The following is a 112,164-nucleotide window of genomic DNA, read 5'->3' as shown; positions in this document are numbered from 1 at the left end:
GTTTTCCACAGTCTTTCTAGTCAGCTGGATGGTAAACACAAATGAGAAGCTTGGGGCTTGGGTGGCAGCTGTCTGTCCTGTAGGTGTGTATCCCGTCTTGGAGCAGAATAGCCATTCAGAACAGAGAGGGAAACAGGAGTGTGGAGATTGTGGAAGGAAAGGAGGGAGGAGATGAAGGAAATGAAAAGGAAAGGGGTGGAATCTATATAGAGTCTTGGAATCAAAGATGAGGAGGAAGGCAACGATGGACGCCAACTGGCACTGGGAATCAGTAATGCTAATTTCCTCTAAAGACAACAACAGAACTAAACAGTAAGACCTTTTCTTCCGGGGATAAATAAAAGGAGCTGCTGATGGACGGCGGTTCCCTGAGCACCTATTTTAAACTGCAACCTTTTTCCGCTTCCCTGCTGGCTTTGATGGTAAAGAATCCGCCTGCAATGCGGGAGATCTGGGTTGGATCTCTGGATAGGGAAGAGCCCCCAGAGAAGGCAATGGCTACCCACTCCAGTATTCTTGCCTGGAGAATTCCATGGACAGGAGCCTGGCGGTCTACAATCCATGCGGTCGAAAGAGTCGGACACGGCCGAGCGATAACACTTTCACTTTTCACTTTCCTCTTCCTTGCTTCATTTTTCTCTATGGCACGATCACCATTTGATACAGTATATTTTTCTTCACAATGTCATGAGGGCACGGATTTTTGTCAGTTTTTCACTGCTATTTTCTCAGTACTTAGAACTGTATCAGTCCCAAAGTAAGTGCTCAATAAGTATTTGTGGCTTTTAGCACGGGCAGCAGAGGAGTTCCGGAAAACCGCTGCACTGCAAGTTGCCTCAGCTGAGACTGCCGCTGTGGTCATCCAGGCCTCAGATCCTGTGTGGACATCTACCAGGCCTCCGAATTTCCAAGAGCGAACGGCCACCACCCTCCCCGCCTCTTCGTGAATAGCGGGAAGGGTGCAGGAGGTGCTTCCCGCACCCGAAGTCAGTACCAGGTTGCCGCGCCAGTGAGCGCCCGGCTCCAGCAAGCGCCACTCCCAGCAGTCGGAACGTTTGCGCGTCACTACCGCGCGCGGCGGAAGGACTTCGGCGGAGCACTTAGAGCGGATTGAGCAGAACTTCCGGCAGAACAGAGCTCGGCAGGACAGGTAAGTCAGTGGTAGAGGATTTCCCGGAGCCGCGGCGGAGAACCGCCGCCTAGGAAGCAAGGCAGCGTGAAGGGCCTTCGCAGCTGGGAGCGGAGGCTGAATGACCCCGAACCGCCTCATAGGGAAGAAGGTTGTGTGGGAGCGTGTGGAGGAGGAGGAGAATTTCCGTCTATGAAGCTGCACAGAAGCATCTATCTAGGGCAGTAGTTTGGAGAGTGACTCTCTTTCCCTAGGGCAGGACGCAAGTTTGGTACTTGTGGCCCTGGGTTTAGCTTGTGACCAGCCTCCATCTGTGTGGCCTCAATAGAGTTACCGACCTCTGAGCCTTGAGTTCCACACCTGAAAAGCAGGACTGTTATCACCCTTGCCTCTCTCAAAGAGCTTGGCAGGGTTAGGTGTGAGGGAAAGCTTCATAAATTGCGATGTTTGGTGCAAATCTCATTGTTTACATGTAACATTCTGAGCTCATGTGAAGGAATCACACCACCAGGCTTCTCCTGAGGGGAGTGTTTTTTCTGGAGTGGATTCCCAGCGATATTTGTAAGAAGGTGGACAATTCAGTCATAGGCAGTTGAAGATGCTGCTTAAGTGGTTACCAAGTACATCTTTCTCCAGGCGGCATAAATGCCTTCTCTATTAACTGCCTGCATTGTAAACATCCAGCTTCCCTTTGAACATCTGCAGTTATGAGGATCTTATTACCTCTGTCCTATCCCTGTAATTTCCCATTGCAGTCAGTTCGAATTAAGAAATTCTTGTATGCAGTGAGCCAGAGGTGTTCCTTATTGCAGCTTCTGCTCATTGGTTCTCACAGTTGTTTCTGAACTTTCAGGGAATTAAAGGTCATAAACTAAAAATAGTTTAAATATTGATGTGATGAACGGCAGTAACCACATCTTTAAGAATTTAAGCTTTTGAATTTTTATATCCTCGATAAATACAAACACACCTCCATGGAAGATCAAAATGTTCAGTTTCGTCGCTGCATGCTGTGTTACTACACTCAACATTAAGCATATAAGGCACCAACATAAGTGTGTTGAGAAAGCACAGATGTCAAAATTAAGTCATTTCTTGTTATTTCAGGATACTACAGTGGAACACCTGATCTGAAACAATTGAATCCTCAGAAGTTTAGTAAACAATATCTGATTGTAGCAAGTGCCAAGAAAGCAGTGATGCCATAAAGGCAGTTTTCAATTTGTCAATAGATTTAAATTCCAGAAGTTCATTTATAAAAGTCTACATTTATTTGGATTTTTAAGTGTATTTTTCTATAGAACAATGAATGAGTAGTGTGAAAATGAAAATGTTAGTCGCTCAGTCACGTCCAGCTCTTGGTGACCTCATGGAGTGTAATCCACCAGGCAAGAATACTGTAGTGGCTAATCATTTGCTTCTCTGTGGGATCTTCCCAACCAAGAGATTGAGCGTGGGTCTCCTACATTGCAAGCAGATTTTTTACCATCTGAGCCACCAGGGAAGGCCAGTGGAGAATGGGTTATTGTCCTTATCACAAAAATTAATCTTTTCCCCTGCCAGTGATGGGATTTGTTTTCTCCTTAATGTCTTGGCACTTAGGATTCCTTTGATCCTTCATTTATGAAAGAAGGAAGTTGAAAGTGAGAATCTAAGATGGAGAGGGAGATTCCATTGGGGAGGGTAGAGGTGTGAATGTGATGGGGTGTTTATTACTTGGTTATGGTTAATAGAGCAGCTTCCTAGGTGGCTCAATGATAAAGAACCTGCCTGCCAATGCAAGAGGTGTGGGTTCGATCCTTTGGTGGGGAAGATCCTCTGGAGAAGGAAATAGCAATCCAATCCAGTATTCATGCCTGGGAAATCTCATGGACAGAGAAGCCTGGCGGGCTATAGTCCATGGGAATGCAGATTCCAATGTGACTTAGAGTATAAACAGCAACAAATGGTTAATAGATGCCTCCCAACACCAATTTTGTCCCTGATTATTAAAAAAAATACACATTCATATTGAAAATATGAAAATACAGAAAAGAATAAACAAAAACCCAGTCATCCTTAATCCTAACATCAACTCAAAACCATTTGTCCTATTTGTTGAATTACTAAATATTTCTGTTTTCTTTTAATAGTTGGGATTATAGTATAGGTTTGCCATTGTATTGTTTTAAAAAATTATCCTGGCTGTCCAGTGGCTTCTGCCTTTCAATACAGGGGGTGCGGGTTTGATTCCTGGTGGTATAACTAAGGTCCCATGTGCCATGGGGAGTGACCAAAAAATTTAAAATAGATTTTTTAAAATTATGAGCCATAAACATTTATCATTTATGAATAAAGTAAGTTTTATTAAAGAAGCTTGATTATGAAAAAATTCACAGAGACACAAAGATGGAGAGGCAGTAAATGAATCACCATGTATCTATCACTCAGTGATAAGCAGCAGCAGTTGTAGCTCGTGTTGTTTCGTCTATACCTGTAGCCACTTCTCATAATTCTGTGGTTCTGTCCTGTGACACATGTTAAATGCATTATTATTTTTTATTAATTGTAAAGAGAAGCTTATTTATATTGGTGCCAAATTTGAGCATAAATATTCACATTCTTTCTTGGGGATATGAAAAAGTTCCATGAGGATTTGCACTCAACTACAATTATTGAATAAATTACAAAGAATAATATGACTTTGCAGGCCAAGTTTTCTTTTTTTTACTTTGTATGTTTATTTCCCTCTCTTTTCAAATTTAATTATATACATCTGGTGATTATCATCTTTAATAAATTCACAGTCTAATAACTTTTTTACAATATGTAAGGAACAAAATGGATGAAGAGCCTGAAAGAACTAAGCGATGGGAAGGAGGCTATGAAAGAACATGGTAAGTAGGGCATTATTACTCTCTCCTCCCTTTTAGACATTGTTTTAGTTTGTTTTTTTTCCCCCAACAACACTTTTGAAGTATATTTTACACGTTAAAATTCATCTGTTTCTTATGTATAATTCAGTGATTTTTAGAAATCTTCAGGGCTGTGCAAACATCAACATAAACCAGTTTTAGAACATTTTTACCATTCCAATAATATCCCTCATGTCCATATACAATTAATTCCATTTCCACCTCTAGTCCTAGGCAACCATTAATCTAGGTACTTTCTCTCTTTTTAGATTTGCCCTTTCTGGACATTTCCTGTAAATGTAATCATATAATATGTGGTCAGTTTTGTCTGACTTCTTTAACTGAACATGCTGTTTAAGTTCATCCATATTGTAGCATGAATAAGTAATTCATTCCTTTCTATTGCTGAATGGTATTCTGTTATATGTTTATGTCATATTTTCATTCATCCTTTCTCCATTTGATGGACATTTAGATTATTTATAATTTTTGCCAGTTAGGAATAATATAGCTGTGAATATTCAGGTATAGATCTTTGTGTGGACATATATTCATTTCTCTTGGGTTAATAAAATTTTAGCTTATGTTTTCAAACAATTAAATATTTCCTATAGGGAGATTCTTAAAGAAGATGAATCAGGATCACTTAAAGCTACAATTGAAGACATTCTCTTCAAAGCGAAGAGAAAAAGGTATGTAACCTTTGTGCGTGTTACAGAGGTAAAATTCCTTTAAGGGTTTTTGTCCACCTCTGCCCGCTCCTCAGTACTTCATTTGAGCTGTGTTTCGGAGAACCTGACTTACAGCCTTTTAAATACCGGGGGTAGACCCAGCAACCTAGAGCCTTATCAGGGAAATTCATCTTCAGTGTTTATCTCAAATGCACATAATTATATGCATCCCATAAGTTAATAATTTACTTCCCTAGAAAAGTGCAGTTTAGTTGAAAAGTTGTAATGATCTTTCAGGTAGTATACGATATTTCCTTAAAACCTTTGCATAATTTTAACAGGGTATTTGAGCACCATGGACAAGTTCGACTTGGAATGGTATGATGTTATTCTTTTTCCCTTTACTGGTACAGAACTAGTTTGAGTTACACAAACATTCTGGCTCAAATAGAATAAACTTTTTAAAGGAATATATTAAAAATATACATGTAGAATATGTAAATGCTAAGTGCCATTTTTACTTGTTGGTCAAAAATGCATTTGAAAATTGTTCTTATTTATGTGTTTTGTTTATTTGGGGGATTTTATTTTTGGTAGATGCGCCATCTATATGTGGTAGTAGATGGATCGAGAACAATGGAAGACCAAGATTTAAAGCCAAATAGACTGACATGTACATTAAAGGTATACTAAAATAATTCTGATTTGTATTACATGTGAGGAAGGCTGCTGAATTACAAAAGAAATGTTTTTAAAGAATGCAGGCTTTTTTTTTTTTTTTTTTGAGGTAATGCAAACTATAGCTAAGTAGAAGTGCTACTCTGGATTACTTACCAAAATCGTATACCAAAAGCACTAACTATTTATGCTCTTAACTTCCACTCCATGTTAGGATCTTGCTTCGTCAGTTATTCCTTTTCTTCACTGAATCTTCATTCTCCTTTGACTTATGTGAAGTAATCTCCTCAGCTTATAAATGCATTCAGATTATTCCTAACTGGTTCAAACTCCTGTTCAGTTTTGCTCATTTTCCTGTTTGTCTTTTTTGGATCTTTTTCTTGTTTAGATTGTTTCTGTCTTACGTGTCCGAATGGTTCCATGTTTTAAGGCTGAGCTTACACCTGTCTCATCACTTACCATTTCAAATTCAATTTTATTTACTATTTTAATTTTTATATTTATTTAATATTTTAAATGTATTATTTTATTTATTAATATCTTTACTACTTAACATTTTTTTAAAAATTTGTAAGCTTAAAAATCATAAGAAAAATTTCTTGATAAATAGATTTCACAAAACCTGTTCTCTGTGTTGCTATTTTGCTGTTATCTAGTTTTTTCTTTATGTTTTCTTTAAACAGTTGCTGGAATATTTCGTAGAGGAATATTTTGATCAAAATCCTATTAGTCAGGTATGTAGATAAGTGATATAATTCAGAATTAGCATCCTGATATTGCCAAATATAATGTGTTTTTTAAAACATTGGGCATATATTCTATCACTTAAGTGATTCAGATTATGTACAAGTTACTGTGACACTTGTCAATGAAAAGCAAGATAACTCTAGAAGTTAGTTTTTCACATGTTATTTATTCCATCTTTAACTAGTCATTTATTTTAGTTACGTACATTCTTATCAAGAAGAAGTAATTTAAATTAATAATCATTTTTGTTTTTATTTTGAGATTGGAATAATTGTAACAAAGAGTAAAAGAGCTGAAAAACTGACTGAACTCTCAGGTATGCATAAAATTACCTTTTTTGCATTCAAGGACTTTGCTTTATTTATCTAACCTTGTAACCCTGTTCATGAGGTTGCCTAATAAGCAAAATGAAACCTTCCTGCAGGCTGTCTAGGTAAAACTCTTTAAAAAAACTTCTATTAAACTCTCCGTCTCTAAAATGGCCTGTTTTTGTTTTTTTTTTTCATTTTAGTTCCCCGACCAGGGATCAAACTTGTGCCCCCTGCAGTGGAAATGCAGTCTTAATTACTGGACCATTAGGGAGGTCCCTAAAATGAGCTGTATTAAATTGAGTTCTGCACAGTGATGAATAGTATTATAATGGATTAAATGTTTATTTAATCATGAAAGTATTAGGATAAAATTATTGTAACCATTCACAAGAGCCACTTAATTTTTTTTTTTTAATTATTTCTTTATTTATTTTTGGCTCTGCAGGGTCTCCATTGCTGTGCACAGGCTTTCTCTAGTTATGGCGAGCAGGGGCTACTTTCTAGTTGCAGTGTTGGGCTTCTCATTGCAGTGGCTTCTCTTGTTGTGGAACAAGGGCCCTAGGGCACGAGGGCTTCAGTAGTTGTGGCACACACGGCTTAGTTGCCTGGAGGCATGTGGGATCTTTCCAGGCCAGGATGGAACCCTTGTCCCCTGTATGGCAAGCCAGACTCAACCACTGGACCGCCAGGGAAGTCCCTAAGTAAGATGTCTGTCAAGTCTACATGACCCTTCTAGTTTGTAGTCTCAGCACAAGCTCCAAAGAGGGTTCTTATTGACCCTGATTAAGATCTGCCCATCCATGAGCAGTGAAGTGGCTAAGGGAATGAAGTATTTTGTTGGTAGGCCTGGATTACATGTCTCTGCTTGAAGTACAATAGAAGTGGGATAAGTTCCACCTGCACCATGTCGTCTAAACTGGATTATTATATAGTGAGGGAAGGATGGTTCCCCTAAGAAAAGGATGTAGGGCCAACCCTCCCGCATGTTCCCTCCCCCTAGTTAATAATAGTATTCTGTGGGTGCCTGGCAGGTAACATGTACAGAGAGGAAAAATCCTCTGGAGATTCTTATAGGCCTCTTGAGAATACCCTTTTCCCCTGAACAGAATTACTGATATAAACCACACTGAGAGTAATGTAAATATACTTTATTCCTATACTCATAACACAATAGGAGATTAATTTTTTTTTTGTATGGTGTGATAGAAAGAAAAGTGGATAGAGAGCCATATGATCAAGGTTTGACTACTGGTCCTGCCATTGGGTAGGCATATGTCTTTCAGCAAATCATTTAACTTGTTAGATTTCTTTCTCGGTTATGAAATGAAGGATTTGGACTTAGGTGCTTTTCATTTCTAAAATTTATGATTCTAAAAATAAATACTTGCAATATGTAGCTGACCCTTGAACAAGTTGAGCATTAGGAGTGCTGACCCTCTGTGTAGTTGAAAATCTGCTTATAACTTTATAGTTGGTCCTCTGTTTCCTTGATTCCACATCTGAGAATTCAACCATCTGTGCATCATGTAGTACTGTAGTATGTACTAAGTGAAAAAAATCTGCATATAAGTAGATTATATAGTTCAAACACTTACTGTTCAAGGGTCCACAGTATATTAACTGTGGCAAATAGTTAATATTTTAAAACTTACTCGAGTAAATAACACCAAGAAGTTCCAAATGAATGAATGGGCAAAAAATACATAATTCATACCAGAATAAAAAGGAATTAAACAACTGTTAAAAAAGAAAATTTAAACAAACTAGTATTCAAAATACTAGTTTTGAATCCAAGTCTCTGCCCTGACCAATAATGCTGAAGAAGCTGAAGTTCAACGGTTTTATGAAGACCTATAAGACCTTCTAGAACTAACACCCAGAAAAGATGTATTTTCATTATGGGGGACTGGAATGCAAAAGTAGGAAGTCAAGAAACACCGGGAGTAACAGGCAAACTTGGCCTTGGAGTATAGAATGAAGCAGGGCAAAGGCTAATAGAATTTTGCCAAGAGAACACACTGGTCATAGCAAACACCCTCTTCCAACAACACAAGAGAAGCCTCTACACATGGACATCACCAGATGGTCAACACCGAAATCAGATTGATTCTATTCTTTGCAGCCAAAGATGGAGAAGGTCTGTACAGTCAGCAAAAAACAAGACCAGGAGCTGACTGTGGCTCAGACCATGAACTCCTTATTGCCAAATTCAGACTTAAATAAAAAGAAGTAGGTAAAACCACTAGACCATTCAGGTAGAACCTAAATCAAATTCCTTATGATTATACAGTGGAAGTGACAAATAGATTTAAGGTACTAGATCTGATAGACAGAGTGCCTGATAATCTATGGATGGAGGTTCGTGACATTGTACAGGAGACAGGGATCAAGACGATCCCCAAGAAGAAGAAATGCCAAAAAGCAAAATGGCTGTCTGAGGAGGCTTTACAAATAGCTGTATATAGAAGAGAAGCGAAAGGCAAAGGAGAAAAGGAAAGATATACCCATTTGAATGCAGAGTTCCAAAGAATAGCAGGAGAGATAAGAAAGCCTTTCCTCCGCAATCAATGCAAAGAAATAGAGGAAAACAATAGAATGGGAAAGATTGTTTTCAAGAAATCTTCAAGAAAATTGGGAGAAGGCAGTGGCAACCTACTCCAGTACTCTTGCCTGGAAAATCCCATGGACGGAGGAACCTGGTAGGCTACAGTCCATGGGGTCGCTAGGAGTCGGACGACTGAGCGACTTCACTTTCACTTTTCACTTTCATGTATTGGAGAAGGAAATGGCAACCTATTCCAGTATTCTTGCCTGGAGAATCCCAGGGATGGGGGACCCTGGTGGACTGCCGTCTATGGGGTCACACAGAGTTGGACATAATACCATTTCTGTCCTTTACTGAGCCCATCTTTGCATGAAATTTTCCCTTGGTATCTCTAATTTTCTTGCTGCTGCTGCTGCTGCTAAGTCACTTCAGTTCAGTTCACTTCAGTCGCTCAGTCATGTCCAAATCTTCGCGACCCCGTGAATCGCAGCACGCCAGACCTCCCTGTCCATCACCAACTTCCGGAGTTCACTCAACTGGAATTCCATCACCCCCACTAGCTTTGTTCGTAGTGATGGTTCCTACAGCCCGCTTGACTTCACATTCCAGGATGTCTGGCTCTAGGTGAAAAATGTCCCTCTACAAATATTCTATTTGCAACAGTATGTGTAATAGTGACAAGTTGAAATTAATTTAAATGTTCAGTGGTATGAAGATAATTTGCTGTATGATAAACTCAATGTTTTTGTTATCGTTAAGTAATATGAAAGCAGTGATGAAATAGGAGGAAAGGTCTGAAGAATACCATATTTTATTGAATCTCAGATTTTATTGTTAGTAAGATACCTTTATTTTATGAGCCCTCAAGAAGGAAACACTCTGGCAGTTAACCTTTGACACAGTGTCAAATGACATGTGAATTGTTCATACAAGTTTCTTGGTGGTTTGACAGGTCTCAATTTTTGGCGTTTTCTCTTCCCTTCATTTATATTACTTAGCATGAATTAGACAGTCTTTTCAGAGGTTATTTCAATAACAACACAACACAGTTTTGTCTCTTTGTGGAGATCCTCCTTTCTTAGGTCTTAGTAAGTGGTGGTTTTCTCCCCCTGAAGAAGAACGTGGAAGTGTAGGCATTCTTCCATCAGTGAGTTTTTGCTTCCACTAATAACAAATTTGCGCCTTAGTGTTCTGTTCCATGCCTTTCTACATAAAAATATAACCTTTTGTATAAACTTAAAAAAAAAACCACTTTAAATAGAAGTTAATGTGAACAGCACAAACAGTGCACGTGTTGCAGCTGGAGCAGCAACATAGCAACAGTGTTCACATGAGCAGGCAGTGGCAGCTGTGTCACTGACTGCCAGTGCTTGGAAGACACATCATGATTTCAGGGACGTTAAATGTGAACGTATGTTAGTATTAAAAATGATGGAATAGGAAATATGAGGAGTAAAAAGTTTTGCATTCTAGATTAATATTAAAATGTGTTGCTAATAGACAAAAAGATTATTTGTATTTGGGTTTTTCAACATGAGTGAGACTTTATAACATTTCTCTTAAAAGTGCATCTTGCTAAAACTAAATCAAAGGGATTCTGTTTAACATCATAGATATGTAAATTTGAGAGAAAGGTAGATTTCCATAGTGTATATATACATTTGTATTAAAAGAGATTTTCCACTTATATTTTAGGAAACCCACGGAAACATATAACATCTTTGAAGAAAGCTGTAGATATGACTTGCCATGGAGAACCATCTCTTTATAACTCCTTAAGCATGGCTATGCAGACTTTAAAGTTGGTATTTTACACTTATTGTTTATAATTTATTTCAACATGTTTTGAATGAGTTAAGTTGAAATTATAATGTTAATATGCATCTCCATAAACCTAACTATAATGAAATTGTGATTAAGAGAAATGTGTAACATTATAGTATATAGTATGATGTTGGTTAATAATTTTGATTTTATATTTTAGTTGCTGAGGTATATCCTTAAAGATTTTGGAAAAATAAAATTAAAGCTGTAGCAATATTACTAGTGCAAAAGAAATACCATAAAATTTTTTTTATTGAAAATTGATTATATATGGAAATTAATGTGGTGTAATAACTGAGTTTGTTGTATACTGGTTTTTATTAACTTACTTTGTAATACATCTGTAAATTAATAATAGCACTTTTTAGCAGTTTTAACTATGTAGAATATAGCTAAAACCCCCCAAATTCAGTATAGTTAAAGCTTATATATTTTATCCTTAGATAGTCTATCCTGACTCAGATTTTTATACCTTTAAATAATACATTTTTTTCAGTTTTGAAGTAGTTGAGGAGGTAACACACACAGTGAAGGTAGATACAATAGCAATATCCACAGTGAAAACTGAGCCTAACAATGAAAATTAAAGCAGGAAAGCTATAAATAATTGATAACATTGCATCAAAAAGCATAGATATTTCTACTTAGTGTAGAGGAGAGTAGTTCATCATACCTTAAAATCCTGTAAGCCATCATTTAATTAAATGGTGGTAGTGCTCAGTCATGTGCAACTCTTTGCAACTCCGTAGACTGTAGCCCACCAGGCTCCTCTATCCATGGAATAGTCCAGGCAAGAATATGGAGAGGGTTATTTCCTGCTCCAGGGATCTTCCCAACCCAGGGATTGAACCTGTGTCTCTTGAATCTCCTGCATGGTAGGTAAATTCTTTACCAATGTGCCACCTAAATGGTACACAGTCATTAATGTTTATGAGTATTATGACAATCACCATGAGGTTAAATTGTAGTGCTTAAAAAAAAGTACGTTACTATTTTCAGGCCACACATATGCGCTTTAACATTGATTCATATGGTATTGTCATACTTTCCAACGTACACCTTAAACTTTGTATGAAACAAACCTATTAGAATGTAACCTGCATGATGTCAGGAACCTCATTGACCTTGTTTATCACTTTATCCTTAGAACTTGAAAGAGTGTTGATAAATATTTATTGAATGAATAAATGAATCTGAATTATTTTTGTGTGTAGCTAATTTTAGAAAAACTGGTGTTAAGGTTTTTAGAGTACTCTCCACTCATTCCTTTGTAATGCTGAAACAGATGGGGTTGTTCTGTAGTCAAAGTGTGTAAACCATGTGTACTTATTTTTTGTATGTGTACTAACTAGTCTTAAGTTTTTTTTAACTAATGTAATTTATTATACCTAATTGGAGTGGTTTTTTTTCTTCTTTTTTAGACACATGCCCGGACATACAAGTAGAGAAGTCCTAATCATCTTTAGCAGCCTCACAACCTGTGATCCCTCTAACATCTATGATTTAATTAAGGTAGAACCAATAATTTCTTCATAATTAAAACCAGTTACAGCTCTAAAGAGAATTCTTCAGAGTTCTCTAAATTTATTACTAGAATTCTCCAAGTTTATTACTAGTTTTCAGAACATTCTATTTATCAAGCATATTAATTATTCATTTTTTTCTTCCCTCAAAACTCTCCATTTACTTGGATTTTACGAAGACCCTAAAGGCGGCTAAAATCAGAGTGTCTATTATTGGATTGTCTGCAGAGGTTCGAGTATGCACTGCACTTGCTCGTGAAACTGGTGGTATGTATCTAGAGTCAATATTTACTCAAAATCACTATGTAAAAAGTAACAATTTATTAGTTAGAATACTTTTATTGGTTATTTTAAGCTGCTAAATTTAAATTAGTTTGTGTACCAAAGTCCAAAATGTGGGTAGTCATATTAAATGTATCACCAGTTCTATAACCTATCATCTCAAAATGCAAGAAAGTTTTAGTAGCTATGTCAAATTTTTTGAAAAGTGATCATTTAACATAAACATTTATTTTGAAAATGAACGTTTTTAGATGGTAAAACGTTTACAGAATTATAGAGAAATTACAGATCATTCTTATGTCTGGAAAGCTCATGTTTCTTTTGTTTTTCTCTTGTCTTGCTAGGCACGTACCATGTTATTTTAGATGAAAGCCATTACAAAGAATTGTTAACACATCATGTTAGTCCTCCTCCTGCTAGCTCAAATTCTGAATGCTCACTTATTCGAATGGGTAAGTGTTTATTTTGTGTTATTTAATTACATTAATTAAAAATATATATGAAAAATAAACTACATAGGTTAGGGCATTCCAGAATTTTAAATGTAGAAGTATGTTCTTATATAGAGTGAAAGTAGACTGTAATGGACTCCTCTGTTGTTCAGAAAGTATTTCAAAATTACATTTTCTTTTAAAAATGTAGTATGTGTTATGTATTCAGTGTTGTTAAGTTAGAAAATATGTATATGAAACTTTAGAATCTGAGACCATATGTATGGACCTATGGTCCTCCACTTACCCGTTTTCCTCCACTATTAATTTTTCTTCTAACCAGAAATTGCTGTCAGTTTGACCATGCTCTAATAAATGTACAAAAGACAGGAAAGAGAACTTTTGCACAACTTTGTGAGCTTTCTGGTAGGAACATTTTTAGGTTTCTATTACTAGAATTTTTCTATTTCCTTGGGGGAGAAAAAGTAATATATATTTTCTTCCATAAAGGATTTCCTCAGCATACCATTGCTTCTCTGTCTGACCAAGATGCAAAACCCTCTTTCAGCATGGCGTAAGTAAAAACCTTAAAACTGTTTATGATAATGTTTTTACATTGTTAATTCCTTCCTGTGAGTTATGAATTAAAAAGACAGGCTTGAAATGTAATGACTTTCGTAGACAGTTACTTTCTATGTAGCTGTAAAAAGGAGAGAGAACTGTATATACTCCTGTAATATTACTAGCTAAAACAGCAAGGTAGAAAAAAGTCTGTAGTATGCTATCGATCATCTAGCAAACTGTGTAAAATTCTTAAAGAGATGGGAATACCAGATCACCTGACCTGCCTCCTGAGAAATCTGTATTCAGGTCAAGAAGCAACAGTTAGAACTGGACATGAAACAACAGATTGGTTCAAAATTGAAAACGAAGTATGTCAAGGCTGTATATTGTCATCCTGCTTATTTAATTTATATGCAGAGTACATCATGCGAAATGCTAGACTGGATGAATCGCAAGCTGGAATCAAGATTTCTGGGAGAAATATCAGCCACCTCGAATCATTAGCTGAGTGTTGATGTGTACATTCCTATCAGGACACTCCTGGAGGCCAGAGAAAGAAGCACTGGAGTGGAGCAGCAGAACAATCCCTAGAGCTCACGTGGTCAGGGAATGGCTCATTCCTAGCAGTCAGTGTGGAAAGGCCTCTTAATGTCACAGGCACTGAATGGAGTCCACAGTAATGAAACCAAATTTACCCTAGACTAGCAGCTGTTCTGGACAGCCAGCAAACTTAAAAGCAAGTTTTGTCATCAAACTGTTTGCTTAAGTATATTTTGGAAAAAAAGCACAACATATTTAAATCAATACCCCCCCAAAAAAAATCCATCACCAAAAGCAGAGCAAAATTCACAGTATCTGGCTGCCAATCAGAAATGACCAGTCACGCCTCATAGACTTAGAGATGAACTCATGGTTGCCAGGGGAACGGATGGGGAGAAGAGATAGAAAGTTTGGGATCAATGTGTACACACTGCTATATTTAAAATGGATAACCTACAAGGACCTACTATATAGCGCACAGGGGAGTCTGCTCAGTGTTATGTGGCAGCCTGGATGGGAGGGGAGTTTAGGGGAAAATGGATATATGTGTAGGTATGCCTGAGTCTCTTGGCTGTCCAGTTGAATCTATCACAACATTGTTAATCAACTATGATATAAAATAAAAAGTTAAAAAAAAATTTACCAGTCATACAAAGAAGTAGGAAGGTATGACCCATAACAAGAAGAAAAATCATAGAATGGAAACATATCCAGAAATAACACAGTTGATAGAACTAGTAGGTAAGGTGTTAAAATTATTATAAATGTATTTTATGTGCTCAGAAAAATTAAGGAGTACATGAATTTGATAAGAGATAGAGAGGATAGAATAAAGACCCCAATCACATTTCTAGAGATGAACAATACAGTGTCTTAGGTCAAAAATACACTGGATTAGGATTAACGGCAGTGAAGTGAAGGGAAGTGAAAGTTGCTCAGTCGTGCCCAACTCTTTGCTACCCCATGGACTATACAGTCCATGAAATTCTCCAGGCCGGAATACTGGAGTAGATAGCCTTTCGCTTCTCCAGGGGATCTTCCCAACCCCGGGATTGAACTCAGGGGTCCCACATTTTCAGGCAGATTCTTTACCAGCTGAGCCACAAAGATTAATGGCAGATTAGTCGTGGCACCCCACTCCAGTACTCTTGCCTGGAAAATCCCATGGATGGAGGAGCCTGGTAGGCTGCAGTCCATGGGATCGCTAAGAGTAGGACACGACTGAGTGACTTCACTTTCACTTTTCACTTTCATGCATTGGAGAAGGAAATGGCAACCCACTCTGGTGTTCTTGCCTGGAGAATCCCAGGGACAGGGGAGCCTGGTCTATGGGGTCGCACAGAGTTGGACACGACTGAAGTGACTTAGCAGCAGCAGCAGCAGCAGCAGTTGCTAAAGAAGAAGAGTGAATTCAAAGACATTAATAGAAGCTATTCAAAACAAAGCACAGGGAAAAAAAGACAAACGTGAACAAAGCATAAGTAAGCTATGAAATAACTTACAAGTTTTAAAGTTACAGTGGTGTCCCTTCTTTTGCTGCAACTGCTCACATCTCTGTGTATCACTTTTTAAAAGGTAATGCTCCTCTCCCCTGCCCCCCAACAGGCATCTGGATAGCAACACTGAGCCAGGACTTACATTAGGAGGCTATTTCTGCCCACAATGTCGGGCAAAGTACTGTGAGCTTCCTGTTGAATGTAAAATCTGTGGTAAGAAACCAACTGTTGATTATCTAGTAAATTAATCTTGGGTAACTATATTGCTGTTAAATATAAATATTAACCTCTGCTTATCTTTCTGGATTTGATCTGTTAAAGGAGATATAGGCTACTTTTTTCATTGTGTGCCTAGTACTTGGCATTCTGGATGGTTCCTGATTCTCTTTCCAGAAAAACTATGTTCTTTAAAGGCAGTGCCGTAGATCTAGTCGATGTTTTTGCAGCTCTTCATGAAATAAATACATATGAGGAGAATGAAGAATTAAAATAATAGATTTGTAGAATTTTATTTCATTTACAAGTAAGCAAATGGGCCAAGAGAGATCACGTACTTAGTGACAGAGCTAAGGAGATTCCATCTTGGAGTCTCCTTTTATGGCCACTGATAAACTAAGGAATAATTGCAATCCTAGAAAAAAACAAACTTGAAAATATTTAGCCTAAGTTATATCATTTGACATTTCAGCCATCATCTTTGTGAGATTTCGGTTATTAAATATGTCTTTCTGCTTTGTATGTTAGGTCTTACTTTGGTGTCTGCTCCCCACTTAGCACGGTCTTACCATCATTTATTTCCTTTGGATGCTTTTCAAGAAATTCCCCTAGAAGGACATAATGGAGAAAGGTATATGAGTTTTGACTAATTTATACCTGTTTCAAGTGGTAAAGTTATGTTCAAATATGTTGTTATTAACACTATATAAAAAAGTGTCATTCACTTGGGCAAGATTATTGCCACTATAGAAAATGAGATGCAGAATGCCTTGTTTATGACTAAAATGATTCATTGAACAGATCTGGATCTCCCGAAATCTATTTCCCTGACCCCAACTATATGTTGCAGGAGTGGTGGTGTTTTGGTAAATCAGCTCTCCAAAAAGAAACAAAAAGCCCTGACTTGTAGAATTTGTTGATTTCTATCGTATAAAACTGGAAGATTTATCCAGGAAGCCTAATATCAAAATAATGTAAGAAATAAAGAAAAGATATAAGATGGGAAAGAAATGTTCAAGGACATTTTCTACTGTTGAAGGAGAGAGTTTTCTGGATTGAAAGGATCTGTCAAGTACTTGACATGTTGAAGGCAAACAGACTTGTGCTAACATGTATCACTGTGAAATTTCAGAGTACGCTGCAGCAAAACATTAGCCCTGAATATTTCTATAGAAGGAGAATGGGGTCACATGACCTGGAATTAAAATTGTTTGCCTTCTGGGACTTCACTGATGATCTTGCAGTTAAGACTCCACGCTTCCACTGAGTGGGGTGCGGGATTGATCTCTGGTCAGGGAACTAAGATCCCACATGCTGTGTGGTTCAGCCTAAAAAAAAAAAAACATTGTTTGACATCTCGTGAGCAACACTGGATGCTGACACGGAGCAATTTCCTTCAAAATTTGGAGTGAAAATTATTGCCAACTAAATTGTATACCCCAGCCAAGCTATTGTTTAAATATAGGTAGACTAGGGACTTCCTTGGCAGTCCAGTGGATAACACTACAGGCTTCCAGTGCAGGGAGCATGGGTGCGATCTCTGGTCAGGGAACTAAGTTCCTACATGCTGCATGGTGCGCCCAAAATATATATAAACAGGTAGAATAAAGGTATTTTCAGATTTGTAAGGTCTCAAAACGAGACTTTCTTGGGAAGCTGTGGAAGAGATGACTCAAAGGAACTGAGAATGAGAATGAATGAAAGAGAATAGGAATATTTATCTAATTCAAAAGTGGCTAAAGCAAACTTGTAAGATGAAGTCCCAGAATGACACTTATTTGTCAGATACAGAGAACAGTCAGTCCAGTTTGGAAAACGTGAGAATGCTCCAGGAGAGATGTCACCAGAAGGTGGAAACTATAGACTTCTCGATGTAGCTGAACATAACAGTAGGGTATTTAGGTTTCTCAGGGAACGGTTGGGGCTGAGTTAGTGGTAATTAGACAACTAAGCTTATGAGTAACATAGTTATTAACTCCAGGAAAAAATGTACTTTACAGAGAGGAAAAGTTGTATGGCATGGCTCAGCTGAATACGTCTATACAGTGATGATAAACTAAATATTTAAATATTGTTTCATCTGGAATGATTTAGCTACATAGAAAGAGTTGAGAATGGGATTTGTTATGTGTGTACTGTATTGTAATGGTTCAAGATGGTTGAAAGAGAAATAAAATCTCATCTTTCATAGTGGAAAGTTCATAGTCAATGCCTATGAAAAGACCAAGAGTTGTGAGCATAGGTAACTGTCAAACAGTTAAAATTTTTGAAAGGATTTACTCTGTAAATGAAGTGGGGGGTGGGTAGGGAGGGAACTGCTCTTTTTTGTATTAAGTTTGGAGAACTTTAAATTCTTTAAACCATTCCTTGAAAGTTAAGCCCTTAGGCATCCATTTTTGCCATAAATTAACGCCTCTCTGTTCATCTGGACTTATTTCAGCTTTCTGCTGTCTTTGGGAAAGTTGAAAAATAGTCATGAAAATTGTTTTCTCTAGAATCACAGTTGAGAAAGCATACTCATATTTAACCTTGATGTAAATAAAATTAGTTTAAGGAAAATTTTAAGCTATCAGATAACCTTGGGTTAGTGTGGAATTTTCTTAAATTACTGGTATTCTTAATTATTTCTCCTAAAAATCATGCCTAAAGATAATTACAGTTGACCCTTGAGTAACATGGATTTGAAATGCAAGGGTCCACTTACATGCAGTTTTTTTCCATAAATACATACTACAGTATTACGTGTTCCATAGCTGGTTGAATCCTCTAATGTGAAACTGAAGATATGGAGGGTCAGAGGGCCAGAGGGCCAACTGTAAAGTTACACTCAGATTTTTAACCTTGGGGGTTGACAGCCCTAAACTGCCTGTTGTTCAAGGGCCAATTGTACTTACTAATTAGAGAATTCTTGTTATTGAGATTTTCCTGAGCTATTTTAATGAGTAAATTCTTAACAAAATGATTCTTAAACTTTCTTTTTCAGGTTTTGTTATGCCTGTCAGGGGGAATTGAAAGACCAACATGTAAGTTCATGTGCTTTGTGAATATTAAGTATTGTACAATAAATATTGAGGAAATGGTATTATAAATTCTCAATAGATTGTTGAAGACCAAGCTCAAATCAGGTTATTCCTCCGAAGTATAGCAGTAGGTGGAGATTAAATGGGAGCTATTACAAACAGTTGTTTTACTTTGGCTTCAGTTTGCAAGCTAAACTGCATTTAGTTTGGGAGTACTAAAAGTTTTTTCCTCTTTTTTTTTTTAACTTTAGGCTCTCATAACTCATTTTGAAGTTACCATTTATGGTGGCCTCAGATCATAAGGATATTCTCCCCATTGAGGAACTGAGAAAATATTTTTTAAAATGTTAACGGGGGCCAATTTGAACACATCAACTTACATAAAGTTGCAAATAAGATAGGTCACTGTTTAGTTTTCATTTAGTTACATGTCCATATTTAAAACTATACTTTATAAACTATATAAAACACTAGTAGAAAGGACTGCTTGTTTTATTTTACTCTCAGCATTTCATAAAACAATTTTATTTGGAATTCTCTGGTGATCTGGTGGTTGGTAATCAGTGCTCTCATTGCCATGGCCCATCTTCAGTCCCTGGTCAGGCAACTGAGATTCCCATAAGCTGTGAGGCATGGCCAAAACAAAACCGGTTAAAAAAAACAATTTTATGAAGCTTTGCATGCCTCTTTGACATCATTAGCTACATCCTCACTAAAATCACTGTTTGACTCATTTGATAGTTTTTAAGAATACAGCATCATTACTTCTGTGCTGTTTGATGCTGTGAGATTTGATGGTTTTTTAATCTGTGTATGATGTTGCCCTGGAAATTTCACCCCAAGGCACTAGTATTTTATATATAATATTGATAGAATATTATTATTCTTTTTTGTTCTTATTATTTTATTTTAGTATTTATTATATAAATATGACAATAATAAAAATAAAATGATTTATATATTTTATATATATGTCTTTTGCCTTATTCTTTAGTGGTTTAATTAAAAGATTAATATAATTTTTATAATTCCCTAGGTATAACAAATTTTTGTTAAAACTTTTGTGCTTCTCTTTCTAATTGAATCACTCCAGTAACCTATCGAAGAATTCAAAACTAGCAGTAATTTCAAGCTCATGTGTCTTCCCCAAATAATTATTTAAAATGAAGTAATCGAGAGTATTCCAAAATTCAAGGGACTGTAAGGACTCAGAAACAAAATTATTCCCTCATTTCTAAGGAATAATTTTTTGGAAAGAATTAATTTCCATAGATTTGAGAGTATATAGTACATTGGAAGTAATGAAGCAGGTAGGTGAGTGGGGAAAAAGTGATAGGTGTATGAAAGAGCAAAGCAACTTGCAAGTCTTCTAGCTATGCTGAACTTAACTTTTGGAAACTTCTTTTTAAATTCAGCTTTTCTTCTTTTTGTTGCAGGTCTATGTTTGCAGTGTGTGCCAGAATGTGTTCTGTGTGGACTGTGATGTTTTTGTTCATGACTCTCTTCATTGTTGTCCTGGCTGTATTCATAAGATTCCAGTTCCTTTGGGTATTTGATTCCAGCATGTAATACACATTGAATGAGTCAAAAAGAAATTTGCAACTGTAAATAAAATGATTCTTTAGTAGAAACTCCAGTTAAAATATCAAGAACAGTTTGAAAGGAAAATCTGGTTTCAGAAACCTGTTGCTTTAAAGCGTCCTCTATAATGATTGGTTAAGTTTTCACTTAATGGAGTCTATCTAATACCACCATTTTGGTGGTTTGTTATCTGATTTACCTTATAGTTCAGGTTAATGAATTATCCTTGTTAGCCTCACTAAGGTTCATACCCAAGGACTGTTTAACTTAATCCTCCTCAACTTTCCTACTCTAGGTCATCGGAAGAATATAGGTGAGAATGTATGATGAGGTCTGTGTTTCAGGTTCAATGAAGGTGTACTGCTGTAGGCAGAAAGGCAGAAATCTTTTTAGGGTGTACCCTTCTGAGAGTGAATCAAATTTCCATAGCAAAGTAAGTGTATTTTACATTTACAAACTTTGGTCATTCTAGATTGAGTTTCATTATGATATTCATGATTTTATAAATAATAAGTCTTAGTGAAGAACATTATCAGTAAATACAGTGTAATCCCATCCTGAAGAGTCTATTCAGTAAGTCTTGGGGGGAGCCCAGGAATATGCTTTTTTTTTTTCAGTTATACATACATACGTATATATATTATTTTTCAGATTCTTTTCCCTTATAGGCTATTAGAAGAAATATGCATTTTTAATAGCGCATGTGTACACACACTTACTAATAGACATAATCAGACATAAGTACAGATCTTTCTCCCAAGAATCATACTCTCTGCCTAGACCCAAATGGTTCTTTACTAGCAAACAGATTTCGCTATAGATAACCAGGTAACTGCCAACTTGCTTCCTTCTGCTCTGTCCACAAGAGGTATCAGTGGCTTGAAAGAGATGCCTTTAACATAATCAGAGTATCCTATCTCCCTCTACTTGAATTAAAACAAAGGGTATGAGTAGGCACCTCTTGAAAAGTTACTTGGAAATACATTAGACACATACCCACACTACTCTATAATATCTATAAAGATATTGAGTGCCTTTTGAGCCAGTTTTATCTCTTATCTCTTTATCTCTTTGGGGTTTTATTAGTATGATTGACATGGTTAAGGTGAAGATTTTAGTTAGGCTTAAGGAGGAATTTCCAGTCTCAAAATCATAGAGAAAATCCTAGCTTGTTTAAGATTATAGAAATGAAAATGACAATCTGATAACAGTTAGTTCTGGCCTTAATTTCCCTCGTGGAACACCACAATATACTATAAAAATGAAGGAAACTATTCAACAATAGAGACCTTTGTGAGCAATATGTCTTTCTGAGTTCTATTGTTCTATTAGAATACTCCTTGATACTTTAATTATTAAAATTAGACTTTTTAAAATACTTTAGAATGCATACTTTTTTTTTTTTTTTTACTTTATTTTACTTTACAATACTGTATTGGTTTTGCCATACATTGACATGAATCCACCACGGGTGTACATGCATTCCCAAACTGCTTCATATTCTTTTTTATTATGCCTGACAATCTTTTATCTTTTAACTGAAGCATTCAATCCATTTATATTTAATATACCTACTGATATATTTTGGTTTAAATCTACCATCCTACTTCGTGCTATTTGCTTCAGTTATTCTATTCTGTCTTCATTTTTCTCTTCTTTTTTTGCCTTTTTTTTTTTTTTGGATTGCTTGTTTTCCACCGTTCTGTGTTTTCCTAAACTAGTTTAGAAATTGTATACTTTATTTTTATCTTTTTAGTGGTTATCCTAGAAATTATAGTACACATAAATCCTTAACTTGGGTCCTCTAGAAAGTAGAACCTCCAGCAAAGGTGAAAGTGTTGTTACTTTATTTGAGAGGTGTAGCTCAGGGATGTAAAGATAAGGAAAAAAAGGAAAAGTGAGACAAGGAAAAACAATATGTTATCGTGGTGGCCAGACTTGATGACGAGCTGTGAAAAATCATAGGAGTCTCCCAGCAAGTGTGTTCACTTAAGAGTTTGGGATGTCTCCAGATTTATAAGAGGAGCTGCCCCTCTGTGCGGTCCATCAAAGGGAGGAAGGAAGAGTAATGCAGTTTCCTAACTTCTCGCGTTTCCCATTGGGCAAGGTCTGCCACACAGTGCAGTGTCATCTGGTCCTTCGTGCTTAGTCATTCAGTCGTATCTGACTCTTTGCAACCCCAAGGCCTGCAGCCCCTCAGGCTTCTCTGTCCATGGGGATTCTCCAGGCAAGAATACTAGAGTGGGTTGCCATTTCCTACTCCAAGGGATTTTCCCAACCCAGGGATCGAACCCAAGTTTGCCACATTGCAGGCAGATTCTTTGTCGTTCAGTAATTGCTACTAAAGAAGTCAGTTTGGAGAAGGAAATGGCAACCCACTCCAGCCAGTATTCTTGCCTAGAGAATCCCATGGACCGAAGAGCCTGGCAGGCTACAGTCCATGGGGTCACAAAGAGTTGGACACGACTTAGTTACTACACCACCACCACCAAGGAAGTCAGTCAGCCCTACCCATCAACAGAAAATTAAAGAGTTACTGAGCATGACTGAAGGCAGGAGGAGAAGGGGACGATAGGATGAGATGGTTGGATGGCATCACCAACTCGATGGACGTGAGTTTGAGCAACCTCCAGGAGTTGGTGATGGACAGGGCAGCCTGATGTGCTACAGTCCCTGCGGTCCAAAGAGTTGGACATGACTGAGCGACTGAACTAAACTGAACTGAACATAGCCCTGCCCATCAGAGCAAGACTCAGATTCCCCCACAGCCAGTCCCTCTCATCAGGAAGCTTCCACAAGCCTCTTATCCTTATCCTTCAGAGGGCAGACAGAATGAAAACCACAATCAGAAAACTAAGCAAACTTGATCACATGGACCACAGCCTTGTCTAAATGAAACGATGAGCCATGCTTTGTAGGGCCACTCAAGATAGACAGGTCATAGTGGACAGTTCTGACAAAACATGGTCCGCTAGAGAAGGGAATGACAAGCCACTTCAGTATTCTTGCCTTGAGAACCGCATGAACAGTATGAAAAGGCAAAAAGATACGATACTGAAAGATGAACTCCCCAGGTCAGTATGCTACTGGAGAAGAGTGGAGAAATAGATCAGGAAAGAAAGAAGAGGCTGAGGCAAAGCAAAAACACCACCCAGTTGTGGATATGACTGGTGATACAAGTAAAGTCTGATGCTGTAACGAACAGTGTTGCATAGGAACCTGGAATGTTAGGCCCATGAATCAAGGTAAATTAGAAGTGGTCAAATAGGAGATGGCAAGAGTGAACGTCAACGTTTTAGGAATGAGCAAACTAAAATGGACTGGAAGGGGCAAATTTAATTCAGATGACCATTACATCTACTACTGTGAGCAAGAATCCCTTAGAAGAAATGGAGTAGCCCTTATAGTCAACAAAGGAGTCTAAAATGCAGTACTTGGGTGCAATCTCAAAAACAACAGAATGATCTCTGTTTCCAAGGCAAACCATTCAATATAACAGTAATCCAAGACTATGCCTCAACCAGTAATGTCAGAGAAGCTAAAGTTGAATGGTTCTATGAAGGCCTACAAGACCTTCTAGAACTAACACCAAAAAAAGATGTCCTTTTCATCACAGGGGACTGGAATGCAAAGGTAGGAAGTCAAGAGATACCCGGAATAACAGGCACCTGTGGCCTTGGAGTACAAAATGAAGCAGAACAAAGGCTAACAGGGTTTTGCCAAGAGAACTCACTGGTCATAGCGAACACCCTCGTCTAACTACACATAGACATCACGTAGAGATGACTCTACACATAGACATCACCAGATAGTCATTACTGAAATCAGATTGATTCTATTCTTTGCAGCCAAAGATGGAGAAGCTCTATAGTCAGCAAAAAGAAAAGACCAAGAACTGACTGAGGCTCAGATCATGAACTCCTTACTGCAAAATTCAGACTTAAATTGAAGAAAGTAGGGAGAACCACTCAACCATTCAGGTATGACCTAAATCAAATCCCTTACGATTATACAGTGGAAGTGACAAATAGTTTAAAGGGATTAGATCTGATAGAGTGCCTGAAGAACTATGGAAGGAGGTTCATGACATTGTACAGGAGGCTGTGATCAAAATCATCCCCAAGAAAAAGAAATGGAAAAAGCAAAATGGTTGTCTGAGGAGGCATTACAAGTGGCTGAGAAAAAAAGAGAAGTGAAAGGCAAAATATAAAAGGAAAGATACATCCATCAGAATGCAGAGTTCTAAAGAATATCAAGGAGAGAAAGCCTTCCTAAGTGATCAATGTGAAGAAATAGAGGAAAACAATAGAATGGGAAAGACTAGCCATCTCTTCAAGAAAATTAGAGATACCAAAGGAACATTTCATGCAAAGATGGGCACAATATAGGACAGAAATCTTAACAGAAGATATTAAGAGGTGCCAAGAATACACAGAAGAACTGTACAAAAAAGATCTTCACGACCCAGATAATCACGATGATATGAATACTCACCTAGAGCCAGACATCCTGGAATTCGAAGTCAAGTGAGCCTTCAGAAGCATCACTGCAAACAAAGCTAGTGGAGGTAATGCAATTCCAGTTGAACTATTTTAAATCCTAAAAGATGATGCTGTGAAAGTGCTGCACTCAATATGGCAGTGCATTTGGAAAACTCAGCAGTGGCCACAGCACTGGAAAAGGTCAGTTTTCATTCCAATCTCAAAGAAAGGCAATGCCAAAGAATCCTCAAACTACCACACTATTGCACTCATCTCACACGCTAGCAAAGTAATACTCAAAATTCTGCAAGCTAGTCTTCAACTAGCTTCAACTTCCAGATGTTCAAGCTGGATTTAGAAAAGGCAGAGGAACCAGAGATCAAATTGCCAACATCTGTTTGATCATAGAAAAAGCAAGGGAATTCCAGAAAAACATTACTTCTGCTTCATTGACTACGCCAAAGCCTTTGACTGTGTGGATCACAATAAACTGGAAAATTCTTCAAGAGATGGGAATACCAGACCACCTGACCTGCCTCCTGAGAAATCTGTATACAGGTCAAGAAGCAACAGTTAGAACTGGACATGGAACAACAGACTGGTTCCAGATTGGAAAAGGAGTACGTCAAGGCTGTATATTGTCACCCTGCTTATTTAACTTATATGTAGAGTACATCATGAGAAACACAGGGCTGGAGGGAGCACAAGCTGGAAGCAAGATTGCCGGGAGAAATATCAATAACCTCAGATATGCAGATGACACCACCCTTATGGCAGAAAGAGAAGATCTAAAGAGCCTCTTGATGAAAGTGAAAGAGGAGAGTGAAAAAGCTGGCTTAAAACTCAGCATTCAAAAAACAAAAGATCATGGCATCCAGTCCCATCACTCCACGGCAATAGATGGGGAAACAGTGGAAAGAGTGACAGACTTTATATTCGTGGGCTTCAAAATCACTGCAGATGGTGACTGCAGCCATGAAATTAAGAGGCCTGCTCCTTGGAAGAAAAGCTATGGCCAACCTAGACAGCGTATTAAAAAGCAGAGACATTAGTTTGCTGACAAAGGTCCATATAGTTAAAGCTGTTGTTTTTCCAATAGTCATGTATGGATGTGAGTTGGACCATAACGAAAGTTGAACGTTGAAGATTGATTTGATGTTTTTGAACTGTGGTTTTGGAAAAGACTCTTGAGAGTCCCTTGGACTGCAGGGGGATCAAACCAGTCCATCCTAAAGGAAATCAGTCCTGAATATTCATTGGAATAGCTGATGTTGAAGCTGAAGCTCCAATACTTTGGCCACCTGATGCAAAGAACTGATTCATTTGAAAAGACCCTGATGCTGGGAAAGATTGAAGGCAGGAGGAGAAGGGAACAACAGAGAATAAGATGGTTGGATGACATCACTGACTCAATGAACATGAGTTTGAGCAAGCTCCCGGAGTTGGTGATGGACAAGGAAGCCTGGCGTGATGCAGTCCATGGGGTTGCAAAGAGTTGGACATGACTGAGCGACTGAACTGAACTGAACTGAAGTCAGTGTTATGGCATTGCAGCCAATTCTGTAAAGTCAGGTAGGCTTGGTGCACTTCAGTTTGGACTCCAGCCAGCTCAGGAAGCTGGGCAAAGACTGCAGCAGTGCAGAGGTGGAGGCAGGCAGCACCTTGGAAAGAAGGAAGTGGCCAAGAGAATCTGAGGAAGCATTCCTTCCAATACTCCTACATAACATCAGACCTAAAGTTAACTTGTACCTTTGCCCTCCCCATAGATAATATATTTAACCTCATTTACCTCCTTCCTTCTTTATTTGTTATTACCATTGTATATTTCTTTTGGTGTTTCACTAGACATTTATATTTGTTTTACCCAGTTAGTGTTTATTATGATTTTATCACATATTTACCACTTTCTTGGCTCTTGATTTATTCTTAGATCTGTTGAGGATCATTTTACTTCCACCAAAAGTATACCCTTCAGAATATACTACTGTTCAGGATATATAATATGCTACCTGCTATGTAAGGAAGAAAGAAAAAAAAGAATATATATTTGTATCTGAAAGAAGCAGCAGTGGAAAGCAATAGAGGAAGTCAGTGAAACCAAAAGTTAGTCCAGCCAGCTGACAAATATTTCAGTAAGATGACCAAGAGAAAAAGAGGACTCAAATTACCGAAATCAAGAGTGAAAGAGGAAACATCACTTTGGACCTCACAGAAATAAAGATCACAGGGGAATACTATAGACAGCTGGGGGCAAGAGTGAGTGTTAATAAGTATGGAGTTTGTTTTTGGACTGATGGAAATGTTCTAAGATTGATTATGGTGATGATTGTTCAACTCTGTGAATGTACTAAAAACCAGTGAATTAAACACTTTGAATAGGTTAAGTTGTATGATATGTGAAGTGTATGTCACGAAAGCTGTTTGTTTTTTTTTAAATGAGGGAATTTGGGGGCCTCCCTGGTGGTGTAATGGTTAAGAATCAGTCTTGGAACATAAGGGACACCTGTTCAATCCCTGGTCCAGGAAGATCCCACGTGCCTTGGAGCAGCTGAGCCCATGCACCGCAGCTACTGAGCCTGCACTCCGGAGCCCAGGAGCCGCAGCTACTGCAGCCCACAGGCCTGGAGCCTGTGCTCCTCAACGAGAGGAGTCACCACAGAGAGAAGCCTGCACCCACCAACTAGAGAAAGCCTGTGCACAGCAGCCAAGACCCACGACAGCCAAAAATGAATAAATCTTTAAAAAAAAAAAAAAAAAGGAATTCCTTGGCTGCCTAGTGGTTAGGACTCTGTGCTTCCAGTGCAGTGGGCACAGGTTGGGGAACTAAGATCTCACAAGCTACACCATGCAGCCAAAAAAAAAAAGTTTAAAAATGAAACACTGGAAGAATACATAGGAAACTGTAGAACAATGGATGAGAGTAAGAATTATTTTAAAATATTTTTATATAGTTTAGTATTCAAAAATAGTAAAACTTACGGAATCCTGGAAAGTTGTGGTGAGACAAATGAAAGTAGAGTAGTTAGTGTTAGTTATTAGTTAAGGACTTGAAAGCAATCATGTTCATCAAATAAAGCTGTGGGTATGGAGCTGGAGGTTGAAGATGGACTGTAGTAAAATTGCTTTTCCATTTATTTGGGTCATAGTGTAAACAATACTTTCCAACTATATGTGGCAGTATGTGCACTGTGTCTATTTTGTTGTGACCGTGCTTGCCCTAGAGTAACTACAACGTGAAGATGGCAGTACTGTGTGGAGGCTGAAGAAGATAAATAACTAGATTAAAAGCATGCTAAGTCTTGTATTTGAGGAGCACAAGTTGACCCACTGTATATCTGAGTACATGTCACAATTGAAACACTAACTTATGTTGACACAGTGAGGGAAAAACAGGGATTCTGCTGCTCAGAGGAGGCTTCCCTGAGAGCTCAGTTGGTAAAGAATCCACCTACAATGCAGGAGACCCTAGTTCAATTCCTGGATCAGGAAGATCCACTGGAGAAGGGATAGGCTACCTACTCCAGTATTCTTGGGCTTCCCTGGTGGCTCAGCTGGTAAAGAATCTGCCTGCCATGCAGGAGACCTGGGTTCGATCCCTGGGTTGGGAAGATCCCCTGGAGGAGGGCATGGCAACCCACTCCTGTATTCTGGCCTGGAGAATTCCATGGACTGTATAGTCCGTGGGGTCATAAAGAGTCAGACAGGACTGAGCGACTTTCACTTTCACTGTTGCTCAGAATGGCAGTAGGAAAGAGGAACCATAAACATTTTGTAAGATTTCTCAATTACTTTGTGAAATTCCTCGTTTGTGGTCCTCTCTGTGTTCAGCTGTCTGTATCTCTAACGATCAGCACGCTTATAACATGAAATGCCTTCATGAATGGTAAAAAGAAAGGGTGGTACCACCAGTCCTTGGGAAGTGGGGCAGTAGAATTCCCCTGTCTGTTGTGGGTGAGAGTTTAGGAGAAAGGGCAAGAACTATGAGTCCCTAGGTCCTATAGTAAGGAAGAAAAGAGCATAGGAGATTGTCATGCTTCTGAGAAATAGCCTCAGAGTGTCCTGATACCCCTTTGGGTCCAGTTCTGTAAGAATAGGAGAGTCATTGTTTTCCTTCCATGTGTTCCAATTCGGTTCTATGGAGACCTGTTCCACGGTGGGCTGGGGACATAGACGGAGTCCTTATGGGATATAAATTCTTGATTTCACCTGACTAAATTGTTACTTGAGTCACATCTCAGGCCAGGGCACAGGAAGTAATGCACAATTTGTTCATTTATCCATTCGTCCACTCAGCAAACCTTGTACATCTGCTGTCTGTCTGATGAGACCCTAGGTGTCTGGATATAGATACCAGGAAGAGGAAACAAACCCGACCTTGCGGCCCTGTGACCCTCCCAGCCTAAGAGGCAGACCTGTACAGAGGTCCGTGTGACAGTGCTGATGCTTTGCCAAGTGCGTGGGAATGCAGAAGAGAGGCTGTGAAATGGGCTCTGGTGCAAATTCAAATGCCCTAGGGGACCAGGCAGGTTATGCAAATACTTGAAAAGGAGCCAGGTTAATGCAAAGTGGTAAGCACCTGAAAAGTACTGGTTCCATCCGCAGGAGACAGCCTCTGGATGGAGCAGGAGGAGAGAGATGTAGTCTTCTCAGTACACCCTTTTCTACCTTTTGAATTTTATACATGGGCATCTGTAACCTAGTCCAGAAGAAAACAGTTTTTTCAAAGGCGGTAACTATTACTCAGCTCCAACCTATTTTTTATTTCTGAAAATGTAGTTTCCCTCAGACTGTATATTTTAATATTTGAATAAAAACTGAAAATCTAGACTTTTAAGTGAATTCCCCAAGTTTAAAATGTTGACATCTAATTTTTTAAACCACACAAATGTTAATTTTTAGAACATCATCACAACCTTAAGAGTAGGTGATGATTTCTTAGGACACAAAAAGCATCTATCTTAAAAGGAGAAATTAAAGTCAGACTTCATCAAAATTTAAAACATCTGCTTTGGAATACGCCATTAAGAAAGCAAAAAGAGTTCATAGATGGGGAGAACATGTTTGCAGTGCAAACATATAACAGAAGACTGGTGTCTAAAATATATAAACAATTCTTGCAGTTCAATAATAAAAGGTAAATGACCAATTTATCTTGTTTTTACTGTTTTTTCTGACTGCACACGTCCCAGGTTTTTTTAAATTGAAAGACAGTACAGAATCATGAAATGATGTCTAAGGGTCCTCAGTATATGCTGCAATGACCAGGGTCCCCATGCAATGACATGAAATCTGGCATTAGCCCCTGCAGGCTTTGTTAGACCTCCTTTCTTGATTGTCGCATACTGTTTCTGGTGTTCAACCAGCTTCAGGCATATTTGATATTTCTTGTCATGATATCTTTCATCCTCTCATCTGAAAAGCACAGCTTTCCCAACTTGGCTCATTCTTTGCCATGGCCTCCTGTACAGAAGTGAAACACCCTGAGGCACAAGCTCACACTAGCAGCACCCACAAGGACAGATTCCACCTCTTGTGACAGGACCACAGGCCTGCCAGTAATGTCTGTACACATTTGCACAGACAAGGGATTCTTGCTCAGGCCCCCACACAAGTAGAGAGTGCTGACAGGGTAGCCAGCTGCCTGCCTGGCTTCTGTACTGATGCACACCTTGAAAGCAGGTAGAGAATGGCAAGATCGTCAAGGTCCAGAGGCCTTAAAAAAAGAAATATATGAATAGCCAATTAAGTCATTAAATTAAAGCCACAATGAGATACATGCCTGTGCCCTAAAATGGCGAAATGATACTGCTCTCTAGGTGTGTATGCATGTTTTGGTTAAAAAAAGGCATTGAAAATAGTATTACTTTAAAACTTAAAACATTTCAATCCAGAGGCCATGTCCTTTAGTGTCAGATCTGCTGAAGGAGACTGGTTGCTGTGGAAATCTCATCAAACATGTAAATCATCAGTGAGGAACCCCACAAGCTAAGCCTTCTTACTCAGATCCAGGTGACTGCTTAAATAGCATATATACTTGGCATCTGCAAAGTTGGCATGACCCTGTCCCATGTGGTCTATCAGTTTTCCACCAATACTGACCGCTTTTATTCACCCAAGACCCGGGGACCATGGCTAAAAGCAAGTGCCCAGATGCTTTAGTAGAAAAATTCAGTTTTGTGCCTATCCCCACGTGACAAGATGTTCCACAGATTACAGCCAGCCTTGACGTTACTGGCTTTCCCTCGCAGGTGTGGCTGTGCACTCTCACATCTCTAGTCACTCCCTGGGGACAGAAATGCTGGTGGCAGCTACTTTGGTGAGCTCATTCTACCATGAGGACAGCAGTACTGTCAAGCACCACCCCAGAATCCTTCTACTAAACAACCCAACTTAAAAATGGAGAAGGACTTCCCTGGTGGTACAGTGGATGAGATTCCGTCTGCCAATGGAGGAGACTCAGCTTCAATCCCTGGTCCAGGAAGATCCCACATGCCACTGAGCAGCTAAGCTCTGTGCCACAACTCCTGAAGCCTGTGCACCTAGAGCCCATGCTCCGCAATGAGAGAAACCAGTTCTTAAGCCACAATTAAGAAGCCCGCATTCTCTACAACTAGAAAAAGCCCACAAGCAGCAAGGAAGACCTGATGCAACCAAAAAGTAATTCAGAAATGGGCAAGAGATTTGATCACCTTTCCAAAGGAAATATATGAATAGGCAATTAAGTCATTAAGTTAAAGCCACAATGAGATACATACCTATGCCCTAAAATGGCTAAATGATACTGCTCTCTAGATGTGTTTGCATGTTTTGGTTTAAAAAAGGCATTGAAAATAGTATTTTAAAACTCAAAATGTCAGATTCTCTTTTCAGATTGTGTAGTGAACATTTGTGTCTGTTTTTTGGCTACCCACATTTTCTTTCTTTGGAGATTTTTTTCCCCTTTCTGCTATATAGAGGTGGTATGTATATCTTTTTCCAGTTAAGACTGTGCAGACGTTTTTCCTGTCAATAGGAGTAAAAGAAAAGCTCTTTCAACTGAGAAAGTATCTACTGATGCTGCTGCTGCTAAGTCACTTCAGTTGTGTCCGATTCTGTGCGACCCCATAGACGGCAGCCCACCAGGCTCCCCCGTCCCTGGGATTCTCCAGGCAAGAACACGAGTGGGTTGCCAGTTTCTTCTCCAATGCATGAAAGTGAAAAGTGAAAGTGAAATCGCTCAGTCGTGTCCGACTCCTAGCGACCCCATGGACTGCAGCCTACCAGGCTCCTCTGTCCATGGGATTTTCCAGGCAAGAGTACTGGAGTGGGGTGCCATTGCCTTCTCCCGGGTATCTACTAGATATCATCAAACTTTAGAATTCCTGCCAAAGTCAAGAATAAGATATCTATTATTGCTGTTATTAAGCAACATTGTATTAAAGGATATACTTGATTCAAAAAGAAAACAAAATGATGGTAAAGACAAAACTATCATAATATTCAGATATTATAAATATCTACTTAGAAAATTCAAAAATATTTACAATCAGATGTTAAAAGTAGACCAGGAATCCTATATATCATCAATAAACATTTAGAAAATAGAATAGTAAAAATTCAATTCATAAGGGTAACAAAATTTACAAGGTGCTAAAATAAATGTAGTGTGCGTTGGTGTATATAATATTATAGGTGAGAAGTAGGTTGATGGGGCAAAATTTTATCAGCAGAGGGTCAGCAATGTAGAGTTCCCCCTGACCTTTGAACTTCCTGTAGAAAGAATTGTTGGTCCCTAAGCAGCTGGATGTACCAGGGAAAGTGTCCTAAAAAACACTGTCATTGTAATGTTATATGTGTTAATACAAAAGTTAGGAGGAGTCAACTATTTAACAATGATTGCTTCTAGGCTGAGTAGATGGCCTTGTGGAAGCAGGGCTTGGCCAGAAGAGTTCACGTGCCAATGAGGCTGGTAACAGTTTGCCTCTAACTCAGCAGCTGGCTGAACTACCAAAATGGAGAGGGACACCTGTTTTTGCCTTTTCTTAATACGTAGGCTTTATGGCACAGTGGTTAAAAGTGTAAATTTCATTGCCAGACTGATTAATCAGAACCCCTATATGCCTGAGTTTCCTCATCTGTAAAATGGAGATAATAAAAATAGCTACTTCATTTGGAGTGTTAAAGGGATTAAATGGACATATCTAAGGTGCTTAGAACTGTGCCTGGCAAGTAGTAGGTGCTAAACAAATTTTAGTTATTATGCATAATATTATTAAAATGATTTTTGAAACTATAAAGCCAGAAAAATTAAGAAAGCAGGAGGGGACCATCAGCACACAGAATATTTTAACAAATCTTTGGAAGATGGAAACTCAAATAGAATAGTAGTAACCAGTGAAGCAGACTGACAGAGCCCACAGCCTGAATACACGTGTAACACCTGGGAGGCTGTGTACCTTGTACAGAACCCTGGAGCAGCAGGTGGCCCAAATGCTAGCTATAAAGGTGGGCAGGAATGCCAAGGGACTAACTGAACAATCTCTGAGATTGTTCCAGCTCCGTCTACCCCACCATCAGACTGTTTACTATGCAGATGTTGTCACTAAGGAAAAACATTAATGGATTCTTCTCTTCTAAAAAAAAAAAAAAAGGAATAAACTGACTTAGAGGAGTTAGTGTGGGTCCTGCTGCTGCTGCTGCTGCTAAGTCGCTTCAGTTGTGTCCGATTCTGTGCGACCCCATAGACAGCAGCCCACCAGGCTCCGCCATCCCTGGGATTCTCCAGGCAAGAACAAGTGCAGTGGGTTGCCATTTCCTTGGGCATCCCCAAAGAATCCTTCAAGAATTGGTCTTTTTATGTTTCTCAGATGAGTTTTCAGCTGCTGTCTCTGACTTTACAACTGACTTGAAATCATTTTCTGAGGTGTTTCTCTGAAGTTGAGGGCTTCTCCTAGGCAAGTCTTAGCTCCCTAATCTTCCTCCGTAAAGTTCAGATCGCACTCACGCGGCTTTTAATCAGACTCTTTAACCAGAATTTTGATCAGTCAGCTTTGCAATCGCCTAACTTTCAAATATGAATTGAAAACCATTGCTCTGTACACATTGGAGGAAAGCTGGTAATGTGAAAAATCTCAAAGGTAAATAGTAATTAGCCTTGGAGGAAACAGATCTTTCAGGAGACAGATGAACACTATTTGGATTAGTACTGATAAAGATAATTTGTACATCAGACCCACAAAATGGGGACGACCTCAGTGACCTGGCCCAAGTCACAAATCTAAGTCCAGGTCAGCTAGCACTTACAGGAAACGCCTGGCCACGAAACCTAGTATATACACCAATCACAATCACCCCAACTCAGCTTTACCTAGTTTGCATGAGTCTAGAAAACAGGACATGCTACCCTTCAATGAATCCCTGACCTCCTGGCCAATCCTGCCTCTTCCCTATAAAACCGACCTTTACTCTCCCCGACCCCCGCTCTCCCCTTTGGAGCAGCGCTCCGTTGCCGTGAGACACTGTGCTCCTCCAGTCCACGGACTGTTTTCCCTTGACTACAGAGCAACAGACTCGTGGTTTTAGCTTTGTCATTTGACAGTATTGCAGCAGAGATTTTAAAAAATTACGTTGGCTAAGAAAATTAGATCTCGTGAAAGAGGCAACAAAAAAGAGCTGTGGGAAATTGAAAGTATAATTGCTGAATTTAGAATTACTATTGGAAAGTTGGAAGATACTGAAGAGGAAGTCTCCCAGAAAGTACAGCCATAGGACGGAAAAAATATATGAGCCAAAAAAGAAGAACTCTGGTGATAAATTCCCGTCTGAATAATGGGAACACCAGAAAGAGTGAAAGTAGAATAATAGGCAGTAGGAAATTACCGAAGAAATTATAGAAGGTAATTTCCCGGGACTGATGGGAGGGCCACATGTTCAGCTTGAGACAAGTCCACTGGGTTCAGTAAATGTACAGAGATCCACACCAAGACACAATAACTTTGAGATTTTATAATCCATGGATAAAAGAGAAAACCAAAAAAAGATACAGGAAAGATGGAAACTAACACCAAAGAAATAAAGACATGTATGTACTAGCAGCGGAAACATTAATCAGTCTTAAATTATTTAGAATAAAATACTTCTGTTGCGGGACTTGGTTTTGTGAGGCCTTTGGAGTCCTGGCTAACCCTGATGACTCAGTACTCTAGAGAAGTTACTGGTGATTTCTCAGGAAATTGCAACTTGTTCTGGGTGTTAGTTCCTCAAATTGTTTTCGCTGCTTCCCATTAAAAGGACGAAGAGAATAGCTGTATTTACTCTCTACATTCTCCTTCCATTCAGCTGGGACTCTGGATTAACTTCGAGGTAAGTAAATCACCACCTCTGGCAAAAGTACTTTTCCACTTATGACCTCTTATTTCTCTTACTCTTGTTTCTCTCTTTGGAAGCAAAAGGACAGGCGCCGGAGTCACACAGATGTGGACTTAAATCCTTTCCAGGACACAGCAGCAGCACTGGTACTGTTAGGACTGCAGTTAAAGAGCATGAAACCTGGAGAGGGCCTTGGAGATCTCCCCAGAAAGGCCCTGGGACCAGCAAAACTGACCACTGAACTTTGTAGAAGTGCAGGAGTGATTCCAGTTAGTTTGGTGCCACCCTGTGCTTATTTATCTCCAGGGAGGCCTGGAGCTATGGTATTGTCTATTGGCCAAACCTAAGTGAAACATTCTAGCGATGAATGTGGCCCTGTGCTAGAATCTGAGAGGACAGGGGCAGCCCATTCCAGCTTGTTTGAGACAAGTTAGATGTCCTACTTTGGGCTGCATGACTGAAGCAGCATAGAATATCCCTCCTTAGGTGAGAGAGTGATTTCCCTGAGACGAAGGTACCTAGCACGTATCTAGGTGGTTCATTACCTAAAACGAACCATGGACTGTATAATGGAGAAAGGGTCCTAGACGCTGGGACCAGAGTCTGAGACCACGCTGATGTTTGCTGCCTTTTGTTTTTATTTTTGTATCATATCTTTCAACTTTATTAAAGTCTGAAGTAAATATACTATGTAGAGGCTTGTGAGTTTTTTCTATTATCTGACCCTGTGTGCTCGCTGAAGTTGGCACTGTGAATGGGATTATGGGAACAGTTTTTGACTTGATTATTTAAATGCTCGCTCAGGCTTTGTTTAGGAGGGAAAAAGTGGGAGAACTACCTAGAACCACTGATGCCAGGTTGGCTGATGAAGGCATCCTGATTTCAATTCACTCTAGTACTATAATTATTCATGGAGGGGAAAGCATACAATAGATTTTTTTTTTTTTTTTGCTATTTTAAAAAATTGAAGTATAGTTGATTTATGAGCCTTCCTGATAGCTCAGCTGGAAAAGAATCTGCTTGCAATGCAGAAGACCTCAGTTCGATTCATAGGCTGGAAACATCCCCTGGTGAAGGGAGAGGCTACCCACTCCCGTATTCTTGGGCTTTCCTGGTGGCTCAAGACAGTAAAGAATTAACCTGCAATATGGGAGACCTGGGTTTGATCCCTGCATTGGGAAGATCCCCTGGAGGAAGGCATGGCAACCCACTCCAGTATTCTTGCCTGGAGAATCCCATGGACAGAGGAGCCTGGTGGGCTGCCGTCCGTGGGCTCACAAAGAGTCAGACACGACTGAGTGACTGAACGCAACACAGCACAGCGTGTATCTGTTAATCCCAAATTCCTAATTTTCCTCTCTCCTCCCCACCACCCCCAGCAATGGAATTTAAAGGTGGTAGATCCAGAGTCACCAGAAGCATTTAAATAGGTTAAAACAGAAATTCAGAGAGAGGGGAATTCGGTCAAAAACAGTGAGGCAAACAAGGCAGGCCTCAGCAGCCAGCCCGGTATCAGTGGTTCTAAACCTTTCTCCCCCTTTTCATGGTCTGGGCTGCTTTGGCAAAAATGAAAGTACTAAGATAGTACTGATGAAAGTACCAAGGAAGAGCCCTAGGCTGCCAAGTCCACCAGGCTTTGGCTGGTTTCTTCTGTAAAGGAAAGGAACTTGAAACCAAAAGGAGAGTTGAGCAGATACTTCTTTTGGCCGGAATGTGACCCTTATCTGCTAACCGCTAAAGGAATTCTACGGGGAGAGCGCATGAAGACACAAACTGAAATGAAGGTACTCTTCAGTCAAAAAGCCCAGTAACCTTGTGGACTGATGAGAGCTTCCTGAGGAACCACTGCTGAAATGGCCTTAACATCTGAGAGACGAAGGAGTTCTTTTCTTTACATTGAGTACTGCCAGATGAAGGGCATGCTTGGGCTTAAATAAGATCTTCAGTGAGCGGCAAATTCTGCAGAAATGTGGGTAGATGGGCAAATTCCAAATCAGCTGAGCCTGATTAAGGCAGGGCACACAGAGCAAATTTGGTCACATGGAACTATCCAACTCCACCTGTAGGCATTAAACAAAATGCTTTGTTGATTCCTGAAATGTTGAGAATGCAAGCATGTGTCTTTGAACTTGTTATATGATGATACAGATTTACCCTAATCTATCCTTTTATCTACTTCCTGGTGGTTCAGACGGTAAAGCGTCTGTCTACAATGTGGGAGACTCGGGTTCAATCCCTGGGTCAGGCAGATCCCCCCAACAAAGGTCCATCTAGTCAAGGCTATGGTTTTTCCAGTGGTCATGTTTGGATGTGAGAGTTGGACTGTGAAGAAAGCTGAGCCCTGAAGAATTGATGGTTTTGAACTGTGGTGTTGGAGAAGACTCTTGAGAGTCCCTTGGACTGCAAGGAGATCCAACCAGTCCATTCTAAAGGAGATCAGCCCTAGGTGTTCTTTGGAAGGACTAATGCTAAAGCTGAAACTCCAATACTTTGGCCACCTCATGCAAAGAGTTGACTCACTGGAAAAGACTGATGCTGGGAGGGATTGGGGGCAGGAGAAGAAGGGGACAACAGAGGATGAGATGGCTGGATGGCATCACTGACTCAATGGACGTGAGTCTGAGTGAACTCTGGGAGTGGGTGATGGACAGGGAGGCCTGGCGTGCTGCGATTCATGGTGTCACAAAGAGTCGGACAGGACTGAGCAACTGAACTGAACTGATCCTTTAATCTTTTTTTTTAATTAATTTTTTGACTGCTGAGTCTTTATTGCTGCGTGTGGGCTTCAGTAATCGTGGTGCATGGGCTTAGTTGCCCTGCGGTATGTGGAATCTTCCCGAGCCAGGGATCGAACACGTGTCCTCTGCATTGGCAGGTGGACTCTTAACCACGGGACCACCAGGGAAGTCCTGATCCTTTTATCTTAAGTGATGATTGATACTCTGATACTACCTGGACGCCATAGGTGACCTTACTGTTGAAGGCAGGATAAAGGTCCGCTGTTACAGACCTACTAGTGTATTTTCTCTGAATTAGACTAAGTTATAAGCAGAAGAGCAATGTAATTCAGAAGAAAAAACAAGAGTAAAGGGTTGAAACAGCAGGGGAAGGAGAGGGTGAGAGGAACTGAGAGTAGCATTGACGTCCACGTGCTGCGGTGTGTGACGCAGGCAGCTATTGAGAGGCTGCTGTAGAGAGCAGGGAGCTCAGCTTGGCACTCTGCAAGGACCTAGAGGGATGGGATGGGGGGCGGTGGAAGGGAAGCTCTAGAAGGAGGGGGTCTATTCACACTGTTGTATGGGCTTCCCTGCTGGCTTAGATGGTAAAGAATCTGCCTGCAGTGCAGGAGACCCAGGTTCGATCCCTGCGTCAGGAAGATGCCCTGGAGAAGGAAATGGCAATCCACTCCAGTATTCTTGCCTGGAAATCCCATGGATGGAAGAGACTGGTGGACTACAGTCTGTTGTGGTACATCAGAAACTAACACAGCACTGTAAAGCAATTATCCTCCTGTTAAAAAGAAATATGGTATAACCAGCAAAAAAAAAAAAAAAGAAAGGGTTTAAACAAATCTCAGGACTCGTAAACCAAGTGACGATGTTCATGAACCTTTTTTTTCCCCTCTTCAGAAAATGGCCGCCCAGGAGAAAGCCCCTGAGGAGAGGATTTCACAGTTTGATCCTGCTGTGTTCCCAGAGATGTCTGCTTTTCTAGGTGTAAATGCACTTCAATATGTAAAGGAAATAGAAGAACAAGAGCACAGAGACAGAGAAAAAATGCAAAAAGGCTTTAATTCACAAATGCGTAGTGAAGCAAAAAGGTTAAAGACTTTTGTGACCTATACCACCTTCAGCTCGTGGACACCCCAGGAGATGGCACAGGCTGGGTTTTATTTCACTGGCACAAAATCTGGCATTCAGTGCTTCTGCTGTAGCTTAATCCTCTTTGGTACTAGCCTCCAGAGTTCCCCCATGGGACACCACAAGAAGTTCCATCCAGACTGTGAGTTCCTTCTGGGTAAAGACGTTGGTAACATTCCCAAGTACGATATAAGAGTTCAGAATCCAGAGAACACGTTGAGGAAGGATGACAAAGCAAGGTACCAAGATGAGAAGGCCAGACTCGAATCCTTCGAGAACTGGCCATTTTATGCCCAAGGGACGTCCCCAAGGGAGCTCTCAGCTGCTGGCTTTGTCTTTACAGGTAATTTGAAATCATTTTCTGAAATGTTTCACTGGAATTAAGTTTAGGTTCAGTTGCAATATTTTGTTCAGTTGCAGCATTTTGTGAATCTTTCCTCACTTGGTCAACATATTATACTAGGTACATCTATTTTCTCAAGATTCAACTTCAGTACTTTTACTTTAGCTTTAATACAACATGTCAGTTTACCAAAAATATAAGCAAAATAAGAAAGTGACTTTTTCTAAAATTTTGGATGTTAGATAATACTTGACTGGATTTCTAAGGCCCTGAAAATAAACTGTGAGGTCAGTCTGACCCTAGTCTCCTTCTTACCCATCCTCCTTTTACTGCTCTTAAATGATTGTTCTCTGATCCTTTTAAATGATTCTTTTAAATTCTTAGGTGATTGTTCTCTTAATTGCTGCAGCACTGGAGGGTTTTGGTGTGTGTGTGTATTTAACCTTAAGTTTAATTATAACATAGAGGTCAAGTTGCATTTCAGAAAACTGTGTCTGTGTGCTCAGTGCTCAGTCAGTCATGTCCACCTCTTTGTGACCCTGTGGACAGGGGCCCTCCAGTCTCCCCTGTCCACGGAATTCTCCAGGCAAGAATACTGAAGGAAATTGTACGTTGTTTGAGTTGTCCTAGCCACGCCATAAATGTCATGACAGATCCGAGTGAGAATCCTGATTAATGCATACAGCTATCGTTTACTGAGCACCTACTTGAAGCTAGGCCCATCACCACCACCAGGCACGGGTTAAGCACTTACACTAATCCAACAAACTTGTCCTTTCCCCCCATTTCACAGCTAACCTCACTGAGGCCCAAAGAGTTTAAGAAATGTGCCTAAGGATAGCCAGCAAAGACCTACTGTATGGCACAGGGAACTCTGCTCAATGTTATGTGGCAGCCCGGACGGGAGGGCAGTTTAGGGAAGAATGAATACCTATATATGTATGGCTGAGTCCCTTTGCTGTCCACCTGAAACTATCACAACATTGTTAATCGACTATGTGCTGTGCTTAGTCACTCAGTCATGTCCGACTCTTTGCGAACCCATGGACTGTAGCCTGCCAGGCTCCTCTGTCCATGGGATTCTCCAGGCAAGAATGCTGGAGTGGGTTGCCATACCCTCCTCCAGGGGATCTTCTCAACCCAGGGATCAAACCCAGGTCTCTGGCATTGCAGGTGGATTCTTTACCATCTGAGCCACCAGGCAGCGACTGTTAGTTCAGTCGCTCAGTTGTGTCCGACTCTGCGACCCTATGAATCGCAGCATGCCAGGCCTCCCTGTCTATCACCAACTCCCGGAGTTCACTCGAACTCACGTCCATTAAGTCGGTGATGCCATCCAGCCATCTCATCCTCTGTCGTCCCCTTTTCCTCCTGCCCTCAATCCCTCCCAGCATCAGAGTCTTTTCCAATGAGTCAACTCTTCACATGAGGTGGCCAAAGTACTGGAGTTTCAGCTTTAGCATCAGTCCTTCCAAAGAACACCAAGGGCTGATCTCCTTCAGAATGGACTGGTTGGATCTCCTTGCAGTCCAAGGGACTCTCAAGAGTCTTCTCCAACACCACAGTTCAAAACCATCAACTCTTCGGCGCTCAGCTTTCTTCACAGTCCGACTCTTATATCCGTACATGACCACTGGAAAAACCATAGCCTTGACTAGACGGACCTTTGTTGGCAAAGTAATGTCTCTGCTTTTCAATATGCTATCTAGGTTGGTCATAGCTTTTCTTCTAAGGAGTAAGCGTCTTTTAATTTCATCGTGACTGTACTCCAATATGAAATAAAGTTTAAAAAAAGAAACAAAGTATTTAAATTCCGTCTCAGGTACACTGCACAGTGCTTGACACACAGTACATGGTTCCCTGGTGGCTCAGAGGTAAGAGTCTGCCTGCAATGCGGGAGACCCAGATTCGACCCCTGAGTCAGGAAGATCCCCTGGAGAAGGAAATGGCAACCCACTCCAGAATTCTTGCCTGGAGAATTCCATGGACAGAGGAGCCTGGGGGGCTACAGTCCATGAGGTCGCAAAGACTTGGACATGACTGAGCAACCAACACTTTCATATGTTAGATATAAGATATGTTAATTGTTACTATTATTGTTGTTTAATAGCAGAAGCTTGGAGAAATTCATATTGATAGTGTTACCCAAGTTGAATGTAAAGAAGAATTTAAGAGATTTCTAGTATAGGATTCCCCAGATGTCACAGTGCACTTATCACATATTTCTTCAAGATATTATAGTTAATGTCCTAATTGACCAAGAGACTGAAGCAGAGAAAATGCAGAAAAACCACATCTTTCCATCATGTTCACAGTGGTTGGAATTTGTAGTTTGACTTTAATCTGCCTATCAATTTGTGTACCATTTACATCTCAAAATGCCTAAACCACAAGTTGGTTTTCTTCTTAGTTTTGAAAGCTGATCCTTTTGTAATTCCCCTAAAAACAGTTGTCAAAAAAGAAAAATATACTTGCTGAACATACATTTCAAAAGTGGAAAAAACTATGGCCAAGTTTCCACAGAAATTTCATAGCAATGCTCCAGCTTAAGTCTTCTGTGCTTTACTTCATGAGTACAGGGTTCCATTGCTTTCCCACTGCTTTGGTGGGCATGTTGAGTTCAACAGCTTGGAGTTCTGTGTGTGAAGTAGGGCCACCGCTAAGAAGTGAGGTTCAGGCTTCAAAAATGGTCACTGAGGGCAGTGGGACTGTGGATGGGGATTCAACCGGATGAGAGTGTGAATGAGCAGATGTGGTGGAGCATGTCTCATCTATGCACAGGGCAGTCAGCTTGCAGAGACACCCCTTCCGGACGATCCCATGGTGCTATTGCCGGACCGTCTAAGTGGCTTGCTTCCTATGTAGGTAAAAGCGACACTGTCCAGTGCTTCTCCTGTGGCGGATGTTTAGGAAATTGGGAAGACGATGATGATCCCTGGAAGGAACATGCCAAGTGGTTCCCTAAGTAAGTAGATAAATATTTTTTGCTTGTAATTTTTTTAAGACAAAGCAAAATTAAAGGGTCACCTTCCCAGAGCAGAACCTTCAGTTTTGACCTTTCTCCTTCCTAAATAAGAATGCTCCAGAATTTATTCAAGCAAGAAAGTCCTGATGACACTGTGACATTTTTTAATTATATAATTTTAAAATAGTTGCTTAATATTGTTTCATTATCTAAAATACTAAGATGTGATTTGCCAAGTAGGTGTTTCAGAATCTACCTTAATAAATATGGATAATTTGTATTGGGATGATGTAAAATTGTATAAAACAATGTTTAAAACATCATTACAAATGGTTTCATGTACTGCTGAATATATACCAGATGTAAACATTGTGTTTCAAAAACTCAGTAAGAGTTTTGATTATTACAGTGGTCTTGAGTTCTCTGCTTAGAAAATGATGTTTTAAAAATTATTTCTAATGTTACATTTATTAATATTTTCTACATGACTGTATCTACCAAATACACATTTATTCCTTTAAAATTTTTAAAACTTTCATTCTGGAAAATTTCATATGAAAATATAGAGACCACTTATCAACACATGGGCAAATCATATTTCATTCATCTCTCACATACCTTTCCCCAGAAATAAAAATAACTAGATTATTTTAAAGCAAATCTCATTATATAATGTCACTTGTTGATATTTTAGCATATAGCTCTAAAATGCAAGAATATTTTTTAAAAACATAACCATAGTATTATTCTGCCTCCTAATGATTAGCAGTAATTCCTCAATCACATCAAATACCTGAGGCAGTGTCCTAATGTCCACATCCCCTCTCTCTTCCCTGTTTACTCTCTTTACTGATTTGAAGTAGGATGCACACAGGGTCCTTACATTACATTTGGTTGATATCTCAAGATTTTTGGTTTACAGATTTCCTCCTCCCTGACTTCTTCTTGTCACTTTCTCATGAAAGGAGCTGTGTAGTCTGTCCTGTAAAACTTCCTCCCCTGGATTTGGCTGAATGTTTTTCTGGTGTCATTTAACATGTTTCTCTACTTCCTATATTTCCTGTAATCTGATAACTGGATCTGCAGCATGCTTTGGCTCATTTTATTTAACATACTTGTCATGTACCTACCACATGCAAAGAAGTTGCTGGTTAGATCTTAGGTCAACCACAAAAAAACTGGGCTGTTGTTTAGGATTCTATGTCATCTTTCACACAGACAGCCATGCTCACAAAAATGGAAGGATGTCTGATCTGTTCAGTAAGAAAAAAAAAAGCAATATGAATGCGTAGTGTATGGACTTGTTAGAAATATATAGAGGAAAAAGTTAAAATATACAAATCAAACAATTGATATCTTAAGGTTTGGGTTTGTCAGGCAATGAGGTGGAGAGGGATTTTTCACATTTTACTTTGTTCACCTCTATCTTATTTAAATTCTGGGAAACAAATGTATTTCTTTTAAAGTTGTAAAAAAAAAAGTGAGGGGGTGGGAGGGAGGAAGAGAACAAAGAGAAGGGATTGGGGGAGAGAGAGGTGGAGAGGAAAGAGAAAGGGAGGGGAGCTCTTCCTGACAAGCAGATGAAACAGTTATAGGGAAGCATGAAGCCAGATAGTTAAATACTGATTACTTTTTGGCGGTGCTCACGGCTTCTGGGATCTTTGTTCCCTGATCAGGGATCAAACCCGCATCCTCTGCAGTGAAAACAAAGAATCTTAACCACTGGACCACCAGGGAGCTTCCCCAGATGGTTAAATACTTTGAATGTCATTCTGATTCGTTGACCAATCAAAAACAGACATTCAGCCAATCATACTTAGCATTGGCAGTGCCCCACGCGGGCATGTACCGAGTGAACATCGATCCTGGCTCTCGGGCACCTGTCTCAGCTCTGGCCTCAGCCAGTGCTTCACTTATCCTTAGGGCCACGATGCTTAGTGTCCCTGGGCTACACACTGGGCGACTCCCAGCAACACCGTTCACACAGACCCTCATGCAATGGTCTAGCCCCAACCAGAGCTGCAGATTCTGTGTCAGGTGGCCCTCATACACCTTCTCTAATGTACAGCCTAGGGAAAGGTGAGAAGCATCGGGGGAAGATGTGTCCCGTGCTCAGCCCCAGATCGGGAGGGAGCTAAGGTCTGCTGCTGCAAAGGGGAGGGCAAAGCGCAGAGGCTCGGAGGTGCACAACGCTGCTTCCTAACACCCAGACCCTAGCCACATGCATCTCATGTTTAAAAAAAAAAAAGATAATCCATAGCTGGTTGGTTGGTTGTTTTAAGGATTATAAACAAAGTAGACGGAGCAAATGCCTTGTAAAAACTACCATGTGTTATATGACCATTTCACTTTTCACCTGTTTGTCATCATGAGTATATGGTTAACCAGTGTATTTCAGAGCTGGAATTAGAACTAAGACTCCTCCAATTTCTTGTTGATTGTGCCCTAGCCATAACTGTTTGGACATCATTAAAATATATATATTTATCTCTCGGCTGCTCCGGGTCTTAGTTGCGGCACATGTTATCTTTGTTGCGTCATTCGGGATCTTTCCTCCGCCCGTGGACTCTCTAGTTTTGGTGAATGGGCTCAGTGGTCGAGGTGCTTGGGCTCCGTTGCTCTGCAGCATATGAGATGGTAGTTCCCCGACCAGGGACACAACCTGTGTCCCCTGCATTGCAAGGTGGATTCTTAACCACTGGACCATCAGGAAGTCTGGGCATCCGTTTTTGCTTTGTTGCTGCTTTTATAAGCTATGGACACAATGTCTGAGTATATTCCTACCATTTAAAATGTTAGTACTCAGCGTACTGTGTGTGTGTTAGTTGCTCGGTCCTGCCCAACTCTTTTCGACCCCATCAACTGTAGTCTGCCAGGTCCCACTGTCCATGGGATTTCCCAGGCAAGAATACTGGAGTGGGTTGCTATTCCCTTCTCCAGTGGAGCTTCCCAACCCAGGGATCGAACCCAGGTCTTCCACATTGCAGGCAGATTCTTTACCGTCTGAGCTACCAGGAAAGCCCACTCGGTGTACTAAATCATTGTAAATAAATAAAATGATTTTTACTGTGTTTTTAAAAGAAGTAGTATGTATTGAGCTCCTTCTCAACCCACTCTAAGAATGTGGGGAGGCCCCTCCCCTCATGTGCTATGTGGATGGAGTGCAGATTCAGGTTATGTATGGATTTGAGTTGTGTGGGGATTTGGGCACTCCTTGGAAGGATCTGTATACCTAAAAACTGGGGACCTCAGTGGCCCAGAGAGATGGCCCTCCAGTGATGTATGACTCATCTAATGGAGTTCACTTTCTCACATCTGTTCAAGAGAACACTGGTGAGATTGACCGCTTTGGGCAGGGGAGGTGGTATGAAGGAAAAAATCAAAAGGCTTATCTCTTCCCCATGAGTGGCAGAAGTGGAACTCACACTCCAGCCTCTTGACTCTCAGCCCTCTTGTTACTCTGACATCACTAGAAAGGAAGCTTAAATTTGTAAGAGAGAGATTTTTAAAAAGTGAACCTAAAATTGCTTCTGTTTTGTGGAATGTGTTTTTTAAGTGTATTCAATATGCTCTTTTAAAAAAATTCTATCAATTTCCACTGTATATTTCTAAGGAGTAGTATATATGGTTTTCAATAGATGAAATTTATTATCGTTTGTTACCTTTACTGCCAGTGACTTTCATGTAAGCATAGGAACTAGTTCGTCACTGTAGTTTAACTTAACAAAAACACCTCCAATCTATATATTGTTATAAATCCATCTCTTTGATTGTATTATGTTTTGTTTCAGGATAAAAGATAATCTGAAGATTTAGTTTTGCATTATTACACATGTCATTAATGGAAGTGGTAATTATATAATAATGTTAACTGTCATAAGTTTTGGGGTAACTTTTTTTGACAGTTTTATCAAAGTAAAAAAGAACTGAGCAATTTAAAATACGCAATGCCATAAGTTTTATTGTGTTTTTTGTGTTAATGTGTTAATGTTTTTTGTGTCACTGCAGTTATAAAGATACAGGATATCTCTATCACAATATCAAGGTACACTTTAATTTTGTTTGTTTGTTAATTATAGATGTGAATTTCTTCAAAGCAAGAAATCTTTAGAGGAAATTACCCAGTATATTCAAAGCTACAAGGGATTTGTTGATGTCACGGTAATTTATTCTTCTTTTTAATTAATTTTTATTGGAGTGTACTTGCTTTACAAAGTTGTGTTAGTTTCTGCTGTACAGCAAAGTGAGTCAGCTATATGTATACATATGCCGTGAGCTAAGTTGCTTAGTCGTATACAACTCTTTGCGACCCCATGGACTGTAGCCCATCAGGCTTCTCTGTTCATGGGATTCTCCAGGCAGGAATACTGGAGTGGGTTGCCATTTCCTTCTCCAGGGGATATTCCCGAGCCAGGGATCGAACCCACGTCTCTAATATCTCCTGCATTGGCAGGTGGGTTCTTTACCACTAGTACCGAGTGGGAAGCGCTGTACATAAAACCGCTCCTTTTTGTATTTCCTTCCCATTCAGGTCACCACGGAGCACTGAGTAGAGTTCCCTGAGCTATACAGTAGGTTCTCATTAGTTATCTCTTTAGCATCATGGTAATTTATAAAAAATTTATAAATTAATTGGAATGAGGAGAGTACATCCCTCTTTTGTCATGGCCTCTCCTGTTTCTTCTTCCTTTATCCCATTCCCCTACCTCTCATTGGGCAGGGGGAAGGAAAACATGTTCTTTTGGTCAACTGGAGTCCTTAGAACCGTCTGCCTTCCTGGTAGTTCTCTCCTCTTTGGCTGAGGTCAGTTCCTCCAGCTTCAGTGTCCTCATGAGACATTCAGACCACAGGATGCTACCCACAGTTAGACTCAGAGATGGTTACTTTATGCTCTATCATATGACTTCCCTAGTGGCAGTTGTTGGAAAAACCCATCTTACACAGGCTTATGCCAAAAAAAAAAGCACGGAGGGCTCGATTTATTGGCTAAGATGACTCAGATGAGAACCCTGCAGGGGCAGAAGTGTTTCTTCAGACAGAAATCTGGGTGCAGTTTTCAGAGAAGAATCAGTTACTCAACACTTAACCATCCTTCTGAATCTAGTTTCTTTCCTATATCTCATACCTTCCTCATTAGTCAAAGGACCTCTGTGATATCTTATTGTAACTTAGCTTTTGAGTTGGATCTCTGGAAAAACTGACCCAGAAAAGGCTTCTTGTTGCCTATAAATATTCACAGGTTTTCTTTTCCTATTACACTGTGTAAAAAATGTCAATATTAATAGATATAATAATTAAAGGAATAATTCTCTAACAACTCTACCATTCAATTCAATTAAACTCTTAATTTACAGGCAGAGGGTGGAGGAGGGAGTTCTTTTAATTTTTGTTCATAGATAGTTGTATACTTCAAATCAGTAACTTGAATTTTTTTAGATTGAGGTGCAGTCGATCTACACTCAGATGGTAAAGCGTCTGTCTGCAATTCAGGAGACCCGGGTTCGATCCCTGGGTTGGGAAGATCCCCTGGAGAAGGAAATGACAGCCCACTCCAGTATTCTTGCCTGGAAAATCCCATGGACGGCAGAGCCTGGTAGGCTACTGTCCATGGGGTCACAAAGAGTCAGACACGACTGAGTGACTTCACAAAAAAAAAAATAGTCGATCTACGCCTGAAACTAAAATATTATACAACACAGTGATTCACAATTTTTAAAGGTTATACTCCATTTATAGTCACTGTAGAATATTGGATATGTCCCCTGATACATAGCTATATCATACCTATATATGTAATATATAGACATACATAGTGAATATATCCAAAATATATAGAATTTTTATTGGATATATTCACTATAGAATATTGGATATGTACATTAGATACTTGTGGCTTATTTATTTTATGCACAGTAGCTTACATAATAGCTTGAGTTTTTATTTTCTTCAGGGAGAACATTTTCTGAATTCCTGGGTCAAGAGAGATTTATCTGTGGCATCAGGTAAAGACTCAGACATATTTGGAAAAGCTCTAGTTGTTTATTTCTTTTGCTTTTTTCCCCCTAATCTTTCCATTTTCCTCCTCATTTTGTGGTGCCATCGTAATTTTTTAAAAAACCATTTCATTAGATTTTCTTGGTCTCCTGGGGTGACTTAATTTTTTAACATAAATGAACATAGGGAAATATATCAGGGTTGGGTCCTTAATTGAATTTCCTTTAAAACAATTAAGATTTCTGAATAAAATGGTTTTGAAAACATTCTTAAGTGGATCAGTGTCTATTAAGCAATTAAATGTGAAGTAATAGAAAATAAATGTTGACCTCTGCCCCCAGTCCTGGCACAGAGCTCCTCAGTTCAGTTCAGTTCAGTCACTCAGTCGTGTCCGAGTCTTTGAGACTCCATGGACTGCAGCACACCAGGCCTCCCTGTCCATCACCAACTCCTGGAGTTTACTCAAACTCATGTCCATTGAGTCAGTGATGCCATCCAACCATCTCATCCTCTGTCGTCCTCTTCTCCTCCCGCCTTCAATCTTTCCCAGCATCAGGGTCTTTTCCAATGAGTCAGTTCTTCCCATCAGGTGGCCAAAGTATTGGAGTTTCAGCTTCAGTATCAGTCCTTTCAATGAATAGTTAGGACTGATATCCTTTAGGATGGACTAGTTGGATCTTCTTGCAGTCCAAGGGACTCTCAAGAGTCTCAACACCACAGTTCAAAAGCATCAATTCTTTGGCACTCAGTTTTCTTTGTAGTCCAACTCTCACATCTGTACATTACTGCTGGAAAAACCATAGCCTTGACTAGACGGACCTTTGTTGGCAAAGTAATGTCTCTGCTTTTCAATATGCTGTCTAGGTTGGTCATAACTTTCTTCCCAGAAGCAAGCGTCTTTTAATTTCATGGCTGTGGTCACCATCTGCCGTGATTTTGGAGCCCAAGAAAAATAAAGTCAGCCACTGTTTCCCCATCTATTTGCCACAAAGTGATTGGACCAGATGCCATGATCTTAGTTTTCTGAATGTTGAGCTTTAAGCCCACTTTTTCACAGAGCTCCTAAAAGCCATGTAATTTCCTAAGTGATAAGATCATGAGGAGCATCTCTTGTTCTAATATTTGATGTTTGACACTGTCCCTGATACAGGGCCCCTAAAACCCTTGTAAACTCCTGTGGTGACTCTGGGTGGGCTCTTGGTTGGGGGTTGGTCACTGGGAGGAACAAGTTATGATTAGAAGCTTGGAATTTTCGTCTCTAACCCCTTTTCTTCATAGCGGAGAGAGGGGTTATAAATTGAGTTAATGATTGATCATGCCTATGTGAGGACGCCTCCATAAAAATCCCAATAGTTTGCGGATCCAGGAGCCTCTGGGTGTGTGAACACAACCACACTGTGACACATCCCAACTCCATGGGGAGGGAAGCTCCCAGATCTCAGTCTGTGAGCCAGTTCATCTGCACATGTGTGCATGCCAAGTCGCTTCAGTCATGTCCGCGTCTTTGCCACGCTATGGGCTATAGCCCACCAGGCTCCTCTGTCCATGAGGTTCTCCAGACAAGAATACTGGAGTGGGTTGCCATGCCCTCCTCTAGGGGATCTTCCCGACCCAGGGATGGAACCTGCATCTCTGATGTCTCCGGCATTGACAGGCGGGTTCTTTACTAGTAGCACCACCTAGAAGGCCCCCAGTTCATCTGTACCCTTGATCATGTCCTTTGCTAAACGAGTGTTTCCCTGGGTTCTGTGAGCCACTCCGTCGAATGAAGTGGAGTGGGAGCAGTCTTATGGGATTGAGCCTTTAATCTGTAGGATCTGGTACTACTGAGTAGATAGTGTCAGAGTAAATTGTAGGACACCCAGCTGGTGGTGCAGAGAATTGCTGGGTGGGGAAAGTATCAGAAGCACTGTGGATGTGACGGTAGCGTGAGAGTAACGGAGACACACTGGAGGAGAAGACTGGAGCTTCTCCAGCACGGGAAGTCATATTCCAATTAATCCTGGGATTAAATGTCATACTGAAACAAGCTTTCATCTTAAGGAGTTTTGCAGTATCTACTTTTGTTACCATACTTAATAGACACATAAGTTGGTTTTCAAATCCTCAAGGGGTGCAGAAGACAGGACCCAAACTCTAGGGCCAATGTGGAAAGTCTAATGGAGACCACCCCCATACAGCTGACACCCAAAGGGCAAGAAATAAATCTGCCTCCTTTTCAGGGGGCTTCAAGCAAGATTTGCCTTTCTCAAGTCTTGATACTAACGTGGGGAGGAAGGGAAGCTGCTCCAGCTTACTCTTGCTTTATTCTGATGCTCTACAATGAAAAGATAATTTGAAAATATTTTATTATAAAAAAAGTATACAGAAATAAGACCATAGCAAATCCCCACCATGTATCCACCATTCTGTTTCAACAATTTAACACGTAGTCAGTCTGGTTTTGTTTCTCCTTTTCTAAGCCCCTCCTTCAATTGTATTGAAACAAACTCAAACATACTGTTCTATCTGTAAACACAAAGAAAGAAAGTGAAGTTGCTCAGTCGTGTCTGACTCTTTGCAACCCCATGGACACCAGGCTCCTCCGTCCATGGGATTTTCTAGGCAAGAGTACTGGGGTGGGGTGCCATTGCCTTCTGCTATCAGAGCTTGCTAGCCTCACCATATGTCTTTCATTCCAGTCTGTTGCAATGGCAGCATCTTTGTTAATGAAGAACTCCGCCTGCAGTCTTTCAAGTCCTGGCACCCGTTGTCCCCACTGGGAGCAGCAGCTCTGGCCAAAGCAGGTTTTTTCTACACAGGTGAGCCAGCAGTTTGCCCCAAGCTCTTGCCTTGCTGCCCAGTGAAGCCCACATGCACTTCATGGTCCTGGGCTTGTATGTAACTAGGCTCAACAATCCCTACTTCTTCTCATTATTCCTCACATATTCTATTTCCTTTCTGTGTCATAAATCCTCTCCCAGTTCTCCACACCTCCTTTAGGTAGTAAAGCCCCAACCTTGAAAACTTAAGGTCTGGGCTAACAACAAATACAAGCATTCTGTTGAGAATAATTATCATGCCTTGGTACACTTTACCCTCTACCCCCACCCCTCTGGAAACTGTCACGTGACTCTGAGTCCCTCACTCTTGAACCAGAGCCGAGCAGTCGGATGTCCATACCTACGTAGCAGAGGAGCTGGGACGTTCAATATTTTTTTTCTTCCAGGTAGCAATGTGCCCAGCTGAAAATTGGAGTTTCTGTTACTGAGGAAGATTGAGAGATATCTAGGAGTGTGGATAGGGGTCTTTTTAAAAATATATATTGAATTGACTGTGGGATCTTGGCTCTTCGTTGTGGCATGCAGTATCTTTAGCTGCAGCACAGGCGCCCTTTAGTTGAGGCATGTGGGACCTAGGTTCCGGACCAGGCCGTCTGCATTGGGAGCACGCGGTCTTAGCCACTGGACCAGCGGAGAATTCCCCTGGATAGAGGGTCTTTGCCACACTCTCCTTGGAAAAGAAAGGAAGAACATTCCTTTTTATAATTCCTAAGCATGGAGAATCTGCCATCGGTTCATAGTATTCTCTCTTTAGCTACTGGTCGTCAGGAGTTCCACTTTGTTATGTGCAAAGAAAGGGGGGGTTCCCCTCAGCTTCACCTCTGCCTGAGGTATAGAAAGGTGAGATGACATTGTATCCTTTCTGGGTACCTTGCTGACCTTCTCCAGACCAAACACACTCGCTCAATTACGGTGAAGGTCCATGGGGGAACTTCTGCTGTGGGGTCGGATCATGAATGCCACCGAGCAGTACCGAGCAGGGGAGTGTAGCGCTCACTTGATAATGGGCGTGTTCCATTGGTGCAAAAATCTCAGCGCCTCCGTATCTTCAGCACTTGGAGAGTTAGTGCTCGGCCCTTTTCTTCTTTCTCTCTCTGTTCTCTCTTCCCCGTGGCAGCCTTACTCAAGGACCTTCTGCCTAGCAGTGTCCTCACCCTCTTCCTCTCGAACCTCCTCGTCACCCACAAGTCCTAGTCATCTCACCCTTTTGGGATCTCGCAAGCTCTAGGACCTCCTCTTTCTGTACAGACACAAAGGGAGATTTTCCTATGCTCTGGCTTTATAATGACGGCAGGAGTCCCAAAGGAGAAGGAAGATGAGGAATGTTCCATCATCTTACTAGAGTGGGTAGCTGTTCCCTTCTCCAGGAGATCTTCTCAACCCAGGAATCGAACCCTGGTCTCCCACATTGCAGGCAGATTCTCTACTGAGCGGACTCCCAGCTGAGCCACCAGGAAAGCCCAGGACTACTGGAGTGGGTAGCCTGTCCCTTCTCCAGTGGGTCTTCCTGACCCAGGAATCGAACCAGGGTCTAATGCATTGCAGGTGGATTCTTTATCGCCTGAGCTACCACGGAAGCCCACTTAGAAACAAGGATGTTTCTAGTTCAGTGCTTTGGTAGATCCAAATGCTAATTTCCTTCCAAAAAATAGAGTCTCACACAAAGACTTGATCCTGTTTCTAGTGGAATAAACCTATAGTAAGAGGTGTCTGATTCTTCACGATCTTACTTACATGAGAGTGGCTATATTTGCTCACATATATTTTCCTGAGCTCCAAATAATATTATTTCTGATTTATTCATTGAACAGATAACTTATTAAGTGCATAATAAGTGCTAATCACTGTTCTAGGTCCATGAGATTCACTGGGGAGCAAAACAGGCAAAAATCTCCTCCTTCATGGAGCTTCAATTCCACATTCTGATTTGTAAATCTCTTGCCCCATTGAATGAAGAGGGGACAGGGACAGGGTTTGATTAGAGTGCATGGTAGGTAGGAACATTCAGTGGTACTTGCTCATGACCCCACTGGCGCGAGAAGAGCCCTAGTTAGAATATTTCCTCACTGGTGACGCAAAGTTGTGAGTTTGTCACAAAATCTGATAGCAAGTGTAATTGGGTTTTGCTAATATGGTTATTATCTGTGTCACTTGACAACTACATTGGCCTGCAGCACTGATCGAATTTGCTTACTGCTAGGTGAATCGGACATTGTCCAGTGTTTTTCCTGTGGAGGATATTTGCATGAGTGGGAGGAAGGTGACGACCCATTAGAAGAACATGCCAAGTTTTTTCCCAAGTAAGTGGAATGAATGCTTAGTATCTACGAATCTGGATGTATTTGAGCAATTTTCCCCTCATTTCATATTCTGATTAAGTCTTTGCCCACGTGTCTCATTCTTACAATAAGGGATGAGTCTCCCTTTTTTTCATGTCATTGCTTTCACAACCCCCTTCCCATCTAGCCTTCCTCTCACAGTAGCTACAGCACAGTTTTGGTTCAGTCATTATTTTCACATTACTGTCTATGTCATCATAACTTCATAAAGACAGAGCTTTTTAGTAAATAATTTTTGTCTCTCCCTGTACCATTTCCAGCCTTTGTAGGGAGTGATAATTGTTTTATCAGTATGTTTGCTTGCTTTTTTTTTTTAATTCACTCACAAACTCTTTTAAAGTACACAATCCAGTAGCACTTAGTACATGAGCAGTGCTGTGCAATCACCTCCACGAATTCCAAAACATTTCATTTTTCCAAAAGAGAACTCTGTACCATGAAGCAGTCATTCTTTGTCTCCCCAGTACACCCTACTTCCTGAGAGCTACCAGTTAGCTTTCTGTTGCTATAGATTTACTCTCTTGGATATTTTATGTAAATGGAAGCATATAATGTCTTTTGTATCTGACTTGACTTAGCACAGTGTTTTGAGGTTCATTCATGTTGTAGCATGTATCAGTACTTCATTCTTTTTTATGACTGAGATATATGTAATTGTGCATGTCTATATATATGTGTGTATTTCAGTTTCTCCATCTCCTCACCAATACCTGTTATTTTCCTTTTTAAAAAAATATAGCCATTTGCTTAGTTTTTAAAATGTGTTTAGCACCAGTTCATCTTCAAATGATCCCAAATGTTTAAATCTCCTCTCTGATCATTCATACTTGTAATAAAACCCACTATTTTCATCTTCTTAAAGATGCTGTCATGAAGTCTCTGACCTGCTTCAATGTGAACTCTTTGTCCTGAAGTTACCCTAGGATCCTAGGATTGCCTTCAAGTCATCCTAGGGATTCCTATTGCCTCTCTTCTGTGTTTCCTGGATCTGTTGTCATCCTTTTCTTGACTTATTCACTCACTTTGAAATACTCCCCCACAGATCCCTGGGAAAGACTGCATAAGAAATGCACGTTTTTAGCTTCCACTTAATGCATATATCTGAATATTTATATATATTTTCTCATGCTCATTTGGTAGTTTAGCTAGGTATGGAATTCAAGGTTGGAAATCATTTTAATTCCAAATTGTAGAGACATCGCTATCTTTTCTAATAACTTCCAGTTTTGCTGTTGAAGTTTCATGTCTTTCTGATTCTTAATCTTTTTATTACTTTTTCCCATTCTGGAGGCATTTAGGATTTTCTCTTTGTTTCCAGTGTTCTAAAATTTCATGAAGAAATGGCTATTTTTAAATATTTGTTTTCTGTAGCTCTTTAACATTTTGGAGGGCTTATTTCTCACTCACCAAACTCTTCAAAAATGTTCAACTATAAGAGGACATTTTGTTGTTTTCACTTTGTAATTAGTAAATGCGCTTCTAGAAATAAATATTAATACAAATAGATCTTAAATGCTTCTATCTAAGATTCTCAAGAGATATAGTTTTGAAGGTGTTTTCACAGAAGTAGCTGCATTTTCCTTTATTTGGATTTACTATTTAGTAAATTGTTAAACAGTGAAGATGGTCTTCTTAGTTTTTGGAAAAATAAAACTAGGATACAGTCTGATTGTATTTAGGACCTTTTCTCAACTCTGTCATTTCCTTTTTTGTGAAGCTTTTTATTTCTCCTCTGCCTTTTTTTTTTTTTTAAATTGTTTTGTGGTTTTGGTCCTCTGAGTGAGGCTTGAATCTTTTGCCTCTCTTTTAAAATTACAAACTAGGATGCCCTTAAATAAGCATGTGTGACTTAAAGGAAAATTAAAGAAACCAATGAACCTACCATTAAAGTTAAGAAATTGAATATTATCAAGTCCTTAGAAGGCTAGTGTGTGCCTACCTTCCAAGTTCTGATTATATCCTTGTCCCTCCAATCCAGAACACTTCCCTGTTTCCTCAGTTCTGCCTGCAATGCAGGAGACCCAGGTTCTATCCCTGGGTTGGGAAAATCCCCTGGAGAAGGAAAAGGCAACCCACTCCAGTATTCTTGCCTGGAAAAGCCTGCCAGGTTCTACTGTCCATGGGATTGCAAGAGTCAGACATGACTTAGTGATGAAACCACCACCAATTCTGAAATTTGTGTTAATTGTTCCTTCTACTCCACATGGTTTCACCAGCTACATATGTATCATTAAGCATACTTAACTTTGCCTGTTCTATAAATTCAAGTAAATGGAAGGATACTGCATGGTTCTTCTGTGATGACTGACTTGTTTTACTCCATGAAGTTTTTGAGACTCATTCATAATTATGTTAGAATTGCAATTTACTTGTTCTCATTGCTATATAGTATATTGTTTTATGAATATAAAATTTATCCTTCTAGATTCAACATCTGGGTTGTTTTCAGAATGTTGCAATTCAAATAATGCCTCTATAAACCTTCTTGGACATAATTTCCAGTGCTCATATTCCTCTAAGATACATAACCAGCCATGGAATTGCAAAGTAATACGATGTACACAGTCAACTTTACTAGATTATGCAAAACTTTTTCCAAAGTGGCTGTACTGATTTATATTCTCACTGGTATAGATGTTTCCATCCTGTCTGCTCCCTCACTAACTTAGTATTGCCCCCATTTTTGTCAATCTAATTACTAATAATGTTGAACATATTTTCATATTTTCTCACATAGTTTCCTTGCTCTTTTTCTTCAGAAACATATCTTGTGTATTCTTTGCCCTTTCCTCTTCCTTATTCAGAGAATATATGAAATGTCCCTATTTATCTGTCTTGGTACTCCTTGTTCTTGAGTCTTTATCTGATGTTAATATACTGTAGCCACTCCAGCTTTTAGTTTTTGCATGACACTATATTTTTTGAAATCTTTTTTTTTTTTTTCTGGCTGTGGAGTACAACGTGAGGGATCTTAGTTACCAGACCAGGGATCAAACCCAGAGAGAATGGAGTCCTAACCACTGGGCCACCAAGGAATTCCCAAAATAATTTTACTTTTAACCTGTAACTTTAAAGTGAATTTCTTATAGACAGCATAGATGGGTCTTGCTTTTTTAACAGTCTGACAATATCTGCTTTCTTTTTTTGTTGTTATTGTTGTTTGTTTGAGTGTTTTGGCTGTGCTATACAGCTTGTGGGATCTTAGTTCCCTAACCAGGGCCCTGGCAGTAAGAGCAAGGAGTCCTAACCACTGGCACACCAAGAGATTCCCCAATATCTGCTTCCTACCGGGAGTGTTTAGAACATTTACATTGAACAGAATCATTGATATGGTTGGATTTTAATCTACTATTTTGCTATTTGTTTTCTATTTATCCATCTCTTGTTTGTTTCTTCTTTTCCTGATTTGCATTTATTTTTCAATATTCCGTTTTATCTCTACAGTTGGCTTTTTAGCTGTACAACTTTGTCTTGCATGTTTAACAAATCACAGTCATCTTCAAATAATTTTATAACATTGACATATCATGTATGAACCAATGTAACAGTATACTTCTATTTTCCCCTTCCTATCCTCTGTACTATTGTTACCATACATTTTACTTCACATGTATTCTAAATCTCACAATGTAGTGTTATATCTTTGTTGTAAACAATTACCTTTTAAATACGTTTTAGAAAGAGAGAAAGCATATTTCATATTTACCCAGTGAGTTACCATTCCTGGAACACTTCATTCCTTTGGGTAAAACCAAGTTTCCATCTTTTATGATTTTCCTTTTAAGAAGAAACTTAAGAAGAACTTCCTTTAACATTTCTTGTAGTACTAGTCTGCTGGCAGCTAAATTCATTGGCTTTATTTGTACAGAAAAGTCTGTATTTTACCTTCCTTCAGAGTCCTTTCCCTTGATGGGTTTATCTGCAAAGTCACCTTGGACAGAAGCATTTCAAGTCCTACTAGCCTTTTTTATAGCTACCCTTCTATTCCTGGGCTCATCTCCAAGTCATTCATCTAGGAAAATAAAAATGATGTGTCCCCTTGCTTTATCTCCTGCTTTCCTGTAATTCAGCAGCATAAAAATAAGCTGAGAGAGTTGTTTCTGGTTTTATCATTTACCTACTCACATTTATAGTTCTCATTTATCCAAGTTAATGACTGTGAGTAGAGCTCTGTAGAATTTTCATCCTTGGCTCTTCAGGTAAACATCATAACTGAATTTAGAAAGGACTGCATGTTCCAATTTCATGATGTCCAGCAAATTGTTTTTAGAGCCATTCTTTAGTCTTCATATTGATGGAGGTTTTTTTTTTTTTTTTCTCTGAAATAAACTTTTTATTTGGGGGTATTTTTAGATTTAGAAAAAAGGTGAAAAGATAATACAGAGTGTTCCTGTATTCCCATACTCAGCTTCCTCTAGTACTAACATCTTACATTACCCTGGTACATTTGTTAAAGTTAAGAAAAACAACACTGGAACATTACAGTCAACTCCAGATGTTTACATGTGTTTCACCATTTTCTCCTGCTCATGTCTTTTTGTTGTCATTGTCCCAGAATCCATAGATGGAGTTTGTTGTCTCTATTTTCTTTCCGTTAGGTTCCTCTTAGTTGGTTTCATGGATGAGTGTTAAATATGCTCCCACCCCACCAAACTGGCTGGTTATCCTCACCATTACTTTTTGAGCCATTTACATCTCTGCTCCCAAGAGCCACAGTCTACATGCCTTGCTTGATAAAGACACTGACAGACTCACAGGAAATGTTAATTTTATACTTAATCTTTGCCACTAAAACTCTGACAGTGTTTTTGAAAACCTAAAGCAAAGGTTTAATCGCATACAACTATCTCTATAACTTGTAACTTGTGTGTTTAGTTGTCAGTTTCTCCAGAGTGTGAAGTCCTCTGCAGAAGCGATTCCAGACCTTCAGAGCCATGATGAACTTTCTGAGTTAACGGTATTGAATGCCACCTTGTTTATTTTCAGAGTGTGTGATCATGTGATTAAGAACAGTTTTGAGCAGGAACTACTCATCATAAGTAAATAGTGTCAGTCACTCAGTCATGTCCAACTCTCTGGGACTCCACGAATTGTAGCCTGCCAGTCTCCTCTGTCCACGGGATTCTCCAGGCAAGAATATGGATTGCCATTCCCTTCTCCAGAGAATCTTCCCGACCCAGGGATTAATCTGGGTCTTCTGCATTGCAGGCAGATTCTTTACCATCTGAGGTACAGGGAAGATCCATCATAAATAAATCAGTCAATAAATTCTGCCAATATCTGTTAAGCATCTATTAAGAGCTACTTACAGATGGGGATACGACATTAAACACAACATAATGCCTAGCTTCATGAAATGTAGAGTCAGTCCCTTCTGTTTTGGTGCCCAGACTTGTTTGGACCTAAGAGTTGATTAGCATCCAGGCCACCTAGTTCCCATCAGTGATCTTCATTTGGAGGGCAGTAAGGTCTGACTTGCTAGTTGGCTTTTCTCAAAGCTGGGAAGATATGTTTCTTTTACAAAAGCAAATGACCAACCAATCTATTAATTAATGGTCAGATTAATAGGTTGACCCCTTTAAACTAAGAAATTCTATATATTTCTCTGGAATATTAGCTACTATCAATTTAATGCATACACACACACACACAAACCCCTTATTTGAGGCTGTATATTAAGTATATTGTCATCCCATGAGAAAGAAAACAGAGTAATTTGCCATTCATTTGACTCATTTTTTACATTTGTGAACTGAAAATGAAATTGAAGGAAAACATTTGGGGGTATAGAAATAGCTGTTTTTATTTTATTGATGTATATGACTTACAATATTAATTCCAGGTAGTATTAGATATTTCTGTACATTACAAAATGATTACTACCATAAGTCTAGTTACTGTTGGCATCATAAAAAGTTATTATAGTATTATTGACTATTTTCCCCATGTTGTACATTCCATCTCTGTGACTTAACCCACTCCAGTATTCTTGCCTGGAGAATCCCATGGACAGATGAGCCTGGTGGGCTACACTCCATGGGGTCGCAAAGAGTCGGACACGACTAAGTGACTTCACTTTCACTTTTGTATCTCTTAATCCCTTCAACCAATTTTGCTCATCTCCCCCCACCTCCCTTAAATAACTTATCTTTAAAAGAAGAAACTTAATCTCCCTATACCCCAGGTATGTAATATTTAAAATACTTTTAATAACTGAGGTCAGAAGCTATACCAAATAGTTTCTGGAGTCATCCAAAACTGATTCTAATCACCTGGTCAGTAGTCACTGCTCATGTCACCCAAGGAATGCCCTGTTTGGGTACCACATAGAAGCATACACTTGCATGTGTTTGCAGATCACTTATTATTATTTCATACTTGTAGCACTCCTCCCTGCAACTGGCATAAACACTTGAGGGTGGCTTGTGTTTAGAAAATGTCTGGTTTCTGATTGTAAGTTGAGGCCCCACCCACTTATACAGATGTTAATTTAATAGAGAATTTTCTTTTCAAAGGAAACTACAAGTGAAAGCAATCTTGAAGAGTCAACAGCAGTTAGTTCTATAGTGCCAGGTAAGGATTTGGAGGTAGCACATGGGATTATATGAATGTGTACATATCTTTGTATATAAAGGATTTTATTATATTATTTATTTGTTTATGGCCAAACTACACAGCATGTGGGATATTAGTTCCCCAAACAGGGGTTGAACCTGCACCCCCTGCAGGGGAAGCATGGAGGCTTAACCACTAGACTGACAGGGAAGTCCCGTATGTAGGGGATAATAGGAATATTTGTTTATAACTGTGCCCCCTTGCTTTTCTCCACAGAGGTGGCCCAGGGTGAAGCCCAGTGGTTTCAGGAGGCAGAGAGCCTGAGTGAGCACCTGAGAAAAGTCTATACCAGTGCTCCTTTCTGCCACGTGTCTTTGCTTGAGCTCTCTTCCTGTCTAGCCACTGACCAGTGGCTGGATTGTGATCTGTCCTTTGCTTTAAAACACATCACCAATCCTGTGCAAGAGCCTGTGGTGTTGCCTGAAGTCTTTGCTAACTTGAACTCTGTCATGTGTGTGGAGGGTGAAGCTGGGAGTGGAAAGACCATCCTCCTGAAGAAAATAGCTCTTCTGTGGGCATCAGGACGCTGTCCCTTGTTAAACAGGTTCCGGCTGGTCTTCTGTCTCTCTCTTGGCTCTACCAGACCAGAGCAGGGGCTGGCCAGTGTTATTCATGACCAACTCTTAGAGACAAATGTATCTGTTACTGAAATGGGCCTAAGGAACATCATCCAGCAGTTAAAGAACCAGGTGTTATTCCTTTTGGATGACTACAAAGAAATGTGCTCAGTCCCCCAAGTCATAGCAAGGATGATTCAAAAAAAACATTTGTCAAGGACCTGCTCAGTGATCACTGTCCATACAAATAGGGCCAAGAACATCCGCCGATACCTAGATACAATCATAGAGATTAAGGCGTTTCCTTTCTATAATTCTATTTCTATATTAAAGAAGCTCTTTCCAGGTGATTTGACCCGTCTGCGAAAGTTGATGGTTGACCTTGGAATGAATCAAACTTGGCAGGGAATTCAGAAGACTCCCTTGTTTGTAGCAGCAGTCTGTGCTAGTTGGCTTCAGAATCGTTTTCATTGGTCCTTTCACAGTGTGGCTGTTTTCAAGTCCTATATGGAACGCCTTTTCTTAAAGCACAAAACTGCAGCTGACCTTCTCAAAGCAACTGTGTCCTCCTGCGGTGAACTAGCCTTGAAAGGGTTTTTTTCATCTTGCTTTGAGTTTAGTGATGAGGACCTCATAGAAGCAGGGATTGGTGAAGAGGAAGATCTAGCCATGTACCTGATGAACAAATTCACAGCCCAGAGACTGAGGCCAGTCTATCAGTTTTTAAATCCTGCATTTCAAGAATTCCTTGCTGGAATGAGGCTGACCGAACTCCTGGATTCTGATAGGCAAGAAGACCAAGATTTGGGACTTCATTATTTGAAACAAATCAACTCAACCTTGATGGCTATCTGTCCCTATGCCAATTTTTTGAACTGTGTCTCCAGCCATCCTTCAACAAAGGCAGGGCCAAAAATTGTATCCCATTTGCTTCTCTTGGTGGATAATAAAGAGACACTGGAGAATATATCTGAAAATGACGACTATCTGAAGCATCATCCAGAAATTTCAGAGTTGATGCAATGTTTCAGGTTGATGTGGCAATTCTCTCCACAAACTTACCTTTCAGTGGCTTCAAAACATTTGCTAGCTCTGGCTGTAAAGATTGCGTATCAAAGCAACACTGTTGCTGCATGTTCTCCTTTCATTTTGCAATTCCTTCATGGGAGAACCCTGTGTTTGGATGTTCTTAAGTTACAGTATTTTTTTGACCACCCAGAAAGCCTGTTATTGTTGAGGAGCATCCAGGTCTCCATAAGTGGAAATATATTATTCAAAACAGATATGCCCCTTGAAAGAATTTTAGACAAATCCCAGGCACCAACTATAGATCAGGACTATGCTTCTGCCTTTGAACTTGAGAGTGAATGGAAGCAGAGTTTGGTTGAAAAACAGGAAAACATTAAGCGTTTTCATGACACGCGACTCAATGCTCCACCAGCCATCAGCACTGGCTATTGGAAACTTCCTTCAAAGCAGTACAAGATTCCCCTTCTGGAAGTTCATGTGACTAACACCAGTGCTGCAGATCAGGAGATGCTAAGGTTTCTAACAGAGGTTTTCTCAGCGGCACAGCACATTGAACTCCACTTGAACAACAGCAGGGGTTTTATTGAAAACATCCTCCCAGTTCTTGAGCAGTACAGGGCCTCTTTCACCAAGTGCTGCATAAGCCAGTGTGAGCTGAGCGCAATAGAACAGGAATTGCTTCTCACTCTAACTGCCCTAGAATCTCTTCAAGTCTCAGAGACAACCCATATACAAGGTAAGCTTGAACCTATCTTAGATGACTATTATGATGTGTGCTTCCACCTTTTCACTCTTGGTTTTAAATGGATAAAAAACTTTTGAAAGCATGAAACTGTAAATCCTTGCTGATTGGACAATTTAAATTTTACTAATATATTTCTCTTAGTAATATGAATTAGTGAAAAGCCTCCAAATAATAGAATGACTTTCAAACTCTAATAAAAATAATAAAATGACTAATGAAGGCTCTTAGTAAACAAATGACTAGTTATTAGTAAAAAAATTATCTGTACATAAATAATGCTTGAGAACTGCTCTCACCCACCTGCTTCATGGAAGAAAGGGCTTGTACCCTGGGAAATAAACAAGTGAGAAGTAATACCTCCCAGTTATTTTTGTCTCTTTTCACTTGTCTAAGCAGTGTTTTAGAGTTTTTGGCATAGACTGTATCCTCTTTCATTAAATTTATTCCCAGGTACTTGTGTTTTTGATACTCTTGTAAATGATACTAATTTTCTTCATTTCCTGATTGTTGCTAGTATGGGTTTGATTTTCAGCAGTTTGTTAAATGCCTAGAAGTGCTTTGCTTTATATCTTACTTGAGGGACACTGAACATTTTTTGAATCTATGTGTTGATATTTATCTTCAAAGTTAGAAAAATTTTGTTCATTTTTTTCAAATATTTTTATTATGATAAAACACATTTTTCAGTATACAGTTTAGGGGCATTAAATAGAATTAGAGTGCTGTGAACCATCATCACTATTCACTTCCACAACCTTTTCATCATCCCAAACTTTGTACCTATTAGATAACTCCTTCCCCTTCCCAGCCACTGAGGTCTCTGTGAATTTGTCTATTCTGCTGCCTGTAAATGAATACGTACAATGTTTTGTCCTTGTGTGTCTGACTTCTTTCGTTTAGCATAATGTTTTTAAGGCTCGTCCATGCTGTAGCCTGTGTCAGAACTTCACTGCTTTTATAGCTAGAATAATATCACACTGTATCTGTAGATACAGTGGCTTCCCTGCTGGCTCAGTGGCAAAGAATCCACCAGCCAATATTAGAGACAGGGGTTCTATCCCTGGATTGAGAAGATCCCCTGGAGAAGAAAATGGTAACCCAGTCCAGTGTTCTTGCCTGGGAAATCCCATGGACAAAGGAGCCTGGTGGGCTATGGTCCACAAAGAGTCGGACACAGCTTAGTGACTTAACAACAAATATACCATGCTCTGTGAATCAATTCATCAGTTGATGGATACTTGCACTGTTTATTCTGGCTAAAGCTGATGTGAACATGGATGCACAAATGTTACTTTAAGACTCTGCTTTCAATTCTTTTTGATTTATACCTAGAAATTATTGGATCATATCAATGATAGTAATTCTATTTTCATATTCAAGGAACCTCCAAACTGTTTTCCACACTGGCTGCAGCATTTTACATCCCTACAAACAGCGTACCAGGGTTCCAGTTTCTTCACATCTCCAAGCTTTTTTTGTTTTTGTTTTTTTTTAAATCAGAGACACCCTAGTAGGTGTGAAATTATATCATACTGTGGTTTTGATTTTCCTTTTCCTGATGACTAAAATACTGAGCAACTTTTCATGTGCTTATTGGCTGTTCGTATATCTTTTTTGAAGAGAGTCTATTAAATCGTTTTGTCCATTAAAAAAAAAAATGAAAGTTTGGTTTATTTACCATGTTGTGTTAGTTTCTGATTAGTGTGTGATTAGTTAGTGATTCAGATTGTGTGTGAGTGTACACACATATGCATGTATATTTATGATTCTTTTCCACTATAGATCGTTACAAGATATTGAATATAGTTCCCTGTGCTATACTGTAGGTGCTTATTTTATACATAGAGGGTGTCTATTAATCTCAAACTCCTAATTTATTCCTCCCTCCTTCCTCTTTCCCCTTTGGTAACCATAAATTTATTTTCTATGTCAGTGAGTCTATTTTAGTTTTGTAAATAAGTTCATTTGTATTACTTTTTTAGAGCCCGCGTATAAATGTTATCATCGTTTTTCTGACTTACGTCACTTAATATGATAATCTCTAGGTCCATCTGTGTAGTTGCAAATGGCATTATTTCATTCTTTTTTATGGCTGAGTAATATCTCATTGTGTATATGTGTATCACATCTTCTTTATCTAGTCATTCTTGATGGACATTTAGGGACTATGCCAAAGCCTTTGACTGTGTGGATCACAATAAACTGTGGAAAATTCTGAAAGAGATTCTGTATATTGTCACCCTACTTATTCAACTTCTATGCAGAGTACATCATGAGAAATGCTGGGCTGGAAGAAGCACAAGCTGGAATCAAGATTGCCAGGAGAAATATCAATAAGCTCAGATATGCGGATGACACCACCCATATGGCAGAGAGTGAAGAGGAACTAAAAAGCCTCGATGAAAGTGAAAGTGGAGAGTGAAAAAGTTGGCTTAAAACTCAACATTCAGAAAACGAAGATCATGGTATCTGGTCCCATCACTTCATGGGAAATAGATAGGGAAACAGTGGAAACAGTGTCAGACTTTATTTTGGGGGGCTCCAAAATCACTGCAGATGGTGACTGCAACCATGAAATGAAAAGACGCTTACTCCTTGGAAGAAAAGTTATGACCAACCTAGATAGCATATTCAAAAGCAGAGACATTACTTTGCCAACAAATGTCCGTCTAGTCAAGGCTATGATTTTTCCAGTGGTCATGTATGGATGTGAGAGTTGGACTGTGAAGAAAGCTGAGCGCTGAAGAATTGATGCTTTTGAACTATGGTGTTGGAGAAGATTCTTGAGAGTCCCTTGGACTGCAAGGAGATCCAACCAGTCCATTCTGAAGGAGATCAGCCCTGGGATTTCTTTGGAGGGAATGATGCTAAAGCTGAAACTCTAGTACTTTGGCCACCTCATGCGAAGAGTTGACTCATTGGAAAAGACTCTGATGCTGGGAGGGATTGGGGGCAGGAGGAGAAGGGGATAACAGAGGATGAGATGGCTGGATGATGGCATCACTGACTGGATGGATGCGAGTCTGAGTGAACTCCTAGAGTTGGTGATGGACAGGGAGGCCTGGCGTGCTGCGATTCATGGGGTCGCAAAGAGTCAAGACACAACTGAGCGACTGAACTGAACTGAACTGAACTGAAGGTTGCTTCCATGTCATGGTTATTATAAATAGTGCTGCTATGGATATTGGGGTGTATGTATATTTTCAGAATAAGAGTTTTCTCTAGATGTGTGGCCAAGAGTGGGATTGCTGGATTGTAGCTCTATTTTTAGTTTTTTAGGGAACCTCCAAACTGTTCTCCCCAGTGGCTATACCAATTTACATTCCCATCAACAGTGTAGGAGGGTTCCCGTTTCTCTATATCCTCTCCAGCATTGTCTGTAGACATTTTTTGTTTTGTCTTTTGTCTATTTGTAGACTTTTTGATGATAGTCATTCTGACCACTGTGAGGTGATACCTCATTATAGCTTTGATTCACATTTCTCTAATGATCAGTGATTTTTGAGCATCTTATGTGCTTGTTAGCTATCTATATGTCTTCTTTGGAGAAATGTCTCTTGAGGTCTCCTGCTCATTTTCAGGTTGAGTTGTTTGTTCCTTTGCCCATTTTTAAAGTTGTGTTGTCTTTTTGAGTTATATAAGTTCATTGTATAATTGTATATTCATAATGTGTTATAAATATATCAGTTCAGTTCAGTTGCTCAGTCATGTCCAACTCTTTGTAACCCCATAGACTGCAGCATGCCAGGCCTCTCTGTCCATCACCAACTCCCGGAGTTTACTCAAACTCATGTCCATTGAATCAGTGATGCCATCCAACCATCTCATCTTCTGTCATCCCCTTCTTCTCCCGCCTTCAATCTTTCCCAGCATCAGGGTCTTTTCCAGTGAGTCAGTTCTTCACATCAGGTGGCCAAAGTATTGGAGTTTCAGCTTCAGCATCAGTCCTTCCAATGGATATTCAGGACTGATGTCCTTTAGGATGAACTGGTTGGATCTCCTTGCAGTCCAAGGGACCCTCAAGAGTCTTCTCCAACACCACGGTTCAAAAGCATCAATTCTGCGGTGCTCAGTTTTCTTTATAGTCCAACTCTCACATCCATACATGACCACTGGAAAAACCATAGCCTTGACTAGGCGGCTAGAGAAGCCTCAGCAAGATGGTAGTCACTAGAGTGGCAGCAGCACAGCAGCTGTGCGGAGCCCCTCGAGCAGCTCCGAGGAGATACCCCATGTCCCAGAGCAAAGGAGAAGCCCCAGCAAGAGGGGAGGAGGGGCGAAATCGCGTTTAGACTCAAACCCCATTGCGCCATAAACACTCAGAGGGCTCAAACAAACCTTGTGCACACCTGCAACCCCATGGACTGCAGTGCGCCAGAGGAGAAGGAGACGATAGAGGATGAGATGGTTCGATGGCATCACCGACTCAATGGACTTGAGTTTGAGTAAACTCTGGGAGTTGGTGATGGACAGGGAGGCCTGGCATGCTGCAGTTCATGGGTTCCCAAAGAGTCAGACATGACTGAGCGACTAACTGAACTTAGACAGATCTTTGTTGGCAAAGTAATGTCTCTGCTTTTTAATATGCTGTCTAGGTTGGTCATAATTTTCCTTCCAAGGAGCAAGCCTTTTTTAATTTCATGGCTGCAGTCCCCATCTGCAGTGATTTTGGAGCCCCCCAAAATAAAGTCTCCCACTGTTTCCACTGTTTTCACATCTATTTGCCATGAAGAGATGGGACAAATGCCTTGGTGTTAGTTTTCTGAATGTTGAGTTTTAAGCCAACTTTTTCACTCTCCTCTTTTACTTTCATCAAGAGGCTCTTTAGTTCTTCTTCGCTTTCTGCCATAAGGGTGGTGTCATCTGCATCTAAAGTTATTGATATTTCTCCTGGCAATCTTGATTCCAGCTTGTGCTTCATCCAGCCCAGCATTTCTCATGATGTACTCTGCATATAAGTTAAATAAGCAGGGTGACAATATACAGCCTTGAGGTACTCCTTTCCCAATTTGGAACCAGTCTGTTGTTCCAGTTCTAACTGTTGCTTCCTGACCTGCATACAGATTTCTCAAGAGGCAGGTCGGGCGGTCTGGTATTCCCATCTCTTTCAGAATTTTCCACAGTTTGTTGTGATCCACACAGTCTAACGCTTTGGCATAGTCATTAAAGCAGAAATAGATGCTTTTCTGGAACTCTCTTGCTTTTTCGATAATGCAATGGATGTTGGCAATTTGGTCTCTGGTTCTTCTGCCTTTTCTAAAGCCAGCTTGAACATCTGTAAGTTCACGGTTCACATACTGTTGAAGCCTGGCTTGGAGAATTTTGAGCATTACTTTACTAGCGTGTGAGATGAGTGCAGTTGTGTGGTAGTTTGAGCATTCTTTGGCATTGCCTTTCTTTGGGAAAGAATATATTCATTATATGAATATATAATTATATATATTATATAATCATGGGGTAATTACATATAATTTTTGTTGGCATGTGGTGTATAAAGTATTTTCTCCTATAGAGTTCCCTTTTCACTGTCTTGGTAATGTCCTTCATTCTGTAAAGTTTCAAATTCCCACTAAGTCAAATTTGTCTATTTTTCTTTTGTGCTAATGCTCTAGGTAGCATATCAAGAATCCACTGTCAGGGCGGGGGCGAACAAAAGAAAAAGAATCCACTGTCAAATCCAAAGTCATCTTTTCTTCTAAGGCGTTATACGGTTTTTGCTCTCAAATTTAGGTAGTTGATTCATTTTGAGCTAATTTCGTATATGGCGGTGGTCGAACTTCTTTTGCATGGAGAAATTCAGTTGTCTGAGCCCCATTCATTGAGATGGTCTCATTTTTCTGAATCCAGAGTGTAATACAGGACTTTTATACAGTAGATAAGAAATAAAATATTGCCTGCCATATCAGTAAACAAAGGATGTTATAGTCATCAGCAATTGCAATTACACCCATGAGGGTGGGCCCTGAGGAAAGTCAGGAAGGAAACAAAGACCTACCATCTAGCAGTCATTAGGCTGCAGCCACCCCAAAGGTGCAGCTTGAGGAAACTCAGGATGGGAAAACACAGGATGCTAGCTCCAGATAGCCGAGGTGCATATCAAAGGAATGATTTCAGTGAGCCCAGGCTCTGGCATCTTCCCATGCATAGAAAAGCAGTAAATTCCTGGAGACATCTGGCTTTCTTTTATTGACAGTAATCTTTTGCCCTTTGTTGGAAAACTGCTTCCCCCTAATCTCCTTGGAGCAATTTTCTTAGGCTTGCTTGAGATGTTGCCTCCCAGACTTGAAGCCCTAAGAAAGTCCACTGAATAAAATAATTTTCATACTTTTAGGTTGTGCATATATTTTTTTAGTCAACATACTGGTAAATGTTACAAAAAGCATTATTTTCATATATGTGCTTCCTAAAAAAGAATGTCTTATGGTATGTGAAAAGTTTTCATTTGAAAATATGAAAATAGCTTGATGAATCAAAATGAGAGTTTGAAAATTTCCATTTGGAACTCTTAAATTAATAATGGGAAACTGTGTGCTGCTTTCTAGACCAACTCTTTCTTAGTTTGGACAAATTCTTGTGCCTGAAAGAACTGTCTGTGAATCTGCAACAAGATGTTTTTTCAGTCATTTCTGAAGAATTCCTAAATCTCCACCATATGGAGAAATTATTGATCCAAATTTCATCTAAGTGCAGTCCTTCCAAATTAGGTAAGTGTGGCACTTTGATTTACTTGCTGTTACATCATCTGGAAAAGCTACCTGGCCAATAATTAAGAGTTGAAGATCTGAGGGTGTAACCTATAACCAAGGTAAATTGTGGGGACAGTGCTCATTGTTATTAAAAAAGCAGAGAGCTATTTGTGATTGAGCCTTTACTACATGCTATGAATTATTCTAGCACTTTATAAACATTAACACACTTAACCTTCATACCCATTCTACAAGGTAAAGTAATCATTTTACATAGGAAAATGGAGTTATAGAAATTAATTAATTTGTTTGAGGTCACCCAGAAAAGGAAATGGTAAATTTGCAATTCAAACACAGGAATTCTAACTCTTAAGTCTGAGCTCTTAAGCAGAGCATACTGCCTCTCCAAAAGTAGTTTGCAGAGTTCTCTTACTCTGTTTTCAAGTTGCTCTTACATTGCCACTTAGCGATCTACCAGATCAGAAGGAAGGAAACTGGCTGATTAGTAGTAATCAGAAGCACTTCCCTGTTTCCCACCAGCCTATTCTCTTGGTTAATGAACAAGCTGGACAGCTATCTTTCTTAAATGTCATTTAGCAAGGTGACGTAGGCATCCTCAGTTCCTTAGTTTAACACAGATGAAACACTAGAGACTGCATGAAGAAAGACAAATCTCCAGTGAACCGACATGCAGATCTGCACGCAAAGAAACCTTGTAGCTGAGGCTGGAAGTAGTCGTTTTCTTATATTTCTCAGCAATTTTTTCATCAAATTTAGGTTTTGCTTCAGACTTGTCACGGACTTTATGTTTCCTCGTGTAGTGTTTCTATAGTGTAAGCGTCACGTGCAAACTAGAGACATTAGGATATTAAAGCTGAGTCAATGCATTATATGGAGGAGAAAATGGATCCACAGAGAGGGTCAGTAACAGTTCACATAGCACATCAGTTAGTTACAGAACCTGAACCTAAGCCCGAGTCCTTACATCATGATGCCTTATTTCAACTAACTATTGCTGAAACAATAAATTAATTTTATTCATTTTATATGGTTAATTCAGATAGAACTTTTCAACCTCTGACTTCTGAAATCTGATATTTTATCTGACAGTCAGATTAGTTCAGAATTCTCCAAACCTCCAAGTTTTCCATCTGGAATGTAATAGCTTTTCGGATTTTGAATCTCTTGTGACTGCACTTGCTTCCCGCAAGAAACTTGAAGAAATTAAGTTATCTGGACACTGTTTTAATGCCAACCCATTTGGTAAGAGCTATAATTGTAAAATTTTGGTTTAAGATGTTTCGTGGACAGAATCATAGTCAAATTTTAAAACATGCATTTGATGGCAGAGAACAAAACCATTGCAATAGATATCTGATCATAAATGAATTTTCAAATAAGGTATATTTGTTTCCTTAACAGACAGATGTTTAAACATTTTTAGTTATGAGAACTGTTTCCTGAGTAAAGATTTGTGTTATCTAGTTAAGTCATACTAATCAATTCAATCTGAATTATAGTAATTTCTATCACTTTTGAAACACTCTTTGCCGTGCTTAGTTGCTCAGTCATGTCTGACTCTTTGTGACCCCATGGGCTGCAGCCTGCCAAGCTCCTCTGTCCACGGGGATTCTCCAGGCAAGAATACTGGAGCAGGTTCCAGTCTGGTGGATAAGCTCAATAAAGGTCATATCCCAAACCAAAAAAAAAAAAAAAAAAGAGAATACTGGAGCAGGTTGCCATGCCCTCCTTCCGGGATCTTTTCAACCTAGGGATCGAACCCAGATTTCCCACATTGCAGGCGGATTCTTTACCAACTGAGCTACTAGGGAAGCCCCTTTATACTCTTTATAAATACATTAGTTTTTGGTATAAGAAATGTAGCTGACATAACTAAATTTTAATTTTCTCTTTTATAGTCATTGTTTTGCCAAATTTTATTTCTCTGAAGATATTAAACCTTCAGTTCCAATATATTCCAGATAAGGAAACAGCTGAAAAATTTGGTATGTTTATAACACAGTGCCTTTTGCTTACTCTTGATTCTTTTCCTCCACAAAATCCTTCTATTTTGCATTAGCTATAATAAATAACAATATGTTTTAGCTGCCCTTGGTCATTAGGAGGGAGGGATAGTGCTGCTCAACTTTACGCTCCAAATTCCTTGATTTCACTTTATGTCTTTCAAAGCAATGTTCTTGAAGCAATTCATTTCTTAGAATATGTGTTTCATCATCAGTTCAGTCACTCAGTCGTGTCCAACTCTTTGCAACCCCATGAACCACAGCACGCCAGGCCTCCCTGTCCATCACCAACTCCCGGAGTCTACCCAAACCCATGTCCATTGAGTCGGTGATGCCATCCAACTATCTCATCCTCTGTCATCCCCTTCTCCTCCTGCCTTCAGTCTTTCCCAGCATCAGGATCTTTTCAAATGAGTCAGCTCTTCACATCAGGTGGCCTAAGTATTGGAGTTTCAGCTTCAACATCAGTCCTTCCAATGAACAACCAGAGCACTATGCAATTTCATTGCCAGTTATCCATCCCAAACAAGTTAAATGCCTGTTGTTTCAAAGTTTTCCAGAATATGGGGAAAACTACCTTTTAAGGTTATGAACACTCTATGTGAACACCTAGACTTAACAAAATGACAACTATAGAAACTACCTTTTCTATTTATTTTTTTATGATTATAATAACAATATATGCTCTGTAAAAATTTCTAACAGGTCTTAGAAGATAAGCGTATTTTTAAAAATTAAGAATTTTTTTTAAACAAAAATGTTTCTGAATTGGACAGCCTTCACTCTAGCAGACAGAAGGGAGCTCTGAGGAGCTGTACAAAATGAAAGACTTTTATAAGCAGAAGGGAGCAGTGACAGGTGATTTAAAGTAGGCAAAAATGCCCATCAGTCATCACAAGGTTACTTTTCTTTAGGCGATGGGGATGGCAGATGCTGATTGGTCCATTCCTGATGGACTAGTTTAAGATTCCATTTCTGGGGAGCCAGAACTGAGTCATGGTTCGGTGATATGGAGCTTGTTGTCTTATTTTTAACACAGGAAAATATAAGGATAGTCAGTAGAGATGAGAAGCATATAGCAGGAGTATAATCAAACTTCAGCACACTTAAGGAGCACCTAGATCTCTTCTTTTTCCCTTTTCCATCTTTTGGAGGCAGCTGTGTGTATAGGGGAGGGGGATGGGGGCTAGGGCCGCAGAGGCCAGACCAGGGGCCAAGGGGGTGGCCATTTTCTTCTCCAGGGGGTCTTCCTCGACCCCAGGATTGAACCTGGGTTTCCTGCATTGCAGGTGGATTCTTTACTGTCTGAGCCAATAGGGAAGCCCACAAATATTGAAAGGGGAGGCTAGAAGGAAATTTGAGGTCTTAAATTAGAATTGGAAATACTGGTGTGGACTCGTGGTTTTTAACCTATATAGGTAGTTATGGGCATATCTGTATATCTCACTATACATACGTATATATACATCTCTCAGCTCAGTCAACAGAGAGACTCAAAAGTACCCTAGTAGTAATGAGCATACCAACTACCCAGATCTTGACTTCTAAATATTGGCCTCCCTAAAAGGAACCAGGGTCCTTGGAGAAATAGCTGATGTAAGAACTGGGACAGCTAAAGGAAAAGCCTGCTACATTGTTTTATGCTAGGAAGTGTTCAAAACATGTCCAGGTATGAGGCCGCAGAAGTAGAGAACTTTCTGGGGATCAAGTGATCTAAACTGGACCATGCTCAGGAGGGATCAAAGTGAATACACAAGTTATGAGAGTGGTGGATTGTGAGGTTAGTGCGAGAAATCGCTGAGGATGACAGCATCACAGAAAGGAAGGGGGCTAAAAGCATTGGGGAGCTAGCATTAATAGAAAGAGTCCAGCAGAAGCTTTGGTCTGAAAGAGGAGATAGTTGGGAATTCTTTGACAGCCCCGTGGTTTAAAAAAAAAAAAAAAAGGAAATGGGGAGGGATGTGAAGTTCATTCTGAACTTCTGGACTCCAGGGGAGGAGGCTGATTGGGGAAGGATGGAGGATTGGTTCTCTAGAGGCAGCAATGAAGATCAAGGTGTAGGCTGACCCCTTTCTCCAGCCTCTATGCCACATGGAACCTCCTAAAATGTATAGGGTTTTGACGCTTTGGATTACAATTATTTGGGAACACAGAACATAGTTTTTTTTTTTTTTTTTTTGTCTCTTCTGATTAGCCTACGCTTTAGGTTCTTTAAATAACCTGGAAAAATTGATCCTTCCCACTGGGGATGGGATTCATCAAATGGCCAAACTGATCGTCCAGCAGTGTCAGCATCTTCAGTGTCTCCAAGTTCTCCAGTTTTTCAAGACTTTGGATGATGACAGCGTGGTGGAAATTGGTGAGCTAACCCTCAGATGAACTCAGCTCACATGAAGGCCAGTGGTACTACTCAAGCTTTCTGCTGCAAAATGTCTATAAAAACATTTTCCTCTCTAAAAATGTTCAACCCATTTCCCACTTCCTCATTTTCTCTATCACAATGTTCCCTCTAATGTTCTGTGGATTTTTGGTTCATTCTTTTCAGATTTGGGAGTAAAAGATAGCCTCCTGTTTGAGACTATACAAACCTTCAAGTCCACTCTTAATCCGCAGCATTTCAGACAGCTGGCCACATACCCTCCTTATACTCCTTTTTATCAGTCAGTCAGTTCAGTCGCGTCCAACTCTTTTGTGAATCCATAACTGCAGCACTCCAGGCCTCCCTGTCCATTGCCAACTCCCAGAGTTTACTCAGACTCATGCCCATCGAGTTGGTGATGCCATCCAGCCATCTCATCCTCTGTCGTCCCCTTCTCCTCCTGCCTTCAATCATTCCCAGCATCAGGGTCTTTTCCAATGAGTCAGTTCTTTGCATCAGGTGGCCAAAGTATTGGAGTTTCAGCTTCAGCATCAGTCCTTCCAATGAATATTCAGGACTGATTTCCTTTAGGATGGACTGGTTGGATCTCCTTGCAGTCCAAGGGACTCTCAAGAGTCTTCTCCAACACCACAGTTCAAAAGCATCAATTCTTCGGCTCCCAGCTTTCTTTATAGGCCAACTCTCACATCCGTAACGACTGGAAAAACCATAGCTTTGACTAGATGGATCTTTGTTGGCAAAGTAATATCTCTGCTTTTGAATATGCTGTCTAGGTTGGTCTTAACTTTTCTTCCAAGGAGCAAGCCTCTTTTAATTTCATGGTTGCAATCCCCATCAGCAGTGATTTTGGAGCCCAGAAAAAATAAAGTCCCTCACTGTTTCCCCATCTGTTTGCCATGAAGTGATGGGATCGGATGCCATGATCTGTTTTCTGAATGTTGAGTTTTAAGCTAACTTTTTCACTCTCCTCTTTCACTTTCAAGAGGCTCTGTAGTTCTTCTTCGCTTTCTGCCATAAGGGTGGTGTCATTTGCATCTAAGGTTATTGATATTTCTCCTGGCAATCTTGATTCCAGCTTGTGCTTCATCCAGCCCAGCATATACTTTTTTTTTTAATTGAAAATTAATACACATAAAGAAAAGTACAAAATCTAAGTATGCAGCTTAATGGATTTTCAAGTGAACAGTCTTGTTACTTATACTTGGGTAACAATTACTCATTAGGTTACTATAGATTATTACATTACAGAAGCTTCGTGTCCCTTCTGACACTACATTCCCCCTCCTTCTCAAAGGTGACCACTATACTGCTTTCTTTCACCATAGATTAATTTTACCCATTTTGAAAATATGTCACAGAATCCTACGCAGGATGTTCTCCTGTGCCTTTTTCCCTACACATTTTTCATTTATCTCTACCTTTGCCTCTAATATCCCCTGGTACTTTCTTCGGATATCATTTGCTTTTTATTTTTGTTCTAAATTCATTCTTTCATTCCTTTTAATATCCTAATGTCCTGAGGTGGATAGTTAGAGCACTAACTTTGGCTTTAGCTCTCTCTCACTAGTGTCATATTTTTATTCAGTTCAAAATATTTTCTAATTTTAGTTGTTCATTTTTTTGCCACACCAGTTATTTAGAGATGTATCACTTTTGTTTTTAATCTATGTTCTTACATTTAAAGTAAAAATATAGTTTAAAAAAATGTAATTTATTAATCTTTACTACTTCAATTAGAAGTAAATCTAATATATTATTTATTTTTTATTAAAATTGGGCATTTTGTAATTTAAGTGATGGTGGGAGAAGAGGTGCGTTCAAATAATCTAGCCTACCAGTATTAAAATTGAAGTCCCTATGATTCTGTTCTTATAAATATTTTGCTTTTGTATTTATAGCCAAAGTAGCAATCAATGGAGGTTTCCAGAAACTCAAGCATCTTGATTTTTCAATGAACCACAAGATTACAGAGGAAGGATACAGAAACTTCTTTCAAACACTGGACAACCTGCCTAACTTGCGAGAGTTAACTATTTCCAGGCATTTCAAAGAATGTATCAAAGTTCAGGCCACAACAGTCAAGTCTTTGAGTCAATGTGTGTTACGGCTGCCAAGCCTCATGAGACTTAACATGTTAAGTTGGCTCCTGGATGCAGAAGACAGCACACTGCTTACTGCCACGATAAAAAAGCACCCTCAGTCTAAACATTTCACCCTTTCCTGGAAATGGATACTGCCATTCTCTCCAATCATTCAGGAAACTATTAGCTAAAATCCACTAAATCAAGAAAATTTTTGTCAATAATTCTAAAAACTGTTGGATAAAATTTTGGATATATTAATTATCCAAAAACTTATTAAATGCTGCATACAAAAGAGTAAAATGCATAAATCATGTAATATAAAAAACCCCAAACAGCCTGCTTACCCATTACTGAGCTTAAGAAACAGAATATTACCAGTGACTCTGAAGTCCCTAAATGATCCTCCCCAATCAAAGATCAGACCTTTAACCAAATTTACACATCCAACTCTTCATTACTCAGGTCATATAAGGCTTTCAGGCTAACTATGGTAAACAGGTAACAAAGCCACAGGGAGGGGTGGGGAGAATGGTGTATCCATCATAAAGCCACAATATGAAAGGCATATTCAAGTTATTACAAAATGGCTAAATTAAGGGCTGCATCAGTTTCACACATAGGTGCAACAAGAGATATTCCTTAATCCTTGTAGCGTCTGTTTTTGTACATTTAATTTAGTATGGCAGGGTTTATGTATACCTTCTTTTTATCTACTGCAGAAGAAATAGGATTTAGGGCAAATGCTCGTATTCTAGAGGCCTTTGATTCAGCGCTTATTGTAGTAGCAGAAAGTATAGTTTAGAATTTAGCATTATTGGAAATTAGCTAAATCTGCATTTTCAAGAATATTAAGTATCAATGTTTTTTTTAGATGTTTGAGAATCCAACATATACATTTATGATGGCCTTAAAATCTTATGTATCCACTTTGCTCAAGAACATATTTTGTCAGTGACTTTATATTGTTCAAGGTATGACATCTGATGTCAATATCTACATCTGTGCCTGTGTCCTAAATTTCACTATTAGTTAATCAGTGGAGTGTTCTGAATGACTAGAAGGCCATTTCAAATTCATAATGCTAGTGTAAGCTGGACAACCATCATTCTCTTATACTAATTTTTATTTCTACCACAGAACATAGGTACTGTATATATGGTATGATTCTATTCGTTTAAAAAATATACTCTCATGTCTCTAGATACATTAAGAATTTCTGCAAAGAATATACAAGAAAAATTTTAAAAGCGGAACTATTTTAAATGATTAGAAAAGGGATAGGAAGGCATTCCTTTTTCCTTTTTGTAGTGTTTTTTGTCTTACAAGCACCTGTTTTACATTTAAAATATAAAATTAGTTTAGCATTACCACATGAATAACTGCTCTAGAGGGTGAGATTACTAGGTGAGAAGAGCTATCTTCTTGTCTGATTTTATATCTAATACTTTTGTAATCAGAAAGGTTTTAAGTACTGTATCAGAGTCCAAGTGGGAGAAAGAAACCACCTAGTAACTTGGGGAGTTTACTATTGAGAGTTATTTACTGTAATAGGCAATTGGAGTAACAAGGATTAGTTAGTATGAAACTGAGATTTCTAAGATCGACACAGGGAACAGCCTACTGGCTTTTCACATTAGGGTGCAACAGAGCACCCAAAGGACCGACCCCAGGACTGAGCTCTGGACCTCGAGAGAGAAGGCACAGCCATGGACAACAAATGTTGGCTAAAGAAAAGAGCTGCAACCCAAGAAGGTGTATGGAGCACTTTGCTGAGAAACTTTGGGGGCGCCAGAGGAAGCCTTCCATGTGGGGGTGCTAAGTGCTGCTGGCCAAGAGGTACTGCTGAAGCCAGGTGCTGCACAAGGGTGGAGGCCATGCGCTGCAAGCGCCTGCTGGAGAGGTACACTGGACCCAGAAGCAGGCCCTGGCCCCTCCTGTGTCAACAGCAGCCTCTACTGACAAAGCTTTTCACTGTACCTGCTAGCAAGGCAGGGGTATTTACAAGGTCCAGACCCATTACTGCAGAGCAGGCAGTGAAGACGGCTGGATTTGGACATGAAGGCAAGAACGTCCAAGTGGTACAAGTATTACTTATTACATTTCATAGTTCTGACCTAAAGGAAAAAGAACCTAGATAAATTTAAGATTGAGAGCATATGTACATTCAGGTTCATTCTGTCACAGAAAAACTTCCTAAATATACAAGAAACTGGTATTGATGATGCATTCCAGGGAGAGGGGCAGGACAGTGGACAGGGTAGGGAGGTTTACTTTACATACAATTATTTGAATTCTGCACTATATCCATGTACTATTAAAAATGATACTTAAAAAAAAACTAAGGACTCCATGCAAATTATTTGTCCAGAGCTTCTGCTAAAGACTTCCAGTATAAAGCAGGGGGCAGTGGGAATTCCTGGAGGTCCAGTAGTTAGGACTGCTTTCACTGTCAAGGGCCCAAGTTCAATCCCTGCTCCAGGAACTAAGATCTCACAGGACACATAGCAAACCCCCCCGACCCTGGAAAGCAGGAGGCAGCAAAGTATGACCACAGACTACAGACCATGAGCTAAGACTATTTCTTACGTTTTTAGAGGCCCACAAAACTGTCTCCTGCCACCCTGCTTAACCTATATGCTGAGCACATCATGAGAATGCCAGGCTGCATGAGTTACAAGCTAGAATCAAGGTAGGCAGGAGAAACACTGAGAACCTCAGAAATGTGGATGATACCCCTCTAGTGGCAGAAAGGGAAGAGAAACTAAAGAGACTCTTGATGAGAGTGAAGGAGGAGAGTGAAAGAGCCTGCTTAAATATTAAAAAAAATTCTGATCATGCCATCTGGCCCCACTACTGCATGGCAAATAGAAGGGGAAAAGGTGGAAATTGTGACAGATTTCCTCTTCTTGGGCTCCAGAATCACTGCGGATGGTGACTGCAGCCATGAGATCAGAAAATGATTGCTTCTTGGCAGGAAAGTGCTGATAAACCTAGACAGTGTTGACAAGCAGAGACCTCACTCTGCCAACAAAAGTCCGTATAGTCAAGGCTGTGGTCTTCCCAGTGGTCACATTTGGTTGTGAGAGCTGGACTGTAAAGAAGGCAGAGCACCAAAGAATTGGTGCCTTTGAACTGTGGTGCTGGAGAATTCTCCCACTTGCTCAGGCAGAACCCTTGGGAGTCATCCTGGACTCCTTCCAGCTCCATGTGGACTCTACTGGCAGACCCTGAGCTCTCCTTGGGAAATACCCTCAGATCCAAGTCCTACTCAGCCTGCTCTTTCCTGAAACTTCTCATCTATTTTCAACAAAGCAGTCAGAAGCTTTTTTTTTTTTTTTAATTATTTTTTTTGCCACACCACTCTGCATACGGGATCTTAGTTCCCCAACCAGGGATCAAACCTGTGCCCCTATAACGGAAGTGCAGAGTCCTAACCACTGGATCACCAAGGAACTCACCCAGAAGCCTCTTCCTATGCATCTGATCACACAATACCTTTGGTTCAAAAACCTTCCAATGAATTCCTAGCTCCAAGAAATGTTGACGACGTTGCAATGGTCTATATATGACCTGACCCCTGGCTACCTCTCTCTCACCTCCATTTCTTTCATCTCTCCTTGCTTACTTCCACTTCAGACAAGCTGGTTTCTTTGCTGTTCTCTGAACATGGTAAACACTCTTGTCTTAGGGCCTCTGCGCCTGTTTCCCAAGCATTTTTTTTGCTTGGGAAGTTCTTTCTCTACATACATGAATGGCTCTCATTTTCTTTGGATCTCTACTCAAATGTCACTTCAGTTAGGAGTTCCCTGTTCTTTTTTTTAAAACAAGTGTCCCTGCTTCCAATCCCAATCTGCCCAACCCCCTTTCCTATTTCCCTTTTCTCTATGACATGAATCACTATGTGCTACTTTATAAATTTCACTTGTTCACTAGCTAGTTTCCACAACTGAAAGCAGGAACATTCACCTGTGTTGTTCCCAAGCATGTAGAAGAGTGCCTCACACAAAGTCAAATAACTATTTGCTGAAATGAGTTGACTTTCCTGAACGTACAACTACCCTCCAACAGTATTAGGTATTAAGGAAGGTAACATCCAAAACTCTTACAAGGCAAATAAGCTACCTTCAGAACTAAATTTAACCTGGCACATTTTAGGCAATTAATATATTAGGTGCTTGTTATGAAAAATGATGAAACTCTATTTACTCTGTACAAAAGATTCTGTAAAGCTTCCTTATCAATCACTTGAATATTCACTTATGTATTCAACAAATGCTAATATGCTAGGCACATGCAGTTAGCCCAAGCAAAACCTCTGAAAGAAATAGCACTTACCATATTAACATCTCCCACAGCTAAATGGACCAGGGAGACGCTCAGGCTATGGACACCGATGCTTTAGACTGAACTAAACCAGTATTATGTTCTACCTCTCTAGAGAATTTGAACAGAGAGACTCACATCAGTTCAGTTCAGCCGCTCAGTCATGTCCAACTCTTTGCGACCCCATGAATCACAGCACGCCAGGCCTCCCCGTCTATCACCAACTCCTGGAGTTCACTCAGACTCACGTCCATCGAGTCAGTGATGCCATCCAGCCATCTCCTCCTCTGTCGTCTCCTTCTCCTCCTGCCCCCAATCCCTCCCAGCATCTCTAGATAATTTGAACAGACAGACTCACATAGATACAGTCAAATGGATGGTAGATGGAACTTCAAGGCGGTGGTGAAGAGAATGGCTTGGGCAATCATGTCAGGCAGTGTATGTGAGGAAGGTGTGGAGGAGGCTAGGAGAGAGGCAGACGGACAAGAAAAGGAGCTGGAGGAGAAGGACAGTACGACTTCTGAGCAGCAGAACACAGGCTTAGTTCCCCAGCAGCGAGGCCCAGTCCTCTAACATTTGGCTTCAGACAGGCTTTCTGCCCTAACCTTGGATTATCAGCAACACTGTTTTACAGTTGGTTGTATCTTTACAATACTATCCTTTACCCAAAAAAGCCTGAGTTGTTCTTTTTACATCTTTCCATCGGCTTCAACTTACCCTATGTACTCCAAAGAAAAGCATTCAGATGGTCAAGTTTTTAAAAAAAGTTATTTATTTTTAAAGGCATTAATAAAAAGCTTAACATACTTACTAAGAAAGTTACAATATACAAATGGGCTCAGTTGCAATTTTAACAGATTGACTTTCTGCACTGTATGTGACCTTGAGTTTCTTTTAATCATATTTCCATTGTTCAGTTATTCAAACTGATTATTCCCTTAAAATATCTGTTTATTTAAGCATGAGTCACATGAAACAAGGGGAAATGCAGATGACATGCACCCATCCAAGTGTGCATGAAGAAAATGATGCAACGTTTGTTCACTTCAACCAGGGCACATCAAAATACCGTCTCCTTGGGAGAGAGCTACACCTGAATCTGAAAGACAAAAAACCTAAATACAATCATGAATCTAAACAAAACCTATTTTCATATAAAATCATGAAGAAGAGAAAACAGCAACACCGTCATCAAGGTAAATAAAACTAGAATAAAACAATGTAATACTAATTTCGATCTTTATGGGATAGTTAGGAATTTAAACAAACTGTGAGATTCATTCGAAGGAATAAATAGACAAGAATATTCTTTAAAAAAATTCTTAAGGACCACTGGTATTTGATTTGTCCTAACAGAATTTAAGACATATTAAAAATAATGATCAAACTTATGTGTTAAAAAGAACAGTAATTAGACCAACACAAATGACATTCTACAATTACAATAAAACCAGAAATTAAACCTAACTATCTAACATTAAAATTTACTAAAAATTTCTAGAATTAAAAACAATTTTGAAATTTGGAGTATCTAGAAAATAAGAATTCTACAGCATCAACTAAATTTTCAGAGAAAAATTTATGGTCCTGAAATATCCATTTTCATAAATAACAGATCGGAAGACATTTTAAAAAACTTCTATGGAAAGCAGAGAGTGGAAATCAATCCTGAGTATACCATCTGGGTCCAATTTTAATTTTTGTGTTTTTTTTTCTTTTTTTATCGGCTGAGTCTTGTCTTAGTTCCCTGATTAGGGACTAAACCCAACCCATAGCAGTGAAAGCACCAAATCCTAATCACTGGACCACCAGGGAATTCCCACTTTTGAGTTTCTTATTCAAGCAGTTCTAACTATTTATAAGGATTCAGGACTCACTCTGAGCGATCTGCCAAAGAACAAAGATTAAAAATATAAATAAAAAATTTTAATTAAAAAAAAATAAAACTATCTTGCAGTTAAGCTGTAACTCTACTGGACTCTTTCATAAATCTACAATGTAGAATCTTAGTGATTTTATTATCCCTTCCTTGAAACATTCTCTTAGTCTTCATCTCAGGATTTAACTCACTGTGGTAGCCAGCCTTCAAAAGTCCCCAGTGATACCTGCCCTTATCTAATCCCCTCCCATTGGCTGTGGGCTGCACTTCTTCAAAAGGATAGAAAAAGGTGAGAGTGATGGTGTGTGATTCAGAGACTAAGTCAGAAAGTGTATGGGGTGCTGCTCACTATGCACTGAATCACTCACTCTGAAGAAGCCGACTACTGTCTGCTTGTGAGGACTCTCAGGCTGCCTATGGAGAGTCCCAAAGAGCAAGAGAGCCTCCTGACAACAACCATGTGCGTGGGCTTGAAGCAGAAGCTCCAGTCCCAGAACTCTGAGATGATTACTGCCTTGAGGCTGATGACCTGCAGTCTTAGGAGAACCACCCACCTCAGCTGCCCTTGCATTTCTGACCCATAGAAACTAGAGATAAATAAATATCTGCTGTTTCAAGGTGCTAAGTTTTAGGACGATTTGTTATGGAGCAACAGATAACACATTCACCCATGACCTCAAGCTGTGCTTAAAAGAAAAAAAAAAGACTAAAAATAGAACATGAAAGGATGGAATCACCGAAAAGGATGATGAAATAAATCATTAGCAGTGAAATAAACATCACTATTACACCATCCTTCAGTATTTTTATTCTGTTGTCCAAAATATCAGATTATCTTTCAAGAAGTGTTAATGGAAGTCTAGAGACACCATCCTTGTAATCTTTTTTTTTCCTCTAAGCTTTTTTGGATCACAGTTGAAAATTCAGACCTTTTCATTTTTCTGTCCATAAAAGCAAAGAGAACAAAATCGACAGAGAGTGTCAGTTCAAAATTATTAAAATGAGGGCTTCCCTGGTGGTCCAGTGGTTAAGAATCAGCCTTCCAACGCAGGGGACGTGAGTCCCATCCCTGGTCAGGGAACTCAGATCCCACGTGCTACAGGGCAACTAAGCCCACATGGCGCAACAGCTGAGCCCACACGCCACAGCTAAGACCTGACGTAGCCTAAACAAATAAATAAAATCAGAAAAGAAGAAGCCGCCTTCCAATTCAGGGTATATGGGTTTCCACATGCTGCAGAGCAACGAAGCCTATGGGCCACAACTGCCGAGCCTGTATGCTCTAGGGCCCATGCATCCCAACAGGGTAAGCCACCGCAATGAGAAGTCTGCGCACTGCAGTGAAGAGTGGCTTCTGCTCGCCGCAACTAGAGAAAGCCTGCATGCAGCAATAAACCCAGCACAGGCAAGAGAAAAATGCAAGAAACAGAACTGATGCCTAACCTGTCAGGATGGGTCAAAAAATCTGACCTGAAAAAACTCCGAAATCTCACTTCCATTCACTACTTTCTGCTTCTTTGACATTCCATCCAGTCTATGCTCTAAGCCCATCCTAGACTTCAAAACACTGTACCAGATACTGAAGACATGATGGAGAACGGGATCCAGTGCCTTATCTCTAACGATGGAGGAAAGACAAACACACAATAAAGATAATATACAGTGAAAAGCTATGTAACAAATAAGCAGAAAACAGGAAGAGGGGAACCAGCACAGATGGAGAACGCGTAAGAAGGCTGAGTAGCGCCAGGGACAGGGCATCACCTGGGCTAACTCAGGCCTTGACACACACTGTCCTAATGCTCCAGTCTGCATGTTCTCTGCCTGGAACACTTCAACCCAATTCACCCCTTGCCTGATCTTTCTATTCACCTTTTTAGACTCAGCACTTAGCTAAAGAACTTCAACTGAATAAAAACGACTTTAATCGAAGAATGAAATGTAGGCAACTACACAGTTAAGTGTGAGGATTTATATTATTTTAAAAATACCCCTCCCAGGAATGCATCAATTTGGAAAAGATTTTCCAAATTTGTTTTTTGAAATCTGCTTTTCAAGGTAACATAGAAATATCCACCAAGAATCATAATGTCCATAAAGATTCACAGCACAGAAAGTTACCTTAAGGCTAAGACAGAAGAGAATCAAGCACTATATAAAAGAAGGTATTTACTAATGTTATCAAGACACCAAAAGTTACTGACTGAACTAAAGGAACAGTGACATAGCATACAAACAATCTAACAGAATGTATCAAAACATTAAAAATGTGATGTTAAGTGCGGATATATACACCCACACAGGCACAAAATACTGATGACAAACATATCAAAATACAGATGAATATGGACCAAAAGTGTAAAATAAAGGCAAAATGGTTGTCTGAGGAGGCCCTACAAACAGGTGAGAAAAGAGAAGTGAAAGGCAAAGGAGAAAAGGAAAGATATACCCATCTGAACACAGAGTTCCAAAGAATAGCAATGAGAGATAAGAAAGCCCTCTTCAGTGATCAATGCAAAGAAACAGAGGAAAACAACTGAATGGGAAAAACTAGAGATCTCTTCAAGAAAATCAGAGATACCAAGGGAACATTTCATGCAAAGACAGGTACAATAAAGGACAGAAACTGTATGGACCTAACAGAAGCAGAAGGCTGAGCACTGAAGAATTGATGCTTTTGAACTGTGGTGTTGGAGAAGACTCTTGAGAGTCCCTTGGACTGCAAGGAGATCAAACCAGTCAATCCTAAAGGAAATCAATCCTAAATATTCACTGGAAGGACTGATGCTGAAGCTCCAATACTTTGGCCACCTGATGCGAAGAACTGACTCACTGAATGCTGGGAAAGAGTAAAGGCTGGAGGAGAAGGGGACAACAGAGGACGAGACGGTTGGATGCATCACTGACTCGACGGACGTGAGTCTGAGCAAGCTCTGGGAGTTTGTGACCGACAGAACCTGGCGCGCTACAGTCCATGGGTCACAAAGAGTCAGACACTACTGAGCGACTGAACTAAACTGATCCTATACTGTATCGCAAATCAAAAAGTCAGTCTGACTGTCTACAGTGATATAAAGTTTCATCTCTGATTCTAAGGATATCTCTTAAAAAAATTTTTTTTTAAATTTATTTTCTTATTTTTGGCTGTGTCGGGTCTCAGAGCTTAGTTGCCCTGTGGCATCCGGGATCTTAGTTCCCTGACCAAGGGCTGAACCCATATCCCCTGCATTGGAAGGTGTATTCTTAACCACTGGACCACCAGGGAAGCCCCTTAAGGATCTCTTTACTGTAGAGGTATGTTTTCCTTTCCACACCATCAACCAACAAGTATTTGCTGAAAAGATACTTTGACATCATGAAGATTCTAGAGGGGATATAGACCTACCTTTTATCAAACAGTTTTGCATCAAAATGTCTTTAATATTGTTTTACATTAACTTTTTTACTTTTCAACATTTTAATTTTCAAACGCATATCTGCCACAAACTATAAAATTCATATAAAAGTAAGATTCACTTTTAAAATGATGGCAGACTTACTCCTTAATTGAAATGTGAGTGCCTTCCTTCCTTTTGACTTTGTTTGAAACCCTGTAAGGAAAATAAAGGAATTTAGAAGAACAGAATACACACTTTACATAGAAGTAAACACTCTGCTTCACATATTTCATTAATTCTCTTTAGAACTACAAGCCGAAGGCAACAGTCTCTAAAACACATGTAAGCCATTGGAAAACATGACATTGAATAGTAGCTTCTTCTGTTTAATGGTAAAAATTTCCAAGAGAAAAAAATGCAAGACCTAGGAAATGGGAATTTGTTTCTGAATATGAACCTACGTTTATATTTTAATTTATACAGATACACAAGTAATGCTTCTAAAAGTAAAGATCATTTTCTCTGGAACAAGCTAATCATAGCTGAGTATTGAATTTGTGGCAAATGTACCAGACAAGGCTCCTTTCCCAGGAACTGTTGCTTGAACTGTGGAAAGAAACAGAAATAGCTGCAGTTTGCTGATCAGGACCAGCGTTCAGTCTGTTGGGGACTTCCCTGGTGGTCTAGTTGTTAAGAATTCACCTTGCAATACAGGGACACAGGTTCAATCCCTGGTCTGGAAACTAAGATCTTCCATGGTGAGGAGCAACTAAGCCTGCTAGCTGCAACTACTGAAGCCTACATGCTCTGGAGTGGGCAGGCTGCAGTTACTGAGCCTACATACCACAACTTGGAGAGTCTGTGCACCAAATGGAAGATCCTGCATGCTGCAACTAAGACCCAACAGAGCCAAATAAATAAAATTTTAAAAAATATTTATAAACAACAAAGTCTACTGAAAATCTGCTAGGTTTTAACAACAGTTCAATCAAGTACATGAAATATGAATATTTGAGCACAGTTAACTCACTGTACTCATTTCATCAACACTAATTTTCATCTATGTCATCTTTCAAATCAAACATTAGAACATTCCTACTTTTAAAAAATATGCTTCTTTATTTGGCTGTACTGGGTCTTCATTGTGGCATGAGGGATCTCAGCTGTGGCATGTGAACTCTTTAATTGCTGTGTGGGGGATCTAGTTCCCTGACCAGGGATCGAACCTGGGCCCCCTGAACTGGGGGCATGGAGGATTAGCCACTAGACCACCAGGGAAGTCCCAGAACATTCATATTTTTAACTGCTCTTCAGAGTTATAAAAGATGCAAGCAATACGGTGTATAACTATTTTAAGGCTGTGGAAAAACAGACGTTTTCAAGTTGCACTCGTGGCAATACACATGAAAATAATTGTGAAAAGTCAATCAATAGTATCAAAAGTTATTAAAATTTTTTTAATTAAAAGTTTATACTTTTTGACCCAATAATGGTACTTCCGGATATCTTACAAAACTAATCTACAAGAAGTTTTATATATAAAAAGTTATCTAATTACCAGACAAAAAACTTGCTAATGTTTAACATTTAGCGAATGATGAACTTACTCTGAACCAGACACTATTCCCAATTCTAGAGATCCAAGGGTTACAAGACAGACAAGGTCCCTGCTCCCATGGAGCTTACATTCTACTGGAGGGAGACAGTTAAACAGGTAATGAAAATCATACCAGAAACGGTAACTGCCGCACAGAGAACCCAAGTGGGGTGATACAACAGAGAGGAAGGGTGGATCTCTTCCAGCTTAAATATTTCTAGGCAAGATGGAATTTCAGTTGAGATTTGAATTAACACGTCAGACAAATAAAATATAGGGTAACAGCTTTCCAAACTAAAGAATGATGAGTACAAAGGTGCAGAAGAAGGTATAAACCTGGACGTGAGCAAGAGAAGAGGCCAGGGCTGCAGGAGTGCAGTGAGTAAGAAGAGCATGGAATAAACTGTGGGTAAAGAACCTGACAAGATATGCTGCATCATCTTTGCAAACCACGAGGCTTTTGGAGTTTAACCTGTGACTGGAAGCCGTCAGAGGGTCTTAAAGAGAAAGACGCGATATGCTTTACATTTTAAAATATCACTCTAGCTGCTGTATGCAGAACGGATTTGGCAGAATGGGACATGAGATTTCATAAGCAAAAAGAATACTTGGGATCTGGTGCAGTTAGGTGAGAGATGTTGTCTTATCCAGAATATATAAAGAACTATTACAACTCATCAACCAAAAAGACAGGTAAAGGATTTGAACAGACAGTTCTCCAAAAAGATATATATATAAATGGCCAATAAGCACATGAAAAGATGCTTAACGTCATCAGTCAATAGGGAAATACAAATAAAAACCATAATAAACTATCACTTCACACCCACTAGAATGGCTATGATCCAACAAGGAGACAACAATACACGTTGGTGAGGATGTGGAGAAACAGGACCCCCTCACACACTGCTTGAAGTTACACAGGATGATGCAGTCACTTAGAAAACAGCACAATGGTTCCACTAGAGCGGCCTTCTGAGCCAGCAATTCCATTCCTATGTATATATCCAAGAAAACGGAAAACCACCATGTCCATACAAAATTTGTACACAAGTGTAGAGAACAGAATTATTCATTGTAGCCAAAAGGAGGAGATAACCCAAATGTCCATCAACCGATGAATGGGTAAACACAATGTGGTACCATCCATACAATGGAATATCATTCAGCAGTGAAATGAAGTATTAATACATGCTAAAACACAGAGGAACATTAAGAAACATAGGTTAAGTGGAAGAAGCCAGGGACAAAGAGCCATATATTGTATGATTTCATTTATATGAAATGTTCAGAATAAGCAAATGCTTAGAAAGCAGATTAGCAGTTGCCAGGAGATGGGTGCAGAGGATATTACTAGTGACTATTACTGGGTATGGCTTTTTTAAAATGCAAGATAAAAATATTCTGGAATTAGGTAATGAGTGGTCGTACCTTTTGAATACAAATTAAAAACCAATTAACTGTACTTTTTAAAAGAGTGAATTACGGGACTTCCCTGGTAGTCTAGTGGTTGCCTCTGTACTCCCAGAGCAGGGTGTCTGGGTTCAATCCCTGGTCAGGGAACTAGATCCCACATGCCACAACCAAGATCGGAGATCCTGAGGGCCACAACTAAGACCCTGTGTAGCCAAAGCAGTGCATAAATACTTTAAATGATGAATAAAACAGTGATTATGTCTCTGTTAAAAGAGACGATAGTATCCTCAATGGGGGTAACAGCAGGGGAGTGAAAGCAAAGTGCACTGATTCAAGATCTGTATGGAAATAAGTCAACAGAAGTTTCTTACAAATTGGTTGAAGAAACTGAAGCAAAGTGAGGAATCAATTAATGCAAATGCCATGCCTGTGGCTTGAGAAAGTGGCGCTGCTAGTGCACCAACATCACTGCTTTCTGAGCTGTCAGAGGCTGTGGGGACAGCGGTGTATGACGTGGCTCTCGTCACCTGGTTCTGGTGAGATGTGTTTGAGGTGCAGCTAACAGCCAGCCAGGTGGTGGGGGAAAACAGCCAGCTGGATAAACCAGTCTGATGTTCAGAACTAGACATCTGAGGATTTAATAGGACAAACATGGCATTTTAAGGCCTGGGGTAGATGAGGTCACCTGGTGAGTTTATAGTTCGAGAAGGGGGCTATACGTTGAGCATGAGGGATCTCACACAGATACTGGGTGGAGGAGGAAAGCTGTCTACGGAGCCTAGAAGGAGCAGCTGAGAAGGAAGACTTAGGACTAGCAGACTACAGCATGTTATTGGAGGCTGGAGAGAGAAAAGTGTAGTCAAACAGATTACAATGTTGCTGAGAGGTAAGAGAGATAAAGCAGAGAACTGACCACGGAGTCAGCAGTCTGGGGGTAAAAATCTGAATACAGTGGGGAAGACAGAAGTCTACCGATAGGCCTGAAGAAAGAATGGAAGGCAAGGAAGCAGAGAAGACAACTAGACGTAACTTTTCAAAGAAGTCTGTCTATAAAGTGGAGAAAGAAACGATGTGACAACTAACTAGGGAAGTTAGAAAGAATATAGTTGAAGTAAGCGGTCACTCAGTTTAGCGAAACTGGTCACCAAAGGACTGACGAATAAGAAAAGCAAAGCTTGCTATTTTTCTGTGTGTGGCAGCGCTTCGTTGCATGCAGAATCTTAGTTTGCCAACCAGGGATCAAACCTTTGCTTCCTGCAGCTTTAAATAGCTACACTGTTCAAACAAACTGAAGATTTTGTGGCAACCGTGTTGTCAGATAGTAGTTAGCATTTTTTAGCAATAATGTACTTTAAAATTAAGGTTTGTACACTGTTTTTAAGACATCATACTATTATATACATTCTAGAATACAGTATAATGTAAACATATTTTTTATATGTACTAGGAAACCAAAAGAATCGTATGCCTTGCTTCACTGAGGTATGCCTATAGTTTTTAACTCTAAGGATCTACCTAACATGAGAAACCACTTTTTAGTTACAAGCAAAACAAAGTCACAAAACCACAAAGTGACTGTCAGGGAAGATGCTGAGTGATCACTTACCATGTAATAACCAGTATGATAACCACTCATGTACCAAGAGATTAACATACTTCCCAAAGCATCAGCATCATCCAGAGAATCTGGACATATGGGAGGTGGTGGGGGAATCATCTGGAAACAGAAAGATATACTTTAAAGTCAGTAGACAAAAATACAAAGTATGGAAATCTATTTTATGTACAGAATGCTGAATGTTAGTTGTATCTTTCCTGACATCCCATGTCATCTCTTGGTTAAATTTTTTTTTTTTTTAATCTGGGATTTGAAGAAAGCTAACCAGTAATGAATAACAAAAAAAGACCAATAAAATTAAACTGAACAAGAACCAAAAGACAACAGGTCCCATAAAATATTTAAACATTTTGCTTCCATTATGAATCTATAGGTAAAAAAAATAAGGACAGATACTTCTATGATATTCCTCAAAGAACACCCAGATAGCATTTCAAGTGAAGGTTCTGGCTAGAACATTTACACTGCCCCCACACCAACACTGTTTGCCAAAATAACTGCCTTTGTATTTCACCTATTATTGATATTTAAAAGTCTACCATTAGATATCCACAGCCTACATGCCTTGAAAGGTAAAACACTGATCCCTAAGCATGGTGTCATTAAATCCTTCTAGATAGGAGCTACTTCCCTTAGAATGAGATACTTCTGCCAGGAAGGAAGCATGCACAACAGGGCTCAGAGCTGGGTCGCTAAGAGGACTGAGTCTGGGCATTAAACAGAAAAACCTGAAGGTTTAGCCTGAACTTTTACCCAGCAGAACCTGGCCACAAGGATGGTATGCAATGACATTTCCAAACTACCTGTGTTCTGGCTAAATCCCAAACTCTGTATGAAAGTACAGTTTAATCTGAATTCTTTTGCACTTACTGGTGGTCCAGCAGGAAATGGAGGCAGCCAGCAGGACAGGAAATGCGGTGGGGGTGGGGGTGGGGGTGGCGGCGGCGGGCCACTGAAGTTTAGACCTGCCTATAAAGAGTATTTCAAAGGAAGATTGATTTACCAGTTTTAAAATGTAAAAAGCGAAAAAAACCCAAAAAAACAAAGAAAAAACCCAATGTCAAAAGATTCAAAATAGCTGCCCAGAATAACATCTATATTATTCATATCAAAAAGGTTAGATAGAATTTCACATACCAAATGCTGACATCATACAGATTCTTTTTTTTGGCAGGGGGAAGGGAAGGAGGGCCACGCTGTACGGCACGTAGAATCTCAGTTCCCTGACGAGAGATCTAACCCTCACCCTCTGCACTGGAAACACAGAGTCTTAATTGCTGGACCGACAGGGAAGCCCCTAGACTCACAAATTTAGATTTTTCTCACTTCCTTTCTATGTAGACAGTCAGGAAGTAAAAGCAGAGTAAGGAAAATTTTTCATTATCTAGTAAACAAGAGATCAAATATTTCAGCAAGATGTTTCAATCATATAAGACTATATCTCCCACAATTTCATAAACTAAACTGTATAATCTATTGGATGTCTTTTCAGTTACATATGCTAACTTAAGAATATGTATTATAAAAATACATATTATAAACTATAAACCTCTTTCTTAACAAGGAAATCAGCCCCCTGAGACCAACAAAGCATTATGTATATAAACTAATAGAGGTCTGATCATTCTGAAAAATGTAATATAATACAAATCTCAATAAGGAGCTCTCAACAGGAAAGCCTAAGAAGAAGTTTTAATGTCATGCTTGATTAAAGCAAAATGTTTAGTATTATTATTGCTTGAAGAAATCAATGTTTTAACAAGACAACTGGATAGGGATTTGGATTCCATGACAAAGGTAAAAACCTTTTTTATTTGTTACTGATAACCAAAAAACCCATAAGTAAAAACAGTATTTACATTTTACTCTACAAAACAATCTGGGAGCTTCTTTGGATTTCACCTGTACCAGATATAAATATTGGGTTCTCTTCCAATTTTTATATACCTTATACAAGTGTCATAGGGAACTATAGCACAACATCCAGCTGATGATAAAATATTTTCAAACTTGTTTGCTAAATTATTACTCTAACACCTAATACTCAATAAAAATTGTTGGGAAAGGCATTACTATCTTATTTCCTTTTCAGAGAATTCCTGGTATCTATTTACAACATCTGTAGAAAGCTACAAAAGTTTCATGAGGGAAAGCTCTGGTGGTCTAGGTGGCCCGGGTTCAACCCCTGATCAGGGAACTGAGACCCTGTGAGCTGCCTACCACAGCCAAAAAAAAAAAAAAACCCAACCCTAACAGTTTAATGAGAAAAGCTACAATTCACTTAATGCAGGGGCTGACGGTTCCAATACTGTGAACCACGTCCTGGAAAACCTTTTCTGGATAGAAGTTTACCTTTCCTGGTCCCAGGCCTGATCCTGGCATATGGGGTGGTGGAGGCAGAAAAGAGTTCCACGGAGCAGCTCTCGACCTGGTATTATTTGGTTTATTTAGAGGAGACCTGGAGGAGTTCTCACTTTCATCTGTTGAAATTTGACTTTCATTTTCATTCTTTTAAGAGAAAGAAATATACGTATTTTCATTATAAAGGCATCACTGAGAAAAAAATTAAAGCTTCAGTGGATCAAACTGACAATCAGTTATACTGTTTAGTTTCTCATCTAGTCTCTGCTTCTAAGAACTCTAATTTTTTTTATCCTTACCTCCTGAGCATTTTGCTCCATATTAGCTACTTCAGAGGTTGGGGAAAGTAGATCGGACAGATTTTGCTCCTCTCTATTTCCATATCCAGTGTAAACCACAACACAGGTTTCTCTCTTAAAATCAACTGAAGCGATAGTAGCTGGGTAAATGCACCCATCTTCTGACCAAATGGCACAACATTTGTCACCAACTTTCCACTGTAAAAGAAACCAAAGACACACAAACACATTTCTTAAAAAAAAAGTAAACTGTAATCCTGTTTGAGTGGGGTGGAGTTGGGGGGAGGGGGCAGTCTCCAGCTGACTGTTCTGGGAGACAGAATGTTACAAAGAAAAAGATTTGGGGCCCAAAACACAGAAATTTGAATTCTAATAGAAATACCACATAATTCCATCATTTATATAATCATGGACAAGTTTCTTAATCACTCTGAGCTGTGTTTTCCTCATCTGTTAAGTGGTTGTAGTATAATCTGCCTCACACATGTGCTGTGAAGAACAGAGAGGATGGGAAGCATGTCAAGTGTCCAGTATCCTGGCCCAGCACATAACAAGTTCCCATCACACATCAGCTCTCTTCCCTCTTGGTAAAGTGAAAGTGAAGTTGCTCAGCTGTGTCCGACTCTTTGCAACCCCGTGGACTGTAGCCCACAAGCCTCCTCCATCCATGGGATTTTCCAGGCAAGAGTACTAGAGTGGGTTGCCATTTCCAGGGATCGAACCCAGGTCTCTCGCATTGCAGGCAGATGTTTTAACCTCTGAGCCACCAAGGAAGAGTTTAGCTCCCCCTTGGTAAAGAGAACACTAAAGCTACTAGTGAGACACCAAAATAATTACCTTCTAGGTTGACTGTTTAAGTAGAAGTGACTCTACCCAGAATATTTAGTCCCTGGGTATTAACAGTTTCAGGATTTTGAAGGAAAAGGAGGACACCTCTCTCAGTCTGAGAAAAGTTGAACACTGCCAATTCAGTGTAAGCCCTCAAGTACCCCTCCCATGAAGCACCGCCTTCCTCCCTGCTATCCCAACATACAGTAGACACTGTCCTGAATTTAGCATGTGTCATTTCCTCCTAATTCTTTATGGTTTTATTAACATGCATGTTCCTGAACAACAGAAAGTTGAGGTGCTTCAGAAATTTTATGATTACACGTCAATGGAAAACACTGTACTAATCATTTAATTAAAGATATTTTATACTATTTAATAAGGACAGTAACAAGAAATGCTTAGAAGTTAAATCTTGAGGTTTTAAAATAACCTGCTTTGAAGGACTTGAGGTGTTCTTTCTTTGGCTTTTATTCTTAGCAGATTTTCTTTTAGGTGTGCCTTTTGGTTTTTCTGAGGCTTCGGAAATGTCACCGTTCTTCAGAGCGTGCTATGAAAATGTGAACAGAAGTGTATGTGTTACAGAGTGATATATTATTAAAAAGTCACAATGTAATTCATCCACTATAAACTGGTCTCCAGGCCCTACCGCCTCAAAGAGGCTCTTTGTCACCATCCCATAGGCTACAGAAACTGCTCTTGAAGATATCATATAATGATCACCGGCTCTAAGGACCCTTTCAAGCAAGTCTCCTCACTCTCAGCCTTTCCATAATATTATACTCTGTCAATCATTTTTCTTCTTGCTAGCCATAGCATTTTTGATGACATAGCAATGCAGAGCCCTAATGCTTTCATTACTTCTCTCATCAAGTTTTAAACCTGGGCATTCCCAATAAGAACTGCCATCTTTACCTGCTTACGATCATCTATTCCTATTACTTCAATTATGCTTACTATGCTAACAAACTTCCAAAACTATTATCTAGTTCTGGCTTTTCTCCTTAGTTCAATATTTCTGACCACCAACTTCATAGCTTCACATTTACCCCACCACTAAAAGGAAACTGCCTCTTGCCCACATCAGTTCTTTTCTCAGTCTGCTTCCCCCTTCAGTATCACCCACCCACCCCACATTCAGCCCTATTTTGATCTGCATTTCACAGCACTCTCCTGGTAACTCTGACTGGTGTATCTCTAGTCTAAATGTATGCTGGAAAGCACGTTATTGCTCAATTTAGAGTTCAGCATCAAGGATGACATGCAGATCTCATCTTTCCTTCATGCTACAGGAGAGACTAGGAAAGGAAGTAGAGTCTACACTTGGTGCTCTGTAGGAGTGTATGCTCTGTGCCCGGACTACTGATGGGCCAGGCATGATGCTCAATGAGACTAAAGACCTCTGACAGCAGAGAAAATGATCATGTTGGGCAACTGTGTAAAAGTCTTGTTTGGGTTGCAAAAAAACAGGCTTCACCCTGCAAATGAACTGTGTCTTCCTTGACATTCATCACCATCAGGAACACTTGATACCTCATAGGATTTGGGGAGAATTAAATTAATGTATGTAAAGCACATGGAACAGTGCCAGGAACACTATAAACACCCTGCAAATATTCATTACTGCACTACGGCTATTTATCATCAATATTATTTCAATCAGGGCTTGTTAAATATTTTAAAAGTATAATTCAGACTGTCCTTTCACTAATCTGAAATAGACCTCAATAGTCTGATATAGTGTAAACATATTCAAAATAATGTTTGAAAACTACTTAAACTGCCTCTGTTAAAGAGATGACATATAGTCAGGTTACCAACTTCTGAAGGAAGGTAATTAATTTATCTGTTATCTTTTAATCTTCAAAATTAGAACTGAATAATATGTACTGTAACACTTTGGTGTATGTTATCAATTTCTTCCCAAATGAATATACATGAGGAAGTAAGGAAAAGCATAAATAAACATTTCATACCTTAAATGAAGCCACAGCTTTATCATATGCTTTTATCAATGCTGTATCATCCCAAACATCAGAATCATCACTCTGGGAAAGGTAAAGAATAAAAATAATTCACATTTGGTTGTGTTTCATCAAAAATGTGTGTGAGGAACAAGAGTTAGTCCAGACATAATGTTACACTAAAAGAGGTATTTTATAACCTAATTAAATCACAAGAAGCCCATTTGGTTAGAGATTATGTGGCATTACCCCCAAAGCTAGACACAAGTAAATGTTCCAGGAGTGCCATGATGTAAATACCCTACAACGTGATTCTTATCCACCAAGCGGAAGTGGGTCTGTTCAGGGGTAACACAAGTTTCAGTCTTTTCCAAGAGCAGATGAAGGGGTTCAGTTTGGCAGAAAGGCAAAACATCCGGTCATCAGCTCAGCTGTATCCAGACTCTGGGAAGGCTATTCTAACCACTGACTCTGTGGTCCAAAGAATATTTTTTCCTCTTGACCTTACAATGCGTCTAGATTGTTCAAAAAAAGAATTCTCAAAATGTTTAAAGATATAAACCATTAAAAGTGATTTATCAATTAATTTTAAAAGGCAGTGATATTAAGTAATCAAGAAAATACCTAAAATAATTAAGCTATTTCTTTTTATTTAGTCCAATCCAAAAAGAAATATTTTTGAGCACGCACCATGTATGAAGCACTCTTCACTGAGAGGTACATGAAATCATGTTCTCAGGAGAGATGGTCTAATCAGGGATGTAACACATACTGTCACACAAAACAAAAGAATGATATAAAACAAATACAATAAAATATTAAAATGTGAAGTCAAACAATAAGCGTTTTAATCCAAAAGTGGGAAGGAAAGGCTGAGAAGGAATTTTGCCATAAACTCCACTCCTGGTGCGGCGACCCATGATCAGGAGGAAACTCAAAAACCTGCATCTTCTTCCTGAGGAGGAAAAGGTCTGAACCCCAAATTAGGTATCCCAAGTTTTTAGACCAGTAACTGAGAGATGAGTCACCAAAATATCTAACTTAAAAAACAAAGGGGGACGTCCCTGGTGGTATGGTGGATAAGAATCCACCTGCCAATACAGGGGACATGGGTTCAATCCCTGCCCTGGGAAGACCCGACATGCTGTAGGGCAACTAAGCCCGTGTGCCACAACTACTGAGCTTGCGCTCCAAAGCCCGGGAAGCACAACTATAGAGACCTGTGCGCCCGGCGTCCGCGCTCCACGAGAGAGGCCACTGCAACGGGAAGTCCGTGCCCCTCAACTAGAGCTCCTGTTCTCTGCAACTAGAGAGTCCTCGTGCAGCAACGGAGACCCAAATAAATTTTAATTTATTAAAAAGTAATTAAAAATAAAATGGGTTACTATTAAAAAACAACAATAATAAAACAAGGGGTCTTTTGTCTACAAGTCACACAAAGGAACAGAACTGAGGACTGGCTCTGAAAGGGTTCCCATGCTTGGAACCTGTCCTCCCCCATAATACCGGCGCGGAGGCAGCTGGCTGAGAGGTGCCCAGACTTTCTGTAAGAGGCTCATGTGCTTATCTTAAAGTGGTGGTCTGTAGGATACACATGCATCGTGTCCCACTCTGTGCAACCCTCTGGACTGTGGCCTGCCTGGCTCTTCTGCCCATGGGATTCTTCAGGCAGGAATTCTGGAGTGGATTGCCATGCCCTCCTCCAGGGGATCTTCCTGACCCAGGGATGGAACCCAAGACTCTTCTTCTGCTCTGGCAGGCAGGTTCTTTACCGAGAGCCCCACCTGGAAAGCCCAGGCATTTAATTTATCATCCATCAGGTGACCGGCTAGGACACTGAGACCAGAGGCGAGGAGCACCGTCTTTGCGCTGCCTGCCTCACTCCAGCCTACAAGGGCCAGCTTTGCCCTCTGCCGCTCTCCACAGCACCAGTTACCTCCCACAGGGGACGTGTGCACGTCTGATGTCCTAGTAATTCACGTCTCGTGTACTGGTTTTTACAGCTGCAGCCCAGGGTGGGCACAGGTTCTTGGGTCCCACAGGACCAACAGTCAAAGAAATGGTCCTTGGCAGGCGACTGCCCCCAGGGGACTGCACCAATAACAGACTGAAACACACTTCAGTCTTTCTGTGTAACAGGCCCATTTGCTTGTCCAGAAAATTAGGCTTGAGAAGGCTTCTAGTTTGGTGCATATCAGGGATCTATGGAGATGCTCAGAGGCTGCCGGATGCAACATTTTCACCCTCTCTCTCTGTCTGGCTCAAGCTCACTGCACTCTCTGAATGAAGCTTAATGTAACATGTGACATCAAAGGCACAATGTGGAGGGGAATAAAAATGCAGAGCTCTAGAATGAATTAAAATTTACCTCATTATCAACTTAAAATAGATGATTGTAAATATAAGTTACTATATGTAAGACTCATTGTAACCACAAAGCAAAAATCAAAAATCTATAAGAAATACTCAAAAGATAAAGACAAAAACATCTAAGCATACAATTAGATAAAATGATCAAACCACAAAGGGAGATGAAATAAGGAAACAGAAGAACTATGAGACATCCCGAAGAAGTTTAACAAAATGGCAGTAAGTAACCTACGTAACAACAATTACTTAAAATGTAAATGAACTGAATTCTCCAATCAAAAGACAATCTGGTTGAATGGATTAAAAAAAAACCAAAAAACCTATATGCTGCCTACAGGCGACTCACTTCAGTGTTTACATTATTTTAGGTATCACTTATAATAAAGTATGCACGAATGTATATGTCCAAAGACATACAGAAGGCCAACAGGTAAACGGAAAGATGCTCAACATCACCAATCATTCAGCTCAGTCGTGTCCGATTCTTTGCGACCCCATGAATTGCAGCATGCCAGTCCTCCCTGTCCATCACCAACTCCCAGAGTTCACCCAGACGCATGTCCATAGTGTCAGTGATACCATCCAGCCATCTCATCCTCTGTCTTCCCCTTTTCCTTCTGCCCCCAATCCCTCCCAGCATCAGAGTCTTTTCTAATGAGTCAACTCTTCGCATCAGGTGGCCAAAATACTGGAGTTTCAGCTTTAGCATCAGTCCTTCCAAAGAACACTCAGGACTGTTCTCCTTTAGAATGGACTGGATGGATCTCCTTGCAGTCCAAGGGACTCTTAAGAATCTTTTCCAACACCACAGTTCAAAAGTATCAATTCTTCAGCACTCAGCTTTCTTCACAGTCCAACTCTCATATCCATACATGACCACTGGAAAAAACCATAGTCTTGACTAGATGGACCTTTGTTGGCAAAGTAATGTCTCTGCTTTTTAATATGCTATCTAGGTTGGTCATAACTTTCCTTCCAAGGAGTAAGCGTCTTTTAATTTCATGGCTGCAGTCACCATCTGTAGTGATTTTGGAGCTCAAAAAAATGAAGCCTGCCACTGTTTCCACTGTTTCCCCATCTATTTCCCATGAAGTGATGGGACCAGATGCTATGATCTTAGTTTTCTGAATGTTCAGCTTTAAGCCAACCTTTTCACTCTCCTCTTTCATCAGAGGCTTTTCAGTTCCTCTTCACTTTCTGCCGTAAGGGTGGTGTCATCTGCATATCTGAGGTTATTGATATTTCTCCTGGCAATCTCGATTCCAGCTTGTGTTTCTTCCAGCCCAGAGTTTCCCATGATGTACTCTGCATATAAGTTAAATAAGCAGGATGACAATATACAGCCTTGACTACTCCTTTTCCTATTTGGAACCAGTCTATTGGTCCATGTCCAGTTCTAACTGTTGCTTTGTGACTTGCATACAGATTTCTCAAGAGGCAGGTCAGGTGGTCTGGTATTCCCATCTCTTGAAGAATTTTCCACAGTTTATTGTGATCCACACAGTCAAAGGCTTTGGCATAGTCAATAACGCAGAAATAGATGTTTTTTTGGAACTTTCTTGCTTTTTTGATGATCCAGCGGATGTCGGCAACTTGATCTCTGGTTCCTCTGCCTTTTCTAAAACCAGTCTGAACATCATTAGGTAAGTGCAAATCAAAACCACAGTGATACATCACCTCACACCTGCTAGAATGGCTATTATCAGAAAGGCAATAACGGGTGGGAAGGAGGCTTAAAAGGAGGGGTATATGTATACTTGTGGCTGATTCACTTTGTTGTACAGCAGAAACCAACACAACATTGTAAAGTAATTATTCTCCGATTAAAAATAAATTTGAAAAAATAAAATAAAATATATACACATAAAAAAAAAAGATAACAAGTGTTGATGAGGATGGAGACATAAGGGACAAGAGTCCACTGCTAGCTGGAATGTAAACCGGCACAGCCACTTTGGAAAACAGTATGAAGGTTCCTCAAAAAACAGAACTACCACATGATCCAGCAGATTCCACTAATGGAATTTATCCACAGAAAACAAAAACGCTAACTTGAAAGGATATATGCACTCCCACATCCACTGCATTATTATTTACAAAAGACAAGAGATGGAAATAACCTAAGTGTCCAACACTGGGAGAATGGAAAATGTATACAGGTTTTGCCCATGACCTGAAAAACCTGGAAGTAGAATACTCCTATGAAATCTTTTATAAATGGAGATAGAATAGAGCAAAGAATCAAGGATGTTAGGATATAACTCGCTTATGGATTAAAAAAAAAAAAAGTCAGGATATGGCACAGAGGCTCCCAGGCACAGTTCAAAGCTACGCCGGCTTGATGCTGAGTGTAGCTCCTGGGGAGGAGCCTGGTGGAGCCACTCTCACTGCCTGGGTGGCATGTGGCCTCTATCATGCCTTGCTGCAAAACAAAACACTCAGTGTTATTTTTACTTTTCATTTTTTTTTTTTCATAAAAGTGGAAATCCTCTCTGGATTTCTTTCAGTTAATGAAAACATGTATTAACGTAGGTCTTTTATGAAAGCAAAGTGGCAGAAAGTCAACTTAAAAAAGCAGGGGATACCTGTTCATATACAATAGAATATTATTCAGCCATAAGAAAGAATGAAATCTTGTCATTTGGAGACTACATGAATGGTCCTTGAGGGCATTACACTAACTGAAATGAGAAAGACAGATACAAACCATGTGATCTTACTTTTACGTGGAATTTAGAAACAAAACCAAAACAACAAACAACAAAAAGCCCAACTTCATAGACTCAAAGAACAGACTGGCAGTTTCCAGGGACAGGGGTGGAGGCGTTGGGGTAGGGATTGAAAAGAGCACTGCTGCTAAGTCGCTTGAGTCATGTCCGACTCTGTGCGACCCCATAGACGGCAGCCCACCAGGCTCCCCCGTCCCTGGGATTCTCCAGGCAAGAACACTGGAGTGGGTTGCTATTTCCTTCTCCAATGCATGAAAGTGAAGAGTGAAAGGGAAGTAGCTCAGTCGTGTCCAACTCTTCATGACCCCACGGATCGCAACCTACCAGGCCCCTCCATCCATGGGATTTTCCAGGCAAAGAGTACTGGACTGGGGTGCCATTGCCTTTGGGAGTCAAAGTGTACCAACTTCGAGTTATAAAGTAAGTCAGTCATGGGGGTGTAATGTGCAGCATGGTGACTATAGTTAATAACATTGAACTACATATTTCAAAATACAAAGACTTAAAAATCTCAACACCAGAAAAAAAACAATTGTAACCATGTATGGTGACAGATATAACAAAAGATATACCCATCTGAATGCAGAGTTCCAAAGAACAGCAAGGAGATAAGAAAGCCTTCCCCAGTGACTAATGCAAAGAAATAGAGGAAAACAATAGAATGGGAAAGACTACAGATCTTTCAAGAAAATTAGAGATACCGAAGGAAAATTGCATGCAAAGATGGGCACAATAAAGGATAGAAATGGTATGGACCTAACAGAAGCAGAAGATATTAAGAAGAGGTGGCAAGAATACACAGAAGAACTATCCAAAAAAGATCTTCATGATCCAGATAATCACGATGATGTGATCACTCACCTAGAGCCAGACATCCTGGAATGTGAAGTCAAGTGGGCCTTAGAAAGCATCACTACAAACAAAGCTAGTGGAGGAGATGGAATTACAGTTGAGCTATTTCAAATCCTAAAAGATGATGTTGTCAAAGTGCTGCACTCAATATGCCAGCACATTTGGAAAACTCAGCATTGGCCACAGGACTGGAAAAGGTCAGTTTTCATTTCAATCCCAAAGAAGTATTAGTCGCTCAGTCGTATGTGACTTTTTGCGACCCCCATGGACTGTAGCCCGCCAGGCTCCTCTGTCCATGGGATTCTCTAGGCAAAAATACTGGAGTGGGTTGCCATTTCTTCCTCCAGGGGACCTTCCCATCTGTACATAAAGGAGACTTCATTAATGTGCATTAGAGGATACCCCAGGTTAACCTGTTTTAGAAAACTGTTTCTTGAGTCTTTAAATTCTATACCAATTCTATACCTCTGGTAGGCTGATTGTTTGTTTCTTTATTTAGGTTTTAAGGTGTATGATCTGGGGCTATTTGTTTCCATCAACCTGATTGTGAATCCCAAAGAAAGGCAATGTCAAAGAATGTTCAAACTACCGCACAATTGCACTCACCTCACATGCTAGCAAAGTAATGCTCAAAATTCTCCAAGCCAGGTTTTGACAGTACATGAACCACGAACTTCCAGATGTTCATGCTGGATTTAGAAAAGGCAGGGAAACCAGAGATCAAATTGCCAACATCTTTTGGATCATCAAAAAAGCAAGAGAGTTCCAGAAAAACATCCATTTCTGCTTTATTGACTACGCCAAAGCCTTTCACTGTGTGGATCACAACAAACTGTGGAAAATTCTTAAAGAGACGGGAATATCAGATCACCTGACCTGCCTCCTGAGAAATCTGTATGCAGATCAAGAAGCAACAGTGTTAGAACTGGACATGAAACAACAGACTGGTTCCAAATAAGCAAACGAGTATATCAAGGCTGTATATTATCACCCTGCTTATTTAACTTATATGCAGAGTATATCATGTGAAATGCCCGAGTGGATAAAGCACAAGCTGGAATCAAGATTGCTGGGAGAAATATCAATAACCTCAGATACAGAGATGACACCACCCTTATGGCAGAAAGCAAAGAACTAAAAAGCCTCTTGATGAAAGTGAAAGGAGAGTGGAAAAAGTTGGCTTAAAACTCAAAATTCAGAAAACTAAGATCGAAACATCCAGTCATCTCATTTCATGACAAATAGATGCGGAAACAGTGGAAACAGTGACATACTTTATATTCTGGGGCTCCAAAATCACTGCAGATGGTGAGTGCAGCCATAAAATTAAAAGGGGCTTGCTCCTTGGAAGAAAAGCTAGGACCAACCTAGACAGCATATTAAAAAGCAGAGACATTACTTTGCCAACAAAGGTCCATCTAGTCAGAGCTATGGCTTTTCCAGTTGTCATGTATGGATGTGACAGTTGGTCTATAAAGAAAGCTGAGTGCTGAAGAATTGATACTTTTGAACTGTGGTGTTGGAGAAGACTCTTGAAAGTCCCTTGGACTGCAAGGAGATCCAACCCATCAATCCTAAAGGATATCAGTCCTGAATATTCACTGGAAGGACTGATGCTAAAGCTAAAACTCCAATACTGTGGCCACCTGATGCAAAGAGCTAACTCACTGGAAAAGATCCTGAAGCTGGGAAAGACTGAAGGTGGGAGAAGGAGGGGACGACAGAGGATGCGATAGTTGGATGGCATCACTGACTCAATGGACATGAGTTTGAGTAAGCTCTGGGAGTTAGTGATGGAGAGGGAGGGCTGGCGTGCTGCAGTCCACGGGGTCGCAAAGAATCAAACATGACTGAGCAACTGAACTGAACTGATGGTAACAGATATTAACTAGATTTATTGTGATCATTCTGAAATATGTATACATTTGAAATCATTACGCTGTACAACTAAAATTAATATAATGTTGTATGTCAATTACACCTCAATTAAAAAGAGGAAAGTAACATATGGTGGATGATCATGGGGGAAACAGGCTAGGAAATAAAAACTAAAAGGATTTAGAGAGATAGAAAAGAAACTACCAACCACTCTAAGGACAACCATGAGCCAAGAAAAGCATGGAAGCAAAAATAAACACACTGCCCGTGTGATTCCACTCATATGAGGGAGCTAAGAAGTTAAAGTCATAGAAACAGAAAGCTGAATGGCAGTTACCTCAGGCTTTAAAAGAAGAGGAGGAAATAAATGTTTAATGGGTAGAGTTTCAAGTTTGCAAGATTTACAAGTTTTGGAGATGTACTGTACTACAATGTGAATATATTTAACACTACTGTAAATGTACAGGCTTCTCAGGTGGCACAGAGGTAAAGAATATTCCTGCCAATGTGGGAGACGCAAGAGACACAGGTTCCATCCCCAGGTTGGGAAGACCCCCTGGAGTAGGAAATGGCAACCCTCTCCAGTATTGCCTGGAAAACTCCATGGACAGAGGAGCCTGGCAGGCTACAGTCCATGGGGTCGCAGAGTCGGACACAATTGAGTGATTGAACACACACAAACACACAGAAGTGTATGCTTAAAAGTAGTTGAGATGATAATAGTCTTTTTTTAAACCACAATTAAAAATTCTTGTGGCTCAGCAGGTAAAGAATCCGCCTGGGTTTAATCTCTGGGTTGGGAAGATCCCCTGGAGAAGGGAAAGGCTACCCACTTCAGCATTCTGGCCTGGAGAATTCCATGGACTGTATAGTCCATGGGTTGCAAAGAGTCAGACACAACTGACTGACTTTTGCTTTCACTTCACTTTCAAAAATAAACACTTTGACAGGTCAGTGAGGCATCAAGTTCAACTAGAATAATTTCCATGCTATAGAGTAGTTGAAGGTAAGTTTGAATACACGATGTTGGTAAAGGGAAGACAAGTTACAAAACACCATCCATCAGTATGTTGGATTTTATACAGTATTAGTCAACTCATGAGTTCCAAAGAGGCTGGATATAAAACTCATTCAGTTGTAAAATGAATGTTTCTTTTTCTTGTTAATATTCACTATTCAGAGAGAAATAGGTTCTCATATAAAACTATTAATCTTGCTCTACGGTAAAAAGTACTTAAAAATCATTAAGTCGGGCTTTTCCGGTGGCCTCAGTGGTAAAGAACCCGGCTGCCAATGCAGGAGACATGGGTTTGACCCCTGATTAGGGAAGACTGCACATTCCTCAAGCGCAACTAGGCCTGTGTGTCGCAACTGTTGAGCCTGTGTTCCGGAGCCGCGGAGCCATGACTACTGAGCCCGTGTTCTGGAGTCTGGGGGAGCTGCAACTACTAAAGCCCTCGTGCCTTGGAGCCTGCATTCTGCAACAAGCCACTTGCATTCCGCAACAAGCCACTGCAATGAGAAGCCCTCACACAGCAAGTAGAGTAGCCCCCACTCTCTGCAACTAGAGAAAGCTAGAGCAGCAAGAAGACGCAGCGCAGCCAAATAGAAATAAATATACACTTTTTAAAATCATTAAATCATTTTGTAGATAAGGAAAGTAACCACAAACAAGTAATTGACTTGTCTGAGTTTATGCTGCCCTTGGAATGGGAGATGTTCCTTAAAGCAGAAGATATGTCAATTCTGCCAATGCAAAAGGTACTACTTATAAAAGAAAGTCACACTCTATCTTTAGAAGCGGGCACTCTTAAAAGACACAAATACACAGCAGTCCAAACTCATCACATTTCAACTGTTACAAGAAATTTCAAAATGAACAACCAAGATATCCATACAAAGCTATTATAAGACGAAATATTTTAGGTGATAAAAATTCTCAACTAACAATCACAGAAGAAAATGCAATAGCCATCTGAAATTAAATTGTCAAACAAGCATTTTCAGTATGGGAAAAAACTGAAAATCAAAATTTCTAAAAACTCAGATGAGAAAAGAAGGCAATTGGGAGTCAAATCAGAAGTTGAACACCCACTCCAATATTCTTGCCTGGGAAATCCCATAGACAGAGAAGTCTAGCGGGCTATAGTCCATGGGGTCACAAACAGTTAGACACAACTTAGTGACTAAACAACAACAAAGATATCTATTTACACATTTATCCTTATATATAAATTTCTAAGACCTATGTATATATATATTTCCACAATCCCTTTTTTTTAAATTTTACAATTTAAAAAATCTGAGAGCAAACATGTTTTCTTATGGTCCATTTGGTTACCAAACCTGAGATGACCTGAATTTATTTGCTGGTGAAATAAAGATTGTTTATCACCCCCCCCCCAAAAAAAAGTTAAAATCAAGAAAGAAACAGTAACACTGACTACAAGATACCCAAAGAAGAAGATAGTTGACTGAACATCTAACGGGTACCAAGGAATAGATGAAAAGAAAGGAAAGAAGAAAGAAAGGAAAATAAAGTGGCAACTGGCAAAAAATATTTAGCATATGAGTAAATGGGGTTCCTGAAGAATAAAAGCTAAACAATTTAATAAACAGTAGTTAGGACTCCTGCTCTTACTGCTAAGGGCCTGGGTTCATTCCCTGGTCAGTGAACTAAGATCCCACAAGTCTCGGAGGGGAGCCAAAAAAAAAAAAAAAAAAAGAATTATAACATATCTATTCCATGACCCAGGCATTCCCCATAGAGAAATAAAAGCATATGCTCATACAAAGTCTCCTACACTAATATTTATGGTGTTTCTATTTTTAATAGTCGCAACTGAAAGCAACCCAAATGTTCATGAACAAGCCAATGAATAAACTGTAGCATATTTATGCAACAGGATTCTACAGCAATGAAAAGGAATGAATAACTGATACATAAATGGATGAAACGCAAAATATGCTGAATAAAAGGAGCCACATTAAAAGATTCCGTGTTTGTAAAATTCTAGGAAATGCAGACTAAACAAGGGTGACAGAAAGTGGATCAGCAATTGTCTGGGAACGGGACATGAGGAGGGATGAAAGGGAGGAATTACAAAGGGGTAGAAGGAGATTCAGATCGTCCCACACTGGGAGCACATGGAGAAGCTGAGACAATATGAAGAGAACAGACGGCTTGTCTGTCCCTAGCTGCTCAGTCACCAGCTACTGCAACTCTGACAACTGTGTGCATGCAAACACAGGAAAGGTCTGGAGGAGAACCACCCACTAAGACCTTCACAGGCTCCTGCCCCACAGAAATTTCGAGAAAAAATAAAATGATTATTGTTCCAAGCCACCAAGTTTCGGGTGACTTGTTACCCAGCAACAGCAAAGAGAACAGACCATCAGGACTGCCTTTCATTTGTTCCTCAGTCATCAACAGTAGCCCACCTCTGTCCCTACAGGCATTTCAAAATGAAATGTCTTCTTCACCTCTCTCAAATCAGTGTGCCAGAGGTGGGGAAGGAATCTTCCTTGTTCCTCACCTCCACTTCCAGATGATTCTTCCACCCTAAAACTCCCAGGTTTGAAAATTCTATCACCAAACTCTACTGTCCACTATCCCTTCTCACGGCCATCACCTACAGCCTCCTGGGTCACCCTGCTTCATTCCCTGAGGTTTATATTCCAGTACTCTCTCCAACACTACTCCTGTCATAAGTTCTGGTTATTTAAAAACCCATGTACATGATCCTTCCAATACCCTATCCTTGTTAGTTCTTTAAGTGCTTCGCTACCAATGACCTTTTAGAGTGCCCAGTCTCAGCTACCCACTTCTATGGTCTTTAATATAACCATTAACTACAACCTCTCTATAAACTCAACTAAGAATCCTACTCTCCAGCTACCACCTGCCAGGCTCTACAACTTAATCCTAGTAGGTTGATGATGACAGTCATCTCACCTCCCTGGGCCTGGTGAAACCGTGACCTTCCCACTTGTTAAACTGTCTCTCAACATCCTAATGTCCTCTCTTTCTTAGCCAGCTTAAATTCCACCATCAGTCAAGAAGGTAACTCTCTGTACTGGCCTCCTCACTTCATGCTAAGTTAAAACCATAACCACTATTCATTGACTTTGCCCTCGCACAGCTGGATTTGAATTTAGCTAATGAAAAACACGATCACGCTATCTAGTCTCCTTTAAACTCATAACCACTAGGCCTTGAATGTTGCCTAGCAACAATTCCACTACATTTAATCCAACACTCTCCCACTCTCCTAGAGGCTCACTTCCTACCTTCTCTCTTCCCTATCCTCCAACACCTGACCCCTGGTCCCTCCTCACTACTGATGACTTGCTTCTTTTACTGAGAATAGCAACAATCAAAACAGAATTTTCATAATCTCCTAATCTCCTGCCACTGTATCTGCCCATCCACACAAATCTGTACCCATATAACTGAACATCCATTCCCTCCTACCTACTCTAGAACATTGCTGCCGCAATCCTCTTCTTTCTTCTGCAAAATCAATTATCCAGCCCACAAACATGTTGAAACATTGTTCCCGTCTTCAAAATAAAAAACCAATTAAGAATCCTCTTAATCTCACTCCCTCTCCATCTGATTTCTCTATCTTCCAGTACCCACAATAAAACTTGAAATATTTGCTTATATGTGTTGCCTTGAATTTTTCCTCTCCAATTCTTGAACTCGCTCCAATCACATTTCACTCAAGAATGAGTTCTAAACTACCACAACATTGTTAATCGGCTATACCCCAAAACAAAAGTTAAAAAAAATTTTTTTTAAAGAATGAGTTCTAATCTTACCCCCTTATAAACCTGCTCTACCGGTAGTCTTCCCCATCTTAGTTAAAGGCAACTTAATCTTTTCAGTTCTTCAGAACAATCTTGGAGTTATCCTTCACTTTCCTCTCTCAAGCCTCTATTATTGTATCCACGTGCACAACCTGTTGCCTCCGATTTCAAAATATATCCAGAATCCAAGTGATTTTGCTCTTCACGGCTAACAATTGGATCATTTCAATAAACTCCTAACTAGTTTCCCTGCTCGGAGAAGGCGATGGCACCCCACTCCAGTACTCTTGCCTGGAAAATCCCATGGACGGAGGAGCCTGGTGGGCTGCGGTCCATGGGGTCGCGAAGAGTCGGAAACGACTGAGCGACTTCCCTTTCACTCTTCACTTTCATGCATTGGAGAAGGAAATGGCAACCCACTCCAGTGTTCTTGCCTGGAGAATCCCAGGGACGGGGGAACCTTGTGGGCTGCCGTCTATGGGGTCACACAGAGTAGGACACGACTGAAGTGACTTAGCAGCAGTTTCCCTGCTTCGCCCTGGCCTGTCCTCACACACCTCCCACCCTCTCTCAGAGCTAGGGGGTGGACAGCCAACGGACCAGTCAAGTAGCGGCAGCGCTCAAAGTCACTACGGAGCCCTAACTGGGCGAAGAAGGAGCGTGAGGCTGAGGCTCCCAGGTGGGGAAAGACGTAGAAACATGCGGATCACGGCCGCGCAGTGAGCGGACCGGCCCGGGAAGGAGTGCGGGGGTTGGTCGCGACAGCGGGGCCTCAACCTCACCTCGCCAGTGCCGCGCCGGAACAGTACCGAGTCCTCCGGCTCCGGGAAGCCGCCGCCACTGCCGCCGCCGCCGCCGCCCATCGCCATGGCTAGCCCGCTGCCGGGTGCGCGGCGTGGGCTCCGTCCCTCGGCGAGTGACAACTTCCGCCGCCCGGCCTCTGGGACCGGAAGAGCATGGCGGCCTCGGGGCTGCCGGCTGGCGTCAGGGGTTCTCCGCTTGCTCTCTGCCCGCGGGCGCCACCTGCCTCTGTCGGCCTCCGACGGCGCGTTGGTGTGCCCTCTCTGTATCCTTTAAGTTCTTTGATTTCACTCTTCCATATGCTCGTAGAGTGTTTCGACCCGTTTTTTGTTTTAAACAATAAGTCCTCTTAGAAAAATGGTGTTCGTTGCAGGTCACTTAGAAAATATGGGTAAGCAAGAAGTAAAAATCAGTCCATTGTTAACCTATAATTATATAGCTGCCATTTTTTTAAGTGCTTTTAAGACATTCATGTACTTGTGCTAAGTTGCTTCAGTCGTGTCCGACTCTGTGTCATCCTATGGACTGTAGTCCACCAGGCTCCTCTGTCCATGGGATTCTCCAGACAAAGATACTGCAGAGGGTTGCCATTTCCTCCTTCAGGAGATCGTCCCCATCCAGGGATTGAGTCTGCATCTCTTGCAGTGTTCTACATTGGCAAGGATGGAAGGATGTGTGCGTCCTCAGTCATGTCCGGCTCTTTCCGACCCTATGGACTGTAGCCCGCCAGACTCCTCTGTCCGTGGGGATTCTCCAGGCAAGATACTGGAGTGGGTTGCCACGCCCTCCTCCAAGGGATCTTCACAAGCCAGGGATCGAACCCACATCTCTTGCGTTTCCTCCATTAGCAGGCAGGTTCTTTACCACTAGCGCCATCTGGGAAGCCCCTATATGTACTTATGTTCACAACAATCTTTTGAGTTAGGGGCTGTTAATACCATTTAATGGAGAAGGAAATGGCAGCCCACTCCAGTATTCTTGCCTGGAGAATCCCATGAACAGAGGAGCCTGGCAGGCTACAGTCCATGGGGTCGCACCGAGTCGGACTTAGCATGGCAAGGCATTCCCATTTAAAGATGGGGAAACTGAGGCACAGAGCATTTACACAGCTGTCTGGAATCCAGCATTCCTTTAACACGGCCCCGCCATAGCATTTGGTTTAATATTCTCCCAAATCTTCTTGTGAGTTTTTGAACTTAAAAACATGAATTGTGTCGTTTTTTTTAATCTGTGTGTTTACATGGGTCAAGCAGGTTTTTAGTTCTTTGTAGAAGCTTACCCTATACTTTTCCAGTATTCCTTATTGAGCATTTAGACTTGCTAAATGGCTTCCATGTTCCTATTGTAATTGAATTTTTTAAAAAAGTCAGGGAAATTTGAGGGCTCCCTTCGGCTTCTGTAGATACCAGAAATAGATGTATTTTTTAAACGCTCACTTAGATTTCTTCAGTCATAATTCTCACAATGACAATATGATGCAGAAGTTTAAACACTTTGGAACCAGGTTTCTTTTTAAATTTTTTTAGACAGACTTTACATTTTATAATACTCATCTTTTAAAAAAAATTGTTGGTTTTTGCCTGTGCTGGGTCTTCCTTGCGGCATGGTCTTTCTCTAGTTGTGGCAAGGGAGCCTATTCATTATTTAAGGCGTACAATTTAGCGGGTTTTAGTGTAGTCACAAGACTGTGCATTTCCACCACTAAATTGCAAAATGTCTTAATTAGTCCCCGGAAGAAACCTTGTATCCAGTAAAGTCTCTCCACATTCTCTCCTTTTTCCAGTCCCTCACAACCACTAACCTACTGTCTAGATTTGCTTGCTCTGGATATTTCATGTAAATGGGATCATATGTGATCTTTTGTGCCTTTCTTCACTTGGCATGTTTTCAAGGAGGAATTAGCTTTAATTAGTATTTAATGGCAAGTTTGTTTGTTGAAAAAGTATTTCTACTTACCAGAAAGTAGAGAAGTAAATTTCCCCTTACTTGGTTCCTCAATAAAAATGAACTACGGCAATGTTTGTTATCAGAGAAAACATGTTCTTTTTTTTCTTGATGGTGACATCCAGATTTGAATCACTATATGGATTTTACAAAGTTATTGCACATGATAGACAAAGCACTCAAAGCATAGGGTAGTGGATTTTCAAAGGAAACCATTTCATCAGATTTGAAGGCACTTATGTAAACATTAAATTTAACATCACAGTCATGGAGGGTCCTGGGTCTGAGTACCTTGCCTGACACCTGGCAGGGGCCCCATACACATGGCTGAATGTGTAATCCCCCTTACTGCAGGAACAGCTCCATTCTCCAAGGCCCTAGGACCTTCCTACAGGCTAGTCCTGGTTGTTCTGCCCTGTACACACAGCACGCTATTTTCATATTCTGTTTTTCCTGCTAGCAGCCCCTGTGAGCAAGTGTCTTCATGCTTTATGTCTGTTCTCATTAGGCCAGTTCAGAGTAAGTGATGCCTAAAAAAGTGTTTGGGAAATCAATGAATTGTGGGAGAGTGTTTGATAAATCAATGAATTGTGGGAACCCACCCAGCTCTGACACTTCTGTCGGTAGGCTAGTCTACTAGAGGAACATTATTCACAGATGTATAAATTGCACTTGCATGAGAAAGAATTTCATTAAGTAGACCTCCAGATGTTCAAGCTGGATTTAGAAAAGGAAGAGGAACCAGAGATCAAATCGCCAACATGGCATTGGATCCTTGAAAAAGCAAGAGAGTTCCAGAAAAATATCTGCTTTATTGACTATGCCAAAGCCTTTGACTCTGTCGATCAATACAAACTGTGGAAAATTCTTCAAGAATCGGAATACCAGACCACCTTATTGGCCCCCTGAGAAATCTGTATGCAGATCAAGAAGCAACACTTGGAAACAGACATGGAACAATGGATTGGTTGCAAATTGGGAAAGGAGTACGTCAAGGCTGTATATTGTCACCCTGCTTATTTAACTATATGCAGAGTACGTCATGTGTAATTCCAGGCTGGATGAAGCACAAGCTGGAATCAAGATTGCCAAGAGAAATATCAATAACCTCAGATATGCAGATTATACCACCCTTATGGCAGAAACTCCAGTACTTTGGCCACCTCATGAGAAGAGTTGACTCATTGGAAAAGACTCTGATGCTGGGAGGGATTGGGGGCAGGAGGAAAAGGGGACGACAGAGGATGAGATGGCTGGATGGCATCACGGACTCAATGGACATGAGTTTGAGTGAACTCCGGGAAATGGTGATGGACAGGGAGGCCTGGCATACTGCGATTCATGGGGTCACCAAGAGTTGGACATGACTGAGCGACTGAACTGAACTGAACTG

General features: G+C 40.1%; 3 protein-coding genes and 1 pseudogene across 6 annotated transcripts; 2 read left to right on the top strand and 2 right to left on the bottom strand.

Annotated features, from left to right (window-relative positions):
- Positions 1–1,107: 1,107 nt before the first annotated feature.
- On the top strand, positions 1,108–21,684 carry LOC138094677 (general transcription factor IIH subunit 2). Of its 4 annotated transcripts, none has more exons than XM_068990765.1 (16): positions 1,108–1,150; positions 3,943–4,005; positions 4,638–4,715; positions 5,036–5,072; positions 5,292–5,378; positions 6,056–6,106; positions 6,381–6,435; positions 10,671–10,776; positions 12,221–12,311; positions 12,502–12,586; positions 12,949–13,056; positions 13,546–13,609; positions 15,745–15,848; positions 16,380–16,482; positions 18,835–18,874; positions 20,308–21,684. In XM_068990765.1, the coding sequence occupies exons 2-16, from the start codon at positions 3,950–3,952 to the stop codon at positions 20,425–20,427; spliced, it is 1,185 nt and encodes a 394-aa protein (XP_068846866.1). In that variant the 5' UTR covers positions 1,108–1,150; positions 3,943–3,949; the 3' UTR covers positions 20,428–21,684. The 4 variants fall into 4 exon arrangements, with proteins under 4 accessions (XP_068846866.1, XP_068846865.1, XP_068846864.1 ...); XM_068990764.1 differs by having other exon boundaries at positions 12,502–12,589; positions 15,745–15,845; XM_068990763.1 differs by having other exon boundaries at positions 12,502–12,589.
- Positions 21,685–30,128: 8,444 nt separating this feature from the next.
- On the bottom strand, positions 30,129–38,885 carry LOC138094316 (FGGY carbohydrate kinase domain-containing protein-like; annotated as a pseudogene).
- Positions 38,886–38,912: 27 nt separating this feature from the next.
- Positions 38,913–75,911, top strand: NAIP (NLR family apoptosis inhibitory protein). Its single transcript, XM_068990350.1, has 14 exons — positions 38,913–39,483; positions 42,349–42,448; positions 46,528–46,609; positions 48,399–48,450; positions 51,124–51,243; positions 53,465–53,564; positions 58,479–58,560; positions 60,119–60,176; positions 60,435–62,540; positions 69,092–69,253; positions 70,346–70,498; positions 71,155–71,241; positions 73,454–73,618; positions 75,538–75,911. Exons 1-14 carry the CDS (start codon positions 38,913–38,915, stop codon positions 75,909–75,911), a joined length of 4,212 nt encoding a protein of 1,403 aa, XP_068846451.1.
- Positions 75,912–80,893: 4,982 nt separating this feature from the next.
- On the bottom strand, positions 80,894–108,925 carry LOC138094566 (survival motor neuron protein). The gene is made up of 9 exons (XM_068990652.1): positions 108,809–108,925; positions 95,398–95,469; positions 93,855–93,971; positions 92,594–92,791; positions 92,286–92,441; positions 90,804–90,902; positions 89,922–90,032; positions 85,465–85,515; positions 80,894–81,145 (listed from the first exon to the last, which is right to left on the bottom strand). The coding sequence occupies exons 1-8, from the start codon at positions 108,893–108,895 to the stop codon at positions 85,468–85,470; spliced, it is 888 nt and encodes a 295-aa protein (XP_068846753.1). The 5' UTR covers positions 108,896–108,925; the 3' UTR covers positions 80,894–81,145; positions 85,465–85,467.
- Between the last annotated feature and the right edge of the window lie 3,239 nt (positions 108,926–112,164).

The sequence above is a fragment of the Capricornis sumatraensis genome, chromosome 18 (genome assembly GCF_032405125.1).
Source record: "Capricornis sumatraensis isolate serow.1 chromosome 18, serow.2, whole genome shotgun sequence".
Lineage (NCBI taxonomy): Eukaryota > Metazoa > Chordata > Mammalia > Artiodactyla > Bovidae > Capricornis > Capricornis sumatraensis.
The sequence above is the reverse complement of the archived record's forward strand: the minus strand, read 5'-3'. Positions and strand labels throughout refer to the sequence as shown.

What these genes read in the sequence shown, in the direction of transcription:
- LOC138094566 (XM_068990652.1), bottom strand. Translation starts at nt 108,895, where the DNA reads ATGGCGATGGGCGGCGGCGGCGGCGGCAGTGGCGGCGGCTTCCCGGAG. An exon ending in AAGCTGTGGCTTCATTTAAG is followed by an intron (nt 93,972 to 95,397) that starts GTATGAAATGTT and finishes ACATTTTCATAG; the next exon opens with CACGCTCTGAAGAACGGTGA. An exon ending in CAGGCCTGGGACCAGGAAAG is followed by an intron (nt 90,903 to 92,285) that starts GTAAACTTCTAT and finishes TACTCTTTATAG; the next exon opens with GCAGGTCTAAACTTCAGTGG.
- NAIP (XM_068990350.1), top strand. Translation starts at nt 38,913, where the DNA reads ATGGCCGCCCAGGAGAAAGCCCCTGAGGAGAGGATTTCACAGTTTGAT. An exon ending in ATGAACTTTCTGAGTTAACG is followed by an intron (nt 58,561 to 60,118) that starts GTATTGAATGCC and finishes TTCTTTTCAAAG; the next exon opens with GAAACTACAAGTGAAAGCAA. An exon ending in AGAGACAACCCATATACAAG is followed by an intron (nt 62,541 to 69,091) that starts GTAAGCTTGAAC and finishes GCTGCTTTCTAG; the next exon opens with ACCAACTCTTTCTTAGTTTG.
- LOC138094677 (XM_068990763.1), top strand. Translation starts at nt 3,950, where the DNA reads ATGGATGAAGAGCCTGAAAGAACTAAGCGATGGGAAGGAGGCTATGAA. An exon ending in GAAGGACATAATGGAGAAAG is followed by an intron (nt 16,483 to 18,834) that starts GTATATGAGTTT and finishes TTTCTTTTTCAG; the next exon opens with GTTTTGTTATGCCTGTCAGG. An exon ending in GGGAATTGAAAGACCAACAT is followed by an intron (nt 18,875 to 20,307) that starts GTAAGTTCATGT and finishes TTTTTGTTGCAG; the next exon opens with GTCTATGTTTGCAGTGTGTG.